Source organism: Enoplosus armatus, chromosome 19 (assembly GCF_043641665.1).
Source record: "Enoplosus armatus isolate fEnoArm2 chromosome 19, fEnoArm2.hap1, whole genome shotgun sequence".
Taxonomy (NCBI): Eukaryota; Metazoa; Chordata; class Actinopteri; order Centrarchiformes; family Enoplosidae; genus Enoplosus; species Enoplosus armatus.
The window spans coordinates 10717921-10861708 of NC_092198.1; the positions used below are offsets into that span (position 1 = coordinate 10717921).

The window sequence follows — 143788 nt, forward strand, 5'->3', positions numbered from 1 at the left end:
ACCACAGCAGGGCATGATGGGTGTTGCAGTTCTCCGTATGAGACTACAAAACCTGTATGATTGGCAGCCTTTCACTTCTCATGTTACGCGGTGTTCATTGCTTTCCCACATCAGAACACATATCAGTTGGTCGTTTAGGTTTAAGCACAAAGCCCAAACATTGTAGTTGTTTCTCACACACTCCAGTTCACTTAACTCTGCTAACTTGCCTCTCTAATAGTGGTTGATGTTGCCTTTAAGGATATTCAGGATCAGTTCACCTTTTTCTCAGCACTGAACCTTAACTACTGACTACCCTAAACGCAAATACGGTTGAGTCAGAACCTGAGGACAACTTGAAACTTTGACACTTAAACCTGTCAGGTCCTGTAAGGAAAGGTGTGCCAAAACTGGTAGTATTACATCCTAAATGTCGCACGTCATGGAGGCATTAGTACGACACAGCATTCCCACAGAGATTGTTAAATTTGTGAAACATCTTCGGGTGCGTGCAGGATTTTTTAAGACGTTTGAAACTTTTCCAGGTTGCAGAAAAGATGTTGTAATTACATAGTCCCAGGTTTAAGAGGTGGATTTAGTTATTTATTGTTGTAAATGACCTTCTGTGCACCAACACACTCAAAAATCTGTAAGCTCTGGTACAATCATGACTCTTGTTATGGGGTTGGGCCCAGTTTCACTTTGAGCAGTCAATCGTGAACCAACGGGAATGGAACAGACCTACGCCTGCCATGTGATATATACCCTCAGCTGCCAAAGACAAAAGCAGGGCAATGTTTGATTTTAACACATAACACTTGCAAAGCACCCGTCTTGCATGCTAACAACAGAGAAAAAACACTGATTAAGAGTATAGATATTATGAACTTATAATCAAGCAAAAAATACCTTTTTGACTTAGCTGCCATGTCTGACTTTGTAGAACTTTTTGTGTTGAAACAACGTGGCTGTCACGTTGGAGAGAATCCAGGAAAAATTTTAAAATGGTGCTGTTTTTGATGTTCTTCCCAAGTTTTGGTTGTACGAGACGCATTTTCACTGTCGACTGATGCCAGAGAAATGTGTCTACCTTTGTTGATGGGGTGCATACAGTCTAAAGTGGTGTCCTCTTTGCATTTGCTTTCCTCGATCTGAACTGGGCTGGATTGGTGTCACCGCACTCAGCTAGCAGTGGTTGATTTGTTTGAAAAAGATCATGTGTTTTCCAGATCAGTGAATTGGAAGGAAAAGTTGAAGAGGAAGCCATTATAAGCAACTGAGATGCATCCAGGATTCATGTCGAGGTCATCCATAGGATTTTCTCCTTCAAGAAACAGTTCAGGGGCAATAGGCTGATATTTTATAATTTATGGGATTTCACGTGGAGAGTATTTCGAAAGTGTCCATTCTAGAAAGCTTTACGTTTGCATGTATTTTTAAAGTTGCATGTTGAGGGGAACATTTTGTTGGCCCAAAGGTTTTTATTTCACGAAATAAAACACTTTCCTTTTTATACCTTTATTATTATTAAGACTAAAATATTCAGTTTTTCAGCTGCAGTTTTGTTTTTCTGTACATCCACAATAAGCGTTCTTGTTTTTAAAATGTAATGTGTGGTTTGTTTTTGCTGATAATAAAAATGCAGAAGGACTCTGTACTGTTTAAACAGATGTCTTCCCTGTGTATTGTTAAATATTGTTTTTTTAGGGATAAAGGGTGTGTCTTTGTGCATTATTTAAAGCAGTAGTTTGACATTTTGACAAATATGCTTATTTGCTTTCTTGCAGAGAGTTGGATGAGAGGAGCGACACCACTCTCACGTCTGTCCGGTAAATATACAGTCAAGTTACAGCCAGCAGCCAGTTAGCTTAGCCTAGCATAAAGACTGGAAATGGAAAAGCAGCTAGCCTGGCTCTGACAAAACAAAGTCCACCTTGCAACTCTTAAAGCTTACTAATTAACACGTTATATCTTGTTTGTTTAGTCCATACAAAACATAAGTGAGAAATGACGAGTTTCTGTTTCCAGTCTTTTTACTAAGCTAAGCTAAGCTAACTGACCGCTGTCTGTCTGTAGCTGTAGTCACATGACAGATATATTTCTCAGCAAGAAAGCAAATAAGCGTATGTGGGTTTCTGCAAGGGGCACATTAGAGCATCGTGGTTGCCAATGTGTTCCTTCTTGGTGCCACACAGTGTGGCAGTAGTTTAGTAGGACAGTCCTGTGCACTGTCTGATTCTGTAAAGAGCTCATCAGGGTATGACATTATTGCTCAATGTACGCATGATTAGCCTTTCTCTGCAGCATGTCTAGCCCCATATGGACTAGCCTACTGGCCTACTGTACATTGTTGCTAGGTAGAAAGTGTTCTCTGAGGCCAATGTAAGCCTGTTGTAAGGATAACGACAATGAAACTTAAAGTTGCATGGTCTCTTGATTGCTGAGGGAACAAGTTAACCTCACTGCAAATCAAAGCTCATATATTTTTATTTCCAAAGTCACGAGGAAGAATATAGGCCAGTTCACAGAGGAGACAGACTGAGAGAGACACACACTCGGTGAACGTGCCACAGCTTTTGTTCCTGCAGAGAACGTGATAATGAATGTCTTCTGATTCACTGACACACATTCCCCAACAGCCTTGTGGATTTCACTGCAGGAAACAGAATTGCACACACTGCTGCTGCTGCTGCTGCTGCTGCTGCTGCTGCGTGTTGGGAGGAAGAGAAAACCAGAGCGGTGCCAGCGCAGCAATCATGCAAGCGCAACAAGGCTGCGTGTGCCTTTAAATTCCATGACCCACTTTTCACAGCTGGGGCTGGCTGGCAGGGAGTGCTCGTGCACGCTGCCTTGAATAATTGGGACTGCAAGGTGAATGTGAGGAGAATAGCTCAAGACGGGAGCCCCCACCCCCTTGACAGCCAGTGTTGCCTGGTTCAGTCAGCTGGCTGCACACCAGCGAATCTCACACCAGCACTGTCTTCGAGTCACTGTCGGTCATGGTGTTTCAGAATATTAAAACTGATAATGTGAATGGAGACAGCTGTTTGACAGAAGGACGGAAATTGTATGGATGTATGAAATGAAATGAGACTGGCAAGAGCGAGAAAGTGCCATTTGTATGAGCTGTTATCAGTTTATACTTTTGGAGCCACGATAAATGTTTAAGGAACACAATAAGCAATACATCATATCTCCTAAATTGCAATAGCCCAGCAGACCCTACTGTAAATTTTATGTCTTCCCATCCCCCTCTTCATTTTGCCATTCCCCCTCTTGATCCTATATGTTCCTCTCCACCCCCTTAATCTCTCCCTCTGCTTCACTATGTTTCTCCCCTCTCCCTTGTGGATGCAGTGATCCATCATGCCAAGACTTCAAAGACACAGAAAGAGAGAGAAGGGGGACAGATTGAGAACACCCCCCCCCCCCCCCCCCCCCCCGGTTACCTTCAGCTGAGAGATAGATCCCATCTCGTCTCCACTGCTGTGGAACCCAACTGCAGCATCACACAAATGCTGGGGCGACGTGTCTTGCTGTTGTAGGCTGCTCATTCATTCACATGACAGGCAATTCAGCCACACAGCATCACTTGTTACCCCGACAGAGAGAAAGAGAAGGGGGGATGATGTTTTCGTCTGTCACCTCCATAACACAGAGCTGTATTTACCCTGCACACTAAACCTGCTGCATTGTGGGTAAGGGGCCCTCCTTACCATCCCCTTCGTAACCTGCAAGTGATCTGATAGGACAAGAACATGACTAGAAACAAATAAAGTGCATTGCAACAAGGGCCAGAAGAAGGTACCACAAATTTCCAGCGCACTTCCTAAATATTTTAATCTACTCTAACCTTAAGTACAACCAAATCCCTGGGAACAACCTCCTTTCTTGACTCTATAAATACTATATAACATGCACATGTTCCACTTACGCGGCGTGCATGTGTGTGTATGTGTGTGTGTGTGTGTGTTTGTGTGTGTGTGTGTGTGGCAAAACCTGCAGTGTATCTCGGGGGAAATCTATTTAATTTCACTACGCTGAGCCCATTCAATTTTCCAGCACTCCAGACATAAATGTTACAACTCTTGCACTTCAAGCATAAAAAGATGTAGGCGTGTACAACATCACACAGACTTTGTTGCCAACATTGACCATTTCTACTATTACTACCACCACTACAGCTGGAGGCGAACACACACAGCAGATTTGGCTGAATAAGTGGGAATTGCTTTAGTGCAGCAGTTTTAGTAAGATAAAAATCAAAGCCTTGATACAAATATTTACCTCAGTAACTATTGTTGTCACTAGCAGTAGATGATGGGTTGGACCAAAGGGCATTTATTGTGTAATGTGAATCAGCAGAAGAAGAACAATGTAAAAAACTTCAATTATAAGCAAAAGACCTTCATTTAAAATCTTGCTTATGTAAAAGCAAAGAAGTATTATCAAGAAAATGTACTAATACTGGTATGAAAGTACTAGTATGAATTTACTAGTACGAAAGTAAAAGTATTTGATCTGCAGAAATATGGCCCCAGTGACAGATATATCACTATATCACTATATATTACATTATTAGATTGCCAATACTGATGGATCAATGTATACATGTCATTTCACTGCTGTAGCTTGTCGAGGTGGAGCTAGTTTTAAGTACTTTATGTATAGTATGTACTAATACATTTTGAGTAATTCATGAAACATATGAGATGTTGATTATGATCCATAATCAAGTATGTATTTTCAGGAAAGAACAAACAACCTACGCTTCTTTGTGGGGTTATTATACACTGTAGTTGTACATTAATAATAGCATAGCTACTAGATAAATTCTTAAGAAGCCAAACATTATTATAGACACCATTAGTGCTCATTACTGTATTTTCTGTCATCCCAAATCATTAGAATAGACAGGTAGTAGACAATAGGGGGATGCATACAGAGCATAGATGTTGTGTATTTAATGCTTCATAGCTCAGCAGCCCTCTAAGCCTACCCAACACAATAAATGCCTGGATGTCAGACAGTAAACACTGCTGCTATAAACACGGTGTAGACAGTACCACTGCGACCACCAGAGGGATTAATTGCAGGGATTTAGAATTAATAGTACTATTTACTTGGGTCACATAGCCATATGTCTGCTGGCCTGTTTGTGTATGAACTGCTTGTTTTTGAGGTTTGTTTTTCTTTGTCACCATTGGCCCTTTCTGTGCATACCCAGGGGGATGAGATTGGTCAGCTGTAAACGGTCTCATACCTACATACAGCATGCTGTGCACAGCTGACTGTGTGTGTGTGTGTGTGTGTGTGTGTGTGTGTGTGTGTGTAAGTCTATTTAGACAACATAGGGGGGAGTCTTGGTGAGGGATCTGTCTATCTGCAGGGGGTGAGTTCAGATCATTCTCTATTATGCCATCTGTTTCTAGTGAATTATGTAGAGACAAAGATAATTAAAGAGGCTATTACCATCATGCTACCAAAACAACGCAGACATGCTTAATGTCCTTACAAGTGTATGTACAATAAACGTGTAACAGAAGAGAAAACGGTTAGAACCACATACAATGATTAAGATTTGGACTTATTTGATCCAAACTAGAGCTGCAACAATCAGACGATTAAACAATTAGTCAATAGAAAGGAAATTAACTGCCAACTATTTTGATAATCGATTCATCATTTAAGTAATTTTCAAGCAGAAATGTCAAAAATTTGCCGTTTCCAGCTTCTTAAATGTAAGGATTTGCTGCTTTTCTTTGTCATTTAAGATAGTAAAGGAAGAGCCTTTGGGTTTTGGACTGTTGGTTGGACAAAAGAAGCAATTTGAAGACATCACTTCGGGCTCTGGGAGATTTTCTTTCCACATTTTATAGACTGAACTATCAATCGTGAAAATAATTGTTAGTTGCAGCCCTAATCTATATATAAAGGTGTTATCTCATAAAGATCTCATGTCAACAAAAGAAAAACAAAAGGCTGACCTTCATTTCCTTATAACAACAATGACCAATAAACCACAGAATGGTACCCCTGGGTAGTTTAAAACAAGATAATACTCGATTCGCTGGTTTCCTTTGTTTTTATAAACGTCATGAGGAAAATGAACAGTGAGCCAAAAGAAACTGGTCTCAGTTGTCAAATCAATGACACGAGTGATTTGTTGCCATGGAGAGATGGTCCTGTCTGTCTGCTGCTTAAAAAGTAATATGAGGATAAAGAGACAGGGCGACAGAGACACAGGCAAATGGAGTCAGTCTTCAAGGAAAAGTGATAAGATAACAGTATATACTGAACTGTGTGGTGCAATCATGGCAATAACAGGTAATCATCTGCTTTCACCTCCACCATGAAAATGCAGCAGAGTACGTGGGTTGCTAGATAGCAACAGTGAAACCTGTACAGTTATGTGCTTCATTATTACTTTGCCAGAGTATGTGTGATTTCACTATCATGAAAACATCTGCAAAACTGAATGAATGAAAAATCAAGCACATTCTTGTTTTGAGAGGCACTATATGCAAGTAAAAGATTATGGGAGTCATGGAAATTTGCAGCTAAGCTGTTAATATCCGTTGCTAAAGTGATATCACCACTACGCTGACATCTGTTTACTTGATGAGATGAGTGTTTTGTAGGTGGCGATGTGTTACTATCGCCAACAAGGCGGCTTGTCTCTGCAAGCTGGTTTGAAATGAATTTTTGCGGCCTGTGTATTGTTTACCTCATGCTGCCTTCAATTGCTGTTAGAAATATTGCAAATTACAGGTGCATTACAGAGAATGCTTTAATGACCTAGTGCAGAATGTAAATACAAATAGAAAGTTGATAATAACAATAATGATATTAGTTATTTCACATATTCTCCTCTAATTCAAAGCAGCTTGAGTTAAAGAATAACATTGTTATCAGAGACTTTTAAGGCCCTACATATTTTCTCAATCAGCTTCTTACTATGATCGGTGTGGTCCTACATGAACACAACATTTTCTGCCAAAGCTATAACAATTTTGCAATACAATAACAAATTATTTCACATTAGGGATTTGCATAATTGTGTTTTTGTCTGTGCTCATCTCACTGGTTTGAAGTGGGCGGGGATCAATCCGGGCACCAAACAGGATTTAGAAATTATTCAATTTAAACATTTTAACAGTTGTTTGCTCATGTTGCCAGAAACTGTCAATCAAAGCGTACTGTAGTGAAACTATCAAATCAAAACCACAACTACACAGTCCTAAAGAAGCAGAATGAGAGTTTTTGAATGTTAAACTCTTTAATAAAACCATTAAATAATGCCTACGTTTTTTTCCCCCGAAGTTAAACTCCTTTTAATGTTTAATGTTTTAATGTTTTTCCATTCATTGTTGATCCTGCTTGTTAAACCAACCTGCTTAATCTAGAAACGTATCTGACCTCCCCCCTGATTATCGCTGGCCCATGCTCTGGGTCCTGTGCCAGCGCACACAAACACATAAGCATCCAAATTAATCCAAATAAATCAGTGAGGAGCAAAGAGGACGCTTGTCCTCAAAATCAATCACTTCCTCGATCTGCTTATTCCTCAGCAGCCCACCCCAAGCCTTAGCTGATCTTCCACGAAGAGCCCTGAGCGTTAATCAACAGAGGATAAGCACCCCAAAGTGGAAAAGTCTGACATCCACTTTGAATCTTGCACACATTTAGGTCAAGTAAATCATCAATCTTTCTGTGTCTTCCCTCACTTCAGTTCGGCAGGTGAAGACGCCATGCCTCGCGGAGATTCAGCGTGTATGTTCTTTTCATGGTGTGGGTTTATTCCTGTGGAGGGAGAATCTCAAGATTCCTCTCCCTTGGGAACCAATTACAGACAGATCGGCGAGTCTTTCATCATGTGAACAAAGTCAAGCACACACGACCCTGAACAGCACCCCAGGCTCAACCACCACCTACTGACTAACCTCCCTGGCTCCTGACACAAGCAGCACAAACACAAAAACAGGCACTAAACACTAAAGAGGAGGAGCAGGGGGTGGCTTTGTCTGGAGGGGTTTTGTCGGAAAAATCAGTAGGGGGATGAGGGGCTTGGGTTAACCCTCATACAAGAGGATTGAATAAGTAAAGTTCCCTGTTTGCGATCAGAATGTCCCCATGCTTTCTATCTCAGACCCTGTCAGATACCACAGAGGTGCCCAGATGTGTCTGTCTGTCTGTCAGTGTGTGAATCTGAGAGTATATACCTACAGGCCAATATCTCCTCCGTCAGAGGAATTGACAAACAGCTGGTTGCCATGGTTGCAGTTTTCTGTGCACCAATCAGTAGCCATTTTACTGGGGGTCCGGGGGGGGGGGGTAGTAAGCCTGCACAGCCTGGCAAATAGCAGCGATATGAGCAGAGATTAGCATACATTCAGCCAGGAACAGCAAATCCTTGCTCAAATATCACTGGGTTAGTTAAAATAACAGGGGTCTGTTTTGTTTTTGTCTCACATCTCATTTTGTTCAGTTGAAATGCTTCTTTGTTAAAGGGTAACTGTGAGGTGAAGCGCCCTTTATATTTCTATTCACTGTGTTGTGACATTTCTGGCAAATACCAGATTTCGGTGTTTGGGGAACTCATTCACTTGTGGTAATGTGGCATATTGGATACATCAAAGCTACTGTTCTTCAAGCATAAATATTCCAGACATGAAACAATACTTCATTCATTTTTAATAGTTCTGCAATTAGCTGAGTCTTGTGATTTAAACATCTTATTGATGTATCAATGAAACCTAATGAGATAGGAGTGTAGTTTGGATGAGTCAAATATTTTTAATGTAAGAGGAGGGCTCCCTCTGCTGGTGATATGGGACATAGTAACACATTCAACATGAATGGTTTGAGATTTTTGGGTTGCCGGTTCAAAACCATTTCAACATGACTATAAATTTGCCCTATAATTGCTGTCCAGTGAACACCATGTATCTCCAAATTTGGCGATTTTTTAAATTTTCTTTCAAACTGAAAGATTAAGTGTTCCTTTTTGGGTTTAAAAAAAGTTCTCCTACTTGTTAAGCTAAATGATACTTCTAAAAACCAAGAAAATGCATTGTCTCAAAGCTGAAAACAAAGCTGATTTTCTGGGAGATGTATGATTGTCACAGGACAGCTACAAACTGACATATACACAGGGCTGTGAGACGTCAGCTGAGCAGATGATGTTTACAAACATGACAGTAGCTCATATTTGTAAGGATAAAGCTGTAACTGGGCACAACTTTATCTTTAGTACTGGGATATAAGACAGTATCATGTGTGAAAGGCCCTACACTCCCACAGTCAGCCCACAGGTGTGTGCACGTGCATGCTGTCTCACTGTCTCGGCTTACTGGGACAGGTGAATAGAACAGAGCCATCGTTAATGTTATCAGTAACACCTGTGCTTTTTCCTACCATGACAAGTCAACATGTCTGCTGTTAAAAAGGCCTTATTAGTTCATGAAGTTAGGTGACATCCCTTAATTCCCATCATAGCTCCACCCGACTTCAACCTGACTTGAGGTCCAATTAGCCAGAGTTATTGGAAACACCTGTGTGGGTGTGCAGGGCCTTTACGATTTATATTCACATTTAAATTTCTGGCAATCTTTTAATCACTAGAATCCATTAGAAGAATATGTATATATATATATATATATATATATGGACACCATTTATGATTTAAAGGCCCTGGGAAACCTTTCACCTTGTCTGTCCCCCTGAGTTTGTGTCAACCATAATTAATGGGTTTTTGTTTTGTACTGATGAATTCTCCTTATACTATTCTTAATACTCTACCCCCCCCCCCCCCCCCCCCCCCTTTTTATGGGCGCAATATGTGTCTTCTTTGAAGTACTGTATGATTTTAATGTTTGTGAGTTGTGATTCTTCTTTTTGGCTCATTAATCTAAATAACTGAATAAGTAAATAAATGTTTTGCCAAACTTTCACAGACACCAAACTATAGGCCAATGTATTATAATAATCTTTTCACTATATTGACATACCCACATTACCAGTAGATGTCAGCATTTACTTTACTTTAGACAGACCTGAGATCATGTAGTTTGACTTGCACACCTTTCCTTATCTCAAGCTTATCAAGCCGTCCTTTTTCAAGCAGCACAAATGTCATGATTCAGACAGAAATTAACTGAATTTAACATGTCTTAGCTAGGTAGGCAGTAGTACAAATTCTACAGTGTAACAGGTAAGGTTTATTGGCTCATAAGGTGCATTTAAGACCCAGAATGAAGCAAATATGTGAATGACTGAAACTATGAGTGTGTGAAAAGTCTATTCTGCCCTTGGTATGTGATTATAACGCACTATTATCAGCTTATTGTACTTCTCAGATTAGGCGTTTGGCTGTGTCGTCCCCCACCTGTCCGTGGGAGGGTGCCCGGTCTGTCTCAGGATCACTGCAGCAGGTCCCTCCGGTTCCTGCCGTTGATCCCTCTCAGCTGACGTCAGGAGAAATGGCGGACCAGGATGGCAGCGACGCATCTCCTCCCGAGTCCCAAGGTGAGTTCATACCGACAGAAAAGTTTACTCAAACAAACTTTTTGGAGCAGTAACTGTTATCTAAACTGTAAAGCAGTGATCCGCGGAGGGGCTTCGGTTGATTTTGTCGGTGTTTGAACGCTGACGCTGAATTACAGACAGACTCAAGTACTTGGGAGCTCGGTCACGGGAGTGGGATTAACTATCAACCGACTCACCCAACCGGTTACTTCACGTTTATTAAACACGACCTGTTGTCTAAACTACACTTTCCCCCCCAAAATTTACCTTTGTTGTCGTTGTTGATAGACATTTTGAGCTCCCCCTGCGCTGGCAGACACCTGTTGCTGACATTTTGTCAACTCGTCGAAATGCTCCGTCAGTTGACGTGACAGGTGAATTAATGGAACTGAACAGTTGTTGTTGGGATGGTAGAAGCTAGCTTTATGTGTCTTTAGGCTACATCTTTGTTCTCTGGCTTTTACAGGTTTTGTTAATCATTTTTTATTGTGTGCAATGTTTGGACTGGCTTATAAGTAACCCAAACTTTTCTTTTAACGCCGGATAAACAGACACCTGTTACAAAAACTGCTAATTTATGGTGTCGTCATTTATTATTAACGTTAGGGCCGAAAATGGCCACTCATATATTCACTACAGTACGCTTTTTATCTAATTTAATGTTCTGTTAGACTTTTAGTTGGTAGTAAGTTATTTTAATCTCAATATGTTAGACTTATATGAAAACCTAAGCAGCCAAATGAAATGGTGGTGTGTTTGACAGTGTGTGAGCTGTTGTCAGTGTAATAATTTGCTGTTCGTCTAATAATTTGCTGTTCAGAGCAAAGCAATGGCCACTTATCACCAGAGATGTCGCCAAAAGCAAAGAAACAAGAATATTATGGATACAATGTTGATCAGTGTTGACTGTGCCAAAGTTGTCTAACTTTATTGATTTGGTAAAAAAAACTTGACACTAGATGCTCCGCCATTAGATGCTCTGTTGAAATTTGTGCGATTTGTGAATTAAAACTCCCGACTGGGAATATATATATATTTTTTTTTTTTGTTTTGTTTTTGTTTCAGTGTTTAACTTGTTGAATCCTCATCATATTTTTTTGCACAATTTTTCTATGGGATGATGATGGGAAATCAGTGACATTTGCTGGTCAGAACGTGAGTTTAGCATGAATAATTTAATTCATGAATTCAGTTTATAAATTCTGCATGGTTGTTAGCTAACTCAACATGTTTTCTCAAGGAAATGTGCTGGTTGTAAATATTATATAGTGTGACATGTTTGGTTAGTCTAATCAAGTTTACTTCAGGAGTTGAACTAGTTTACAGTCTAGTTTAAAGATCTGTTGAGTTAGGGCCACAACACCTCCAGAGGACTCTGCGATCAGCTCACCTGGATGTAACGTCCCCTGCAGTTACACTACAACAATTTCACATTTTTACGCAATAATTCCTAAAAATGTGATTAGTTGAAGTATTAGGGTCAAAGGGCAGCTCACCTGCAGTTTAATCAGCGAGTGCAGACTAAAAGGGGGAAAAAAAAACATACAGCTTTTAATGACAAACAATATTTAACAAACGTTAGACTCAATATGTTAACATTACTGTTGCAGCTTTGTTCTTGAGTCACTATTTTTTCTTTCAGTTTTCCCATGATTACCTACTTATGTTAGTCTAATATTACCCTGATGCAAACTCTTGGCATCCATTTTCTATAACATGACGCTTTAAAGCTTTCCAATTCTGCTTCTAGCTTAGTTCTATTCATAAACAATGTCCTTCCATATGAATGATTTATTTGATATTCCCATGCTGCTGTGAGCTTTAAGATACACAATCCACTACATCCATTGTGGCATCCAACAGTTGTCCCATATGCCTGCGCAAAAATGCTTCCTATATCTTTTCTCACCTGGTGGCAAAACCAGTTTTAATATCTTATCTTATATCAGCTGACAGGTTGATTTCTTACTGGCTGCTACTGCGAGACACCTCAGAGCTGCTGTGGTCATGTTACCAGTTGTGAATGTATTGTAGTTTACCTCTATACTCTTCCCTTCCCTAGACAGCTTTTACACATCTTCTTGTTTTATCCTGCCGATGTGTTTGGCCTACAGCCATCTTTCTTTTCTCCAACCGAGTTGCCTGAGGTCTTGAATTTAGAAAGTCTCAGGTCTTGAGCCCTGAGACTTTCTGCTCATTGTTACACTTGTATTATCAATAGTCACAGTAGTACTGTTACCACATGCCCAGATTGACGAGAACAGCCTTCCCTGCAGCCCCTCTTTACCTGCCACCATGATTATATTATTTCCTCATCTGGATTGTCCCCTCTGTTCGGTCATCTTGTCCATCTCATTAGTAGGATTTTCTTGTGTGGAGGTAACAATAACCTAATTTACTTGCATTGCTAAATGTGTCTGTTTATAGAACAGTCAATATATTTCATCTGTTCTTGTGTCTGTGTCTCTTATACACATATTCAATAGGTGTGAGAAGGGCGTGTAGCCTAGCCTATCCGGTTTAAGTCTGAGTGTTGGATTACAGCATTACTCTATCCTGCAGGGACAAAGATCAGATTGCTCTTTCATGAATATGTGTGTGTACAGCATGTGCTCCCTAAGGAGATGAGGCAGCAAGTCTTGTCCTGAATTCCTATATATTGGATGTGTTCTATAGTAACTAATCTGTGCTGAAATAGTCTGTATCAGGCTATTTTCTTTGCAAATGTTGACCTAAATGTGAGCCACTAGAAGAAGTAGTGCACCTGTAATGGGTTTCAGCCAAGGTGCCTATCAGTGGTTGTGTTTAATCATTTTGTGGCCTCGCTGTTTTGAGCCACAGGTTCATGGTGGCATGAAGATTTCAAACTGTCAATGTTGGTTGTTTAATCTCCGTGTGTTATTTGCTTTGGTAGATGCACAAGCACATGCGGCTAGTAATGGTTGTTCAAGCTGATGTTTGCATTGGACAGGCCTCAAATAATGTGGCCTGTAATAACCATTATAAGTTTACTGCCCCCATTATTTCTCCCTCCCTTCCATTTAACCTGCCCTACTATGTGTCTCTGCAGGGTTCAGTGTGTTTGCACATGCAGTGTGAGTGTATGAAATGAAAATAAAACACAACTAAGGCTCTGTTACTGCAGTGTAACTGCAATAAAATAATACTTATCAGATATATTGATGTGCTGCATATTCTTACTTCTATTCTTTTAAAGAACCAGCAGGACATGAATGGAAAAATGTCCATATTTTGCTGTACAACCGTGGTACATGAAATAGCTGATGGCTCTTTAAGTGAATGGGGTGGGGACATATACCATGTGCTCTATGAACACACCCCTTCCACAGAGGCAGCTCCAGTACTGCATTGTTTGGTTTGGTATGTGCATAGACGTGCATCCCTAGTTGTGTGTGTGTGTGTGTGTGTGTGTGTGTGTGTGCGCGTGCATTACATTAAAGTGTGCCTGTCCTCTGCTCTCCCGCTGCGTCATTGGTCCATGTGCTGCTGTTGTCAGGGAAACCCTTTACCGGTACCGGCTCACCTTCCACCGCTGGATTCGCACTGAATATTTTAACGGCCCTTCTGCCCTCTGTTACCCATATATCAGTGGGCCAGTGTGTGTGTGTACTGTACAGCCAGTGCCTGTGTGATGTGATTCTTATGACAAGTTTGCATTTACAGAATAGGCCAAGCAAAAGAGAGGCGAGGAGGGGAAAGGGGGGCTGCAGTAACAGTAGTGACAGCAGCATCTCCCGAAGAGTGAAAGAGTCAAGAGAAGTGTTTTTCCAGCCCTCGACCGAGCCAGACTTGTGGATTAAGTCTTCTTTTCTAAGCCAGACTACAAGAGCTCATCCTCAGACTCTGTTGCACACTCCATCTCTTTCACTCTGTCTCTATGCCTGGCACTGCCATCGTAGGCAGTATGGACTTGGCACAGTGAGCAGCTCTGTTTGTCTCTCTTTCACACACTCCCTCATCATCTCTCTGCACTTCATTCTTTACTCTTCTTTCACTGCCTCCCTTTACTCTCATCTAGCACATTGTATATTTTAATTTGTTCCATCTCTCCTGCTTTTTTTGGTCTGTCCTCCTCCTTCTCTCTTCCTCTCTCTTCTTTCTGCTGCCTCAGACACAGAGCAGCAATGTGCAGCCAGAGGAAGTAGCTGTTAGCATTAGCTGTTAGCTATCTACGTCTTTACTGAGAAGAAGAAGGCTTTTAGGGGTGACCCCCTCCACCACCACCCTCTGGCATCCACCACTAGCCTGCCCCCCCCACACCTATCACTGCAGGGTGGGATGGGCAGGGGCTGGGTGAGTTAGCCAGGGGCTCGAGGGTTAGCAACAGGGCAGGTGATGCCAGAGAGTAAAGGACAAGAACAAGGAGGAGGTGGATGTGGGTGCACGTTGGGCAAGCGGAAGCTGAGGAAGATAGGCAGCCGTTCAGCCATCCCGGCACTCTTTACCATCACTGAGGAAGAGGAGGGACAGAGACGGAGAAATGCTTGCAGGAGGAAGAAAAGAGGTATGGATGGAAAGGTTGGACGGAAAGGTTGGAGGGAAACTGACGGGTGTAAAGTGGACAGCACAATGACTCTGCATGCTCTAGTACTTTGTGCTGTTTGAGCTTCATTTAAACTATTAAATTGTGCGTGTGTGAGAGAGGGCATTAATATCTGGGACAGAGAGGCAACTGGGGCAGAGATGTTTAACCAGTCTCTGGAGAGTCACAAGAGCAGACACGTTTTCTGAAATTGTGGAGCATTAAAGTGTATATGTGTATTTTTTTAGTAGGGTGTTAATGATGAATACATGTGTCAGGATCTTGTAGTAAGCTATACAGCAAGGAAGTAATTGTGTTACATTGCTATGTATCAGTGAGTGTGTGTGTGTGTGTGTGATTGCGTGTATATGTGTTTTGCTTGTATGTGTGTGTGTGTGTGCTGTTTGCTCTTGCAGAGGTGTAGTCCTCTTAACCCATCAAGCTCAACCATGTGGAGACAGGTGGCTGACAAGTCTGATGAGAAAGCACTGTGTGTGTGTGTGTGTGTGTGGTGGGGGGGGGGGGGGGGGCAGCTGACAAGGCAAGATTGGGTCAACACAAGGGCAGTAGATGAGAGTGAAGGTGCAGTCCACTTCACACGTGTATGTGGTTATAATGCATCAGTAAGCAGAGCGGTCAGTCAACAGGACACAACGTGTCTGCAGTCACAGCAGGTATAAAATGTGCAAACTTTTAACTGATCTTCTCTTGCTGTTTTGGGTTTATTCCAGAACTTCAAAAATCTGAAAGTAAAAGATTTATTTATATTTATATGTTTATTCATTCATTTCATACCTTTCCATTCAGTGTTGACGAGAGCTGCTGTTGTCGTGTTGTATTTCCAGGGACATTTGGTTTCAGTAACCCATTTCTGTCTGATTTGGGATTAGGTTCTGAAGCCTTAGTAGTGAACTAAGAGGAGCTATGGGCAATGTTTTATGGGTATTGTAGTATTACACACTGGATAGAATGTGGGTCAACGAACAAGAATATAGAGAGAAAACTGAGATTTTCAGGGTCCTTCTGAATCAGCTGCATACTGTTGCCCGTAAAAAAACAGAAATGTAATATACTGTAAAGTAGTTAAGTTAAGTCAGCAGTGCTTGGTAGGTTTGCAGTGGCACTATTTTGATGCAATCAAGTAACTGTTTAGTTTAGCACCTATTTTAAGTGCTATTGAAATGTTTAACTTGTGTAACAGATTGATTGAGGAAGGGTTTGTTCTTTGACTCTGTTAGACAGGAAGGTGATCAGATATTAATGTGAGTATTAAATGTATTAAAGTTTTTTATGATTTTCACCTTCTTCACATAGTTTTAGTAATACAGTCTCCCAGCTCTAAACTAACGTGACTCCTGTGTCTGCACTAGCTATATAATATAAAAACGCATGAGCTAAGCTAAATAGCCAACAAACACTCATTGCATTCAGTCATTTTGTGTAAGATGTACCTTTTGATTTATCAAGAATAGTGTACATGTCAGAGACATTGATGGACTTTAATGTGCTTTTAGAGATGAAAAAAAGCATGTCTTGGCCTTCAGTGTTTGGTTGGATATATTATGTTAATAGTAGTTTGGATGAGTTGAGAGTGTTTTTTTTAGTGATGCTTAATCTCTGACTTTGTCATCTCGGATCAATTTGGATGCAAACTCAATCATTTTGAAGAAGAGATGGCAAACTATCAATATTGGACAGCAGTTTCAATTATTTATGGCCCTGTTGTCAAAAGCCATAGTGAGTGACTCTAGACATACCTCCTATCATCTGAGCTGAAACTTGTACCTGCCATGTGCAGCAAATGCAGTAGCACCCTCCTCTCAGGCACCTGTTATCTAGGCTTGACTGCCTGACCTGGGGCTAGAGAGGAGGACTCCCACCCCCTTCCCCCTTGCCTCTCTGCTGGCTGGAGCTTAGCGTTTAGCTTAGCATTAGCAGCGGCTAATCCTCTCAGGCGGCAGGGGAGGCTGGGGCTACACAGCGTGCTTGCCTGCTACCCACTGGCCTGGACAGCACAGCATTAATCGCTAACTCTGACCATTTAATCTGACTGCCAATGAATGCAGATAGATTGGGGGTGGGGAGCACACAGACTAGCACTAGGGGAGGGGCAGATTAAACAGTCACACTCTCCCTATGTCTCACTCTCTGTCTCTTTTACACACACACACATAAACATGCACACTTATGGACAAAAGGATGGGGGTTGGAGAGTCGCCACAACCTGTCTCACACTCAGTCGGCTCTCAACGACAGTGACCAAAGCTGACCCCTCTCTCTTTCTCCTTTCCTGCTTTCCCTTTTACTCTGAAAAGAGTTTTGGGTGGTCCCTTTTTCGGTTTATTGGAATTTTTTCCATTTTGCTTTTTCCTCACTGCTCCCCTCACTGCACCATGGACTTTGGATTCGAGCTTATCTTCCACTGTGTACGATGTTTTCAGGAAGTAAGAACGTTGATTCTGGCCCTCCAATCCGACTAGTCGGAGTGGGACGCTAGCCAGGGGTCAAACGGGTCCCATCCTGGGATTGACACCCCTGGAATCATGAACCAAAATCCAGGTAAAGACTTGCAATTTGATCCCAGGACTTCTGCATAGCATTGATACATCGGCACAGAGTGAACAAGGTGTATGGTAGGAAATGAAGAGTACAGTGCAGTCTGTAAGTAGTAGGACAGTTTTGTTTTGGTTCCTTACTCCAGCACATTGGATGTGAAATGAAACATGACTGTGAGGTTAAAGAACAGGCCTTCAGCCTTAAGTTAAGGGTGTTTTACATCCACTTCAGGGTCAAAATGTATATATTTATTCATAGTCCTCAAGCATCAGAAGGGGTACGAATTCTACACTGTCAACCCAATATGGATTTGAAAACCCTAAACACACTGAGATATTGAAATATTAAAAACATACAGGACTACACTATAAACAGTAAACATACAATCTAGACTGGGGAGTTTATCTGGTTTCTTTTCCTCATATAAGAATATGCAGTACTTCAATACTGTTGCACCTTTTGTTTTGTGAAGCCCTCTTAATATGTCGTAGTTTTCCACATTTTCTTTGTTGATAAAGTATTGACGAAGCTCGTGTGTAAGGGTGGAAAAAGGTGGTCAGGATCTTCTTAGGTTCAGTGGTGGACATTTATCACTGGGAGCTAGCCCTTTGCTCCAAATAAAAGTCTTTTGTGTGTTTGCAAAGGCTGTTGAGTGGCTGTCTAGTGCGCACAAGTAAATATGCTCGCTGCTTATTGAGGTTTGTTTAATGACCTCTACAACAGATGGACGAGGCAGCAGGAGGAAACAACTGCATCAGTAATAAGTCCACCACATTATATATTAAAGGATTGCACTTGATGGTGAGACCCTTCACACAGTGCAGCGGTTGAAGCAAAATGCGACACTTTCCGTAAATCCGCCATTTTGCCCCTGCAAAACCATGTTGTAAGAGAGGATGTGAAGGCAGATGAATTAGAGATGATGTAGAAATATATAGTTTGGTTAGCTTTTATTAAGTGTGGAAGTTGAACACTGACATAAGTAAAAGGGCTGATGGAGTTTCATTAACTACTATCAGTCCTAGTCTCATCCTGTATTCAAAGCATTCATCTCTGTATACTTGGTCCAGTCTCTCTCTCCATAACCCTTTATTTATTTAAGTCACTCACTCTTTAGGGTAGAAGTATAGCCAAATCTCATCTACAACTCCCAGCCACAGGATGCCCTTTGACCTCAGCTGACCTCTTCTGTATGCAGGACAACCCCAGTTCATGGCTCTCTATTTGTTTGGTAGGCTCTGTCTGGGAAACTGAGCTATGCAAAGCACACACGTCTGACATGACATCATTCGACATCCATTTACTGCCCTTCAGTTCATACCTTTTATCACAGACTATAGTGTGTGTCATATGTGCAGATACTTTGATAGGGGGATGTCTGGCTGTTATTCAAATAACATTGGTGAAATATGATAGTAATGTTAATATGGGCCACCTTGTATCTTGCACACACACCTGTTGTCATTGCTATTCCCTTGTTTGTCATATGTATACTGTTGATGTGTCATGTTACTACTTCCTGCTGCAGAGATCCAAATTTCCCACAGGAATAATTTGCAGCCAGTTTCTGTGGGAGTGGGTATTTAGATTACTAATTTCAATGCTAGATGCATGCATGCTATATTTATGAATTGCTCATTATCATTCATTTTAAATGAAACACCTTTTTTTCTTCCTCTTGACTCTGTCCCTGATTGTCTCTGTCCCTCTTGTTCTCCTTGGTGTCTTTGTGTTTCTGTGCCAGACTTTTTAAAGAAGGGAATTGTTTTTAGAGCATTCCCAGCTCTTTTCAGTGAAGAGCTCCAGCTCAAGCTGTCAAATTAAGGGAAAGTGGTTGTGCCCTTAGCCTGTCACCACTGGCTTATTGTATAGCAGCTTCAGCTTGTCAGAAGGTCCACTTGATCAGTCACTAGAAGTTAACTCGCTGAAATGGAAAGAGCTCCTTATTTTATACCAGGTTGTGTCTTTTTCATGCAGATTTATGGTCATATGACCTCTTGTGGAAGTTGCTTGATGAACATTTTAACCCATTACATTGTTATGGTGCTTACCTGAAAGTCATTCACAAATTTCCTGTGTTTTATTTGACTGCAGCACAATGTACCCCTCTCTCAATGAGCTAATCATTTGTCTAAGGGAAATGATTTTAGGGAAAGGAATATATTCAGTAGACATTATTGTAACCTGTCCCAGCCCAGTCTTTCCTGTTACAACAATAGCCATTATGAAACCAGTTCCAAGGCTGGTTCACCTGAGGCAGGGTAAACCTTTCAATACTTGTGTACACACCTCTGTGGATGTCCCATAGACGGTGAAATGCAATACCTTTGCAGCTATGACATCACGCCTTTGTCCAGCACGTCCTTTTGTAAATTACCGTAAAACATCTTAATGTGTTAGGGTGGAGACAGAATTGGCAGTTTAGATTTATAACATGCCACATCACAAACCACACAGCGTAGAAATAAATGAATAAATAATATGCTTTGTTTTTTTTGCCTTTTGCAGAGGCACAGAAGTGCAGTAAACTCAAAGACCGTTGCAAATGGAAAGAGAGTTTCTCACACAATCTCATACTCTCCATTACTGTGCAAACTCTGTCCACTGTGATGAAGGCAGTGAAAGCATTTGAAAGCCAGGAAAAAGCTATTAAATGTACCTCGAGTTAAGACTGTTTCATCAAACATACTGTTTTATTTTTCATTAAGAGGAACACAAATGTTTGGTCCATCCTAGGCCTTTATCTGTTCCTAAAAATAAAAATAAATTATTCATTTGCTGGAATTTAGTTGGAGTAATATTTGTGTATGGCACAAATATCATGTAGTTTTAATAGATATAGTATACAGTATAACCCACGTGGCTCAATGCAGTACGGATTACACTTAAGTGTCATTGTTGCCCTGTTATTATCGCAATACCATAAATATCACACGGACTGATCATGTAAAACTCAGCGGAGGGGGAAAGTCAGTGGTAGCATTTAATTATGCAAAAAAGGGAGGATGCAGTTGAAGTTTTGATTATTACATTTAAATGCAAAGTGCACTTGAGCTTGTTCATAAAGGTGTAAGAGAATCCTCTTGTAGCTGTGGATATGAATCTTGTACTTTGCTCCTCTCGCCCACCGGCATCAGTAATTATCTTACTGAGCTAACATGCCACTGAAGTGAAACGATAAAGAAACCATGTAGAAAAATGTAGAATAGGGTGTGTACCTTGTGCTATTTCATAGTCCATGTGATGTAGTTTGTTAATTTAGTCTGGGTCAGAGGGACTGATTTGATTTAGTCTTCAGCTAAAGAGTGAGATCTTCACCACACACCCACACAGAGAAGGTGTTGAGCACTTATTTTGCACATTCACAATACCTCTGCATGTAGTATGCACCTCTTTCACCCTTATACTGATTGTCCTTGACTAACTAAGCCTGCTTTTTACCCCAAAGCACAGCAGTGTGTGCATGTTGTCATTTTAGAACATTTGGGACAGGCCCATCTGCTTCTGCATGAGGCTCAGTGTTAAGCTCTGTTTTCTGTGTCCAGGAGGCTGACCTGAAAGTGCTGAGTCACCCAGAGCCTGATAGTGCCATTAATGATAGCCTCCCTCTAAGCTGAGTGGAAACACTACACAACACACTACATGTGAGAATACAGGGAACGCAGTATTGTATTACACTGCAGAAGCCCTAAATGTTGCCAAAAACAGAGCTTGAGAATACAGCAGAGGCAGCACATGCACACGGTCAGGCTGAAGGTGGTTTATTTTACAGTTGTTTGGTCACCTCCCTCTTAATCAATAATTTTTCATTCACATAACTTGCCTTGTTCAATTTCTCTTTTACTTGCATACTGTTTTTCTCTCTCTTTTTTTGTGTAAGTCACAAAAACTACTATCATAACCCATTTGAAGAGGCTGGCAAATGTTTTATGGGTGTATAGTTACAGGGTGGGGGAACTGTAGCCCCTCAGCCTGTCTGGAAGTGTACCACTGGAAGTATCTGATGTTCCTCATGGAGGATGCTGCTGAATTGATGAATTTTACTCGGGTATAAAACTTTTATTCCAGCTGGGGGTGATTCATGCAGATTTTTTGGCATGAGAAGTCATTAAAGCTTTGTGAGTGATGTACAATTCTCTTTGTGCATCTCTCGGCTTCTCTTTCTGTGTTTCCACTGTTGTTGACACTTGTCTGGTTTGTCTTTCTCTCCAGCGTCTTACTCCCAGTATAAATCAGAGGATGGCAGAGCGTCTTCAGCCACCCGCCCCGGCTCCTCGGGCTCCGGGCAGACCTACACTCCCACCCTGACCCCCACCCCGACACCGTCTCGCACCACCACCAGCAACAGCCCCAGTAACAATGCTGCCACCAAAACAGGTAAATCCCGCTGTCACACAGGGAAATATTTCTCTCATGTGAGAGCTGTAGAGTAGTCTGCTGTTTAACAGTTGTTTGTGTTGCAGACTCGTTGCTCTTCAACAAGATTGACGAGAAACAGAGGTTAGCCCGTGAGCGCCGGGATGAGCGTGAAAAACAGAACGGTATGTATTCTTTAACTGTGTGTGTGTGTGTGTGTGTGTGTGTGTGTGTGTGTGTGTATGTGTGTGTGTGTGTGTGTGTGTGTGAGAGACAGAGAGTAGACTGTATGTTAGTGTGTAGAAGGCTTTAACACATCATGACTGAACTTGGTTGGTAGCTGTAGTGAAGTGCCCGTTTCTCTGGTTGTTACATAAAGTCTGAAGCCAGGCACCCCCGTTGCCATGGCACCATTGTTACATAATGGGTCAGACCATGGGACAGGGTTTAGGGATTCTAGTGTTTTGAATGTGTGTTTTTGTAGGAGTGTGTGTTTGTGACATACCGCAACAGATGGGTTTTAGGAAGTCATGGCCTGTCAGTGTTTGTATGTTTTCATTGCTGAAGTGCGTTTGTGTTCACAGTATTGTACAGTGGTCATACCTCTGGCCCCAGCTGAGGGGCTGAGGGATTTGCTTTGTGTTGAGAGCTAAAGCCTAGTCACATGATCTACAGCTGACCCATCACACTGCTGCCATAAGCCTGTGTGTGTGTGTCCATGTGGCATGTGTTTGTGCATATGATTATGCATACTTGTTGTCGTGGTTGTATTTTTTTTTGCGTGTGAGCATGTGAAAACACTATTATTATCATTATTAACTGTGTGTGTGTGCATGCGTGCACCATTCCTCAGCTGTCAAGGAGGCCCAGTGGCAGGCACGTGAGGAGCGAGCCAGGCAGCACTATGAGAAGCATCTGGAGGAGAGGAGGAGAAGGCTGGAGGAGCAGAGGATAAAGGAGGACAAGAGACGGGCTGCCGTGGAGGAGAAACGACGGCAGAAACTAGAGGAAGACAAGGTCTCATACACTTGTTCCTGTACACACCTGTGCATTATGATCCTTTTCACATGCAAGCACACCTTCACTACAAGATCTGATGAACAGGCTCATAAATATCTGTTTTTAGTGAACCATTTACACGCTCTATGCTCCTTCACTCTTTAGTCAGGTGGAGTTTGAACTTTATTGCCAACTCCTATCTGCACACGTTTTACTCACACATCCTATCATAGACTGTAGGGGAACATGGTCATAGTGTCTGTGTTGGGATGTCATGCCATAGCTTTCTGACAGGATGTTTTAAAGCTTAGATTTGGGTTTGATTTCAGGTGTTTTAAAGCTATAAGATACAAATCTTGTCAAAGGCTAAAAGTCGTGGTTGGAGATGAGGCGAGAAGAGCATGTTGCGACCACCATGGCTGAATTTGATAGGCTGAGGCAGTCAGTCAGTCTGTCAGTCAAGCAAGCACGCCCCAAAACATACAGAAAATGTATCCTCATAACTCACCACAAAGATACAAAAAGACAATAAGTAAAAAGTTAAGAATTTTTGAGTGGAGTTTGGTTTAGTCTGAGTTTTTTTGCAGCCATGAATGTCAATGTAATGTCTTATTATAAGAGTTGCAGGTTTCCTGGTCAGTAGTTTGTGAATCTCTTTACAGTGAGTTCAGGCTCTAATTAGATTATTGATTTAATGAACATTTGGACACTGATGAGATCCGCAACATGATTTTGATGCTGCACATGTTGATGACATTGCAACATCATATCTTCCTAGAGGGTAGAAAAAAACTTAAAAAGGTCCCTGTGGCCTAGTGGTCTACCTATCTAGCTCAAAATTCCTACATTTCTAAATGAAGTTTGGAATATACTTTTTTAAAGTAAAAAGTAAAAGACTTTTTAAATGCATTTTTCATTCTGCCATTTAATAATAACAGTAGAGATAAAGACAGGATGCTGTGGCATGATATGCAACAAAGGTCCTAGCCACTAGGCCACCAGACTAGTTTTCTAATAATACTTATAATTACTCATTTTTTCAGAAGTTCCAATGCACTGCAATGCTTTTTGGCATTACAACAGCCTATAAAATGTCTTGTCAGGACAAGTTTGTGGTTTTGCTTTCATTTTGTGCATGTTGCATAATCACAATTTAGATTTGATCTGCCAGGTACTTTGTTTTTGTAATGCTGAATATGTGACCGTGTTGTCATCGTTGCTTTTGTGGCTGAAGGCCCGTCATGAGGCAGTGATACGTCGGACATTGGAGAGGAGCCAGAGAACCAGACAGAAGCCCAACCGGTGGTCTTGGGGAGGGGCACTGCAAACGAACACTCCCAGCACACCAGCCGGTACTTTCACACATCACACACATACACACAGTACCTGCAGAAACTCACAGCTCTCTCCCACAGTCATTACAGTCGTGCTCTACAGTCTCCCAGTTGGTTTGAATTTTTCAAAGTATTGTTGAGCCACTTCTCCTCCTGAAAGAACCAGTGCTTTCAGGTTTATTGAATACTTTTGATATCTCACCTCCCTGATGTGTGACAGTGTGTCTCTTGTGTAAATATGTCTGACTGCCTCTGCGTGTCAGTATTGTTCTGCCATGTTTGTATTTGAACTTTTCAGATCCCATGCCCTCTGTTGTTACTGCTGACTCACACCCTGCTCTGCCTCTCCCTCCCTCTCTCTCTCTCTTACCCTCTCTCTCGATCTCCCTCTATCTCCTCTCTGCTCTTTGTTTCTCTGGCATTGTCCTGTCCCCTCCTGGTCCAGGTTTTGTCGAGTCGGCTTTCCTCTATCCACTCGACCTTGCTGGACTGGAGCACATGCAGAGTGCTTTCAGTCTCTACCGCAGATACGGAATGACCTCCCAATGTGAATATTATAGCACTGAGTCAGTTAGCCAGCCAGTGTTAGACCGCTGGCTCTAGCACTGTAACTGTGAAGCACAGTTTTTAGCTCACTGGCATTAGTGTAAATGTAGGCCAATGTGAATGGCATGATTAGTGTTTGTTGTTTTATTTGCATGTAGCAATCCAGTTTGTCACTTGAACGTATATCCCAAGACACAGGATCATTCATTCAAACCATTTTAGCTTCATTTTTAGATGACACAAGACCCATTTAGCACTAATTCATTCTCTAATATTTTTCCCCCTTAGCAACATGTTTGTAGTTTTTAACCAAAATAGACTAGAGTAACCCTTCAAAGAGAGATTGCTGGCTCCAGCTCTCCCTTTCTTCCCCCGTTCTCAGTCTTAAAGTCCACCTAAGCAATATGTTGTTAATTTGCTTTTTTATCATGTTTCTGACTTGTTTATAGATGCTGACAGGCGCTCAGTGTCCACGATGAATCTATCCAAACATACAGACCCTGTTATTACCAAGCGCCTCTCTTACTCCTCTGCCACACTCCTACACTCACCAGACCGAGGTAATGAAGATGAACATTACACACAAACGCCAATATTATTCATTACTGTATCCACTTGTGATGGTCTGCCTTTGGCTGCATCTTATATCATTTGTGTTTGTTGTGTGTTAGACTCTAAGTCTAAGCGCTCATTCTTTTATTTACTAAATTAAATTGAGGGTTAAATTACATTAATATGGACAAAAACAGAATTCTAAAAGAATAGTTGAACATTTTGGGAATACACTTATTCACTTTCTTGCAGAGAATTAGATGAAGAAGTTCAGTACCAATCCCAGGTCTGTACGATTAATATGAAACTACAGCCATCAGACAGTTAGCTTAGCTTAATTTAGCATAAAGACTGGAAACAGGGGGAAACAACTAGACTGGCTCTGTGCGAAAGTAACAAAGGTAGCCTACCAGCACCTCTAAAGCTCCCTATTCAACAAGTTATATTTTGTTTGTTTCATCCGTACAAAAACTGTAGTGTATCAGTGACAAGTTGCGGTCTTGTCATCACCGTGAGGTTTTCAGGCTGTCTGAAGTCACGGCAAGAAAGCAAATAAGCATAAATCTTTGAATGTCAAACTATTCTTTGAAGTATATATATTTTCAGGTGCTAATTTACCAATTGGATCATGTATTGTTTGATGTTCGTATGTTGCTGACAGGCTTACAGATGAGAACAGCCTCCTCTCCTGTCATTAACAAAGCTCAGTCCAAACCCCGCCTACACCAGGGAAAGGCCACCCAGCACAAAAACACAGGTGTTTTCTGGGAATTTATTTGCAGTTTGGTCCCTCATATTATATGTTGCACGCTGCTAAGCAAAAAGATCATGGACTGGAAACTGTTGAGGAATTGCAAACAAAAAGAAAAGTGAATACCCTGCGTACTGTCTCACTTTAATTGAAAAGCATTGATAGTCCTTTCATAGAAGAAGAATAGAAAAGTTCTACTTTACAGAATGATGTGATCTGCAATGTTAACAATATGATAATCAAATCCAGTGCCCACACTCTGCTAATGGCATGTACTATATACAGTATGTGCATGTGTTTGCATTTTTGTGTGTTTCATCAGATGGATCAAGATTTTTTTCCCCCTCTAGCGTGACCCCTTTCTCTAATCCTCTGCAGGATAATCTTTTTGTTTTTGTGGGAACACTGTAGGCTGTTTTTATCCCAGCTGACAAATCAACACCCTCATTTCAACAATTGGAAGTACTTAATAATTATAGACCTAAAAAGTAATCATGTGCCAAGACAAACTCTGCACCCTCAAAACAGACACTATGAGAGACATCACACCTTTACAAAGTGTGACAGGAACTCTGAAACTATTCACTGCTAGAATACAAAGTGGTGTAGATTAGAGACTCTGATTTCTTTGCACAGTTTCCAGCCCGGTTGCATCTTTGCCCCTCACTCTGAAACCTGCGACCTTGTACTCTGCTTCATTATCAGAGTGAGCTGTGCTGCATGTTTTGCCTGATAAACTGTCCTTTGTCTCTTTTTAAGTGGCAAATCAGGTTATCATGAAGACTAATTAACTGTTGCATTGCCCACTTCTGGTTAATAAGACCTACACATTATGCACAATATACCAACGTTCCTACACAGGTACCAAGGACCCTGCATGGCCCAAGATTTTAACTGACTTGCATAAAAGCTTTTGGCACTTCTTGAATTATTTGCCAGATTAATTCATAGATTTCTTGAAGCAAGTTTAAATTAAGAGCATTTTCTTAAAATGCAGTTGTGATACAGTATGTGCTTTGTTCTGCACTGTTTATTTGAATGCTCTCCTCCCTGTGTTTGCTCTTGGTTGTGTGCTTCACTCCGGGGTGTTTGCTTCCTCTCATGATTAACAAACTGGCGCATGCAAGTGTAGGTGTAACATAGCAGCCTGTGCATGGTTACCATTTCACTTTAGCTCTCGCGTACACGGCTGTGCAGTGCGAGGGAAGGAATGGGTAACACATACAGTAATTATGCATCATTTATAATCTTCTTTGACTGATTGCTCATGCTAATCAGTGGGCAGTAAATAGTTTTAGTTATTATCAAATCTCAAATGTTACGTGTGTGTGTTCAGGCCTGCGTCGTCTTCCATTGACGCCATGGGAGAGCAATGTGGTGAACCGCCTGCAGCAGCCAACACACTCCTACTTGGCTCGTAGCCGCAGTGCCATGAGTCTGTCTGGAGAGCAAACAGGTAACATACACACTTCCCACATGAAAGACCCCTCTTGGCTCTTATGGTCAGTAGCGAGCAAAACAGAGGATGTTTACGAATACACGCAAAACTGGGAATCACAGCTCATAGTGCTGGAAGTATTTATGCTGTTTATATTTTGGTCTCTTGACCAGAACAGTTTCGGATGTTAATGAGATTTGGCCAGACTTAAAGCATTACACCGTCTGAAACTTCCTTCACCAGCCTGTATCAGGCACTCAAAGCTCTCTCTCTCTCTCTTTCTCGCACACACACACACACACACACACACACATTTCTGCCTCTTTCCATTGCTTAAAGGAAGTTTGTTTTTCTTTGTCTTGTGGTTTTTGAATAATCACACTCTCTTATGCTCACATGCACAATAACTCACTCACACTGACCTGCACACATCATACTGCATCTTTTTTTGCTTTTCTCAATTCTGCACACTTTTTTACATTCAACATTGTCTGCAGTGTGTGAAGGCGCATGCTCACTTCCTCTAAGTGGTGTTGGGACTAATTCCGACTGAATGACAAAGTCTTACAAAGTGGAGATGCTTCCAACACTGGGACCTTTTAGAGCAGGGATTGGTTTGCCAAACGTCTCCTGTCTAGATGCCTTTAAGTGTAATGGCACAAAGCGAATGGAACATTTTCCATATTGCGTCGTGGTTTTAAAAGTTGTCACATTTTTCTTTTTCTAAATCTCTAACCTAGCCAATCAGCCCTTCTCTTGAAAGCATAACATGAATATATTTTCCCAAGTGATGGTTGCAGTATATTAGCAGTTGAGCTTTCAATCAGTAGCACTAATGCCTTCTTTCTCTTCTTCTCTGTTTCCTTCTTTTCATTCCTCCGCTGGTCTTCCCAAACTCACGGCTTCCATTTATTAATTCATCTTACACCCTTCTCATTCCTTCCTGTCCTTCCTGATTTCTCGCTCCATGCTGCTCTTTATCCAAACCCTTGCTGATGTTCCATAAATCCTCACGCCACGCTGATCCATACCTTCCTCAAAACACTCCAAACTCCCATGTACATACATCACCATAGCCATGCCTGTGTGTCCTCGCTCAGTGTCCTGCCACCCCATGGGCTCCATGTCCTTCAAGGCCCTGCAGGCCCAGCCGCTTCCTCACTGCCGCAGCCATGAGAGGAGCCTCAGTAGGGAGACGGCCTCGTCTTCCTCCAAGACTGCCCGCAGGAGGACCACCGGCACCACACCGGTGGGTCATGTCGTCAACCAGTATCTGTGTTTTTTATTGAGTATCTAGAGAATATGTGTTCTCAATACGTAAGACAACTGCAATATTGTCTGAAATGTATGCCGTGACAAATGCAAATACTTTTTTCACATAATAATCCACTCTCGATGTTGGCATATTTACTGTCTCTGTGAGCCTGTGCGTGCACAATGGTGGTGCCTTTTTCTATCTGTTTTTGGTATTTTACAATGCTCATACACACAAATGATTCACTTCTTTTTGCTCTAGTTCATCTTTCTCATGTGGATGATGTCCCAGATCAGTCAGACACAATATATCAGAGTATCTGTGAAGCACACACACACACACACACACACACACACACACACACACACACACACACACACACACACACCACTGTACCCACTGTCCATCTGTCTGCTGATGTGTCACAGCTTATGCCATTAAGGTCTTAGAGGGAGGGCATCTTCTGTACTTTATATTCCACACAGTGACCCAGAGACACATGCATAGACCACAAACGCATTCATAACCTAGACCCAATCCTGCATACCAGCGATATACCAGTTATACCATTTATGTGCCATAATGTCTAGATATTATTGTTACGTGAGGGAGGGTTTGGTCCCCTGCATATCAAACTACAATCAGTTTGTATCATCCTCTACACATAAGAGATGATAAATGCCATGTGAGTTGGTTGTTTTTTATTCTTGGCAACAGTTAAGGTGTCATGGCTTGATGCCAGAGGTTATGCACGGCCAAAGGAAGGCTGTCTGAGTCTAATCCTGTTACTGATCATCTTCTGCTGCTGTCAGTAGGGCACCTGTGTCTGGGAACCTTCTGTATCACCTGATTACTGTGTGTGTTGCTCAGGACATTTTTGTGAAGAGCTATTATATTATTATATTATAGAAGAGACATTATGCTGCTGGCTCACCTGGGTCCTGATTGAATGAGCATTTGTTATCTCTTTGTTTCCCTCCATCTCCTGCACCAATAGCAGAAGGACCACGACAATGTCAGGAAGTCGTGGAGCAACCTGTCACTCCCATTGGTTCCCATACTGACTTTGCCCCCCAACAAGCGCTCCTCTTCTCCAGGCAAGAAGAACAGCAGAGTGACAGCGCCCTCTCCTGGCAGGTAGGAGAACATACCCATGATAGCTGAGGACATGAGGTACATAAACAGATTTGTGACAGATTGGAGTTATGGATTATTGGGAGCAGGAAGAGGGTGTAACAGCTTTGAAAGGTTTGGGGCGAGTATTACTGTTAGGGCTGTTATGATTATTCATGCCATGCTTGTTTTAAAACTTATGAATGAAGGTAAGATGGCTGATAAGTATCGGTAAAGTTTCATGAAAACTGTTCAAATTGCTAAACACTAGTAACCAGCAGAATCACATTTGGTCTTATTCTGGCCAGTACTTTGTAGCCAAATGCTGCTTTTCTTCCTGCACACAGACCTCCTCAAAAGTCAGCAGGGCGTCCTCCGACCCCCAAGCTGATTAAGTCACCGGGGGCAGAGGACCCTGGAAACCTTCGTCCTTTCAGGATCACACCTGAGAGCCCCCAACCCACCAGAGACCAAGAAGAGGAAGAAGAAGAGCAGATGCTCAGTCCTCCTCAGCCTCGACCTCAGCCACTGGGTCAAAACAAGACCAGTAGTGAGCAGACACCACCAGCACCACCATCAGCAGCCAGCGGTCAGTTACCACTCCCAAACCCTGTTCACACCAGTTTTATTACAAGATAAACTGGTAAAAATGTAATATTTAATGCCTTCTAGAGAGTATAAGCAGTCCTCCAACCTACAAGCCCTCAGCAGGCACCACAGATCGAGAGGAGGCGGGTCGTATCCTGGCTGAGAATCGTCGGCTGGCCCGCGAGCAGAGGGAGAGAGAGGAAGAGGAGCGCAGGCAACAGGAGGAGCAGGCGAGGTACACTATGTAAATACATGTATGGGATCTGGACAGACAGGAGATGGATAATACTGAAGATTTGTTTGTCTGCATTCTTGGCCGTGATTCATTTGCGTGTCTGTACAGGTTAGCGAAGGAAGAGATGGCTCGCCGTAAGGCCGAGGAGCGAGCAAAGAGAGAGGAGGAGGCTCAGCGTCTGGCGGAGGAGAGGAGAAGGAAGGAGGAGGAGGAAAGAGAGGAGGAGGAAGAGAGACTTCAGAAAGAGAGAGAGGAGGCAGAGAGACTCCAGAAACAGGTCAGAGAAAGTGGATAAATGAACTGAAGACTAAACATATTACTCAAGAAGTCTGTCAATCTCATAATAAAATAAAACTCTGCATGTTAGAAAGAGGAGGAAGAGTCTCGGCAGAGAGAGGAGGCAGAGCGACTGAGGCAGGAGAGAGAGAAACACTTCCAGAAAGAGGAGGCTGAACGCCTGGAGAGAAAAAAGGTGACGCATGTTCACACACACATGTAATATTTCATAATATTCTTCATACTCAGTGCATGTAAAAGCTTCTTGTTTTTCACCAGCGTCTGGAGGAGATCATGAAGAGAACAAGACGGTCAGACACAGCAGAGAAGGTAAAGGCTAACGTGTGATCTGACTAACCATGGAGAATCTGTGTTATTCCTTGGTGTTCATTCTCTTTATATTCTTTCTCATTTCTAGAAAGTTGTTCCTAACAGGAACGGAGACAATGCAGGTAACTTCATTTATACTTGTGTACCTTCTTTTATTATTTAGAAAAATGAATACATGTCACTTTTGCAGGAATATAACTTTGGCTATCCTTGGAATATATCTGCTGTGTTGGTTCTCTCTCATCATCAGTGACCCCTGCCGCTCCCAGTCCATCTGCAGCGACTGTGGCAGCAACTGTGTCACCGACACACAACAGCAACAGCAACGGTCGCCAACCTGACCCCAACACCACAGCACTGAGCCATCCTGACCAGAGGTAAATATGATGTCAATTTGTCACATTGATGATATCCATGACTGTAATGAGGGTAACATTTAAAAACTTCTCCTTTCCATCCTTTTTCCAGGGAGAACGGGGAGTTTGAAGAGGTGATTGTCCTGCCTTCACATTCCAGGTTGTCGCCTCCTGAGGGACAGGAGCAGCAGCAGCAGCAGGAGGAGGAGGAGAGAGTTTCTGTCATAGCCTTCAGGGAGAACGGTCTCCTAAAGCCTCTAAGTGGAGTTGAGGATATATCAGCCCAGCAGGGACCAGGTCAATAAGCATCCTCTTTCTGTTTTGCCCCTGCTTCTCTCATTAGTCATCATCATTATATTTGTTCTCTTGATATAGTTATAGAGGAAGTCGAAGATCTGATGAAGTTGTTAAACAGCATAAGGGGAAACTACTGAGCTACCACTGAGCCTGTGAAAAACGTTGTATTTTGTCTCCTGTGGCTCTGGAGGGCGCTCTCTCAAAGCCCCTGGAAAAAAAACCCTGATGATGCCATCACTATGACATTTACCAGGCACACGCTATTGAGTTGCATTATGGGAAATGTAGGATCCAACGTTTTTGGAGCTTGACCCACACTAGTGACTAAAAGTGAGGGTATCACTGCCTTTGCTGCATTGATTTAGACCATCTCTCTCATGTCCCCCAACTTTATGCAAGTGCAACATTAAACTAGTAGAATACCTCCTTAACTGATTTTGTATATTGAAGCAATAAATAAGTGATGACAGAGTTGGAGGACACAGACATGTGACCTCTTATTATGACTGGTGAGCACAGATCTACCCTGTTAAGACAAAGTGGAGGTGTGTCATTGTACAATGTGTTCTCTATTCTGGTCTATAGTTTTAACACACATAATCCAGAGGCACAGTAGAGCTGTTTTATTTGTTCTCAGATGAGTTTATCACACATAATCCCTATGTCTCCTTCTGCTTTTCATCCATCCTTTCCTCTTTGCTCTGCAGACTGCACCCTCATTATCAGTTGAAATGGGAAGTTGGCTGCATTTACATTTAAATTTACATGTATGACATTTGGCAGATGGTCCTATCCAGAGCAACTTAAAATAGTGTTAAATATTAAGACAACACCATCAAACCAGGTGAAAACAGACATTTGGCGGTAATCAAATCATCCTAGTAATTAAGTACTACTGGGTATGTAGCATTAATGTGCTGGACTAACTAGCTTTAGCGCAGGACTAGAACATGTTCCTTACTTTAGAAAATACAGAGCAAAGCCTTCAGTCCACAGTAGTGACCTCCACCAGACAGCACATGTACTACTTATCACAACTGTGGTTAGCACAAGGACAAGCTAGAGCAAGAGGTGGGTTTAGTTTACCTTAGCCTTCATAACAACTGACATTTTTGCTTTTTTTGTTTCCCCCCTGGTTTTTAGATGTTGCCTGATGCCCTGTTAGACCGAGATGATTCCACACCCAGAGAGACAGGAAGTGAGACGGTCAGAGAGAGGTAACGCAGACCTGTTGCACTGAATCAAAGGAAGGACTTGCAGCATCACAGCCAGACCCTTCCGGAGGGTTTCACTTTCTCACCCTCCCGCGACAGAAGAGCACCGCAGCCATTTCCCAAAGATGGCGTCTCCAAAGATCTCCCTAAAGCAACGCCAGAGAGAAGTTACGTGTCCCTCAACAAACTCTCTGGGGAGCAGATAGTCTCTCTGTCTCTGACCATGATCACACTCGGTCGTAATGTTCTGAGTACAGCCCCAACTAACTACCCCTCATTCTGAAGTGAATGTCCTGAAGTCACAAGAGGGCTTTGAATGCCTCTTCTACCTTGTGACTCTCGTGATGTGTGTGTGTATGTGTGTACGTGTGTGAATGAGAGACTAATAATGATGTAATGAGATCAGCTGGTAAGTCTTCAGCCATGATACTTGAAGAGTTTATTTTTGTTGCTGTAGAACACTGTAATGACGTGATGTTATGTCACAACAGTCTCCGAATTACATGGTTTCATTAACGCGTCTGCTCTCTTTAACTGGAACCTCATGATCTCAACATTTGTATTGAAATGTTTCAGAGGAGATGAGATATAGGAATGATATCAGCGCATGAAGTTGTATTAAGACCACAGGAAAGTGTCATGTAATGTAATATATTTTTGCTGTGTCTACAGTGTTTAAGACTAGAGGTCATTATTGGGGTGAGGCAGGGGCGTTGCAGCATCATGGAGTTTAAGTTAAATAATGAGAAAATGAAAATACTGTTCTCTCAGACAACTGAGGATTAGGGTGTAAACTAATTATTTTTTTGTTTAGTTTTATTTAATTGCTGTACAGATAAAATGTGATTCTTCGTTTCGTTTTCATCCTGTCTTCGCTTTCTGTTCAAATTGAGAAAAAAAAAAAGCTTTTATGTTAAGACCTGCCCTTTCATTTGTTTTACCCCATCAGTGCTGCATCCTTCGTCCTGCCACACCGTCTAACTCAGCCGGTGAGCAGGACGACGAAGGACGACGCTGTAGCTTAGCCACCTTGCGTTGGAGGTTGACTTTTGTTTTGGCCTAGCAAATATAAAATGGATAAAAATTAATTTGCTGGTGATGTTAATTCTGAAATAATCTAATCTTTTTGATGAAGGATTTAAGAAGAAATGCTGCTAATTTTGATGTTCCTTTGCCTTACCGCATCGTGGAGAGAATGAGGTGACTTGTCTGCACTCATTCTCACTGAAATGAAGATATGCATTCCCAGCATGAGCTTTGGCACTCTGGCAACATGCCTGAAGTCTCCAGTGGCTTCCTCTTCTTGATTTATGTTAAGAGTGAAAGATTATGACGAAATGTTATGTCAGCCTGTCTGTTATATCGTCATATAAGAGCTGTAATGTCAAACAATTGGTCCTTCATACAGCTTTTCACTACAGAAAGATGAGAGAGATTCAAGTAAAACACTGAACTAACTTTGCACTTAAGTTTCCTCCTTGTTCAAATCTTTCAGGACCACCAAAATGGAAGGAAACTTCAGAAAGATGACCTGTCTTGGTTATGTAGTGCTGGTCTCTGCCAGTAGTACACAGCACGCTGTTATCAACATGGTAACTTGACTTAGCTTGCTTTAACAAAAGCAAAATCACTTGTAAATGACATTATACATAGATATCCTATAAATGATGTTTAAAGGTCGATATATTTTACGAAGACTGACCACAAGGCTTTGACAACTAACGAGCCCTTTCCTTCAGAGGGGCTGTGGGATGACATCTTTGAACCACTGTAAAACTGTTGCAGCCGAACTGTTTGGCAAGTAAATAAAACTTTTTGAATTGATTACCTATTCACTGATGTGTTATTGCAATGATTTTGTCTTCCTTTTTTGATCCAAAATACAGAATAGGAAATTAAAAAAATAATTACACTGCACGTTGTAAACATGTAATATTTTGTACATTACATTTATTTTAGCATAAACAATACAACTACCAACAAACAGCAGGATACACAATACTTCTTATAACTATAAAGAAAAGTATCAAAGAATCTTTTAAAAACTTTTTTTTACATGTAGAGAGACAATGGACAGTTTGGAAAGACCAACAGAAAATATTTACATTCCATGAGAAGGCTGGATAGAAAACAGCATCATGTAAGTCCAGAGATGAAAGATATTTTTCAAATGTGTGTGCCTCCATTCAAGTCAGTGAGCACAATAGGAGTAAAACGAGAAGTGCTTTTGCACACGTTGGCAACTTGTAGTTTTTCACAAGAATTGATGGGAAGTTGGTGAAGGTCAGACACAACGTCCACGTCTTTTAGCACAACTTTGTGTCACTGGATCTTCAGGGAATCAAACTGAGCCAGTTTCACCAGTAGAATGTTTTGGTGAGGAAACTGGCGGCAGTGTTGAGCCAGCTTCCACTAGAGTCTTCCTTTGCTGCGGTGCGGGAAATTGCTCGGTCGACCTCACTCTCTGGGCTCTCCTCCTCCTCTGGGAGGTAGTCTGGTAGAGCTGAGTTTTGCTGCACCTTCACTCCAGATGGGTTCAGAGGGATAAAAACCTGAAGAGAACAGTATAAGAAGAGACAAGTTAAAAGTTCAGTGTGAACTTCAACACAGTCAAAATGTGTGCTCTATGACCACTACTCACCTCTTCTCCTGCCTCATTCTTCACCACCTGTTGGGCTGACAACACCTTAGTGGCAGCGATGGCCGATGCCAGACTCTGCAAATTAAGAAACATCAAGGAGGTGACTGGAATTAATAAACCAAGATCAATCAGAGATCAGATATACTGTTTTCTTACTCCAGATTCCTGCACGTGTATATAATACAAATATAACTAGGAAGATATAAACAAATAAATATATAACATAATAAATATTTTAACAGGCCAGTTGCTCCCAAAGCAGACACTGATAGTTGATGTTTGTCTTTGTGTTTTTGTGTGTTACCTCAGTAGACAGGTCTGAACGGATGCGGACGGTGCATCTCTTGGAAGCCATCTGGAAGGTGAAGCTGATCACTCCTCTGACCTTCAGAAGAGCCTCCTCACACAAGCCTCGCTGGTCCTTGTTAAGAGAGGGAGAATGTATTTGTTTATATGCTGGCAATAATAACAACTGCTACTGCATGCTGCTACATGTATATGTGTGTGTGTGTCAGCCTACTCACAGTGCTGTCCAGCCCTTGGATATGCAGAGTGACAGACTTGGCCTTCTTGTTGGAGGTGTTGATAAAGAACTGGGATTTCTTTCTCCTCTCCCTCTCAGGAGTGCGTGGCACAGGATTAGCAGGTGCACTCAGAATGCCAAACACCTCCTTAGCCAGGGCTGTGATGTCAATAGACAGGCCCTCTCTATATGGAGAAATGTTATATTTAATGTGAAGTGAAACACCTTTACATGACATGAACTTATGACTATTAGGTTATGAAACGTAACACACCTATTAACGTATGAAACTACTCATGTATCTGTGCTACAACATGAAATAATAAATGGATATAAGAAAAAAACAAAGGGAACTAATGCAGCAAGTTCAAGCAAGTGTCATTGGAAGTTTCAAGAACAACCACATAAACATGCTAAGAAAATACTCTACAGACAGTCCAGTAAATCACAAATGCGCATCAACATGCAAGAGTCACCAAGACAGTGTAAAAAAAATATCCCCTCACCTCCCAATTAGATTCTCCAAGCTCACCATCATACCCAGTTCGTTCTTCATGGTGGGGATGTTGGGGGACAACTCAGCCAAGTAGCGCAGGGTCTGAGGACAAAGGGTTAAAATATACACTGCATTTGTACAAACAGGTACACCCAGCTACCCAACATGTTACCTATTACACAGGCTGTTCTGAATTAGTTAATTCATTTCTCAATTTACAAGTCTCTCTTACCATTCCAGTGTTTTACATGATTTAAATAGATAAATGAGTTTTAACCCTTTAAGCAAACACAAGTTTTCATTTATTTCAGTTATTTCAATAACTGGCAGATAATGTACAGCACATCACCGCCCCAGTCCAGCCTCTTTCACCCACCTGAAGAGTTGCAAATAGCACCTCTGGGTTCTGGTGGTCCAGGAAAAGAACCAGGCCGGGGAGACAGCCCTGGTCCTGGACTATCACCTCTCGGTTCTGCGGCTCAGAGGCCAGGTCCCGCAGCTGACTCACCACCGACAGTGCATCCATCATTGTTACCTTTACCAGACCTGAAACAGAGAGTGGTAACCTAACGTTGTCTAAGTGTGAATTTAGAATGATTTAAGGTTACCGTTAAAGCTATGGTCGACAAAATATGTCGTGAGAACGTTGAACTAATTCAATTAGATAACGTTACGGTCACTAGAGTAAGTTTTTAAGTTAGGAATCTAAAGGTACGAGGCTAGTTTAGAAACGCTACATTTTGTTGTATTAAAGTTGTCCTGTCAAGTCACAGCGCCAGCGTTAACGTTGTGGCTAGCTAAAGAAGCTAGCTACTTTTGAAACGTGAAGAAGCTAGCCAACTTAACAAAAACACATCTTCAATTGTAGCGTTGGACCGTTTGAACATAAAATTGTGTGATTGCTACAACTAATAATAATATAAATGCCTCGAAAGTGCGATATATGTTAAATTTAAGTTAAGTTTAGCGATGTTTTCTTACCCAAGAAGAGAAGCAGCTCGTGTACAAAAATACAAATTTGGTGCTACGTTTTCGTGGCACGCAATTGGTCGACAAGCCGTTGCCTACATTGCACAGTCACCCTCTCTTATTGGCTGCTCATATTAGTTCTGCATCTACAGCCAATCAGGGGAAGTGTTGCTCGTGCAGCTTTATTTGACTTTACAGACTCGCTGCCTTGAAGCGTGAGCTAGGAGGGAAGCTCCAAGTTATTAAGAGTTTATCTGCAGTTACAGTTTATATTATTGGTTATTATGAAGATCTCGGACAGATGTGGCCACTAACGTTTTTACAAGAACACGAGTCCACGGTAAGTACACGCATATTTACGCTTATCCCGCGTGCTTCCTGGGGTCGCGCATTTTACTTTTGATGAGCAATGCAGCTTTTACAGAGGGACACACTGCGGCTCTTGTGCGGGCTACCTGCACTGCCCTGAACACAAGGTTGCTATTTTTTTTAGGTTAAAACTAAAATCCGCAATGAACCCTCCGTTGTGCTGATCCAATGCGATTCAACAGCTGAGTCAGCATCCAACTGCACAGAGGGAGACAACTTCCTCCCTGAGCATCCGTTTGTGATGCTACCAGGTGACACCTCGACAGTTGGATCAGGAAGTTAATAGACTCCAGAGGCTCGTAGAATTAATGTTTGAAATAACACATCCAAATTAGTTTTATTTGAATTTAGCGCCTCCAGCTGTGAAACCGGTGAAACCACAATGGGTGTTTTCTGTGTTCGCAGCTGTTTCATTATTAGTTAACGGTCTGTGGGGCAGGTTGAAATCATCACCAGCTAACTTTGGTTTAGGTTGGGTTTCTCCTATAAGGTGAGTTACTGGCATTTAAAGATGGAGGTTAACCTATTTCAGTGTAAAGCAATCAACAGCAAAGCATTTCAAAGTGATAAGTAAGACATACAGAGATATTAAAGAAACACAAGACAATATGAAATAACACACTTGTCATTAGGGTTTTAAAAGAATAAAATAAAAGAAGATTAAAAAAAAGAAGCCAAAATAGAATAAACAGAAGAAATTGAAAATACAGTGCAGTTCAAAGCACAATGAAAGATGAGAATGAATAGCACATCATTTAATTTGATAAAAAGCAGTGCATAGAAACTGCATGCTTTGGTTTTGACTCTGGGGACAGTAAGCAGACCTGTCCCAGACAAGCTGACAGGTCTTTTTTTACTATAAATTATTCAATTCTTTATAATCCATTAGTAGTATTTTGAAAATCAATTCTTTAACACAGGAAGCCACAGCGCAAAGCTGTGGGAACTGGACTGATGTGGTCTGGTTTCTTGGTCTTGGTGAGGACTCTAACAGCAGCGGTCTGACTTTGCTGTAGTTGTAAAGTCGCCTTTCCAGTAGATGAGCCTACTAAAGCTAGAAGCAAGTTCTTGCTGAGATATAGAAGTTCTTACATTCTCGCAATAATTTAAAGGTGACATTAGGTTTTTGTAATGATATGGATGTTGGGTTAGACGCTAAGCTTTCTGGCTCGATTTGTGGTGTTTAGGGATTCAAGTACTGACTTTTAGTTGTTCTATTTTATAGAGTGTTAAGTGCTGTATGTTTTGTTTGGTTTGGTTTCAGGTGTAAAGTATGTGACTTAGTGGCGTCCATTCTGTGTTGGACACTTACCAAGTCAGTCAGCAGAAACAGGAGCTTTGCAGTCATCAGCTGGTGCATGAAAAAGTCCTTCCAATGTCTTTAGCAGAGGATATTCTGGATGTGCTGCGTGTCGTCCTGGAGTACTTTGGAGTGCCTCCAGACATGGTGAGTGCGCGCACACACACACACACACACACACACACACACACACACACACACACACACTTGTTATGATTATGTTACTGATTCTCAAACTGAGATTTACCAAGGAGATTACCAGTGCCAAGAAAAGTCACCAGTCCCTAAAAGTGAACTGACTGAGGAAGGATAGCAATTTACAACTAAGTTTTGTGTGTGTGTGTGTGTGTGTGTGTGTGTGTGTGTGTGGTCTTGCCTGTAGCTGGTTCCGGTGTGGGACAGTCAGCTGTGCGGTCAGTATCGCAGTATTGTGCGGATGATCGGGACCAACCTCCCATTGGCGCCTACACCACGTGTCCACTTCCAGGTACCCATACTACTTGTGTTTTCTAACAGACTGAAGATTATCACTCAAAATCAGTCTAGTTTATTATGATAGAATCAGAATCAGGTTTATTGCCAAGTAAAGTTTCACACACAAGGAATTTGCTCTGGTATTTTGGTGCAATAAACGAGCAGAATAAACAAGTACTGCTTAAGTCAAGGATCATACATATAAAATTGAAATTTACAATAAAAAATACTATTTATGTCATAATTATATATAACTAATGAGATTATTTTTGTCATGTAGTCAGTGTCACAGTGTGTAATCCCTCCTTGTCCCTGTTTGGTCCTTAGATCCCCCTGCTCACCTATAGGCTCCATGATTATGTCGACATCACTGCCGATACACCCGCCATCCCCTCACTCGCTGACGTCATGTGGGTGTTTGAGGACGAAGGGGACAGCTCTGCCAAGACCAGGTAAGAAGAACACAAATGGACATAATGGGAACACGGTGAAGGTAATGTTTCCCTGTGCAACTTTATAATGATCAATAACTAGAGAACAAAACCATATTGGCCATACTGTTAATTAGACAAAAACAATTTGTCCTAATATGAGCAAAATTGTGGATAATATATTTCATAAAATGTTATGAGTCAAAGAGTACATGTACAAGTCCACTTGGAACAGAGAGAGGCAGAAGCTCAGGGTGCCGCTCCAGCTGCTCAGCATTACTGCTACAGTAGCTGGAGAATAAAGAGTTCTGGCAACCAACAGAAACGCGGGTACTTTGCTGCTGTGAATTTCAACTTGGACAGTTTTTGTTTGATTCTGATGCCAAAAACGGCACAGAGGGAGTAATGGAGTGTGTGGAACAACCTCTACCCAGAGGAACAACAAGGCAATAGACAACTCAGTAAGTGTTTCTGCCAGTCAGTGTTTGTGTGTACTGTAGATGGCTAGCAAGGTGCTACTATTATATACTTTTTCTGTGGTTACTTTTAAGTAAAAGTGGTTAGTGTAGCTGCTAAGTTCCCCTTATGAACCGCACAATGTGAGCTGTTCAGTTTATTGCATTAGTACATGAAACTACTTTCCTCAAGCAAGCAGAATGGCTTGCTTTCTGTAGGCAGGTGTAATAAGTAGTTCACGCTGCCAGGTAAATGTAGCCACTCTCTTCCTGGCTGATATGAAAGCACAATGTAAACTGGTAGCTTACTTGTACGTAGCTTGTCTGAGCAGGAGAACACTGATCTCTGTAAAGAAAAGCGTTGAATTGGTCATGTCGTTTTCAGAAAAACTGTCATTTCTTACTGTACCTAAAACAATGTGGTCTCTATAGGAACCATTTACCTCCGAAGAAGCGAAGTGCTGTAAATCGTGATGTGGTGAGATACCCAGGACCGGCCCTCAGTCAAGCCCAAAGAGAAGGCAGATCTGTAAGGCAGACAACTGACCCAGACGCCCTTAAGAAGATCACAGTGCTGGAGGGCGAGCTGCTTAAACTACGAGCTCAGATAGCCATGATTGTTACTGCCTCTCCAGCCTCAGGTTCACATTCTTTGCACCACGACGCAACTTCAAATGAGTTCAGCATGTTTTACTGTGATTTTTACAAGTGAAGTATATCTAATAACCTGTTTGTGCTATTTCAACGTTTTGTTAGGTCTGACCGAGTCCCAGAATGCACCAGGCACGCCTTTGATGTCTCCTCCCCCACCACCAGCTCTCACCTCCACGCCTCGCTGTGCTGCTCCTCCACCACCTCCACCTCCACCTCCACCTCCACCTCCTCCCTGCCCTGGCTCCTCCGCAGAGACTTCGTCTGTATTACAGCTGATCCGCCAGCGCAGGAAGGACGAGAAAAATCATAACAAGGGTCAGGACTCGGAAGTAAACGGGATCCCATCCATGCTGGATGTTCTCAAGGACTTAAATCAAGTGAAATTGCGTTCAGTGGAGAGGTAGGCATTAGGATTGATAGAATATGGGTGTGCCAGAATTTTTGATTGAGTTACACCAATATTAATATCCAGAAATATTATGGTTTGTGTCCTAATGTTGCAGAATGCTCTCTTCAGTTCCCCCATAGTTATTTTCCTAACCTTTCTTTCTAGATCCCCAGGGGGCACGCCGGTCAGAAGGAGACGCAGTAAGGGAGGTGCAACATTGCTCAGTGACCCGGCGGCTCTTATTGCTGAAGCACTAAAGAAAAAGTTTGCCCAGCATCGCCACAACAACTCCTCTGACAAAGAGAATTCATTCGAGCACTCACCATTCGGCAGTCCAGAAATACCCAAGGTTTGTTTCCCATAGACACACCCCATACTCGCTCCCCTCTGTTTATTTTAACATCATTGAACATGTATTCACTTGGGACTGTATAGGTGTTGGTTGATGAATAGTGATGTTCACCTTTGGGTGTCGGTAAGAACACACAGGACTCTCTAATATAGTTAAGTTGTCTTTATCTAACACAACAACACAGTATTGCCACCAGTGAGGATTACAGGTGTTTAGTGGAAGGATGTGTGGTCTATAAAGAACAAATACAAAGGTGCCAGAATATAATGAGAATTCAAGTAACCGGATATACTTCACTTACATGGCTCCCACGATCTGGTTACTATAGTATCTACGTTTCACAAGCCTTATCAACAAATAAACAGTTAAGTCATATAAAAGTAGTTGCAAACATATGCAGTGCTAACAGTGCTAACAACAGTTAAACTAACATTAGTAAAAACAAACCACATGGGGAGTAGCTCAACTCCATATGCTGTGAGAGGCTCGATAGCGTTCAGTCAGGAATAACCGCCTGTACAACTCACCACTCGGATGCAGTCCACTGCAAGTCCACTTTGCACTCTGTTCTGCCGACGTGCCTCTTGCTGTGCCTAATAATTACTGACTGTGCAGCTCCATGTGCTCAACAGTGCAGCACCAGAGGGCACTTCCACAGCTGCCAACCACCTTTCTAACAAACCTATTAATCAGTTCCTTGGCATAGGGTTAGGGTTAGGGTTGAAAAACTTGCAAACTGGTTTTTGGAAATCAACATCACATAAACTTATGCTTCAAGAAAGAACAGGATCACTAGTGTGGTACGGTGCCTTTTAAAGTTCAAAATGCCTATAGACCCTTTTCATGGTAGACATTTTGACTTGTCAAAAAAGCTTGGAAATAATAACATTAATGATGGCTGCATTCCATTTAGGTGAGCCAGTATCAGGACTCTGGTATTGTGCGTTCTCTGTCACTGACATTGAATAGAGCCATTGATAACGTTATTATTTACACCTGTGCTTTATCCATTTAGCTGCTTCAGTTTCAGGGTCCTGCTACTATGCATGCTAGCTCACTGTCACGGCATTACTGGGACATTGGATTAAACAGAGCTACTGTCTCCCATGAAAAAGTCGATTTGCATCTGAGGGATTCATAATGTTGTTTATCAGCACCTGTACGCAGTGATCACTGAGCTTAAGATGTCAGCAGGTCCACTAATCTGACGCTTCTGTTCCAGGTTCCTCTCCACACCAGACGCAGTCAGGGGCGCCTCCACCTCTGATAATGATCAACTTCTGACTCCAAAATGTCAAAAGCCATCAACCAGTTACAGCTCCCACAGATGTGCCTCGCAAACGGATTACGACTGCAGCTACTGGCTTACATTTTGTTTTTGTTTTTGTTTGTCTATTCTTCTGTTCTTGTAAGAGTGTTTGTCTCACAATGAACAAAGTGCTTGTTTCTGTTAAGTGTCTCTTTGTTGGGAGGTTTGAATGTATATTTTTGTTACAGCAATTGCTGTGTTAAAGTTTGGTGCAGTCGTTTTGTTTTTGTACAGTGGAGTCTTATGTTTCCAGTGTTATTCATACAGTAATGTTATCTTTTTAAAGCAAATAATGTGATAATGTATTAAGCAGGTAGGCACTGTAGCTTGTAGCTACCTGCCTTAATGTCTCCGTCACTTTGTGAGGCCTTAATTCTTACCTCAAGTGGGTGTTGAGATTCACACAGCTCTATTCTATGCAACTGCTGTTTCAAGTTCTTTTATTTTATTAAAGTGTAAAAGTGCACTGATCAATTTCTTGTTCTTGTTTTCATGTTTTCTAATATTTCAGTAAATGTCCAAATCCAGTTTTAGTTGAAATTTGTCACCTTTTACAGCCGTTTGATCTTCAACAAAGATTACCGCACATCTTCTCTATGTTCTCTATGTATCTCTACTGCACATTTTTTGTTTTACTTTTTTACCTGCACAGGTGGAATCATCAGTGGTCAGGTGTCAACGATTAACAATGAATAAACACTTACATCTGCTTACAACTATATTGTAGCTCGTTACGAACCATTCACTCCTTTTATGTACTATATATGAATGCTAAATAAGGGGCCTTAAAGTGTTACCTGGTAGTGACAGATGGCTAGAGTCTACATTTTCTCCATTTTCTGTTCTCTAGTCTTCCCCTCCTAAAATAATGAATAGTTTCACCTGATAAAGCCTCTAGGAAATCACCTTCCTAATATATAGAATTTTGTGTGTTTGTGCTCAGTAAAAACAATAACAACATGGTTTTCCCAAGACAAAGATTATTTATTAAGACTGTTGCAATGGATTTTTTCCATTACTGACAAAAATGAGTTATGTTAGGAGAGACACTACACTATCTCCTCAACATGGCGATGAGGTATCATTTGATGAAGATCCTCTTGCTCTTAATGATAAACAGAATAAAACAAGGTCAATAGTAGCCAAAACAAATACTGAGACTAAATTACACCAGGACTAAACCACCTATTACTAATCATGTAGAACATGTAAAACAAAATAACTGAAACTACAAATGAACACCACTATAGACTTTGAAAGGACATTAAAATGTCCAGCAACTGCCCAAAACGACAGCTGATTGTAGCCTGATGAAGTCCACTGGGCACAGGGCCATGTTATATCTGTAGAAGTATTACTATGAAGTATGACAAAGTCTTTACTCATAAATCTATGTTCATTTTCCAAATTCCATTGTAAGCAAGCTTGCGACACTGTAGATATTAGCCTTACGTGACGCAAATGTGTATTCTTCTCCTCAGCCTTTATTGTTCTAATAAAGTACTGACCCATCAACTAACTAACTCCAGGTAACTCTGATCACTTCGATATTACCTGTGATAGAAATCTGCAATATCATAAAAAATACGTTGTGAAAATAAAGTGTATCATGTATTTTCCAAATTACAAAACCAAACCATTCTGGTTTAACAAGAAAGAAAGTGAATTTCCCTCCTACTCCTATGTGTTAGCGCACATGGTCGTAAGCAGATTCAAGTCGCCAATTCACATTAGAGTACAAACAGAAACTTTGCTGACAAAACTGAACCACAAACTTTATCAATTTATGTTGCTTTACACGGCAAATTGGAACGTCCTGTTCGTTAGCCTGTTTTAGACTCATTAGTCTCTCACCTGTGTGTATTTAACCTGTGTTCTCCCCTCCTTCTGTGCCAGTTTGTCTTTGTCCTTTGTGCTAAGTGTTCCAGTGTTTTTCCTAGTGTTCTTTGTATTTTGACTACCTGGTTTTTGATCTCCTTTTGGCTTTTTGAGTACGTCTCTGTCTATTCCCTCCTGGATCATCTGCCTTGTCTGACTGCTCAACTGTGTACCGAACCTTGCTTGTTTCCATTAAAAACTTTGTTTTTTTGCTTCTAACCTGCCTGTGTCTGGGTCGTGCTTTTGGGTCCTCTCTGTGAAATCCAGTCGTTACAGAGGCAAAGTAAAACCAGTTACAAATTACAAACAACATAAAACAAGACGCAATAACTCTAACTTTAATGTCAGTGGCAATATAAATCTTGAGGTCGATCCACCACTTTGGTGCTGACTGATATATCTTAACAACCATCTCATTGACTGCCATGAAAATGTGTACAGACAGGAGGTTAAATACTGAAGCCCTAATAGGCAAGTGAGAAAAAAACATTCTGATGATCTATTTAGTAGTAAGTATTAAGTATTAAGAACAGGTGAAAAAAAGTGTTTGCCAGGATAATCTTTGTTTGTTGTAATACTATTCCGGCCACAAGTAGCTGAAGTGTGCCATGTTCCAAATAGGACTAAAATCACTGTTGCATTCTTGTTTACAATTTACAAAAAAGCTTTGTGTCTCCACAACTTTTCAAAAGGTGAGTAGTTAATGTAACTCAACACTTTCTTAGTGTAATTCAAATTGAGCAAATGTGCTGTAAACTGTATTTTTGGAAAATAATGAATCATGCTTTTCTTTAAGATGCTTAGTCAGACAGATATGATGGTCATCTGACCGTCCCCAATGTTTTTCCAGTGGCTGAAAGCTGGTTACAGATTACTCGTTGTGTTCCAGCTCAAAATGGATCTAAAAATTAGAAGACTGCCGTTACTGCCGAGTGTGGAGGATTTCACAAGACTTGAGACTTGAGGTGTTGTAATTTGATCCACACTATTGTAAGTGTTTATTTCAATTGCTGTGATATAGATATGCTGTTATTTTCTGACCACTGGACTGCAAACAATGGACATTTTCAAGCATGTTTAGCCATTTATTATTCAATATTAAAGTATGAAATGTGTCATGTCAACTGTCATGTCACTGTGATGAATGTAGTTTTTAAGGTCAGTCAATTCTGGTGTTATTGTTAACCCTCACACCTTGAAAACATGCATTTTGACATGTTGAGCGTAAGTAAAATAAAGGCTCTTGATAGGTATGACAGGCAAAGTTTATTATTCAGATTTAACAGAAGTGTCTTTACATGGAATTTCATTGAGGCTTTGTAATGAGCCTTTTACCCCTTGCATATGTAAAACAGTTCTGTTCGAAGGAGCAGGTTTGAGTCTCCTGAATTGAACCTGAACTGCATAAAAATATCAACCTCAGTCCATGTTAGTTTAGTGAGGGTCCTGGGTTTAAAGGGTCAGCAAAGTTATCCAGATCACACAGTAATCCTGCTGCTTGGGACAGGGCCCAAATTCATACTCTATATTTGGAGTCCAGACTGTGCATTTAAACAAAAGGGTAGCCTCACTACCAAAACTCACATCTAATATGTCAAGGTCTGCCAGCAGGATCACATTCTATGGAGTGTGAGCAGGAAACTTGGAAACTCACCAAAGCAGCTCAACTGTCCATGGTTTACCAATGTCTATATTACATTCAAACATGTAAGGCAACTCCTGACTGGCTTTTCATGATTGATTGTCAAATATTTAGTGTAGTTCAGCGTAAAGCAATAACGCAACATGGAATTAGCTTATTCACATTCTTCCCAAGAATTAGATGAGAAGTACTATTCTCGTGTCTGTGTGTTGAACACATGCTAGCCTGTCTGAAGGCCATAAAATACATTAGTTTGCCATGTAAGGCTGTAGATGCCTCGTGTCATCCTCTTCACCCTCCTCCTCCTTCTTCTCCTCCTCAAGACTGTGGGAAATACAACAGAGACATTTAGAACGATGATGATCACTGGTATTACAATTTTGTCCAGTAATATGTTGCCTTGCAAAAATGTAAACACCATAACAAAATAAAGGCCCAACAATACATTTTAGAAATTAAATGGGACTGACTGAAAAAAAATATACTCAGTAAACATAACTATTTCTGGACTGACAACTAGTCAAATACTTTACTAATTGTGTACTGTGAGTCCTGATTTTTTGCAAGAAAAAGCAAAGCAGAAATGGACATTACTCAAAGCAGTAAAATGCAACACATTTAATTATTAGGCCCCAGGGAAAGCCTCATATGGGACAATAGATTGAAGGAAGATCTTTTATTTTTTTACCGGGCTAGTGAATCACTGTCAGTCTCTGGGGGATCCAAATCCGTGGCAGTATCCTCTGTCTCATAATGGGCAGATTGGAAAGGTCGCACAGAACTACAGTACAACAGTTGCACAGAGAGATATAGAATTAGATTAAATTGGTTTATCTTGTAGTATTAACAGATATTGATGAGAATGTTACTAAAGAAAATCCACACATAGCATGTACAAAGTGTACGTTTAATCTGTCTTATATTTTTTTATTATATTTCAACCCTCTATTTTACTTTGTTTTAATACTTTGAAATCAATCTATGTGTTTATTTTATATCTTGTCTTTGCATGCATTTATGTCTTACGTAAAGCACTTTGAATTGCCTTGCTTGTTGAAAGGCGCTATACAAACAAGTTTGCCTTGCTTCTCCTAACCTGTGACGGCCTAGTCCATCATCAGAAGCCGTCCACTCAATGGCATCCCGGCCCTGCAAGCAAAAACAACAAAACAAAACACATAACACACAATACATTAATTAAGTTAGATTTCAGATCATATATTTAAACAGATTTTGACTGTGCACTTAAAACTAAATGGTATAAACCTTACTTGATAAGAAGAAATGGGGAATGTTTCGACACCATATACGACTACACCAGGAAATTCATCAGGATTGTCCACACACTCTATGGAAATCTGCAATATTTTTTGTGAAAATTAAATGTATCATATAATGCCCATATTAAGATACCAAACTGTACCACTTAAACAGCAAATTTATGTTGAATTCCTCAATATGCTAGCAATGCTAATGTTTCGATCAAACTAACAGACTTGACTCTGATTCAATCAATTCACCAAGTCAATCCACATCCAAATACAAACTAACATCCCAAACATACTTTACCAAATACTTGTACAGGTATGTTCATTTCAACCTAAAATGTTTGAACCTACACGAGTTGTTGTCTCATTGAAGGACGCCATTATGTTTCTTTCCTCTTCCGCATAACGTATTGGTACATCGCACCAACGTGGTTTCATCAGACCACGTTGGTGTTACGTATTGTATGTAATATTGTATTAATTAATGTACAGCTATGTTGAGAATGGCAAAATGCTGTTTAAGTCATTAAACGAAACCCTTTGCTTGGCCTAGGTTATTTCTAAAAACTTTCAGACTTCTTTTATTACAGAAAGAAGAATTAATATTAATTCATCTTACAAACTAAAACATTGTCTAACCCTAAAAATATAAAAGTACCTCTCTCCCACCATAAAAAAATACCAAAACTACTAACTTTAAAGCATGTTTCCAACTGGGCATTCCTTATATGCTGATGACACATGATTCAACATGTGTTACCAAATGAAGTACATAAAATTGTTCATCACACCCAAAACCTAAAAAGAATCATACCTCTCTTCTTGAGACCCTTGTACAGAATGTGGGTTACTGACTTTTCCTCTGTTGACGTAGGTACACATTGGTTCACCATCTCAGCTGAAAAAAAACAGATATTTAACGTCCATCCTCGTGGCTGGATTAGAGATTTCTATGTCTATTAGACATCTCTTCATCATCTAAGATCATTTCACAGCCCACAAATGAGCCAATTCCTTGCCGTGAAGAACAAAACTCAAATGTGACATCTGTGTTTTCCCTTTGCCACAGATGAGCAAGCTCATCTGTTTCAGTTCTCAAAGGAAATACGTGGGGTGCAGCCACCCACAAACCAACGTTGTTAGGGAGGCTTCAGGCTGCTGTGCTGAAGTCAGTGTTTGTAAGGTTTTTAGTTTTCTATAGAAAAATTGCCAATTTAGCTCATATTAAGTAAGCTGTAACATTAGTGGTATACTTAACAATTTTCAAATGTAATAATGACATTCAAAAGTGGAGTCATATTTAGGGATAACAGGTAAAGAAAAGTCAAGTCAACCAGCCAAAACATCTGATGATGTGAACATGTTGTGATTTGAAATCCATTCAGATCATGTTTTGATGTTAAAACAGTGATATTAAAACAACAGATTTTTAAGCCCTACTGGGTTGTCATGTTGGAGGAGCTCCTGCTAATGACAGATTAAAAACTGTGAGTAACAGTGTATGAAATGCAAATGATTAGGACGCCTTGGGATGTCTTAACACACAAACTTGTGAACTGTAACTTTGTAACTGGATGTAAAACTGAAATTTATCTCCAAAATATAATATTTTACTATTTGAATTACTTCTACTTCACATATTTTGTGACCGTGTGTACATTTACTGTGCTGCGCATTAGTAATGAAACCATTTGTTCCAGTTGCTCTCACACAAACAACTACATTCAACACTGACAACCATTCAAGATATTTGAATGATTAAAAAATCACAACTATCACGCCTTTTCAGTTTCTTCTACATACGTTTTTGTCTACAAAACCGAAAACAAACCGTCACCCCAAGCTCTTTGCTCGAGCTAATGCTAACCTGAACTTCACTTACTACACTTACTGTATCTGTTGAAAATAGCATATTCTCCTTTTGTACTACCTGCAGAGTTAAACCCAACATACAGTCCCTGTATTTGCCTGAAAGAAAATGTTTAAATTCATCACACTACTTAATCACTCTTCCTATTTGTACTAAAGGAAACTAGCGTTACTAATGGAACATTTAGGTAGCTGAATGGATGAATGTACTGGTACAAGTGTCTCTCTATATAAGCCCAGCCCCTCTCAGCATGTTATAGGTCTCTGTGGCCCCTTATTTAAAAAAAACCCAAAACATCTTGGCCAACATATTGATTGAAACCATCCTGCAAGATTTATCCAATAATTACATTTTGAATCCCTTCATATTTCCTATAAAATATTAAATGTAACTCTCTTCACCTTGCTCTTCACAGGAATACAACTCCTTCCGCATTTATTTGAATGTCTATGTAACAGGATATATAAAACAACATAAAATCATCAGCATAACAAGATTGCAGCCTACTTTCACCCACATCCTGCTGTGACATTTCATGTTGAGCTGTCAACATATAAAGGAAACACAAAACATGCAAGTGTTATACAAGATCCCAACATAATGTCAAGGACAGTCAGATTCAGACGAGCTCTGAATATGACTGCAAATCCTCCAAATACAAGTTAAGGTGAAGAACAGTTTTAGTGCACAAAATGCATGAAGTAACACACATGCACACACAATACAATTAAAAAAGGTTTTCACCATTTGTAGCCTGTTGTCAATGAAATGTATTAACTTACATGTAAGACGTTAAAAATATGAGAAATATGTAGATGTTGGGCCAGTAAGTGCAAAGATTGCAAGTTATATTTGTTGGCTGAACATGTAAGTCTTTTCAGGGCACAATACTTAGTAGTATTACTGGTAAGGAAGTCATTCTCTGTAAATCATGGCAGTACTACTGTATGATCCAATAAGCAAATAGTACTTTCATGATGTCTTCCCTCACTGAACCCTCTTGTGAATATCAGACATACAAGTAAACCCAAGGGACAAAAGCTGGGCTCTCAACACAAGACAGGAAGTGGACAGTTCTCACAAATTCTTGCCACCAAAGCAAAATACAAAAAGCTTTTTGAGAATAATGAGTTTTTGGAATACTTAAGTATTGTGCTGCTATAGTGCAACCTGTTCGCCCTAAACGTATTTTACAGTTTCCATTGTCTGAATAACCTTGGCTCACTCATGTACATAACAGGAGATACAGTATGTACGGCACATAGTACCTGAACTTTAGCTTCTGTTCCAGCAGGTGTCAGTCTTGCTCATTAAGATGATGCTTTCACATTGTTTCAACTGACTGCATTTTTATGAGTCTATTTTACAAACGAATGCTTTTCATTTCATATTAACAGGTAATCATTTCAGTCAAAGCAGCTTGGTGTCTGGACTTTTTTCTGAAATGCTGACTCAAGTGTTCAGAAATGTCCCAAATGTGAGTGTTAGCGATTTTCTGTTCTTCGTGGTTATCCCTCTGGTGTGTAATATGTGCAAACTAAGCATATTGTGGCTTTTATTCAGACAAAAAAAAAGTGGTTCTTGTACTTCAGAAGGACGTAATGTTCACTATCCAAATGGTCATTAAAACTGCAGAAATAGTATCAGTGTGTTCCAATATTGTGTAATCATGTTTAAAACAACCCTTAGTTCAGTTCATTAAAGCTTGTTGCAGTGTTTCAGTCAAGTCTCCTTTAGTATTTCATCTTCATCTGGTTCCACAAAGGTACAAACATGTGAACTATACAGAGATATCTTTGCAGTCAACCACCAAGTGTTCAATAGGATTGGACTGACAGTATTTCAACATGCCTGCACACGCACACACACACACACATACACAGATACACAAGCAGGATAGTAACATTAGGTTTATTTTGTTGTCAGCAGCATGACACACTAATGTGACAGCACTAATCAGGGATTGCACTGTACACTCAGGTTAAAAGGTCACTCGAAGGGGTGCCCCGGTAGCTCATGTATATGTTTATATGTTGCATTAGCGGAAATGTTATTTAACATTTATGAGGTACATCTTCTCAACAACAAAAAAAATGCAGACAGGAAGACAAACGGATATGCGGATATGCTCTTCTGGCTTTTCTTTCTTACCGCAAATTGTCTAAATGAGAATGACCAACACTGCATGTGGCTGGTACAGCAAATGCTCTGCAATGTAGCCCACGGGCCATGCTGTACATTTCATATCATAAAGGATATTCTTTCCTGTTTACAAAGTTACTAAGTTCTATTGAACAGACTCTATTCTGTTTAATGCAGTTGGAAACTAAATGCTTCTATTCAATTAATGAAACTAGTTTTTCCTTTTATTGCGGAGCCAAGTTAAAGACTTTTTTCAGTCCTGAAAAAGGACGTATACAGTTACGATTTCTGAATCGCAGCCTGAACTTCATCATCAGTGTCTAGCTCTGAGATTGTGGGATATGGCGTTGGACATTTGACTCTATATTAACACATCTTGCAAGAAGCCTGTTGTTGTTGTTCTTATGTTATGTGATGATGAGGAGTGTTATTTCACTAAACCTAGACACATCCACTATGCTATTTGGTCTAATGAATCCTGCTGGAATTTCTACATTTCCTGGGAAGAAAAACCGATGACATCTGCCTCCCAAGAACTTGCAACACTGTTGAACGCTCCCTTTAAAAAGAGCTTTGAGAAAACACCCTGAATGTACTCCAGGTGTTTTATTTTATCTTCTTTTTACAGCTACTTTGGCTTCCAGCTAACCTATTGCTCTGGGGGTCAATAGGGGCCCACAACTCTTTTTCCCTGGGACCCCCTAGTGGGTTGATCTGGTCCTGGTTCCATATCAGTATCAACATTTCATTTTGGAAATACCCTTTGCAAACTATCTCCCTCACAGTCACTCTTACAGTAAAATATTCCAAATTAAAGCACTATTTAATTGAGGACCACCACTTGTGTTTGAATTAGTGATGTTATCCAGTGCTGATTGGTCCACACCCCACAAGTCCCGCCCCTGTGAAGCTTCAACCAGCCCCTCCCCTCTCCTCTCTCTGCAGCTCACAGCCAAGTCATACAGACGGCACGCGGACAGACGCGGCGGGGGGAAACAGCAACTTCACCTTGCCTTTTAAATAGCCGACACAGTCCTTACAGTGCGAGTAAGGTCAGACACAACCGCGGGCGGAGGATAAAATAGTGAGATTTTTTTAAACAGGTGTCAGCCAGGGCACAGTCACCTTTCGTCCTGACGTATGCGGTTCACTCGTGCGCTCCCCCTGACATGACAACACTCCGCACGCGTCTGATTCCGCCGCATTCTCTTGCTGTCCACGAGCGGCCACGATGGTTAAATGTCCTGTTTAATGGTCGAGGTATGTAGACTGTGACTTTTACAGCTATACGGGCTGCGTGCCTCCAAAAACACACACACACACTTGTACACAGAGAGTTGTTTTGGAATAGGCCGAAAAAACAGCGTTCATATAATGCGCCTGTAAGGACCTCTTTAGTGCTCAAAAGAGATTTTATAATGGCCGTATTGTAGTCTACTTAGTGTGTACTGTGGTGTGTGATGATATTCCTATATGAATGTTGTAGTATTGTCATAGGGGCTAAAATGTTTTGATTCTAGGTACTGAGTTTATAGTGACCTTGTTGGAGTAGTTTGGTGCAGACTTCTTCATGTATACAGTATTGCCTCGTCTATAAGCCGCAGTGATGGAGCACAGTAGGCCTTGTGTATTATTGCAATGTCTCACGTCAGTGTATTGACAGCTTTACAGCAGTCAACCTGCAGCCTGGATACTGCAGACCACATGTAGACAAGGGGGGCAGAGGAGGCAGCTGTGACACATGGACAGGAAGGTTTGGTGTTTGGTTATATGCTACAATACATGTCTTAAAAGCAGTTATGAATGCTTAATGAGATATCTTCATGTACACAGTATGTCAAGGAAATATAGGTAAAGTGGTTGTGCAAGAACTTGATTGTGAAAAAAGGGAGTTTATTGTTGTTTATATTATTTTACAGTTAAAGCACATGAAGAGTGGCTGTGCCATGTAAAACAAATGTGCATGTTTGAGTGTGAAAATTCATTCTTGACCTTAGAAACTGTAGTTTGTGAGAAAAATCTTAACTTAAGGTCCACTTCCAAGCTTTTTACTGAGCTTTCGAACACAAAGTTCATTCTTGAACTTGTAAACAGTTAGACATAAGCAATTTAACATAAGCAATATGGCCTGCTTACTAACTTTTTCTGGAGCTTTTTAACACATCTCATGGTTTCGAGTTTGTTCAGTTGTCATGGAGATGGCTTAATTGGTGTAACTTGCATAGTGTTCCATATGCAGTGTTTATTTTTGTCTATTCTATTTTATATAAGCACTTGTTAGGCTACTTGTTGATTGTTGGAGAGCCTGTTCCTTCACTTCCTCTGTTGTTTTGTTTTGTCCTATATTATTCAAATTTTATGAAATGTGTGTATATTTCTTTCCTGAAAAATTGGGGTGGGAGTTTTGTACAATCTCTCAACCACATTTGAATCTCCTTATATACTTTTCTTGTTTTGTTGTGTACAACTAGACACATTTATTGCACAGAACACCTGTATCACAGCAACAATGTGCATCAGCAATGTACACTATATTCCAAATCCATTTTTGTGCCAGCTCTGGTGAACATACAGGAGACAGTGAACAGACCTGCCCAATGTAAACAGTTTGACCGCAGATAGCCATAAGCAAAAAGAGAGACTTTTACTAGAGAGGTGTCCAGGTGAGGTGAATAACGATGTGAGCATAGAGCTATAGATCATGGAAAAAACATTCGACAGAGGATGTCCTGTAAACATACCATAGCCACGTGGGCTGGATGAGTGAAGCGTCATTGCCTCTGGTTTGTCTCCATCCACCCGTTTCCTGCCTGCCAGTAAACAACAGTGTGCTAATTTAGATGCAAATCCTCCTACTCATGATACACTTTTATGACTGTCGTCCTCCAGAGGGGTAACACTGAACACTATGTGATAAGAGATAACAGATGATGTGCTGTGCTGTGTGTCCATCGGGTCAGCTGTGTTACCTGGTTTCTATCAAATGTGTACATGTCTTTCTCTTTTCCTTCATGTTTCTCTGAACCGTCTCCGCTTAGTGCACTCTGTCCACCATGCACACAGATGTTGAGCCATTATAACTATTATGGCCATTACTAGCTGTAATAAATAGATGACCTCAATTTGGAAATGTACTGAGCTGAGTCTGCCTGAACTGCAGCGCAGGATTTTGGGTTGTAATTAGGCTTAGAAACTGACCTCAGATCAGGGTACAATGGCAGATCACCACACTGCTGATGTAGTTTATCAATTTTAACTCATCAAAAATAGATGGGCAAGGTACATGTACTGTTGATGTTCATCTAAAAACAGGGCAGGGTTGTTGATGGAAAATATTTGTCTGTCAACACTCACATTACTTTGGAGTGAGACAACAGGAGTCTTGATTAGTCAGAACTTAAATAGAGGCAAATTGTTGATCAACAGAAAAGTAATCTGTAAAAAGTTTGATAATCAGTTAATCTTTTCAGTAATTTTTCAAGCTAAAATGCCAAACATTGGTCACTTCCAGCTGCTCGGGATTTGCTGCTGTACTTTGTCAAAAAACAAGCACATTTAAGATGCCACCTTGGGCTCTGGGAAATTGTTATGAGCATATTTCACTATTTTCTGAACAGTTTGCAGACAAAACGATAATGAAAATAATTAAAGTTATTAAATTAAATAGTTGTTAGTCACAGCCCTAATTTAAATTCATGGTTATTGTGTCCCTTAACCACTTTTCACCAACTTTCAATAACGATGGTTAATATTTTACTATGAACAGCCTCTAAGTAGATTTAGACTTAATGTGATGTACAATTCTGTGAATTGTATCTATTATAGTACGTCTGTCTGTTCAGTATTTTCTAGAAAACAAAAACATGTGACTTGAACTGGACACAATCACACATTTCATAGAAAATGCCTAAAAATAAAAGATGACTTTAGACCCCTGACCATGACGACCAACCATGTGGAAGCATGTGAATAATGTGCAAATCGTTGCCAGTTTATGCCAGTATGCTGCCTGACCCACTTTTTCAGTGTTGTTGGCCAAGACACAGACATGTCGCTACTGGAGCGGCAGATGCCATGTACCCTTTCTTACTCACTAAGATGAAGAATAGTCTTTAAACAGATGCCTTTTATCCAGATCCAAAAGCATGATTCAGTTTGTGATTTAGAACCAGATGAAGGTGAGACGTCCTAACATAAACTGTGAAACCATAGTAACTGTTGAGTAGATAAAAAACCTTCATGGGATATAAAACAATGAATTACATTGACTAATATGATAAATCTGCGTAAATTAATAATAACTAATCGAGATTCAGTTATTTAAATTTTATACACACAATCATTCAATCAGAATTAGTGTCTTGGAGAAAAACTAATTTATATGTTTTAATGTTGCTTGCATGCGAATGAATAAAAAACTAAATGTTAAGTTAAACTCTGCTGTAGATTTTCAGGGCTTGTGGGCAAACAGAACCGACAGAATGGCACGCCGGTGTGAAAGAGGTCTCTGTGTGCGAAGCCTTGCAAAGAGGGTCACCGTGACTTTTCGCACAGTTTCTATTTATTAGCAAGGTTCATTGATGCTCTTTGATAGCAGTGTGTATTCTGGGGTGTTGTAATATTAATCTCAGCCTCTCTTTCTCTCTCCCTCTTTCTCTCTGCCACAGAGGTGTGGAGCAGTCGCATTTAAAAGGTCGGAGCAGAATGCCATACAAGTTCGCATGCTGGGTAAGAACACTTACTGACCTGAATACCTCACTGCAAAAGGTTGTTAAGATACAAAGTCAGCTGCAGATTGATGGTGCAAAAATGTGTCCAAATATTTGGTAACAGTGCTTCAGTGCTGTCACTTATGTTTGGCCTAGTATAATCTCTGTGAAACACTGAGGCATATTCCTATCTCTGTATAAGCTCTGCACTGTCCAGTTGAATGGCTTTTGTTGAATAACTGGTGCTCAATACAGTAAGTTTCATAACTGAAAAAGTCATGAACCCACCATGTTGAGAAGCCTGCACGCAAGTGTAAGTGTTTTACTCCAGTCATGTGTGAAGTTGTGTCTGCACTGGATGAAAAAAATTCTCAGACCTTGAAATGTAGCTAAAGCTATTCTTTCCATTTTAATGTCAAAATTGTTTAAAGGTTCCCTGAAGAAGTGCTTAGTTGCGTGCAAGTGTGAAGCAACCTTAAACATATGATAACAAAAGGTACAGTAAGGCAGAGTGTAAATTACCAGTGCAAAAAAAAAGTAGCCCCTGCTTTCTTCAGACTGCCACCAGCTGCCAGATAACCTGATCAGTGGCATTATTAAAGAGAATCAAAAATAAGAGTCTGTCGCTCACACACACAACACAGAAGTGGAGTCTAAGTCGTAGTGTCTGTGTGTGTGTGTGTGTGTGTGTGTGTGTGTGTGTGTGTGTGTGTGTGTGTGTATGTATGTATGTCTGAGAGGGAGGGAGGGATCTTTTGGAGCCAGCAGTCCACTGGCTGACTCCCAAGTTTACTCATCAGGACTCCCACTGACCTTGTCGACTCTCTGATATCTTTCTCTCTCTCTCATTCTGTGCCATTATCACTGTTTCGTTGTTTCTTGCTTTTTGTCACATGCCTTCTTTTCATACATTCATGCAGTTGCGAATCATAGCTCTGTTTGTTTGCGTGTTCTCACCAATAAAGTCACATACAGTAGGATTTTGTCCTGGCAAGGCGTGATCTCTGTCAGTTTCCACAGATTTTATAATTCTTTTGCCAGTGGCAACATGAAGGAGGATCTGTCTTTGGCACTGCGGCACTCATTCTTATTGCTGATAAAGGGGGTTTTACATACTTTATGATCCCATTTTTACGATGGGAAGAGGCACAGCCGATGTCACGTAGCAGAAGAGAGAAAGATGGAAACAAGCTGAGAGCAAAAAGTAAAGCAGTGCAGTGAGTGAGAATAATTGTATAATCCAGTTCATCAGGTTTCAGTGCAGAGCCACAGCTAACCCAAAGTTCACCTCATTCTTAAAAGCTCACCAAATTTAGCATTTTTTCCCTGGAGGTCCATTTTTGTTTTGGTACAGAATTTATGTTCTCGCAGGATTTTGGAGGTTGCCTAGTGATGTGACTGTAATCCTAATCTACTTGTCAAAAAAGATGTGTATGTTGGTGAAAATAGTCATGTGTGAGGTGAGGTATGTAGTTGTTGTAGGTTTCAATAATCTTAAAGTATGCTCACATCATAAAGGAAGAAATTAGGGTCTGAATAATACAAAAGTTTTCGCTGTTGGATTATATATTTTTTATTATTTTTATTTCTCATGATATTAATACACCTAGCTACAAAATACAACATTTTACAATATCAACTGCTGATCACAGCTACAACAAAGCATCTATACATTGAGTTCATAGCCACGATGCGTTTCCACTGAATCGCCTGGCTGTACATTATGTCTCATTGCCTGCTTCTCGTAGCCTGTATCTTTTATCTTAATGCTCTTTGTCTCATGATTTCTTGCAATCGACTTCTTGCGTCCAATATGTGACGTTCAAGGCTATGTGTCTGTCTGTCCCTGTGTGTGTGTGTGTGTGTGTGTGTGTGTGTGTGTGTGTGTGTGTGTGTGTGTGTGTCTCAGTACTTTTGTTTGCATGTGACTGTTTCTCAAGGGAACATTACCCTGGAAAAGTGCAATGGTTATAGCACTGCGTCCTTCATGATTACATGCATGTAGAGAGGGAACACATAGGTGTTATTTACTTACATTCACTTAATTGTATTCGTGTTAATTGATATCTGGTTTTCCGCAGCCACAGGAAAGCCTTTGGGTGTGTGTGTGACATTTATGGACAACAGGAAGAGAGCAGTTTCAGTCCCAAAAGAACGTTCAGTTCAGTTGAGGCCATTAAAATAATTTAATTTTACGAGACTCTGCAGAGCACAAATTGTGCAAGTTTGAATTAGTTCTGGATACAGCTGGTGTTCACACTGTGGTCATCATGAATTTAACCATTTTTCTGTTTACCTCTGACATTTCTTTGAACATCCTCCAAGAATTTAACATTTCGATCAAATCTTGTCGTTCTGCTTCTATCTGAAATCTGAGCTGTGTTTAAGCCCAAAGCTGGTTATTCATCTGGACGGGAGAATTCAGAACAAATAAATCAAAACAAACCCGCTGAAGTGTTTCTTTGCCGGTGAAGCCTTAATGAAGGGTGACTCACAGCATGTACCTTGTTTTACCTTCAAGCAGAATAAGTTTATTATTCTGTTGGAGGCTGCTCTGGTCACATTATCTTATTTATTCAGTGGGCCTGGAAACAAAGAGTAAAAGAACATGTGTGTTCAAAGGTTAAATAAACTATGTGCGCAATTAGGACTGAAACAATTAGACAATTAATTGATTAGTTGATCAATTTATCCTTTATGTAATTCATTAAAAGTGGCAAATAGTTGCTGGTTCCAGCCTCTCAAATGTGAGGATTTCTTGCTTTTCTCTATTTTTATCATTGTAATTTGAACAGTTTTATGTTTTAGACATCAGCCTGGGCTCTGGGGAATTGTAATGGGCGTATTTCACTATTTTTCACAATTTTAAAGATCAAACAATTAGTCAAATAATTGGAAAAAAGAATGATGCTCTTATCTGCTTTTAAATGCAAAGTCTGTAAGGGAAGGTTGTGTGTTGTGTTCCCAGTGACCTGACCATGAGGCAAAGGCTGTGTCCATGAACCGAAAGCCCTACAGGCGTTCACACAAATCCTATTGGTCTGCCGTCGGTGTAGCAACATATATGCAGAGTGAGCGAGTGTGCAGGCGAGCTCTGTGCTGGGAGGGGAGGGGCTTTTAGACTCCACAACAACAGTGGCGCGAGTGACACTGTAGAGGGGAGAGAGAATGCGGCAGAAGGAGGCAGCAGACCGTCAGTGGCCGACTCTGGGAGAGATGGATAAAGACGGATTCTCACTTATTTCTTCTGGCTTTTTTCTTTTTCTTTTCCCTGCTTATTGTTTGTCTTTGTTATCACTCTGCACCCGTTTGCAGTCAGTCTCTCAGTCTTTCCGTCCTTCCTGCTACTGATTCTGTCTCTCTGCAGTAATTCTCTGTCCTACATCCCGACTTGCTACTATCTCTTGTCTGTTCTCCTCTTCCTCACCTATGGCTACCTGACAGTGAGCTTCTGTGTCTGCCGTCTTCCTCTGCCTTTTTTAACACCATCCTTCTTTCTCTCCCCTTCCTCAGTTTCAGTCCCCTCTTTACTTTGATCTTCCCTTTCCTTGTACCTGCCCCACATCCATCTGCTCTGTTTTGGAGTGAGGATGCCGGTGCTGGAGGGGCTTTGGGGCCCAGATCTCCGGATGCGGGACTCCGGTCTTGGTGTTGGGGTCGAGGTTGGGGTCTGTCCAGATGAGGCTCCCCGCTCACCGGTCTGGGGGCCTCTCAGGATGCCTCCAGTTACCTGCGGGGGCCTTTCGCTGGCCCTGGAGCTTCCCGCTCTCATACGGCAGCTCAGGACGGCCTGGAGGGCCCGCAGGGGAGGCCCCCTGGGGCCTGAGAGAAGTCAGGCGAGCACTTGGGTGGAATCAGAGAAGGAAGAGGTAGAGGAGGTGAAGCATGACATAGAAGACAGGCGCGCTCATCTGGAAGGTAATTTGCACATAATACATGTTACAAGTACAGTAAAGCTTATGGGAGTCAGATTTCTGATAAATGTTTAATGTCTAATGTATGTTTTCCTTTTTTGTTTGACCCTGCAACTGTGTACGCTACATGAAAACACATTCATGGTAGAAAACAGACCAACATTCCTTCACGTTCGTGTATAATTTGTTGTTCATTTGTCTCTTTAAAATAGTGTCTATGTTTTTTGGCAGGTCACAGATCATGAATATGGGATTCTGGCCTTGTGTTTGTGTGGTTTTGTGCATCAATATTTACATTTGAAGGTTCGACCATGTCTGGGTGCACATTTTTTTTATTTTTGACAAGTGCATGTGCTTGTGTGACAGATTATCTTTGACAAGCACGCCTCTGGCCGTATGTTTACGTGCGTGTGTGTTTGTAAGTGACGTGGCTTGAGACGAGGTTCAGAGCAGTTCAAACACCGAAGCAGAGTGGACAGTGAAATGAGGGATTTGGGTTTTAAAACCCAAGATCGCCTGTGTTACCATCTGCTGAGCTGCAGCTGCACTGATGACACTGACGTGACGCCATCAATTGAGACTCCATCCGTCTGTCTGGAGTGTAACACCGGTGATGCAAAGTAACATTGTTGACGGTTTGATGTGAATTATGGTGATTTCATCACCATTTATTAAGTGTGATGCAGTGGATGACTTGACTTTGATATTAAAATATAAACAAGAGTAACGAATACAAAGATCGACAATAACTGTCTTTACAGAATAATACTGATCAGCTGATGACAAAAATTGAACACTGTACATATAAATCTTTAATGTGCTTTTGAAGAGTTCAGATGAAGTGATGATTCACACTGTGGGGAATTACCTGTACGCAAGCACTGACTCATAAGGTGGAAAATTGACAAATGTACGCTGTTCACTGCCTGTGACTTTCTCATCGTGATGACCTCATTCAGTCGACTCCATGCAGAGAGTGAAAGGCTATCTGCGTAATATTTGATTTCACCACATACAACATGTGTCGAGACACTGTGAGATAACTTGTTAGTGGTGATAGTGAGTCTCTCTGACATTTATACTGGGCTGAAAAAGAGGCAAATTTAGGTAGAAGAATACAACTGACTGTGTTTACCCCGAGCCTACAGGCAAAACAGTTTATTAAATCTTCAAAACATTTTTTATTAACAATTTGACGTTTGTGATAACAAAAGTTACATTTCCTTTAAGGTCTGCTGTTCTGTAAATGTTTCTGCCTGTTTGCATTTAGATACAAATCAGCAAAACATTGTGTCGGCTTGTCTTGATGTCACCTATCTTTGACTCATCTGGCTGCTGTCACTGTCAAATTGCACGGAAAAAGAAAAGTGTTAACTGTATCTGGAGATTTCAGCCAGCTGTGTGGATGCACTGTATGTCTCTATGTGTCCAGATAAAGAAGCAGCAGCTGCAGGCAGCAGGAAACATCATCTGCCACTGTGTGTTTGTATTCCAGTGTTGACGCTGCGTATGGCTGAGATGTGTCTGACTGTTTCTTTTTGAGAAGGAAAACATCCCCAAAGCACAGTTTGTGCTGTTAACACCCACAGATTCAAGTGAACCCAAGTGAACATATTCATATCAGTGCCTCGTGTGTGAGTAAGTGTGTGTGTGGGTGATGTGTGCCAAGTGTGTGATCTTGTTTTCGCATTTGGAATCAGGGATTTAACCTCATTTGCAAGTGTGTGTGTGTGTGTGTGTGTGTGTGTGCAGTGAGTACGCACGGGCGCTTCACAAGGCGCGCATGCATTGCCGCGTCTTTAAACACCCTTTCCAACTGATTCACGTTTTCATGCTAAATGACCCAGTTCTGCGCCGCGCACAGACAATGACCTATTTACCACAGAGAGACGAAATGATAGATCAAGATGGGGAGAGAGGGGGTGTTGTTGTTGAACAGGAAGGAATGAAGGATGATGGGAAGGTTGAGGGGGTAGTAAAGGAGAGAGAGAAGGATGTGGAGACAGGAGCCAGAAGTAGGGGAGGAATGAAGTATGGAGTGACACATAAAATAGAAGTATGGAGAGATAGCTCAAGCGAAGGAAGAGAGCCACAGGGTGGTGTGTGTGTGTCTGAGTGTGTTTCTCCGTGTTGGAGGGGGGGTTACTGCGGTGGTTTTTCCAGATGATGTATTTCCTCCTCTTCTTGCCCACCAGCACGCAGGATAAAAAAGCAAACAGGCTTTCCCCCTTTTCTTGCTCAAACTAGGCCAGCAGGACTCTTCACAGGCTGAGTCACTTCCCCCAAGCGGTTTATATTTGTTTGTCGGACTATAAAATGCATAAATAGGGAATGATGCCACTTTTCCACCATATGTTTTATGTATAGCTGCCTAGCCTACGCGGCGCACACGCACACACATTTACCAAAACCACAACACCTGCCTGCAAACTCGGGCCTGCCTCTTTGGCAACCCAAACATCCAAGGCAAGATCTGGCAACCCGAGGGGGTTGCCACAGTGACTCCAGCCCCATTAACAGGTAGTTTAGCTGCTCTCGAAAGCGGGAGTCACAGAGGTGATGTGAATTTGCAACCTTTGGGACATAATACGCTCCAGTTGCTCACATCTGATCTGTAAATTATTCAGTATTCCCATAGTTTTTAGTTTATTCAAGTGTAAATTGCATGTGTGTGCTTGTGCGCCGTGACTTAGGACCTACTTCTGTCGTGTCTTGTTGTCACTGGCCTCAGGGTGTGTGAATTGCGCATTTTAAACAGAGACAGTATTCAGTATTCAAGGATCCATTGTGCTGCTGTGTTCCCTCTCTGTCTGATAGGTGCTCACACAGCAAGGATTAAAAACCCCAAAAGGTTACTTCTGGGACTCTGCAGACATTTCCTGTGGAAAGAATTCTTACAGTAGACAAAAATACTTGATATCCTTTTTGGAGAAAATGTGCTGTCAGCATGTCAGAAATACATGGGCACTTCAAACATATGAGTAATACATTTCCTTTTCTTTACAAGACAACATTTGTCAATTGTTTATTATGTTTTAGAATCAAACACCTTTGTGGTTTCTGCTTCTGTTTGGTCCTTGGTTACAACACACACAGGTTATGAACCACATCACACTTGTGCTTCAAAGTGAACCACTCCAACCAATCAGCATCAGTGTGAAACTACAGTAAAGACAAGAATAATTATTGTATGAGCAGAACGTACGCAGTCAATGCAGCACCAATCTGATAAATAAAAAATGTTCAGACATGCACAATAACAGCTGCACCGTGGCGTGAAATCCATTCTCTTCGGGCAAACTCGGACCAGATGCATGATGTCCTGGTGATTCAGCGATGTCAAAGATCCTCTTGTTTCATAGAGGCTGATTTAAGAACAACTCTGCTTTTATGAGGCTGATTATATTGAACATCTATGTAGAGCACTGGGGAACACTTTGCTCTGTTGTTCGCTCATCAGCCCGCTGGCTGCTTGTCGTTCAGCCATCAGCCTTTTGCCTGCTTTCTTCCTCTATTTCCTCTGCTGTTGTCGAAACACTCACCTCCTCTCTCTCTCCTTCCTCCTGGAAGGTTTGATTCATGAATCTTGGGTCAAAAGTGGCCACAACAGAACATCAGTAGTAACACCAAATATTTCTATTTCTTCCTCCAGCTTCCTCATTTTTAACCCCCGTCCTCTCCTTCTCTTCCCCTCTTTCTGTCTGCAGCTGATGGCAGACTGAACACTGGTCATGCTGGTGTGTTGCTGGTTGAGAGACGAGGCTCCTACCCGCTGATTAACCTGCGAATCCTCAAAAGTAAGTCTCCCAACCCGTTAAAATACAAAACAGTCTACATTTACTGGCCATGTGAGCAATTGTCAGTCCATTAACACAACTCTCATCTATTTGTTTTCCTAGAAAGTAACTCTTCTGTCAACAAAAACATTCCAACACTATGAACACAGTGATTACAACAAATGTGTAACCTTCCACCTGAGCGTTGTGTGCACTCAATGCATCTTACTTTTTGCATTATACAAGTAAATGCATGTGTAAGTTAAACCGAATATCAAAGTGGAAGTAAAAATAAGGTTTAAAAACGGTAACACACCAAGCATAAATCATTTTTTCTCAATAATAAATGTTACACCTCCGTAATAGTACTTCAGTCCTATGAAGGAGATACAGTAAATGAAGCTCATGCACATTTCTTGGTTTTATTTCCATTCTTAATAATGAGACCGTGTTATACAGAGAAGAATTTCTGCACCTCAAAAACTGGCAATTGAGTATAAATAGATAAACAGAGGCTGCAAGAAATAAAGCCATTACACTGAGTAGTTCTGTACATAAATTAAGAGAAATAACTTTGATATTATTTTCCTTTTTTTTTTTAATCTAAATCACTTGATTACTTCAACTTTGTGTTTGTTAATTATTGCCAGTGGTAGACCTTGATGAATTATGGGATACGCTTGTCTCTGAATACACCTCCGAGGCAGAATCAGGGTAAATGAGCATCAGATTCGGGTTAAGTGTACTGTGTGCTTTCTAAAAGTGAGACACACATTTGTCTATTTGCCTGATGGAGCATGAACTTGCACTTAATCGCTCAAAAGTCCTAGTCCTGGGACAGAGCCACAGGAAATCTTAAAACAGTTTTTAAGATACTCCTCTGTGAGAACTTTGTCACATGTAGATAACATTTGTCAAGTACTCTGCATTGTCTGGTAAAGTAAATCCTTTGACTTTGTAATTTCAGCCAGTGCCCAGCAGGGGGAGGTGGAGTCCGGCACCAGGAGAAAGGTGAAGCGTCTGCTGAGCTTTCAGAGATACTGCCACGCCTCCAGGCTGCTCAGGGGGTTGGTGCCCCACACCCCCGGGTCACTACACCTGCTGGACGACGACTACCTGGGACAAGCTGCAGTAAGAACTCTCACAACCCAACAAATATGCACAAGTACAGGTACCCTGTGTCTGCGGCTGTATGTATCAGGTGTGAATGAAGTTCTGTAAACAGTCTGTCTCTCGTTACAGCACATGCTATCAAAAGTAGGCACATGGAACTTTGACATTTTCCTCTTCGATCGTCTTACAAATGGTAAGATGGCCTTTTGTATTACTTAAAATTCACCAAATGTTGTTGTCCCTCACCCGCCATATTCCGTCTCTAATTTAACCAATGTAGGTTCTAATAAGATGTCAATGTTTTCCTTTTCTTTTGTTTTCTTTTTGTTACAATATAATTGAGATTTTTTTCTCTTTTAATACAGTTACTACATATATTATGAACTGTAAAATGTCATTCTCAAGTAGTTGACTTACTGCACTGAAAGCTTTTTTTTTCTTGGATGGATTTGTGTTGTGTAGGTAACAGCCTGGTGACTCTGATGTGCCATCTCTTCAATGTCTACGGTCTCATTCACCACTTCCAGCTGGACATGGTCAAATTGCACAGGTTTCTTGGTAAGCGGTTAGGGATACTTGTGTATTTACACATAGCATTTTTACCCGTTTGTCACCACTACATTGAAATTATTATTATATTATTATCTCTAAAAAGTGCACCCAGTGGCCTTTTTGGCGGGACAGAGTGCTCTTGAAATCCGAGAATGGTTTAACGTTTAGCCCAGACTGACGTCAATTGGTTCTTTGTCTGCCAATCAGTCATCACAAAAGAGACACAGGGTTTATGTTCCCCACAATAAAAGCAGATATTTATAAAGTGACTGTGGGGACGTTGTTGTACGTGAATATTAAGCCAGTATCCATAGCATGCTAAATGGTGCCATCAGATACAGCAGAGCAACAATGATGAGCTAATACTGTTGTATTGGTCAAAAAGTAAACTTTAAAATCATCAGTTGATTATAAATGCTTATGTTACATTACAGCAAACCTGGCAACCGCTGCCTCTCTCAGCTTTCTTCCTGCACTGTGTCAAGTTATGTGTTTACTGGGTTGCTGCAGCTGTTGGTCAACATATGCAATTTGAAGAAATCTAAATTTTGCGTTTACATGCCCCAGTGAATCAAAACATCTAGCTAAAATCTTGGTGTGTAAACTGTGTGTCCTGTCTTGCCAGGCATGGTGCAAGAGGACTACCACTCCCAGAATCCCTATCACAATGCTGTTCATGCTGCTGATGTCACTCAAGCCATGTACTGCTACCTGAAGGAGCCCAAGGTAATGAATAATACTGTATTCACACACACCCTCTCTGTCTCTGTCTGTCTCTCATACACACACTATAAGGCTTCATAAGGCCTGAGCTTCCCCTTGACATATTCTATTAGCTTCTCTCTTCCTGAAGGATAATTCCTGCTCACTTAGACTCAACAACACATCCATCCACAGCCTGGAGAAATCCCTGAAGCCCTCTGACCGGATTAAGCGTCTCTGCATCCTTCCCTTTATACAGTAATTGCTTTTGTGTCCTCTGTTGCTCTGTAAAGCACTTTGTGATGCACCTATTTTGTTAAGAGCACTCACATAAATAAATTGAATTCAACACAGCACACATGCCGATGTGTTCAAGATAAGAAGTACACACTCACAATATAAGATTCTCCGATCAATATGCCATTTTGTCCTTCACTGAGGATGAATGAAAATCCATAATTTTGAGTGCATGTTTTAAAATGGAGGCAAGTGTTTTTTTTAGATAAAATTATTATTAATTCCAGAGGTAAATGTACTTATTTGACCTTTTTATTTGGTATTTATACAATCATCCAGAATGTTTCCTCTACTATACTTCAATTACAAAAGGGACGGTAAACCACAAAAAATACAGTTGTAAAAGTTAAATAGAAGAGTAAAAACACAGAATCCTGATGCTCAGTTTGTAAGACAGTACCCAGTATATCTCCCTAGAAAAAAGGGGGCTCGTGTCCTACACGGTTCACCAATTTGGATGTAAATACCCTCAAACACCCTTACAGTGTTAAAGCCAGCACTTCACAATCATTGTTTTGTTCGAAACTGAGTGTGTTGGAGAGGAGCCACAACGATTAAAATAATCAGTGTCCTGATACCTCCAGACCTCAACTGTCTTTGTATCAATCATCATCGAGAAACTGACAAGGTGACAATATTGAGGAAACCGGATGCTTGTCAAGATAAATCTTCTTCTAAGGACAGCTTAGTAATCAAAGTTTAATTTGAAATGATTGCAACTGTCCATCATGTAAAAACCATTTCCCTGTCGACCTTTCGTGTGTTGTAGCTGGCAGAGCAGCTGAATCCTCTGGACGTGTTCCTGGGTCTGATGGCAGCCGCCGCCCACGACGTGGACCATCCCGGGGTCAACCAGCCCTTCCTCATCAAGACTAGACACCACCTGGCATCCCTCTACCAGGTACGTGCACGGACGGGTGTGCTGACATGTGTTGGTGTGTGGGTTAACATGTTTAGTGTCCAGCCTGTAACTCAGTGTGTTTGTTACCCGTCCTGTCCAGAACACGTCTGTGCTGGAGAGTCACCACTGGAGGTCCACTGTGGGCATGCTGCGAGAGTCAGGACTGCTGTCCCACCTGCCTGCTGACATGTCGTAAGTTCACACACACACACACACACACACACACACACGCACACACGCACACACACGCACACCAGAGCCTGACAGACACTGCATTTGTTAGGCTGATGCTCCTTTGGTCATTGAAGTATTGTGATCAAGATACGTATGGAGTGGGACATTTTAACCAGTTGTAGTGCTCTGTGGTGGATACAAACTTTGTAATGACAGCACTCATGTTGACACACATATAATAACAGATCGGCATGTTTGATCATGATGCATTTGGTATCATAATCTCCTTTTGTCTACCAGCCTCCACAGGAAGGTCAGAGGTCAGGGTCAGTTACAGAACGCCACCACAGGAGCTCTCCATTTACAGCCTCTAACTTACTAATAAATATTCAATATATTCATTAACATGTAGCTGTTGCTGGGGTGCAGATAGAATCAGAAATTAGTCCAGGCATGTGTGGTTTTTTCATTTTGGCTCAATAGTGCCCCCCTCTACTCTGCAGACAGGACATGGAACAGCAGCTTGGCTCTCTCATCCTGGCGACAGACATCAGCAGGCAGAATGAGTTCCTGTTGACCTTCAGAGAACATCTGGACAACCAGGACCTGGACCTTCAACTCGCTTCACACAGGCACTTTATACTGCAGGTATACTGCGCACCCACCTGACAGGAGAAGTATATCCGTGCACTATAAAGTATACTTCATTCATTAACTTGCATTTAAACAGTGAGGCTAGCGTGGCTACACAGTGTGTGTGAATCTCTCTCTCTTTGCCTTTAGATTGCTCTGAAGTGTGCAGACGTCTGTAATCCGTGTCGAGTTTGGGAGCTGAGCAGACAGTGGAGTGAGAGGGTGTGTGAGGAGTTCTACAGGCAGGGTGAGTAAAGCGTCCTCTCAGCTCAAATCAAGATAAACCAAACAAACAGGAAAAGTACTTTGTGTCCTATGAAAACATGCACTTTTAAGCTGTAGTTGTTTTCAAATAAATACCCAAATACCATGAATATACTGTATGTTACTACAACGGGAATGATTAATAGTGTCAATGTCACGTTGGAATTATTTTTAGAGCAAATGTCACCTAAAAGTAAGACCACATTTCCCACTAACCCGCTTGCTTCATATTAAAAGAGATTGATTGAAAGAATGCTTTGAATGCTTATGTTGCGTTCATGTTATGTGGGATGGTAGAGATGGGAAAGATTCCTACGTTAACGACATCTGACAACGCACAACATTTATGTGATTGCAGAGTTGGCTGTGTGAGGGTTACAAGTACTATATCTATTAACGTTTGGCTTAATATTCTTAAAAAACAGACGTCAGGCATCCATGTTTGTTTGGTTTTCAGGCACTTATGCATCATTAAACCAAGTCAGATGTATCAGAATAATCTGAGTTTCCTAGTCATAATTAAGACGTTGATGTTCACGTGAACGCTATGTACAAGAAACTGGTACAATAACTCTGATATAACATGAGTACTGTATTAGGCCGCATTTGTTCTGTAATAACAGTGCACCCTCTTCCTGTTGTAGCTGCCAGTCTTTGTTTACAGTAATTGTATTAATACCTGAAAATGATTATGACTATTATTGATGTTTGATGGTCTGTATTAGCATCGTATTTTGTTATTGCTTCTCTTTCATTCACGTGGATACTGTTTTCTTGACCTGACAGGTGAGCTGGAGAGAAAGTTTGACTTGGAGATTAGTCCTCTGTGTAACCAGCAGGCTGACTCTGTCCCAGCCATTCAGATAGGTGAGTACTGGAGTGCACACATGTATACAGCATCATCATGTATCCCTAACCGAAGATGATCCTCAACTTACTGGGAGATGCTTTTGTTGTGTTTTTCTCAGGGTTCATCTCCTACATTGTGGAGCCTCTGTTTGAGGAGTGGCAGCGCTTCACCGAGCCCAGCCCGCTCAGCCGGACCATGATGGGTCACCTGCACAAGAACAAGGCCCGCTGGAGTCGCTTACGATACGCACACACACCCTCAGACACACAAACACACCCCCACGCTGAGGAGCCAGAAGGAGGAGGAGGAGGAGGAGGAGGAGGACGAGAGGGGGTGGACATCCCTTAATCTCTTGTTTCCTGAGGCGTTTCATCTCTCTTTGTGAACGGAGGAGAGGAGTGTTTATCCACCTCCTTGTTTGTCCTCCTGCATATTTTCTCCCACTGCTGGTTGTTCACAGGTTCTGAAAGTGGGAGCACTGGATGGGAGTCTGGCTTGGATTCATGAGAAGTGGCTCCCTCTGCTGGAGTGTAGGACTGTAGTCCTGCAGGGGGGAAAAAAAAGAAGCCAGAGAGAGATTCATGGTTGGGTAGATGGATGGATAATCTTAGTAAATATATGCCAATTTGATAAAGTTATGCCTTTCTCTTTAATCCTGTGATATCGGCTTCAAAGTATCTGAGAAAAGCAGGGATAGAATTTAACAGAGGGATCAACAAAGACAAATATTTTTTGCACAATGCTGCTAGAACAATGACGAAATGAAAGAGCCAAAATTATATACAAGTCAGCTGGACTGTGCAGAGAAAAGATGACACAAAATATATTATGAAAGAAAAAGAGGAATATATCCACTATATTACGCTTTTTAAACTTTTAGACAAGACATACTGCATTAAGCTCTTTTCACTTTTGCTCTTTTTGTACAGCTCGCACTTCTATTGGATGCTCTTTCATACAAGTGTCTCACTTGTCTTCTTTTCACTGAAGTGTGTTTTTAACTCGAGCACTAAGTTGGTTATGTCAAGGTACTGTAAACTGCACTATGTATTCTGTTTTAATTGCGTTAAGACTGACATATACGATTCACGACAAAGTGGCTTCAGCTGGATGCTTTTTGGACTCGAGCTGACTCACCGATGTGGAGAACACAAACGAGAGTGTGTTCATGTAATGTTAGAAACAGTGTAATCTGTACATACTGTGATGTACGACCTCAGCACTTCACATGCCAAAATCTCAGCAATGTATTAACCTTTTTACTGGGTGTGGATATAGGGGATATATAACCTGGTTTTACCTTCGTAACAACTTAATGGGTGCATTTGTTTATCCAATAACCTCACTTTACAAACTCATATACAACAAAGCCTTAACAGCAACTTGGTCTGTCTGTGAAACACATTTTGTAATGGGGTTTTACCATTTTCTGGACAAGCTTTCTTACACTTACTACAGTTTCTGCCTGTTTTTCTTCAGCCATACCAGCATACTGAGAGACACACACACACACACACACACAGACAGTACTGTAGCAGCTTGTTTCCTGTTTGATCTTTCGCCCAGTATCAGGGTCATATTGGGTCTTAACACCCATTCAGCATTGCCAAGGTGCCAATGTACTGTTCCGACACATCAACTCACTGCACCATTACCTCTCTAAGACGTTTATATGACTTTCTTTTTACACTTGCTGCAGGCACTGTGTGCACTGTACCTTATGTCATGAACTTACTTGGGCCAATTAGTATTATATCCTGCTGTGAGTGTCAAGATAATTAAAATGTCTGTTACAGAAAAGTATATGCCATCATTTATTATTTAAAATATATTCAATTCATCGTCTAAAATGGTACTTTTATCTATAATCTCAATGGTGAAACTGTTATAATCTAAAACAAAGTATTTGTAAATACTAGTTGGTCCAAGTGTAAGATGCACTGATATAAAACAATATATTTTTTTCCACTTTTCTCTGGATATGTATAGTTAACGTTGTCACATTTTTAGATTCACGTCCGGCACAGTCGAGGCTGTGCACACGGTGCTAACAGAGGCCCACGTCTTCCCTGAGCTATAACCTGAGTTTTATGATTCTAACAACCCAGCCAACACACAGTATATCCTACATACGATGTATTCAACAAGGTTATCGCAGCTCAAGTACTGACAAGTTACGTTCATAAAATCTGTAAAAAAAAAAAAAATATATATATATATATATATAATTATATAATGATTTCTTTGACAGTTGACAACTGTGATATAAGCTTTTTCTATGAGGTGCAGTGCAGTAAAGTTAAGTCACTGGCCAAGTTGTAAGAAAGAGGACACATTCATATCTATCTGTGGCTCTGGTAATTAATAAGCAAATTAGTCATGTGTCTTCACTATAGTGCTCCATCGGCTTTGCTGAAACTCCCACAATATGTAAGCCACACTATTAAGTGCAAGCCGTTTATTCTCACACATTACTGCCGCGGTGAGAAAGGAGGCTTCAGGCTGCCTTGTATTTCGATACCACTCTGAATCAGCACTGATACAGGGTCACTGAGCCATACTGGTTTCACTAACACGTACAATAATGTACTGTATGTGTTTAATAAACGTTTCTATGCCAGAGTGATTATATCAGTCTCAATATAATTATCATCTTGTTAAAAAGTAGTTAGTCTCATGAAATCAGTGAATTTGCTGTGATGGTCAAAAGAGATTAATTAAGGTGGTGTTATAAATACAGTGGTATCCATCATAAGATCATACACAATGAATGGACAGAATTTAACAGAAATACCAACATGTCTGTAAACTATGTTGTTTACTGTTTAATGTTTGTGCATATGTACTGAGGTTGGGGGTACATTTTCACTTTTTTACTCCCTTAAAGGTTTGTCCAAAAGTAATCACTGTGTTCAATTAACTGATCCTGTGGTGCAGTTCCACCCCAGATTTAACCAATAGTCTAATAGTATCATTTCCACCTTCACATATAGTTTAGTCAGCTGCCTGATGGTTTGAAAGATTGCCATCCCAGTGTCCAGTACTCAGTAGGGAGTAGAAAGTATCCTTTTCTAGTTTGACCTGCAAAATTGAAGCGAATCACACTGAGACTGAAAAACTGTGGACAAAACAAATCCCACCACAAGGTCCATTTAGTAGTGGCTCTGGAGCTTTTGATCATATGACGTGGTGTTCATGATCCCAGTTGTCGGGGAGATGTAGATGTTGAAATATTTCCGTGTTCGCTGAGTGAATACTTCTTGTCCACGTTGTTCAATTTTGACCAGCACCTGAGAAATATATGTCACCATAAGGACCATTTAGGAGCTGATTTCGAGCTTTTCAAATATATCACATACTCTTCATCAGCAGATGGAGTTTGTCAAGATTCTTGTGAACTACTGATACCAGTGGATAGCTACAGTACATGCTAGCTACCTTAAGGACTAATGTCTTTGGTAAAAAAGTAATCTTGGTAATTATCACAAGTTTTGAAACCCTTCAAACAAAGCCAATGATATCCAAAGTTAATACTTGTACCAGTATTAGTAACCCTACGTAACAGTGCCCCTGAGTTAAAAGAGATGTTTGCACTGTGGTCTATCAAGTGATCCAAACAACACTTAATCTGAAGTCTAATCTGAATCTGTGTATTTTGGTGTTCGGATGGGTCATCTGACTTCTCGACTGTAAATTTCTGTTCTGACAACCAACCTCTGAGCACTGTGAACAAGAAAATAAACTTTTTTCAATTAACATCCAATGCGTTAAATGTTCCTTGTGTGTTTGTGTGTGTTAAAATGTAATTGAATTCCGATAGGCACAGGGGACCAACTGTGTTTGACCACTAGAGGGCAGTAAAATCATTTCAGTGGCTCTTGTGTGTGAGAGAAAATCTACAGGAGACAACACAATCAATCCTCATGGTAGGGGGCACATTATGGGTGCCTCTCCCTGCTGCTTTGTTTACAGTATAAACACAATAGTCAACCTTTGACTCAACATGATGATTTCAAGCTGGGGGCTATGAGCTCATATGTAAATAAAAAAACTTAAAGAAAGAAGAAAGACAGGCTGAAATCAAACAGTGTAAAGTTGCGCTTAGTTGTAGTTTGCAGAACAAACAAAACAGAGAACATGAAGCTGAATGAGTCACACTGTTGAATCATGAAACTGTATACTGAGTTATTGCCGGGTTGTTTGATTAAAAGAAGACCAAAAGGGAGGGAAATGTAAAGTCAGACAAAGGAAAATCAGTGATAAGAGGATTAATGGGGATTTAGTATTCATAAGAGAAGAATAAAGACATGTGAAACTAGTGTAAATACAGGGTTGAAAAAGAGGGAAAGCACATGGGACGAGAGATACAGATAGTGAAGTGAAGAGAGAAGAGGTACAGACGGCCTGTGTTTCCCTCATTTGCATATCTCAGATTTGCAATGCAAAAGAGGCTTGTAGATTGTGACAGACGCAGAGTCCACTTGTGATTGGTCACCTATTAAATCACATTACACTGTACTGGTTGACTAAACTTTATCTTGTGGAGAGTTGGAAATAGGAGAGGCCTGTTTCGACTGCTATCACTCAACTTTTTCCAGCACTCAGGGGCTTTTTTTGTATATATACACACACACATACACACACACACACACACTCCAAGCAGGACAGAAGTTTTTTTTGAAGACCTAAATCTGTTCATCAGAGCATGACATCTGATGTCCATTCATGCTGATAATTCTGTCTTACCGCCTTTCTGTCTCTCACTCAAACTCACACACACACACACTCAATCTACCTCAGTCAGTCAGCATGTGTCACTGTAAATATTGACACTGCAAACAGAACCCCCCCATTTGCCCCTTGAATGACATGTCATCCAACCACTCCCTCTGTAAAAACATGCACCCCATCAGCCCATCGTGCTGATAACCATCTACCTCCAAAATGCAAACTTGAAAAAACTTTTTTTTGTTGCCATTTTTAACCAATAGCTGTGTGTGTGAATGCTGCATTACCTGGAGAACACCTTTAAAATGTTTACCTAAGTAAAAAAAATGTCAACCCAACTGTGACATCTCATCAGCCTCACTGCTGTGAGATGAAGAGTAAAGGCAGTGTGTGTGTAGAAAGTGAAAAATGAAACTTGTGGTGTTATACTGTGTCTGTCACACTATGTATGTCTGGGCCCCTGTCTGTCTCTGCACTGAAAGGGTTAATCTCCTGTTGTTAGTCAGTACCCCTGCTATGTGTACTGTTTATGCTCCGTTTCTTTTCATTATCTTTCTTTCTTTCTTTGAATGACAAGGATTTATATCAGTTTAATGCCACCCATTGCCAATAGCACTGCAATAACTACTACTTTTCTGAAGGATGTGTCTCTGTTATTGTGTCCACCCCCTGTACTTTAGCAGAAAGAACAAGTAAAGCCTGTGAGATACAATTCTGAGAAGGATATCTCTCTCTCTCTGTACCCCACTATCACATATACTGTACATACTGTACAGACATATACTGTACATACTGTACATACTATACAGTATATGTCACCCTATAGTCAAGATCAGCTATTCTTTTTCAGCTTCAGCTTCAGCTTCAGTGCTGGTGTGGTGGGGCACTGCTTCCTTTTTTGAGCCAAAGTACCTGTTTCTTTCAAACACTTTATGTTTATGCACCAATGGGACACTTGCTTCTTGTTTGCTTTAAAGTCACACCAGAGAGGCACTTGAGATACCAGAGTGCCCCTTTGGTTTGCTGTGTTGTGACCGCACAGCGAAAAAGAACACTAAGCGTAAATGTAGTGTTATACGTACAAGCAATACCTAAATACAATAGTTTTATCTTAAATTTAAGTGTGTGACTCTTTATCACTTATGACACTCATAAGAAAGCAATTATGATTACTCATAATTGCTTTCTTATGAGTGTCATTTCTGTATCACGAGAACTTCCTTACTGACAAGTATGAACTATTCGTCTCATAATAGCATCTTTTAGACTCTACTGTTTTTGTTGTATCTATAGCACACCGTCCAATAACAGCTTAACCTTCAATATTCCATTAACGCACTAATCTTGGTAGGACTAGTTCCAATTTTTTAAAACCAAATATTTAAGCTACTTACAGGAAAATGTAAGGTGAATATTGGGAAACATGTGGGTTTGAGTGGTTAACAAAGAAATCAATAGTGAGTAAAATAATGTAAACGTGACCTTTGACCTCTAGACACTGATCACCAAAGGGTGACCACAATCAAAACTTTTCATCAATGATTTTGGCTAAATCTCAAATAATGTGGACATTTTTCAATGATAACAGCTATGCATTCAGATCCATGCACTGATGTCAGACTAAAATCTGTTGAAAACTGGATTTTGGCGGGTTTACACTCCACTACATCCCTGCGTTTGGGTATCAGCAGCAGGTGGTTTCCAAGCAGCACTCTGTGTTGTGGAATGACTAAAGCGTACACTTAGGGGAAATAAAGGGTTAATTTGTCATGCAGTATTGAGATCTCTGACATGCAACACCCACACATCCACAAACACTCTGCTAACAAATATGTACATGATCAATATCCAGGAGCAAAACCTGTTTGCACCTCTGACTGCGTGTGTGTGTGTGTGTGTACAGATCGTTTATCTTACTTTCTTAGCCCCTATCCTTCTGCTGTAACTCTGACTAAATGACACACAACCCCCAGGTACTGCAGAAGCACACCTGCCACATTTCACCTGCTCCATTTCTGTGTGTGTGTGTGTGTGTGTGTGTGTGTGAATGATGGACAGTGAGTAGTATACATCTGAGCACAGTCGTTTGTGTTTATATTTTCACTGTGTGGTGATGATTTTGTGTTTTTTTGGGGGGATGTTAATGTATGCGGATGCATACAGATTTGTTGGCTGCTTTCGGCAATTTGCATACTGCAAATATGTGTAAGAATGTGTGGGCAGATGAGAGAGCTTTTAGCATATGAAACGTACAAGATGTACATTGGGTGTTTTCAGTGTTTTCTGACCATTTGACACATGTCTCAAAGATTATAATGCACTGAGGGCCTGGTTAGGTGTCTGAAGAGAAGGTGCAGCAACTTGCTCTTTATTGTGTTTTTGCAATTTGTAAAAATATATCAGTGGGTTGTGAACAATTTCCTGTCTTTTCCTGATGTTCATGTTGTTCAAATCAATACCCTGGTAGTGTACTTTGGCTTTTACAGTACAACCCATACCTTCGTAGCAGTAGTAGACCCAAACAAATCTTGATTTGATTTGGCATTAGATGCTAACAAAAGTAATACAAATAACATGATTGTTGCACCTCTATAAAGGTGTGGCTCTCAAAGGAGAAAAAAAGAGCAGTCAAAACTCAAAGCAGTACTTTTAGTCCCGAGTATGGATCAAGCTCCAAAAATGCTGGATCCTAGAATTCCCATGATGCAACTGAATAGTGTTTTCTATTCTAAGAGATTATTTAACTGTACTTGTAGACTGAGTAGTATTCCACTAAATTGGTGTAGTGCTCCTTTCAAAGGCCATTAGTGAGTATTCATTGTAAAACAGGTTGTGAGCTACATGCTTTTTTGTTCTTGTGATATTCCCTCAGTTCTTTTTTTTGTTGGCTTCAAATTCAAGATACTTTGAAGACAAAGCTAAAATACTCAATAAGTTATCATTTCTTTCTGGTGTTACTAATACTTAAGTGTTGCTGGTGGACCCCCAACATCGTTGTAGCAGTGGCCTTTCGGTGTTTTATTACACATGTTCACTGTGTACATGAAGCCAAATCTCTACTGGTTGTGCAATTCCTCTTCAGGCCAGCTGAGGAAATACAAGCAGCTTCCTGTAAGTCTCCTCTTGTTATTACAAGTACAGTCCAACCTGCTCGGCCAGTTCCTCCGGCTCTGCATCATTAGTCAAATCATATTGTTATCAAACTCACAATTATATGGGCTCTGCAATATTGTTGCTGCTGTAAACAAGGCGTTTAGTTTTGGATGAATCCATGCGTGCCAGTGTTTATTTTGTCTAGATTTGAGGGATCTATGTGTGATCTGTGTGTGGTTTGCACAGCCACATTTTATGGTGTGGATGTGAAAACCTCCACGGAGAATCTCAAATTAACCTTTGCTTTCTTTCTTTCTTTCTTTCTTTCTTTCTGTCTCATTTTTGCAGACAGTTGTGTTCATGTTTGGAAAGAAAATACCCTAAACTACAGCAAAAGCAAAGTGTAATACTTCTTGGTTTGAGATGTTTTCTCTTGTCTGCTAAATGACATCATCATCTTTGAACTGAAGGTAGACGGGCAGTCAGGGCAGGCGGCTTAAACATGAGACTGATATCCTTAATTACCAAAATAGAGAAATTAAAATTAGCTTCAATAGTATTCTAACTTAAGGACCAATAGGGCCACAGGGCAGACCCCCTCATTTGCATAGTCAAAATGTAATGCAATTCAAAGAGGCTCAATTCACATCAGGGCAGTGAGGTCTTTAGAGTGATTATGTGTTTACCTATTACTTTTGTTTACCTCCAACTCTGTAGATTTCACATTGCTAAAAATAATATATAAATAGTTGTCTATTTTTTAAAATGTCTACTATGAAATGTGTCATTTGTAGGCCTACCAGAGGTACCTACAAAAAGTAATGCATAAACAGTTGAAATAGTTAGCTTAAAGTAATCTATGATTCTATATAATTCAAATGCGTAGCTAAAAGTAATGCGTGACAATTTGTTGATTAAAAGTCATAGATAAATGTTTGAAATAGCTAAAGGTAATTTATAACTCCTGAAATATCCAGCCAAAAGGAATGGATAAATGGCTGAAATGTGGTGGTAGTAGTTTGAATGCAAACTTGACCAAAACAACCAAATCAACTCTATGACATTATGAACTTGACAAATAGTGAGGGGTACTTCAGCTTGTCTGATTGGGATGTGGAGGTACAAGACGAATGCTGGCAACCTCTTAGTCTGCTTATGAGCATGAAAAACTCCAATATACAGCCTGAAAAACATGAAATATAGTACTTTCCAAACCCTGACCTTAACGTGAGGGTCATGGTCATACTGGTGGTGAACTGGGTGTGAAATCAAAGCCTGTGAAGTGCAGCAGCAAGGTCTTGAGCCCTCAAGCATCAATTAGCAGAAAACAAAGACAACATTTCCATCTCTATCAACAACGTACCTACAAGAAAAACAAATGACCGTGACAACACTTTTATTTCAGGAGTCTGCCCTGAGGCGGATTTGGGTGAGGTTCATTGAGAATATCAATACAGTGTTTCTGCTCTGAAATAATTTTGAACAACACAGACATGTGCGTGAGAAAGGTCACTGTGTAATGTTCGTGTGTCTTTGTAGCTGTTAAAGCTCTGCATGCATGTGTGCGCAGGTGCAATGATTCATTTTTGAGTAAATCCATTTAACCAAGTCAGTATGATGAAGCAATTATAAGCATGTCCAACAATTTCCAACTGTACAAGATATCCTCTAATCCCCACCTGACCTTTTTCTTGGAAGTGATTTGGGAGTCTCCCAGAAGAGGGGAATTCTGGGGAGAGTTTGCCCTCTAAAGTTACACTCCTACTTTCCCATGCATCTCATTTGACTGGCAAATATCTATGCAAATCTGCTGTGCCAGTGAGTTGGACGCCGGGAGAGGTGGATGACTGAGTGTACAAAGTGGGGTGGGTCACTACAGATGTGTGTGTGTGTGTGTGTGTGTGAGCATGGAGAGAAAGGGGGAGTCTTGCTTGCATGCTCCATCTTGCCCCCTCAGATCCCGCATTGTCTCAGGCTCTTTGGTAATGAAAATGTACGATACAAAATATTAGGCATGCAAGATTGGATAAGAGATGTGGATAACATGAGCCTGTGTGCGAGTGGGAGAGTGTGTGTTCATTGAGTTGTCCGTGTTGCATCACAAAAGAATGAGTAGCACATGCACCTTCCTCTTTCTAGTTGCAAAACAACTCTCTTCTCGTTCTCTCTCCTCCTGCATGTGTGTGTGTGTGAGAGCATCTTTCTTCATTCATATGCAGCCTCTTGTAGTAAGCAGCGCCAGTAGTGCAAACTGTGAGGAAGTTGTCACAAAGAGGGGAAGTGTGTAGTAAAAATATGTCAAGATATGTCAAGTATTGTTCACCTCATTGAAAGAGAGTTTCCTCTTTTTTCTCGTGTGCATGTGCCATTGGGCGTGTGTGCGCTTGTGTGTGTGCATATTGCAGAAAGAGGGATACACCCAATGCTCCATTAGTGATGTGACATACTTATAAAATGACTGGATATTGCTTTTGTTGTTGTTCCTCCTGCATCAAACTTCCTCCAATTAAGTTCTCCATGAGGCGATTATACTATAAAATGAAGACGGTTTCCCCTTTTTTTGACCAAACTGCTTCCCAGTAAAACTTCAATTAATTTAATTTCACTTCCCAACAGCACACGCTCCCAAACTCTCAATCTGACCTCTGCTGACCTTCCCCACCAGTGAAGAGAAAATTAATGCGCTGCAGTGTGTCCACCACGTGTGTGAAAGAAAGCAAAAACAGAAAACACCTCCTCACATATGAGTTTGATGTGTGATCGTGGTTATGTCACCATCGTGCCGCTTGCATCACCATGTGTGTAGTCTTCAAATGCGCATGTATGCACGCATGTCTGTGTGTGTCTGAGTGACCCAGGAAGTTCTGCTGCGTCTCTCTCATACTCTTCCCCCAGCTGATATCACTCACTTCCTGCTGTCTTCTCCTGTCCACTCTCTCTGTGGCGGCTCGGTCAGACTCAAGTCCAAGTCCTGGTGTTTCCATCTCCACATGACGAAGCATAAGGACATCGGCTGTTGTGTAATCTCAGTGTAAGTCTTTTGACTGTCTTTTGTTCGCTTCTTGGCTTTCGGCCTTTCTTTTCATCTTCCTCTCTTGTTTTAAGTATCCCACTTTGCACAGGTCCAGGAGTTTGGACATATGGCCTCTCAGCTTGCTTGCTGGCCTACCTGTCTCTTCGTTTTCCTCTCTGATTGGCTGTCTGTCTCCATGTTATGGCGGCTGATACATTTTGACGCACAACTAAAACTAAAAGCATTGCTGTTTCTTGGTTTTAGTGACATGATTCTGAAATTAGGATAGGGATGTGAGACTGTTGTGCTTCTCAAAGATATACTGTACATTGAAATTTACAATAATCCATCAACAGCAAATGCTTTTGGTTTGCTTTTAAAATGTGTTAAATTCAACAACGACAGACTCTTTCAGTGAGAAATATGGAGCACAAAACCGGGATAATGTGAATCAGGTTTGGCTCGCAGTTTGTAAAGTGGACTCCAGTTATGTTAAAATTAAAAAGAAAAGAAAATTAAGAGTTTTTACACACGAGGGTTCTTCCTTGTTTTCAAGCTAATCATGTTTCCCTTTTCTCTTTCTGGGAAATGGGGAGAGGAGAAGAAGAATGAGGAAGTTCACAGGAGAGACTGTATCTCCTTTATTTGCATATTTTTGTTGATATAAAGATGTACCCAAGTCATGCTGTAGATATTTAGAAGCTTTCAGACGCAGAAATGTCTGTTTAATCAAGAATGTTTCAGGAATCAGAAACTTTCGGTTTGCAAAAGTAAAACAGTTTATTTCAGTTTATTTCAGCCCAGGCACTGAAACATGTGGACTAGGATGACAGATTTCAAACTGGGGTTTTTTTCTATGACGCTGATCTGTTAAATATGCCATTCCTTCATTTACATGAGTACATTTGTGAAAGTCTGAAGCTCTACAGGAACTCGTGGAGTGTCCAAAATAAAAGGGTTCATCCTCTGGGGAGCCCAGTACATTTCAAAACAATCCACCCATCAGACTTTAAGAGTGGAAATATCAGCTTGATGTTGATGTTAAAAGAAAAGGTCATTAGGTCACCAAAAAACTAGATATATAAAGTCAGTATATTGGATGTGTCCAACAATTTCTGCCACTTTTCCGAAACTGACATCTGAGAAGCAATACGACTTCATGCAGTGACTTCTCTCTCTTTCTTGTTGTGAGGTAAATCTGTGTACCATCAAGTTTTTTTCAATTTCAGCCATTACTCCCCACATGATGAAGAATATGGGAACATGTGTTTCATTATTCTATTGTACTTACTCTACAGCTGGAAAACATACTTTTCTTTCTCACTGTTGTTTTTCCCTCCTTGAAGGCAACACCACTTACTTAAAATCATGTGACTCTGAGTCTTTTACTCAACTTGACTGGTGAGTTTGATAAGTAGGTCTGGCAGCAGATGTGCAATAGACACAAATGTGTTGGCTCTTTTTTATCATTCATACGGTTTTATCATCAGTTAAAAATACAGTATAAAGAAATTTAATATTAATATAATATATTTATTTCTCTGCTTTTTGTCTGAATTTAAAAGAATAGAATAAAGGTAATTCTGAGAGGCCTATATATCATCAAAAAAGGTGTTACATTAGTAAACACACTCTACAGAACTCTACTTCATTAAAGGAAATCAGGTAGTTTGAATGTTTAAATGCAAATGTGTTCCTTGCATGGAAATGTTGGAGTGAAATTCCGCTGTGTGAAGGGAAACGACAGAAAAAAATCGATGACTAAGGAAGGATGATTAAAAACAGAGTGATGTAAGAAAAGAAAAGGAGCGGAAAAGAAATGTTCAGAGTGAAATAGAGCATATGTGCTGTGCACAACTAAAACCTCAGGATCCAGCTGAGCGAGAACAGGGAAGAGTTACCTAACACCTCTGCGAGTCCTGACACGATGCCGATCGTGACACCGAGTCCGGGGATGGGATCGCGGAACAGGGAGTGAGACCAGACCCGGAAAAACGGGATTCCACTCTCATGCTCACGGAGCAACATACCTCTCCAAGAGTTTTCCCACGAGAAAAACCTCGGGCGTTTTTCGGTCCAGGTAGAAGCAGAAAAAAAAAGACAGGAGAGACAGGGAGATAGATATATAGATATATGGAGCAGCATGGGGAAACTGGGGGCATGTTTCGGTGCATTACAGGTGGGTGGGGTGAGGGTCTGACAGCAGACAGGGATTAACTGTGAGCTTCATGAGAAAAACCGCTAGATAGGCATCAGCTGGCCATCTCTGGACCACAAGGCTCTCACAACTGTTAGTTGTGCTCAGCTTGAAGACAGGCAGTTTTATCAAGATGTCAGAGGGAGAAGCTGAGGTAACACCTGAGTCAACGTAATTGGTTAAATGCACTTTTGTAGCTGTTTACCATGCGGACAGACGCATTTGTACAAAATGCCAGGGTGTGGTTGACGCCGTGCCTCCCTCGCCCCTGCCACTGGCATCTCATGTGACCCACCAATGTACCTGGAATTGCCGGTGATGTGACTTTTTCTTTTCTTTTCTTTCTGCCTTCCTCTTCCCTTCTTCCTCCCAACGCCTCCATCCATCCCTCGCCGTCTTTGTTGGGAGGATACAAGTCATGGCTGTCAAACCTGTTCTTTGTCTTCATGTATCAGCTGGCTGTTCGAGGGATATCTTTCCTTCACCACCTCTTCCTGCTCTTTTAAGGAACACACAGGGGGAATTACTGTGAACTAAGAGAGGACCTGAGCAGTTTATTAGACCGTTAATCCCTGTATATACTGCGTATGCCACATAATCTATGTACAGACTGTACGTTCAAGCTGGTGTTGACAAGCACCTGCTCAGCCCTCAAACAAGGTTACAAACTGTGTCTGACCTTTGACCTTGTGGAGATGATGTCGTGAGATGATTAATAGAGCAGTATAGAAGAAAAAATTTCTGCTACCCAAATTTGTACGCCTTTTTGGGAGTCCAATTTTTGCTTTTTTGTAAAATATTGAATAATTAGACCTCTTTGTACCTCGACTTACTATTTAAATTAAACCATCTGATGGGAAATTTCTCTTCAGTGGAACTGAACAACAACTCAAAGATGTACGAAACACTTTTGTTACCAGTCACAGGCCAAAAAGGTTGGGAATTGCTGGTTTAATCTCTAAAAATGTATACATTTTTAAATGTTTATGTAAATCTGAGAAGTAGCCAGTAACTACAGTTGTCAAATAAATATAGTGGAGTAAAAAGTACAATGTTTCCCTCTGACATGTAGTAGAGTAGAAGTATAAAGTAGCACAAAATGGAAATACCCAAGTAAAGTACCATAATTGCACTTTAATGCGGTCCTTGAGTAAATATACGTAGTTGCTGTCATGATTGTTGTGTAATCCTGACTGAAACCTTCAGACTAGTCACATTTTATTTACTTACTCATTATAGTGAAAAGGTTCCTCTGAGCCAAGAAGAAATTTTCCATCATAGCGCTGACTCACTCTTTGCATCTCATTTGCATAGTTTTGCATTCTGCTGGGTTGCTTGCCAAGTTATCTATTCAGCTGTATATTTGGAGAATATTGTGCTTTTTTCCCCTCACGTGTGCCTGAAGGTCTACATTATGCTTCTTCTCCCTCATACTGACAGGATGACAGACAGGTTGTGGTAAAGACCCCACCATGGGTGCATTGTGGACCTGAGACTTACAGTAAAGGATCTGTTTTTTTTTTTGTTTTTTGTGCTGCCTCATCTCATGTGCAAACACAAGCAAAATAAGCTTTTAGGCGTTTGCACAGCTACAGTACATCCTGTTCCAGAGAACCCCCCCCCCCCCCACACACACACACACACACACACATCCACTCATACCACAACGTGTACAGTAAGTTCCCCATAATGGCAAGGACAAAACCATACCTTTGCATAGTGTTTCTCTTTAGCCATTGGCACCAGATAAATAATGTTTCAGGCTCCAGCTCCGGCAGAGGGCTTCTTAACTTCACCTTTTGAGTTAACAGGGAAAAAAAGCTAGTTTGATTTGCGCTACAGGGTTTGGATGTTATCTTTAGGGACGAAGAACTTGGTGAACTCAAACTTCAATTTGAATAACTGCATTTTTATACAGGTTTAATGCAGGAGTCTGTGCTCGGTATGACTGCCGGAGGAACACAAATATCTCCAGCAGTCTGTCGTTCAGTGTCCAATGACTCTTCAATCTTTTCCCCGTCCACTGCCTCTGACCTGACACAGGTCATATACAGTCTCTCTTTCTGCCAATAAAACACAACATGTCTTCCTGTCTTCTCTGGTCAAAATGCTGCACTATCATTGTATCATAAAACCAGTATAATACAAATGCTACTGGGCCAACTGACTCAGTCCACAGATGTAAATTCAACTCAAACAACAACATTTTATGTGTTTTTTAACGAAAAAGTCATGACAGCAATCTCACAAGGCTGGAATTGAACGCCATCAGATTAATATTAAGGCTACAGAAACACTAGATTAAATGCACACACAGAGATAATATGCACAATTCATGTATCAATCCCTATTTCTTTATAGCATGTGACTTAAATGTCCACTGAAGAGATGAAAAATGGCAGCAAACATCCGATCTGTGGAGCCATGAAACTTGTAATTAAGTCATTACTTGTGCTCTCTTCTTCTGCAATGGTTTAATGGCACCTGATTGGACAATTAGCGGCACCAACTGTTCATCTCAATGTGCCCAGTTGTAGATGGAAACCTGCATTAATTCGTACTTTCTTTTGCGGATTTTTTAAAATTTGGCTAAAAGTTGTGTTAAATTTGGATAGAAACTTAACTTCTGTGAGAGAGAAAACTCTATTTCTCTTTGATATCCTTGAAGTCCTTCTTGCATACTAGGTGTCACATATAAATCTTTGTGGCTATGATGGTATTGTCATGTCTGAATAAAGCCATGACAAACATTTATGTAATAGATACCTATGTTTAAAGCCAATACTTTAATAGGGAGACGATGCCAGCAAAGTTGCATATTCCATGTCTGGAAAACTTTTGACTGCTGCAGCTCATGTGTTGACTCACCGACGGATCTATCAGGCATATAAACAGCGTGATGGCCAACATAACTGTGTATTCAAGGATGTAGGATCTTTTGTCACAATAATACCTGCAACAATAACTCCCTTGTGACATGACCCTATCATGTTTCTGATGAAGTGTTACACTACGCTAAGTGCTGGTTCAACATGTGTGTACTGTGTGTGTTAAAGCCATCACGGGCTGGTGTGCATGTCCAAACTTGTCCAGGATTCACAAAAAAAGGCGATACCGTGTTGTGTGTATGTGTGTGTGTGTGTGTGTGTGTGTGTATTTCAGAGAAACAGGTTGAAGAGGAGGTACTCATCCATCTTAATGAGTGCTTACTCATGTTACTGTACCTTTTGTTTCGTTTATGATGTTTTGCCCTTATGTTTCTTTCTTTTTTTTACACCTAGGCCTCCTTCCATTTAGGTACCTGTTAGTCCTGCAGAGCGACAGCCTCAGTACCATCAATCACACCTTGTGATCATCTTGGCACGTACCGTAAGCCTTAAATGCATCTTCAACTTCACAACTTGCACACACACACACACACACACACATCCTGTATTTACTGAGGTGTGTAGAGAAGAGCATCAGAAGGGGCCCTGTCACTGTGACAAATACACACACTCTTTTTTCACTGTAACCCATTTCCAAGTGCCCTACGCAACATGCCCACACACTTTTTGTATGTGCAAGAGCCTTGTATGTGTGTGTATGTGTGAGTTATCAAGGCCCTGTGTTTCCTGTTTTGCAATCCTCACCATGCCCTCCCAGAAAATGTCTGCCTCTGGCTGATTCAGGAACAGCCTGTTTTCTGCCACCCTCAGTGGGGGCATTCAACACTGAGGCATACGTTTGTATACAGCCTCTTAGAGAAGCTTAGCATAAATATTGGCCATTTGTTTTAAACATTTTTCATATCTTAAAGCTTTCATAAAATGGTTTTAGGTGACTGTGCCTCTCGTCTGTCAATAAACAAGGTTAAGATCCAAGTCCTTTCAAATGAAGTGAAATAAATAGAAAGCTGCAGGATAAAGAGCTCAAAAAGCTGTGTTAAGACAGTACCAGTACCACCGCTTAGTTACTCTTAATACACCTGTTAACAGTGGCTGATTTACCGCTCAAAATTCTTGTTAATTAAAGCAATGGGTCCTTGATTTCAGACAGAGGCATACAAAAACAGGCTTCTCATTTTTAGCCGGCAACCTTTGATTTTTTGGCGGCTGAACTGACAACTGTCACTGTCAGATTTTATCAGCTGTAGCTAGCCAACTAGCTAAACTAAAACCATCTTGAATGTGCACTTGATGGCTGCATACACGATAAAAGAATGAGGCCCAGAGGATGTTGCTAGCTAGCTTTAGCTAACATTGGCTGTACAAACAGTGCAGTGGTCAAATTTGTGCGACAAACGCAAGACAAAGTAGCTCTGTGTTCAGTCTGAACTGAAAGTTTGGTTGTGTAAGTATTCAGTATTATTCCTTTATTTAGTTTGATTAAAAAAACATGTGGACAGTCCATTATCCTATGTTGTAAATTGACAGAAATGCAAAAATTGAAATACATTTGACACAGTGTGGGTGTTGGGAGAGGCCATCTTTACATTGCAGGCAAAGAAAAGGTAAAAGAAATTGTCATGTCATCCTGGGTGATAAAATTGCATGACAGCAGGTTATCTACCTGGATGCCCCTGTGCATCTGTGTGAGTGTGTGTGTTTGCCTATGAAAAACTCCTCCTCGCCCTGTAATTATCTGTCCAGCGGGCTGTGCACCTGTACTTTACAACTCACCTGACTAACGTGCCAACAATAGCACTTTGGAAAACTGAGTAAGGCCAAATACCTCTACGTGGAGCTACTGTTACATGGTGGGGGGTTTCCTGTTCATATTTATTGCTGCCATTTTGTGTGTTATAATGAATAATCAGTTTATCTCAGGCCATGCCCATTTCCCCTGGAGGCAGGTGTGTGCCTGTTTGCATATGTGTGACTGTGTGAGAGTGACTCTGCAGCCGGGTGTTCCCCCCCCTGAGGTAAGTAATTCACAACTTTCACTCATCAATACCGCACATTGATGGATGACTAAATGACTGTGTAAGATTCATATTGTTCATGCAGCAAAGCAGCAAGTCAGGGATTCCCAGTATAACAACAAACACTCTAGTCAGTGTGAGTGTGAAGTGAATGTTACCTCTAAATTAGCATTGCCTTTGTCTTACATAATAGCAGGGCTGGACCAGCACGGGGCCTCTGGGTGTGGCCATGGTTTGTGCAGGGGATAAGTTTGATTGGAGTCAATTGTGGTCAAGAGAGGCACCTACTGTGGTCAGATACTGTATGTGTGTGAGTGTGAGTGTGCATGTGTGTGGTTTGTGCTCGGGATGGGTGGAGCTGGGTAGGGCTTTTTGCTCCTATCATACCCACAAAAGAACGGGGCCTCTTTACTGAGAAATTAAAGTCATAGCAGCAGTCCCACTGAAAAGAGTTTGCTGTGTTCATTGTCTGCAGAATGAAAGCAGGATGAAATAGAGGGGATTCCAGGATAGAGCATGTTGCAGCCATGGATAGTTTGGGTGTCAGGTGTCTGACCAAGAGTCTGTTTGTGTCATGCAATGCTGGCGGCACTCAGACTACGTACACGTGAAGCAGGCTAAATTATAAAGTGCAGTTTATGTGTGAGGTTGTTTTCATAAAGATCTCCGCCTAGAATTAAACACCTATCAATAGACAAATGGCTAAATCCTTTCTTCTTCGCGCTCTGTTGGTCAGCAATCACCAAAACTGTACATCACAGCCAGCATCTGCAGCATCTGTCATTTTTTTGCCCGTCAGGTGAGTCCATCGGTGTGTGCAGTCCCGTCTGTGAAAGTGGTGGCAGCCTGGAGTGTTGTTATGCTACAGAGGTGATCCTTCATGTCTCTCTCAGTGAGCAGCTGTCACTCCTTGCACCTCTGCTGTTGTTGTTGTCTTGATGAGGTACTTTCCCTCCCTCACACTTCCTCCCACAGGACCCTTTGTTTTTGACTGTGTGTGTGTGTGTGTGTGTGTGTGTGTGTGTGTGTGTGTGTGTGTGTGTGCAGTGTGTGTGTAGTGTGTCTAATACATTTTGGCACATATATCTGATGTGGGCCCACAGATTCTCAGAATATGATTTAAACCGAATTTAAAATTCACTACTGGTGATGCGCACACATAGACAGAGACATGTGCACAGACATATTTCTTCCCCCTTGCACAAGTGCACATCCATGATAATCTTCTCCTCTAACAGACGCCAGTAATCACCATCCCATCTAGGGTTAGGGTTAGGGTCATCAGGCTGCGTTTTCATTGTTGCTAATTTTTTACTCATCCAGTTAGTGACATTGCTGATTGTGTGACGAAGTCGTGTCGCGTGATTGTTTTTGCATAACCCCAGCTTCTCTTTTCCTCGCACACACTCTCATCGGGCTTCCCTCGGCTTCCACTGTCATAATGTCCTCTGCACAAGCGTGTGGACGTCCGTCAGGGGGTACGCTTTTTTCTTTCGGGAAGACCAGAAATGACAGGTACTGTGTGTGTGTGTGTGTGTGTGTGTGTGTGAGAGAGAGAGAGAGAGAGATCAACTGTGTGAGGATAGATTGAAAGCTGGTTTAAACAACACAGATAATTTGCTTACCTCAGCTGAGCTGTGCTGCGGGTGTGTGTGGTGAGAGTATGCGAATGCCTGCTGAGAAGAAAATGCATGTGAAAGCATTGTAAGTTTTTTCTGCATTGTTTCTCACATCACACAGCATCACTGAACATGTCCATGAAAGGCAGGCATGAGACTGATCCGCCTGTTTGTGTGTGCGTACACGTATACATGATGCATGGCAGCTACGTGTGTGAGCTTCCCTACACATGCGTGTCCGTGTATTTGTAGCAACAGTGCGAACACGCATGCGCTGCCCGGACAAAAACCATCACCGCTTATTTGGGTATCGGTGTCATGTGGAGCCGCATTCAGGCTCTGGCCCTCCTCTCTAACACTGTCTCTCTTCTTTGAGGAATATCATCCAGCATCGACCTTTCACCTTCAAACCTCTTCTCCACTTTTTTCTGGACCTCTCATCCCACAAGTCGCTGGAATTAGACTCTGGGGAGGAATTGGGAATCCCCTGCTAACGGCTTCTTTGATAAAAGAAAGGTAGAGAGCTGCACCCAGCAGATGGTACGTGGTGAGAGGGATAAGGGCTGAACATGACAGATGTGCTTTATTAACTCATGTTCTGCAGAATAAAAGGGGCTTTAAACATTTATTAGAGTGGCATGCATTCTCTGTAAAACTGTTGTGTGTATGATGTCAAATACAACACTGACATTATGTGAATCATATCACTTGTCCAGAATATGATTCTTCTCTGTATTCCCAGTAGTGTTCAAAACCAGAGTGAAAGGACGGCCGTGTGTTTCTGAGCTTCATGTTGACTATAAACAATGTTTTTCTGTTTCTCAAAGTAACATATTCACAATCATTGAAGGCTCTTGGGGTGAATCACGTGAGTGTAACTGGATCCAGCAATAAATATTGTATAATGAGAAGGAATAGGTTTTAAGTCATTTAAAATGAGACCTCTAATATTGGCACCACTGCAGTAAAGTCGTGAAGTTGTGGTATAGACACTCACACACTCACACACACACACACACACACACACACACACACACACACACACACACACACACACACACACACACACACACACAGAGTCTCTATATCCATCTGTTTTCTCTGCTTTTTTTTCTCCCTCTCAACTCGACAATCCCACAACTTCTTATCTCTCTGCACGGCTGTGCTCCTACCACCCTGAATCCTGCCCCCCCACCCACCACCCCTCTTCTCACACTCTCCACATCCTCACACATGCACACACACCTCCAACCCCCCTCTTATTTTGCTGATGAGCTAAGGCGCCTCTGCTTGGTCATATTACCCCAATGTTGCATCCAGATAACTACACTGTGAAGCCTGTGGTTTTATGTGTGTGTGTGTCTGTGTATGTGTGCGTGAACCTGTTTTCAAGGTGTGTTTAATATTCCTAATTCCACTGTCATTGTGAGACATGAATAAACAGATTTGAATTACAAAACATTGTTGTTGTTGTTGTTTTTTACTACTTACATCAAGTCTTTGCGTAATGCATAACATGCAGATACTCAAGCATACAGAATGTGTCAGTACACTATATATATATATATAGTAAGTATGTATGTAAGTATGTAAAACATGCAGTTCACAGTAACATTGTTTTGATGAAGTGGAGGCAGCTGATCGCCGAGTGAGTGGACAGATGAGATCACAATCACTTATATTAATAATCAATTAATAATGAATAAGAAATGACCAAAAATGTGGCTGACCCTTCACTTCTCTTTGTCAAGGCTGACATATATGGAAGCTTTTGTGTGTGAGAAGAAAAAAAAATTCAAGAACACGTTGCACACTTGGCTGCTGGTTCATCAGTCTTAACGCTGACAATGCTCTTTTAAAAGCGCTGTGATGCAACATTTGCATTATTTTATGAAGCAGAACTTTACCTGTTAGATATTTTCCATGAATAGTGCTGGTAACATGGATCATGTTTTCCTGATTATTATGAGTTTTTCTCCTCTGATGGAAACTGTAGACTGGAATCTATCTTGTGATAAAATAAATAAATACTGTACATATTATAGGCTACTGTATTGACAACCACCTCTCACCATAAGCCAGTGCCATTTACTTGGTATTGACTACTTGAATAATTTCAATAATTTGTCTGTTTAAATAATTAACCATTTGTTTTCACGCAAACAGACTTTATTTTGCATACTAGATAGATAGATAGATAGATAAATAGATAGATAGATCCCCTATTGTGTAATCTTCTCTGCAGTGTGTGTACGTGTGTGTGTGTCAGCACTGTGTTGCCTTGCCATCTGACTTTCTTTCAAGATACATAATTTCAGATAAGACCTCTGAAACACACCTTGCTGGCTCTCTGGTATCTGTTGCTCTTATCTTTAGGGGGACAGGTGTCTCTAAACCTGCCGTCTGCATCGCTCAGTACATTTATCACACACACACACACTCACACACAAAAACTGTTTGCTCAGAATTTCCCGCCATTGATAACATAATTTCTCTGCAGCCAGTGGAGACCTGTGGATAGCCCACTCAGCGAATAATGCTTGAGATGCACATCCTCAACATAACTACAAAGCCTATTTCAGGCAGTATGAAAATATGAAAATACACAAGTGTATTGCAATAACTCCTATTCGGACAATCAAGTTAGTTTTTCTTTTAACATCTTCCTTTTCTGTTTTACTGGAAACATTCCCTCCTTTTCCCTCCTTTGTTTGCATTTGTGTCTCTTCTGACGCAGTGACTGTTGAGCCCACAGGCCTTTTACAACTCTAGCTAACACTATCGATTAAAGAAGCGCATTATTAGCACCTACCATTCGTACGCACTGAGCGTGCACACTCACACACACACACACACACTCAGACACATTCGGGTAAGTGTGTACTCCATAGGAGAAATAACAGCAAAGACAGTTACATCAGCATTCACATAGAGAATTGATGTGAAGTGGGTTAGGGGTTGCCACTGTGTGTGTGTATTTGTGTGTGTATTTGTGTGTGTGGTCCATACCATCTACTACACATCTGCGTCTTCAAGGTTTTTTGATAACAATAGAAAAGAAAGCCTAATGATATAATGATAATAACTAATGATATATGAGCATTTCTATGCTATATCTGCATTTGTGTATGTTTGTAAATGCTCTGGTAAACAAACAAACCATAAAATGTTTTAAAACAACAACAAAGTTTTGGTGTTGTGAGTTTATCAATTGACATTATTTTTTCCCATCAGCTGACAGGCAGAAACCCGCAGGTCTGTCTTCATTCGTGATGTTGGGCTGCAGTAATAGTTTCCAGTGAACTGTACAAAGTGTCGCCCTAACACGTTCAAGGGCGAAAGCGTTCAAGAGAAACATGAGGCACAATGAATAATTTAAAATGTGGATAAAGGCTTCCATTTTCGGACAGTTGCTCCTTGAAGTCTTTCGTGATGTTGCGCTCTTTTGTACACACGAAAGCTGCTTTTTGACGTTTCGACAAGCCCTTCATTTAACGTGCAGACGTCAAGACCAGGCACATTAAAGCTGGCCCTGACTTGCGACTTGCTAAAAAATGTAAAATATTTTCTGGTTCCGCCGTGTGAGGTTTTGTCTTAGCCAGAATATCTTTGGGTTTCGGACTGTTGGACATAAAAGAGAATTAGTCCTTTTAGCTTTAGGAAACAGTGATTGGCATCTTTCACCATTTTATAGAGCTTGCATGTGTTTATATTTAGCAGTCTGTTAGCCACTTTGTATCCTCAGTTTGAATCAGGTTATCAATACATGGCACAATACAGCCTTTATCAAATGTTGTATATTATATAAGAGTGATAATAAAAGTTGTGTGTTTCTGTGCATGTGTTACAAAGTGTGTGTCCATAGCAGCTTGTCTCCCATAATGACGAACACTGCAATACTGTCCTATAAAGCTGTGTGATACATTCACTGCCAGCTGTACTGTTGTTTTTTGTTTTTTGTCCCTCATCATGGACTTTCCTCCCATATGCCCTCTGCAACAGTTGTACCACACACACACACACACACACACACACACACACACACACACACACACACACACACACACAGTTACTCACAAACAGAGGAAAAGAGAAAGTTGACTGTGCAGAGGAACATTTGCTCGCTTTTGGCCGTCTAACTTGGAACTAATGATGTCAGAACGTGACAGTCATCGCTCTGTTCACCCGTTCATTTCATAACAGGTGTCATGCATACAAAGAGAAAGTGTGTGCGCCTATGCATGTGTGTGTGTGCCTTTCAGCCTGGCTGTGTTTTGGACAGCAGACCACAAACAAGCCTGAGGTCTGAGTATTGTTATCTCATTGGTGCAATTATGCCCACTTCTGCTTGCTGACATGCACAAACACACACAGACACACACAACTTTCACCCCATTACCTCCAACCACACCCACCCTCCAAATGAGCTCAAGGGCAGTAGGGGGTGTATCGGAAGGGGGTGTGTGAGTGTGTTTTGGACAGGCGGAGGGCGGATCGAGGGCAGATTTATCGACGGCTGGGGGACCCCGGTGACAAGTGTCCTAAATCGGGGCAGTCAGGCGTGATCATGCCATGTGAATCGACTTGTCAGGATCACTTAGAGGCAACAAAGGAGTGGACGGACAGAGGAGAGGAGAGGAGACGAGGAGAGGAGTGATTTAGGAGACGAATATAAGTGTGTGTGTGTGTGTGTGTGTGTGTGTGTGTGTGTGTGTGTGTGTGTGTGTGTTAGTGGATGTAATATTGAGGAAGAATTGAAATGTGAGTGTTTGTGTGCAGTTGTAGTGATGGCAGTGCAGGGTGGGGTTAAGTTGAATGTGTATGTGTGTGTGTGTGTGTGTGTGTGTGTGTGTGTGTGGTGGGCTCCATTGAAAGACCCTTCCTTCTGCTCTATTTACCCAGGTGAATAGGGAAGCTGGACCAAGCCTGAGCGGGAAAACATGTCATTCTGTGCTGTGTAAATGTGTGTGTGTGTGGGAGGGGAGGGGGGGTCCATAGCAAAATTAAACTACTTTAACTTATGTCCAAATTCCTACAGCTTATTAGAAAAAAATAATTGTCCCTCCCTCTCTGTCTGTCTTTCTGTTTTCGTGCGTGTAATGAAAAGAAACCTAGACAGAGCTAATGTGAAAGTAGCCAAAATGAGGTCTAAGGGTCTAGTGTGTGTGTGTGTGTGTGTGTGTGTGTGTGTGTGTGTGTGCGTGTGTGTTTAGGGGTGTTGCTGGGAAAAGACCTTGGCCTCAGCAAGTCAGGAAACTGGGTGACAAACCTGACCACACATTCAGCACCAGAAGGCTGTGGGGATGTCTGTGTGTGTGTGTGTGTGTGTGTGTGTGTGTATGTGTGTGTGCGTGTGCGTGCGCGCGTGTGTGTGTGTGTGTGTGGTTACTCATAAAGAATAGTTTAACTATTCCTTCAAGTTGTTGATCTCTTGTTTTTTACAGTCATATTTACCCCTTCATACTTATTGTGAGCATGTCATCCTGGGTGATTGGACTTTGAATGGCCTGCCCTCTGAGGTGGTCAGAGGCCATAAATAAAATATTACATGTTTGCAGTCTAACTAGGATTTAAAAAAACCAGCTGGTTTGTCATTATAATCACAGAAGGGTGTGCAACAGGCCTTTCCCTTTCTAAGACATAAACATGTCAAAGAAATGTCTTTGGAAATTTGCAAGTAAAAGACAGTAGAGTATGTCTTTGATCTGCATATTGGAGATGCATTTTACAGTAACGTTATGCAATCACAAGGCACATAAGAAATATTGGCATGTTAATCCCAAATATAAAGGAGAGCCTATAGTAGAGCATTACTGTTTGTGAGTCTAAAACCTGGAGCTGAGCAAACCAGTATCTGGTTTCAGCTTCTGAAGTGTGAGGATTTGCTGCTTTTATTTGTTTTGGGTGATTGTAAATAGAAGATCTTTGGGTTTTGTCAGGTTGGACAAGACAAAGCAATTTGAAGATGTCACTTTGGACCTTTGACAGGCATTTCTCACCATTTTCTGATATTTTGGAAATCTGTTAAGGAAGTAATGTCTGGTTTGTACTTCATAAAGACGTCATCACCTTGGATCTCCTTATGAGTCTGTTATTTTATGATGTAAACTATCTCTCATACCTTCTTCTCTGTTGATCTCCTCCCTTATGTTGTTGTTTATCTCCCCCTTTTTCTTTTAGCAAATGGCAAAACATCTGTTTTTTGCTCTTTGACACTGTTGGCACTACATTGGCAGTCCTGACCCACTTTTTGAAATGTTTACAGTTATTGTTTTGGGCTATCTGCAGCAGACACATTGCTCTATACATTTTTTGGGTCCTGAAAAAACAACAAACAAACGGCCAAACGAATGGCAGCCAAATCTGGGAAGACAGTAACTGTTACAGACGAGTCTAATCACCTCAGCAGCAGCTCCAACAGTCCCCATCTCTGTCTCTCTCAATGTGTTCACCTCTCTTACCCTGCTATCTCTCCACCCTCAGTCTCTCTTTCCACATGGCAGGAGTCTATCTGCTCAATCTGTGTGCTCTGGTTGTGTGTGAGCATATGCATGCATGTGCATTTTTGTGATTGTGAGTCAGTGGGTGCATGTGGGTCCTGTTGTATGCCGTCCGTGTGTTATGGTCCTCACGTGGCTGCGGACAAACTTGGACGTTTTGGGGCAGGGGACCCGCACCTTTACATCTATCTGCAAAATGGACAACTGCAGACGGAAAAATAAAAGTCTATTCTTACTCTGGATGGACCTCAGATAAACAACACACACCCTTCTACTGTACATACATACACACAACCTACATCTCAGCAACATTTGTTGTAATACAACGATCTCTGTATTAGGGAATTAAAAGAGTAATGTATGCTATATCATAGGGGTAAAGGGTTTGTTTGACAACTAAATTGTGTTAAAATGTGTCACCTGTAACATGAAGTAGTAGAGTTTGTGGTGTTTGGTCACATATAGGTTACAGTGTGCTATCTGTGGGTCTATTTGTGCCAATTCAAGGCAGGCTTGTCCCATATTATTTTCATTTCAACAGATTTTATTTTCACAGTAAGCATCTTTTGTATGAACCATACAGTCATATTTACTACATGCTTTATTTTTAGAATTGCCCATGCTGCTTAACTTTTAAACTTGTCGAGTGGCTGACAGTACCACAACTTCTCCTCGAGCGCTGACAAAACCGTGTTAAAGGTTATTTCACTTCATGTCATGCTCAAACCTGAGGAAGTTCTATTTTCCCTATTTTTAACCCTTTATGTTTTTTTCACTTTCACATGTGTAAATCCTGACAGAATAAGTCAGATTGTATAAATACCTGATTCCTGTGGTAATGTTGGCTGACAAATCTCTGGTATTCTTTGGTGGCATTCTTATTTTGTTCATCCAGGCGTCATTGCGACTCCATCATTCCAAGTGTCATTTCATGTGAGCACAAATATCTGTGTTACCGTGAATACACAGGTTCAGGTAATACAGAAATCAAATCTGTAGGCCAATTTCATGGAGTAGGAAAAGCACAGGTGTAAATAATAACATTAGCAATGGCTGAATTCCATTTTGCTGCTTCAGTTTCAGGGTCCTGGTATTGTGCATGCTGGCTCACTGTCACACTGTCATGGCTTACTGGGACTCTTGAATAGAACGGCACCATCGTTAATTATTAGTAACACCTGTACTGACAAATCAAAATGTCTGCTGTGAGAAACGTTTAATATTTAATCAAAACAGAATGCAAACTTTATTAATTGCTGCTCTGACATAAAAGCACTTTTTTGCACGCTAGTCGAGGCAAATATTTCCACGCTTCTTTTAAACAATTAACTTTGCTTCTGTTTCACTTCTTGACCTTGTTGAAGCATAATCCGAATACAGTAAGAAAGCAGACAAACCCTGTTTCAGCCTCACTCTTGTTTTTCCTCTTTCTCTCACTCTCTCCCTGTCTCTTCATCCCTTCTCTGCCCACTTCTCTCATCATCTGCGTACCATGGATGGGTAGGGTAGTTATCAGGCCCGGCCAGCCCAGCCCAGCCCTCCTACCTGACCGCTGCCAGCAGGGAGCGGCTGCTCTTGCCTGAGTATCTCTGACCACAACAGCACCCAGGGAATGAGGAAATCAGGCTAGAGTAATCTATGCAGGCCCAGAGCACGCTGGCCAGCGAGTGTGTGCATTTTGTGAGTATGCCTGCGCGTGTTCAGGAGCCCGCCACTTCTGCAACATCCGGCTATAAATCTATTGTGACATGTCAAACTGAATTTATGAGCCAATCTGCTTGCGACAGACTTGTTTGATTTGAAAAGGGAAAGGAGGATGGAATAAAAAATGTAGTAGTGAGAGTGAACTTCTGCTTTGACATTTAGAGCTTAATATTTCCTTAAAAATGTACCTTTATCATATGAAACTTTTTACAAAGGTTTACCCTTTAACATTTCTATGTTGTGTCAAAATGTAAACATGGTTCAATAAAGTCTAAATGTGAAAATAACATCTGAAACTGCTGTTTGCATTCAAAACAGTTGTTTGCCAGTTACACATGTTACATCCAGAAGTCATGTCTTTCTTGACTTATCCTTGTTGCCATGGCATCTCTGGACCAAAAGCTAAACAAGGTATCCAAGAAGAGAAAGGTACAATCACACAATTGTTAAGGGGAACATATTTAGGCCTGTGATAGAGATACCTGACATTTTTGCATTTCCTCCTTAGCTGAAAGGTCAGCACATGTTTTTTTCTGTTAAAGAGGATATAAATGGGAGTCATTTAAACTTCTACTACAATGGCTTCACATCACAACCCCACCTTTGTCATCTTTTTGATTCCGAATTTAGTTCTATCTATTCTCTATCCATCTGTTTTAAAAAGGTATGAACCACCTACTTTAACTCAGCTTGATGATTTGTTTTTATAGCAATTTTTGCTTTTTTAAAATACTTGGATTTGCCTTTTATATGTAATTTTTATTTTTCACAAATGAATTTCTTTGCCCTCCTTTACTATTTCACATGTACTTTAATGTACGTCAAGTATCCATTTATGTGTTATTTTAGTGTCTGTTTGCTCCTTGTGAACAAGAACACTCTTCTGACCTGAAATGAACTCGACAAAATTCATCAGTGTTTGTTGATATTGTGTATTATCACACTCTGCTGTTGCCTTTCTCTAATGATTGCTGCACTGCACTGTTGATGATAACACAGACCCAGACCTCATATACTGCTTTCACTTGATTAAAGGAGCTAACACTTTATGGTCCAGTCGACTGTATGAAGTCACTGAATAGTAAAAGATGACCAACTATTCACACTGTTGGATGTTATGTCTTATAATATCCATCTGGGTCTACATTGTTTTTGTCAATAAACCACCATCCACACACACACACACACACACACACACACACACAGGCAGCTGCCTTCTCACTCAGTGGAAGCAGGTGTCTGTAAATCTCGTGGGGTTTGGGGCTTTGGGTTTTTTTTTCTTTTCTGGTGTAGTAGAAGATGAAATTCCCAATGTGAAAGTCTGCGTCTTGCTCTGGTCTCTTTCCACAAGACACCCCTACCCTCACGTACACACAAAACCACACACACTACAATTGCTGACGGGGGATTTCAAACCCAATCTGGTGAAGTTGAACAACTCAACAAACCTTCACTATCATCTCTTTGCTGTCTGTTTACACTATTATTGTTACAATAGTTACAGCCACAACCTTTTATAAATATATGAACATATATTTGTCACTTAAAGCTGCAGTAAGCATGCATGCACCCAGAGGAAACTATTTCTGTTGGCCCTGCCTTAAATATCACAGTTGCTGTTAGATGTGTCCATCATGATGAATGTCATTTCTGTTTATGTATCCCTCCGAGACTACTACTTGAGATGGGAATCTATATTTGAGGGCACTGTGGTAGATCAGAGTGAGGTGGGGGTGCAGGTGGCAGGAGAGAGGGGGGGGGGGGGTTGTGAGAGCTAGGAGGGAGGGGGTGTAAATATAGCTCCTGGTCTGAGTCTGGGCCCCTTGGCTTTCATGGCCTCACAGGAAAACAAGTCTCCTCAAGAGACTAAATGCAGAGCTCATACATGTGTGCAAGTGTGTGTTTTTTGGAGAACAATGAGGAGCATGGTGTTTCATACAGTCATTGTACAAAGTACATATTCACATGTGCTTACACTTGTGTCTGAAGTATGTCTGTGTAAATAAATTGAGGGCCAGTTTCTTCACCAGAGAAAACGTTCTCGAAAAAAAGAGGCAACAGTTGGGTAGATTTGCTTATAACCTTCGCTGGCTGGGAAACTCTACACTCACTTGTTAATTGGCAGATGGAGGGAAAGTTTTATGATATGCTCTCCACAGCTTTATGACAACAAACCACCTTTGTATCTGCAGGATTGTGCGTGTGTGGGCGGGAGGTGAGGGTGGATTTGAATACTACAGTTCTAAAAAAAATTTGAATACTAGATAGGTTACACTTTGGAGACACCCGAGAACAAACAGTTCATTCACTTAGAGGAATTACTCTAGACAATAATGTGGCTTCACAGTGCTATTTACACTTGTGACTTCAACCACTGCAGGCTATTTGTACAAAAGTTATGACTATCAAAAGCATATTTGCAGCTTAAATATATGGAAATGTTGTGCATCATCTTTCAGGAACCACTTTTGAAATGCTTTGAATCACTATGACATCTTCAGCTTAAGTTATTGTGTTGTGTTTTTTAAAATAACATTCCCAAAATGACAGTGAACACAAGGCTGTAAAAAAACAACACACTTTATTTACTCGGCAGTATATAAAAGTATAAAAACATGAAAACTTGGCATGTATAAATGCTTTTATAAAATCACTTTTGCTCAAAAGCTAGTATAAAAACAAGGCATTAAACGTATAAAAAGATTGTCTGCTAAGTGTTTGACATGAGCTACTGCAGTCTTAGTAAAAAACAAAAGGCTGATTGAATATGCAGTATAAAACAATACAAAACTATTCAAAGAAATGTGGAAAAACAACAAACATACAAAAGTTTCAACTGGGCTTTTGTTTGTAGCATAATATAAAAGATCAGTGTTTCGTACTCCCGCTTTTTATGGAGAATATAAAATTCAAGTGCAGCTTGGTCTTACTCTTACTGGGTGAAGCTCATGGTTTCAAACATATAAGCTCATTTAAGATTTTTTTTAATGTATAAATATACTATATATACTTTTTTAACAAATATAATGTTTGTTCATTGAATGTTTCCCCATACAGGATACTGTGAAGGCCAGAAATTAATTTAAAGTTGAAATGAAAACTACATTTTTATGAAATACAAAAAAGGTGCCAATGTGGTAACCGGGTAATACTAATAAGTCTGGCCCCTTCTGGTGTGTGAAACATGATAATTCATAGTTGAATAATGATGTAAGAATACATGTAGCTGTTCTTGTTAAGTAGTTAAGTACATCAGATGGCACAGACCAAACACTTGAAATTCTCAGTAAATCCATTGTAGCCTGAAAAAACTAAGAAAAAAAAAAAGAAACAGAAAAGTTTCATGACTGAAATACAGAGGTCAGTTTTGAATTAATGAATATGCCTTTGGATTTATGATAATGCTAATAGGGCTTAAATACTTAACTTACAACACTGCTCCATTGGCCAATTGTAAAAAAAAACAAAAAAAACTACAACATCAAAGCAAAAGAAATAAATTAATCAACTTGTTCTTTATATTAATATCAAAATTCAGAATTAATAATACAGCCCAATGCAAATTATATAGCCACCGTTCCCCATTTACAATACAACATTGATAATAATACAATGACAAGACCAAAAGTGATAGGACGTATATTTCTAAAAACCAAAAGCAAATTCAAAACAAAAAATGTATAGTCTTTGGTTGGTTGAAATCCAACAAGTGTGAGTGTAAAAACACCAATGGCATAGAGCCTCTCCCAACTGTTGTACCACAACAAATATGTAACCCGCGGCGCTGCGTCCAGCGCAGGGATTGTTGATGTTTCCAGATCAACATGTGTCTCTGTCTACATGACCAGTGTCCTCGTAGGGTAAGTGTTGATGTACTTGTGGCTCTGCTCCGAGGCCAAAACGTGCTCCTCTGTTTTCCCACAGGTCACCTGCTCCCAGGAACCGAGCTGCTGTTGCCAAGACAAGGAGAGGATGATGAGTTTTTATGGTTAACATGCAATCACCACAATTTCAGTATTATTTTTTAAACTTAGATCAATAAATACATGCATACAAACTGATACACACCTGTAGTGGGCTGCCCATGCCTCTGCGAGGGTGGTGGTAGGGTTTGTGTCCATCTTCACTCAATAATGAGCTAGTAAGCAGGTCCTAAAGGTCAATGTAAAAAACATATAAGTCAAGCTGATTTACAGAACCACTATTACATCAAATACCACAACAGTGCTCAAAGTACAACAGCACAAGAAGCAGAGGGAGGAATGGCTTTCACATACTCTGAAGTAAATTTTTATTTGAGGTCAAGATTGTGAGTAATCCTTTAGTAAACATGAAGGTCAAATGCAAGCTTACAGGTACTTCCTGTGCGGGGCCGTTGGGGGAGAAGAGCTGTGTGTGAAGGTCTTGTCCTTCCCACTGCATGCACGGGCTCCTCTCACATGGGGACTCCACCTAGGACCCAAAACACATCGTGGTCACGTAACGTACATAATTATCAAGGGTTGTGCAAACTTGGCAACATACAGTATCCCAAACTAACGCTACGGATCTTTCTTGACTACTTGTTTTTTGCATATGTGTACGTGGTTATGTTGAAAGTACCTCTTGTTTTATCTTCTTCAGAGGAGGCTGCTCAATGGCGCACTCCATCGGCTCCTGCTTGATGGACTCTACCATCTGCTGCTCCAAAGGGGCATTCTGGAAAGGATACAAATCCTCCAGTTAGTCACAAGCACAACTGAAGTTAACATGACAAATTCGAAACTCAAGATAGTTTTGAAGTCTCTTTCTCACCAGTAGTTTGAGGGGTCCATACTTGGCCTCCTGCAGGACCAGGGCTGACCTGAAAGGTGTGGGTGTACAAGGAGATGACTCCAGGATTGAACGGCGAATGTTTGGAGTTCTGAACCTGAGAGAGAGGAAGAGAGAGGGCTGTTTGTAAAGACTCATTCACCACACTTCTGCTTAACTGCATAATAAAATAGGTTAGAGATAGACCCACTCACATTTCATTCTCTTTCTGGGGCCTGACGGTATGGTCGATCACAGGCTTGGAGTCCACAGGCGAGCTCATTGGTAAACTGTCGTTGTCGGAGTGCTCTGAGCTCATTGACTGGCTGAGAAACTGTGAAAGAAAAGGAAGGAAACCGATCAATCAAAGGAGCTTGACAGATTTATTTTAAAGCTGTAACAATCTGGCAGATCATGGGAGCACACTTCGAACAGCCGAAACTACAGAAATGGAGAGGAAAGGAGAAGAGCAGACTGGTGCTTCAAAAGATATAGAGTTAAGATATAGATGAAATGAAATAAAACAAAAAGATGGAAAACAGCAGCAAAAGCACTAATTCTGAATGATTGGTTGCTGATATCATTAGATGGCAGGTTGGTGATTAGATGGATTCTGATCACACACGGCTACTTTAACTACCTGTGAGGGTGAAAAGGGCAGGTTTCTGCCTGGTGAGGGCTTGGGAGTTGAGCAGATGAAACCAGCCCATTCTTTGTGAGCAGCTCTTGAGCCCTGATTGGGCAAGACCCTGTCTGTTTTGAGAATGCTCCTATCCAAAAGCCCACTGGTAGTGGCCTCATCCACTGAGGAGAGGCTCTGGGAAAAGGGTGGGAAAATATGGGTCAAGGCCCACTACTGGGGAAAAATCTATATTGCTAAATGCTAAGCTATCTTTTTCATCTGACACAGTTGGTCATGGCCCACAAAAATGAACTACACGTTATCTTAACATATAGCCCAACTATGAACTGAAGGCAGACACTTACTGAATCAATGACAGATTCCATGAACTCTGGAATAGTATTTGAGAACGTCGGACTGCTGTGATGGCTGTTGCTGCTGTTGTTGTTGATATTGTTGCGGCTGTTATTACTGTGGGCACGTGTTGCGGAGGCGCTCTCCTCGGGTAGGCAGCTCTGGTCAAGAGGAAGGGCAGGAGCGGCTGCCTGGTGATGAGGTAATACCATCCCCATACCCTCTGAGCTCTGGCTGGCCCAGCTTGGATAGGGCAAGTTCATCTAGGGAAGAAAAGAATATAGAGAGTGAGGACTAAAAATAATCATCTGAAAATATGAGCACAGTAGGGTGAGTGTAAAACAAGTGTCTAAAAAGCACAAGAGAGAAAATGCAAGCCTGACAATAGGGGAAGAGGTGTAAAAATGAACAAATGAGAAAAAGAGAAGAAGAAAGGGAACTTTAATGTAAAGAGTGACAGAAGTGTTGAGTAGAGGGTTGCACAAGGGGTCATGCACAAGTGCAAAAATGGTGATAAGGTCCTATTTCATCACTTTTGCAGAAACAGACCCCCCAGATGTTTCCTCCTCCTTATTCACACAAACACACACACATCCAACCACTGTCCTTAAAGCCAGGTTCAAACACACATGCACATAAATTGTTCTGTCACACTAAAATATTTTGAAGCTCACCCGCACCCACGCTTACACAGACACAGACACACACACACAGACACACAGACACACACACAGACACACACACAGACACACACACACACACACACACACACACACTCATGCAACTTACTGGTAGTGATGGCTGGCCTCTCAGCTCATCTTCTGTTGACATGAGCAGCAGTTCGATCTCTTTCACCCTCTGCTCCTTCTCAGGGTCCTCCTCATTATAGTGTCTCTAAGCAAAAGAGAGCAGGAGGCAGATGTGAGCGACAATTTGAACCTGTTCATCTTCTCGTCTTACAATCCCTTGTGTTGCCTCACTATCGTGATCAATTATACAGCGTTTACTTGCCACTCTTACCTGTATAGCAGCGGTTCCATGCTGGGGAATGTTCATGATGTTCAAATGCAAGGCCATGGGGAACGGTACCTGTTAAGACAATCAGAAACATGTCCACAAATCAAATAAATGAATCACCTGCATCTACACAACTAACATTATTTAGTTTTCCTGCCAGCATCCCAAGTTTTGGTTTAAAGCCCACTCACTCGGTGTGTATAGGTGTAGTTGAGTGGCGACAAGGGAGGCAGCTGCGTGTGACTGGGTGAGAAACCCATGATGTGATTGTTGGTCTTGACGTAGGCATGGTTGATGGGGAGTGAGGAGTTGCTGTTCTTCGATGAGGCCTGCAGGTAACCCTCCTGTTCCACCTTTCTCCTCATGGTGGAGTTCCAATGGTTCTTTATAGCGTTGTCAGTCCTGGATGTCATGAATAACATAACATATTTACTTATAGGTTATTCATTACGAAACAAGCAAAATGGGAAAACATCCTGGGCCTCTGGTAACGCTTGATAGCACTATCAATACAGGCACACACAAAGGCTGCCACAGATAGACACAGTCTCAGTCATGCACACACTTACACACACATACAACTGATAAGGTTATCAGGACAGGGCAATTACAATCATGTCAAAACTACAGTATCTTTTTTTCTCTCATTCCCTTTTTTGATTCTAGGCCTTTCTCTTTTTATATTTTAACCTTTTTCCTCCCAGTCATTCTGTACACCTATCTTTCATAACAACAGAAATACTTTCTGTATTCACACCATCATCTTCTTTCATGTTCTCTGTGCTCACTTCATCCCTTTTCTCACTTGTTTCTTCTCTTTTCAATCCTACTTTAGCATCCTCCCCTCCATTTCACCCTCTAAACCGCAATTGCACAGCCAACCAACAAGGGTTCCGTGATTCATCTAGCTTCTCTTTTTCTCTCTTCTTGATTCTCTGCCTCACCTGCCGGGGAGCAGCTTAGCGATTTCAGCCCAGCGGTTGCCCAGCTTCTCGTGTGCCTGGTAGATGATGCGGTCCTCCTCCTCAGTCCACGATGTCTTCTTCACCTCCGGGTTCAGGTGGTTGTGCCAGCGCTCACGGCACTGCTTGCCGATACGCCCCTTCAGGTGCTTGGCGATCACCGACCAGCGCTTGGCTCCATACTTTTGGACCAGCTCAATCACCTGGGGTGGGTGTGTGTTTGTGTGTGTGTGGAGGAGAGAAAGAGGAAAGACGAGAGGGGAGGAGGAAGAGCGTTGAAAAGGAAGAGAAGTAAAAGGTAGTAGAGGGGCATGAGGAAAGAGGAAGGAAGAAGCAATAACAGGGAGGAGAGGGAGAAGTAAAGGGGTGCAGAGTAAGAAAAATAACAAGGTAAAAAGATCACAGGTATATGAGGGGTAGAGTAGATAGGATATGTAAGGGAGAGAAAATGACAATAAAAAACTTGTTAGTTACACAGACAAATCTCAAAAACGTATATACATTGTGTCATTGAATGCTTCTCCTCTCCTCCCCCCTTCCCTCTTTCTTTATCTTTCAACTTGTAGAGGTGATTGAGAACACCTGGTGGTGAGCAGCAAGGGAGTTTCCAGTGGAACGTTAGCCACTCTGCTAATCATTACAGTGGCATCTGGGTGGAAATATAATCCCTTCAGACTAGTTCAATAAATACTTGACAGGTTTTAAGAGACTAAGTATGTTAGTTGTTGAGTAACACCAACTAAAAATGTGCAACAGCAGCCAAGGAGTTGCTACAGAATAGTTGCTTTAATCACACAGGAACATAAGGTAATTGTCTTTTCTTTCTTTTTTTTTTACCCTGGATTACACTTGATTGCCTGTTTCCTGAGAGTGACATCCAATTATATTACTCCAAAAGAAATTACCAAATGTAACACAGCATCATTGATTTGCAATGATTTGTGTGACCCATAAAGCCCTGTGTGTATTTTAAAGTTTTCATTAAAGTCCTAAAAGGTTGTTTTCTTACCCTCTGGTCCTCCTCTTTGGTCCATGGCCCTTTGATGAGTTCTGGGTTAAGAACCTTCTGCCATCTGTGCTGGCACTGCACATCTGTACGATTCTGGTAGGAGAGAGCAAAGGGATTAGTAATCATCCTTACACTATTGGAGGTTACATTAAATCAGCAAAGAACAGAAATAAAACACAACTTTGCCACAAGACTATATTGCTAGATGTTGCTTGTACTTCTGTCTTGTCTCTGTGTGCCTGTGTGCATGCATGTCTGTACCCACAGACCTACTACTTACAGTTAGTAAGCTTGCAATGACTTTCCAGTCTTCTGATCCATGAAGCTCAACAAGTTTCTTCAACTTCTCATCCTGAAAAAAGAGAATACATATTGCAGTTTGTCAGACATATATGCCACTGCAATGAACATGTGAATGTGGTTCAACCACCAGACAATAATAAAAGGAAAGGTTCCCAGGTTCCTGGGAAGTGATTTCTCCTGAGGCAATTTCTATTCAACATGTGAGCTGTGTGAAATATTTTGTATTGAACAGCAGGTTGTGAATTGTTTAGACAGGTGTCTGTGTGTGTACCTCTTCTCGCGTCCAGCGTGTTTTGCCGAGGTGGCGTTTCCCTGTTTTTGCCATTGTCCCATCATAATCGTGTTCATACATCTCGGTCTCCTCCTCATCCTCCTCACTACTGTAAACACTGCAGACACACACACACACACAGAGAGAGAGAAAGAGAACTTTAAAAACCAAGTGGAGGTTGTGTGAAAAAGAATAGTGGAAGATAATAGAAAGGTAAATAATAGCACAATAAGTACCTGTCTATTTCCAAACTACTCCCTAATCGTCTCTTTACAGAGTGCATAAAGAACTCAGCCCACTCTTTAACTCATCAGGTGTCAACACAGACAGAACCAGTCATTCTTGAAGGTTTGGGTGCAGGCTTTTAGCCAAGACACCCACAAGAGGAGAGAGAAAGAGACAGAGAGAAGAACAGCAAGTGGGAAGGAGGGAGGGACGGGGAATGGATGAACAGGTTCCAATGTTTTTGGTTTCCACAGATACTGGGATTGGCACATGCGATCATAATTTCGTGACCCTGGCGTGTTGAGACCTGCTGTGGCATTGTACAGCACAGCCATGCATGCACGCACACACACACACACCACACACACACTGACACCAAGTGGTGGGTTAACCAATCAGAATGTAGAGCATGGACAGCGTGGAAGCTAGGTAGGGTACTTTGGTGTCATACAGAGCAACAGGTGAACAGGAACCCCACTGAGAAGTGTGTGTGAGTGTGTGTGTGTGTGTGTTTGTACAAGAGGATATTTACAGTGGATTAGCTTCCTTATTTTTGTCCATTTACCCAAATGTGTGACTACCTGATAAACAGTAATAACCATACAGAAATTGATGTACAGCAGTCATTTTATATTTATTTGAAAAGTGTATGACATATGCTATTTTTAAACTTTAACATTGAAACCATGTTCATGCTTTTCAGAAAGAAAAAGACATCATATAAGAAATACAAATTGCAGAGAACTTTACGTGCACAAACAAGCAAACAAAAGACCATAAATACAGCACATTCAACTCATGTTAAGAATGATGCATCAACTGAAAACTGCATCAAGAAACATGATGATCACTGCTCTCATCAGCGGGGTGGTTTGTATTACTGTGAGAATATACAAATAACCCACACTGAAACTACGATTGGTACACCTTGCCACGCAAGCTGAATGAAAGTAACCAGATGCATTTCAGGAAAATCTGGTGCCGATCGATGCCCATCAGGATAGTGTACAAAATGGAAAGCTGGTGAGAGTGACTGAATGTCCAATCTGTGGCGATTCGTGTATCAAAACAAGGGAAATACAAAAATGCAGCCTCTTCTCGAAACAAGTGCTCATAGAGGACGCTGTGAAAGCGCAATTTCCAAAATAACAGCGAGTGCTCCTCGCTTTCAGAGATGCTACGGCAACAAGTTTCATCAAGGCGGGTTTAAAATGACCTTTACGCCAGCTAAACTGGTGTACAAGATCCATTCTGCAAGCTAAAAAAAACGGGAAAATGAAAACGTGTCTGTGTGGCTGACGGAGTACCATGCGCAATAAAATATAAATATTTTCAAAACATTCATAAACTAAATGTAATACATGAAATAGATTGTTGCAATACATTCAAATCTGAGTGCGTTCAGACAGAGATACATAGACGCCATGCTGCACTGTTTGATTTTGTATTTATTTTAGGCTCCTATTAAAAGCAATGTCCATGCACAACTTGTGTCCTGTCCACCCGCCTAACGTTATTAATTCGTGTGTGTGTGTGTGTGTGTGTGTGTGTGTGACAGAGAGGGAGGGAGAGAGAGAGACACAGAGAGAGACCCTTTCTCTCTCTCGCCACTGACAGCAGCGCGAGGAGCGCACATGCCAGATGACCACCACCTGTCATGGGCGCGCGAGCGAGTCACCCACACCACACACTCAGCTTCAACGGCCAAGAAAACAAAACGCTTCACAAACACAAAAAGAGCTTAAAAAAGACAGAGATAATGAAAAAAGACAAACTCTGTCACTATGATGCACCCGTAACCCCTCAACTCACGCCGTATCCAATAGAAATGAAGGCTAACGTTAACATAAGAAGAAAAACTAACTGCGTAAGATATAACGCGCATATTGAGGAAAAGAGAAAGTTAAAGAGAATGCACATTTTAAGAGTAATTTGAGCTTACCTGTTTCTTGGCCGCCGAGCCATGTTAATATCTGTAGAGCGGCTCGCAGGTTGCGCTGAGCACGTACTTTCGCAATCTGCGCTGGGTTTGTTCTCCCGGCTAGGAGGCAGGTTGACATTAATTTAAACTCAACAGGCTCTACTACTGCTCCTCCCCTCCTTCTCATCCCGGTAAATTTGGCGCTCCCGAGCGCGTGCGGCCGACTGCGCATGTCCAGTTCAGTGTACTTCAGAGCCGTCCGACGTTTTCCAATTACAGTTAAAACGAACACGAGAAAAGTCAGATATGTTTGTCTCAAATGCAAGAAAGCGATTAAAATGATACGAAAACTTTAGTATATTTCCAGAAAAATATTAACTTGCATGGCACACGGCATCATAAACATCAACATCGGTTTACACTGCTCAGCAAGATCTACACTATAAAAGTGTATAATACAAATGTCATGATACAAAGGTGGCTCTATAATATTTTACAAATGAAAAATTAGTAAACTGAGTGTTGGTCTGTATACTCTATAGGGCTAATACGTGCTGAGCTGATGAAATTTACGAAGTGTCAGTGAAGGCACCAAGGTATTACACAGTACACTTGTCAAAGGCGCGTTTTGCCTGGTCGTCCGCGCTGAACGGTTTTTGTCAACAATGTTTATGAGTTACTTCTTTTCTGGTCAAAAGAAGAAGGAAACTTGTATGTCTGGACGGAGTAAATAATTGCGGGGAGGGTTTTTGGCATGCAACGAAAGCGAAGTTGCAATGCTTTCTGTGCTCGGCTACCTGTTTGAGTGCCTGCTGGTGTTACAGATGTTTCTCAGTGATAAAACATTCCTTATCGTCTGGCGATAAAATGAGCTTTTGTGCTCGCCCAGACAAAGAAAGTCAAAGAAATGCAGTGGCACTTCAACTTTTTGTGGGATTTTATTGCGACCAACTCATAGGACAGCTGCTTTTAAAGCACTCATGACTGCCTTTATATTATACAAGTTGACGTTTGAGTTTCTTAAACGGCAGCTTGCTTAGGATGTCTTTGCATTTATTCAAAATAATCCACATTTAAATTAGGAACAAGCTGAGCCTGTTTTCAGTAACCATCTCTCAAAGATGAGTAATAACTTAATGCGCCTTTCTTATCTGTATTGCATAACTTCTGCATTAGTCTGTGTTAAGGCAACTGGCCATCATGTATTATGATTATTTTGTTTTGGTTTTCCATCCTCCCTGCACCAGGACTGTCCTAGCTCAGCCATTCATTGCGGGGGGAGGGGGTGCTTTATTTGTATAAATGTGTCTTCTCATTGTTCGTCCATACGCGACCGTATTGTCCTGGCCACTTGTAATTACCATCACCCCAGACCAGCCTATTGTCCCAGGCCAGTCATCATAATAGTGGCCTGATAAAGAGCTACACACACATACACACATGGCCATGAACTGCAAATTTCACTATTTGATTCAACAGCGTGGACAGAGTGCTCAGTGAAGTGAAGCACTGAGACAGAGAGAAATATCAAGATTTACATGATTGGACATGGTTTATATGAAGTACAGCATGAAAGATATATTTAAAACTTCTTTAGGTGAGCATTATTATTCAATCCAGTGATGAAAATGACTTTGTTTGTGCAGAGGCTACACATTTGTAACATTAAAAATATGTTACTGTTAACTTTTTAGTGCCACTACATCTAACTGCAGGCCTGTGATGTAAAGTATCACATGGTTGCCTGGTTGCAATCACCTGAAGGCTTTCAAATCATACACACACCTGTACACAAGCATTGTTCCATCTACCATACCATCTATTCAAATCAAATTGGAATTATATCGTGCAAGATTGCAGTATAAGATGCCCCACGTAGAACGAAAAGTAGGTCAGTAAAAGAGATACAAAAAACCACACCATTATTAACACAGTAAAATAAGCAAAATAAATAATATTTCATATACAGTCAAATCATTGAACGTATTTCTGTCTCCACTTGTTTGATTTGTGTGTGTGTGCATAAGTGTGTGCAAAATATTAAGTGTATCTGTCAGTATGCGTCTTTAGCTTTTTTTGCACAAAGTCCAAATGTGTCTTTTCCCTCGAGGGTAATATTAAAAACTTCATTTTGTTATCTGAAACCAAATTGAAGGAAGGGAGCCAGGGTATGCAAATTCCCCTATAGTACTTTGAGCAGGAAGCCTGACTCCCATTGACTCTTAGCTGAGGACATTTGCATGGGCGCGATTGGACAGGTAAAGGGCAGGTATTGTGATGGCTTCCCCCTTTGCAAAGCATTGTGTGCACAGGTTGGTTCATTTGAATGGTTTTTAATGATGGCCCCTGGGCTTCAGATATCATCCCACCAGGCTTTCAAATCCAGTGTTGGGAAGGCCGAACATATGTATTGTTAATTGTCCGTGTCCGTGTGTGTGTGTGTGTGTGTGTGAGAGAGAGTATGTCTGTCTATTTGTATGTAAAGGCCTGCATTGGGGAAGGGTTGATCCCAAGTCAAATAGGTAGTGAATTTGATCCTGAATGGTTATGTGGTTAAATAAGCCCACATGTTGACTAATTGCTAATAAGTGGTGATAAATGTATACAAACATGCATAGAATTTCTACATTATTATTGTTCAGGAGCACATTGGAATCCAGCAATCCTTAATTATTTACATTTACATTCCATACATTATTATTTTTTTAAGAATATGTATTGCGCCAGCTTGCTTAATGAATACATACTAGTTTTAATTATAGTTTCAGAATTATTACCTTTAAATATCACAATTTGCCACGTTAAGGACCTCACATGTGTTTCTTTATTGACTTTAGTTGTTTGGACCACCTGTCAAAGACTGCCAAGGGTGTAGGTTTTGCATTTTTTCCTGGGGTGAGTTCCTGTGAAAGACTCTTCCCATGATGCCTGGTGCCTTTGGCAAATTATGTAAAGCATTACCTCATACCCATTGCCAACTTTTGGGATGGACTTCACCCCTCACCCACTTGCACATAGGCTTTGTCTTCTACAATTACGCCAGGATTAATCTGTTTTCAGATTTACATGCTGTTGTTGACAGATTTGCAATCCTTTGCTTTCACTTGATTCTATAGATACAATTGCCATCCATGTGCTAACAACCATTTTATGCATCTCCTAGAATTGAACATAATTAAATTACACATATGATATAATGGATGCAATCCATAAAGTTTATTAGTCATTCAATAATATAATTTCTACATCATTTAAACAAAGCACCCATCCACTGATCCGCTCTTTCTTCTAGCAATCTGTCCATCCATCTGTTTAATCCGTCTAATCAGCCCAACATTAATTCACTCAGAAATCCTTCTTGCCCGCCACTGATTCATTGATCAGAATTTCCCTGAACTCTGTGGCCACGTCGGCAGCACAGATTTGACCAGAGTGCTTCAAAGACATTCAAAGGAAACAAATGTTCAGATCCTGTGTAGAGGTGTGAAAATCACACCCCAGCCTTGTTGCTGCACAAAAAAAAAATGCATCTCTCAATTTGACTAGATAAAGAAAACAGAAAGAATTTAAATTGAAACACAAACAGCAAACAAGCAAGAAAAATAATTGATTTGGTATAACAATCTAAATACTTGGTTTTTGTTGTGTTTTGTTCACCAGGTCTGTGGTTTTTGAGCTCCAAAAGGTTATGTTAAATAAAGACAATGCAGGAGAAAAGCTGATAACACTATTACAACTTTAATGTTGAGACTGTTTCAAACATTACTTTTCACTTAGGCAGTAATGTTCCATTTCTATTACATATCAGGTGCTGTTTTCTTCTTCTTGCCTTTGGTTTTTGAATGTCCTAGAAACATTTTAGTGATGCAAAGGAAGAGTTCCCTCACTGTCACCTGTGTGACCCTGTAAAGTGAGCATGTTCGTGTCTGTTTACTTGTATGCATGTGTTCCATGTGTGCATGTGCAGTTGTTTATTTTGACATGTAGATGTGCAACTAAGACTTCAAAATGCAGGAAGTGGAATTTTAGAGGGGAAACCTCCACCCACTTACAGACACACACGCACACTCAGGCAAGACTGTGCACAATAAATAATAAACTCCTTGACGATCCCCTCGATATGAATGATCCCTCTCCTGTTCTTATTAACCTTTGTCAATTAAAGCTGCTCCTTGTCAAACTGCCACTTGCAATATGAGCCATTCATTGTGAAAAGGTCTTCACAATTACCTAAGCAGACGTCTTTCTTTATTCTGCTCTATTTTTAGATTGGGGAGACACGCCAAACCTCATATTTCATTTCACCATGCAGATGTGCAAGTGTATACTTCACCTGCCTCACTGGTATCAGATTATTGTCTGACATTTTCATCTTCTTCTCTTTCATTGGCACATAGGCCAGTGTAGATGAGATCAGGACAACATAATGTATCAAAAGCCACATATGCATACATCTGCACACATAAAGTACATGAAGATGTGCAAAGACCAAGTCACAGATAAGCATGTGCACATACACATGCTTGTGAATGCACAAACACAAGCACACACAGGGGTGCAAACATCTCATTTCTTTTCCTTTTGTGGTCGACAGGCTATAAGTTTCTTGTGGTACAAAGATAGTAGGAAAAAATGATGTCACTCATTGGGTGCGTGTGTTTGTGCAAGGTGTAGAGTGTGGGCTCAGATGGGTTGGTCTCTAACCATAGGGCATAACCTTTGACAAAAAATGGTTTAGACATTCACACCCCAAGATCATAGGTGGGATTGAAGGTTGTATGTATACTTTGTGCAGGCAGACTCTCTCATGTTCTTTCTGTGCACTCTTCTTGACCTCTTAAACTGAAATAATTTTCTCATGATTGTGCAGAGAGGAAAAAGCTCTTGGCCACTTTGTAATTTGTGTTGTTCATCTGTGATATTGTGCTTCCTCTTTTGCATTAATTTCATTGTTAAAATTAATCTTAAGTGTTTCCTCACTCATATAACAGAACAGTGTTTGGCTGTATGCAGGTGCAAACATAGTCACAACCTTTCATCAGATGATCATTATCATCATTACCACAGCCACCATCATCATCACCCTCATGAAGGTCACTGGGTTTTCCAAGAACAGGACTAATGACCTTTAAGGCATTAACCCCTTTACTGTTCTTTCAGTTCAGACCCTAGTGACACTAATAACTAGATCTCCATTCTGCTCTATACTGATGAAACTTGCATCTCTTCCTGCTATTATGTTAAAAGTATACTGTATATTTTAGGTTTTACTTTGTTTTACTCCTAGTTATTCCGATACACATGTATATCCGTTCAACTGCTGCCAACACGCTCTGTGAACATCAACTGATTGGAAGTCAGTTTCTCTCCGTCAGACAGAGTGCAAATTGTGAAGCTTGTTTGGAAGATCTGATCCCAGGCCGCATTGGTGGAACTGCAACAGGAAGTTACGTCAGCCAAAAAAACAACCCAAACACATTTAACATTTATTTTAATGACTATATCGTACACCATCAATTAAAAGACAGGAATACGACAAAACTAAACACTTTTTGTCAGTGTTTTAATTTATTTATTTCCGAGGTTGCAGAATCAAATCTGACCTGCCGACTGCTGTACTTTCACACAGCAGCAGCATTGGAATCCGGGCACTGAGTCACGTCACAACAGTTTGTGGGCCGAAAAACATTAACGTTGGGGCCGAGAGAGGACACTTAGACAAAATGTCTCGGCACAGAAATGTTCGAGGTTACAACTACGACGAAGGTAGATAACCTTAACTAGGTGTTGGTTGCGGCTTAAACGTCACGGCAAGGCCCGCTAAACTCGTTAGCCGCTAAGCTAAAATTCACTGTTGTTGATTGTAGCTCTAGTGGCTAACGCTAGCTAGTTTTGCTGTCGTGTAACTTGGCAACTGGCACAACAACATTGCACTATAATACAAGTATCTGCGTATATATCCAAGCATTCCGGCTAACGTTATAAGGTTGAAAGTTTACTATAGCTAATAATGTAGCTAATGTTTACGTTTACTAAAGTTGACGACAGCTACTTAGCTAACTTGCTAACTTTCCAGTGTTTTACAAGAAATGTTACAAGCTTCTAGTTCATTATTGGATATGGTATATTGACATCCCCTGACCATATTAACTTATTAAGCCTCCCAATTTGTCAAACCTCGTGTGAAGTAATCAAAGAAAATTACCTGGCAACCAATTTACTGTTTGTTGTGCATTCTGTAAAGTTGCTGACAAGGCAAAGTAACAGCTGTAACAAAATACTCTTTCTCCTTACAGCAACTGCATTTTTTGAACCTCACTTATATTCTTTTCTAGACTTTGACGATGATGACATGTATGGACAGTCTGTGGATGATGACTACTGCTGTATATCACCAGCAACAGGTTCGTATCAGTGAATGTAAAATTATAGGTGGGCTTAATGGTACGTCAACAAGTATGTGTATGTTTGCTGATATATAGACAATATTAATCTGTGAGAATTTAGTTTCGTATGATTTTTATTTCCAGTTAAAGAAAACAATATTTACTTCTGACACATAAATGAAAAATGAAAATCTAAGATTTTTAAAGTTTATTTTAGGATTGATTATTGTGTTTAAATTACCACTGCAATTATACACCATTAACCAGACATCACATCGTAAAGATAGTAAAGATGTTTTTGTTTTATACAGCAAATCAGTTCATCTACTCGCGTCAAGAGAGACAAACACCAAAGGAGGAGCCTTTAGAGGAGGAAGGATATGAAGATGAGGATGTACCCATGTCCCCTACCATCAGCCACAACCTTGACCCTCTTGATCAAGGTAATATTATGCAGTCCACAACAGTATGCAAGTGACAAATGACAGGTTCAAATGACATTTCTTCTGACCTTTACCTTTGATCTTTGTGTTTTGAAAATGTGCAATTAAAGACATTAAGATCCTGTTGATTTAGTAGTTTTATTCTTATTTTCTTGATCTATTCTTTGTTATCTTTGTTTAATCTGTCATTTCTGGACCACAAATACAATGTCTGTGTCTAATGTGTGTCTGTAGCCAAGCTGTTTTCCTGTCTGGACCATATGCGGACTGTGCTGGGAGATGCAGTGCAAGACTCAGTCCTGACCCAGGCAGCCATGAAATGTGGATTCGACCCACAGAGGGCACTGGATTCAGTCTTGTCTGAAGACACTAAGACAGCCCCAGTTACCAGAAGTACCAGTGAGGAGACGGCTTCGGTAGCAAGAGTTAGCCAGGAGAAAGCGCCGCTTCCACAAAGAATCAAGCAAGAGGCCGTGGCTGAAAAAGGTACGCCTGGGGCGGATCAAATTATTATAATTTTATTGGTCAGGAATTGTTGTCCTTGACTGGTCCACCGTAGTCACATATCAGAGATTGGTTATTGGTGGCATTTGAACATTTTCTCCAGTTGCCAAGCAAAGCACAGGATCTTTTGAAGGTTTTTGTCCGGTACTCAAAGCAATAGATATTTCACAGTTAGTTTTTACATTTTTTTTGTCATGTAGGTACTGATAGATCTAGTTTCCATTTTGAAGGAATAATATTCAATTACCTGATTTCATAAATACAGGCTGGTACCAGTGCACAAAAAAAGGCCTAGGCTATTTGTATCACCTGATCATCAATTAAAAGTAGTTCAGTATAGATAGACATTGCTAGTCAAATGATTTTGAATATCCCAAATTTGAGCATTTTTGATTATATCTTAGATAATATTCTCACTGTAATGTAATTTAAGAGTGATACAACAATATAGTGAAGGAATGGGTATAAGTGAAGTGATCAATATATGTGGCTTGTTGTGCCGAGAGCTTATCAGTTTAAAGGGCTGTAAATACAAATTAGGCTGCTGTTATTACTGTGTCTTCAGAGGACGCTTGAACAAAAGATAATTTAAAATAATGTTCATTAGTATTGTGTACATGAAAGCTTCACAGCCAGGGGCATTTCATTGCTCATTTCACACAAATGTGTGCGATGACACATTTTAAGTCACGCAAATGCAAGTGTTTAACAAAGTGCCTTCTTTCTGTTCTTTTCCCTCTTGTTTATGGTACGATTCATCTGACTTCTGTTCTTTGGTCCTCTTGTCTCTCGTCTTCGACATCTGCAATTGGCTTTTGTAAGGTAAGGAGCCCGCTTGTTTGCTTCTCACACAGACATCACATCCAAGGCACATAAACCCCAGACCGATGGGTGCAAACACACACAAACACATGTGCAAGTAAATGCACCAAACTTGCGTGACCTCTTATCGCAACATAAGGCTGACCCAGTGGTTAGGAACACTGGTCCTGGCGTTAGTGGTACCAGTCTTGCACAGCTCATGTCTGAGCATAAGCAGAAGGCGTCAGGAGTAGTTGACATAGGGCGAGGTTTGGGTGTTCCCTCATTAAGTGCTCTCGCCATGGGACCTAATTCACCTCCATCCATTATGTCTAATCAGAATAGTCTTTCATTGGGAACGTTGGCGTCTTTAAACACATCTTCAGCATCTCACAGCTCAGCTCCCTCCCTGCTTTTAGTTTCACTCAGTAGCCTGTCGCTAAACAACCCTAAGATAACAAGTGCAAGCTCTTCTCTGGCTGCTCCTCCTGGGTTTGGGAGTCTCAGTTCTGTCCTCCAGAGCAACCAGCACTCAGTGGGAGTTGGGACTGGAGGCAAAGCCACAATGGCTGATCCCAAGGGAAGCCCATCATTGGCCGATTTAATTCAGGAACATTCAAACCGCAGCCCAACAACTATCAGTAACTGCTTCCCTACTCCACAAAGCAGCATAACTTCTGTGAAGTGTCAGGGGATGGCTGCACCAGCACAACCGCTCTTGCTGTCCGAGCTCGCTTCACAGCACCAAAACAGGAATACACACATTAAATCGCAACCGCAGAGCACTGAACGACCAGCAAACACTCTCCCTTTTTCTAAACCATCCAACATTATTCCTGCAAGCCTAGGGTCTGGGGCTGTCTCATTGTCTCAGCTAGCCCTGCAGCATCAAACCAACAGTTCCTTAGCTTCCCCTCAACCCGTCAGCAATGAATCTCCAGCAAATGCACTGAAGCAACCATCTGGCGTCTCTGAGCTGCTCTCTTTGTCACATTTGGCGTCTGAACACAAAAGCACAACCTCAACCACCTCAAGTGGGTCACATTTCTCTCTCACCTCGCTCCTTTCACCAGCAAAACCAGAGAGGGCTGGTGTGTTGGCAGAAAGTAGTATAGAGGGTGGGACCAAGCTTAAACTCGACCACAAACCATACCACCAAAACTCCAGGCCACTTAAGCTGAGGCAGACTATTGATTTGAGTGCGCTCATGGCCCAGTCAGATGAAGCGAGCCCTTGTCACTTCGACAACGACCTCCCTTCACCGTCCTCTCCAGCTCCTGTTGCCTTGGGGCTGGATTCTTCTGTTTTTGCACAACCATCAGTATTTGCGATTACGTTGTCAACTCAGAGCGGCAGACAACAGAAGAGGATGAGGAATGTATTGAAGGGGAAAATAAGAGGTCAGAGGACAGAATGTGGTTTCCAGGCCTTCCTCTGTAAATCTCAGGACAAACTCAAAGAGCAGCAAACTCCACTCTCGCCAGTTGTACCGTTCTGCTTCGACACCCCTTCACCTGATGACATCGTCCGCGCTAATCAGCGAAAAGCCTTCACCAGATAGAAGACCCTAGAGGAAATAAAAAGCACTTAATTCAGTTGCGTCCTGGTTGGTGCTAAATTGACTCACTTTGGAGAGATCTTTTTGGTGACTTTAGCTGCACCAACTGAACTAAACTCAAAGAGATGCAGCACTCAGGGTCATCACTCCTTATGAACCTTTTTAACTGTGTCCCACAATCAGTCATGTGGAGTAATGCAACTTTTGGGACCAACAGCACGACAGATGACACACTGCTGCTGAAAAAACTCTGCTAGAAACAGTATTACCACAGCATTTATGTATTGCTTTATTTTATAGAGGCAAGAAAACAAGTCTCACGTTGCTACTACATGCATAACAATGATGTTTTAGTCAAAAATGAACTACTCAAACGACTCTGGCAGCTTGAAAATAATCGCAGCTATGTGAACTTTCAAAGGACTCAGTATTTTAAGAACTTTTAAAATCATTTTTTTCTCATTTACTGTAGTTAACGTTTTTTCTACTTTTTAAATTTGATTCTTATTTTTTGTATGCTTAGATGACCATTGGCTTTTTAATTGACATTTTGTATGAAAGTTAAGTAGTTTAATCTTAGCCAGGAAAATTCAAAATATATCTCCTTTTGCATGGCCTCTTTTTTTTTTTTTTTTTAGATATGAGCTGCAAGAACCCTCAAAAGAGAAAAAGAGGTTGATTTTGTTTGCAGGTGTGCTGCAGCTATTGGAATATGGATCAGTTAACCATTGTGCTGGTTTACTGCTGCCTGTGTTTTGAGATCATGGGGTAGACATTTTGGTTTAGAGGACACCTGGTGATTTTCCCATGAGGAGGCGAGAACATGCACATGCAGACAGACAGACAGACAGACAGACAGACAGACAGACAGACAGACAGACACACACACACACACACACACACACACACACACACACATAGACAAGTGAACACTTTTAATGTTTAGTATTGAAGAGAAGAGTTTACTCTGACGTGAACTGAATGAATGAACGAACTGTGAATAAAGAGTGTACAGAATGAGTCAATATGAATGCCTTCAGACCTGAGGTAAAATGAGATTTTCTTGCTCTTACAAACTTTTAATATTACGATGTACAAATGGGTTTGATTTACACTGGGTGTGTCATCACACTCTGCCAGAGGTTAATTTGTCAATTTTGAAATAAAGATGACTGAGTTTATGTACACTGAATGCACCTGTGTCTGGGCGTGTCTCTCTGGCTGTGTGCGGGTGTGCTTTAGTGTATCTGAGTGTAAAATTATATCTTTTTAGGGTTGTTGTATTAAACAAATTCTACGTAACCAGTTAAAACAGTTTTCTATTCTGTATTTGAATCTGAAATATGACGAGAGTATTATGTACAGTAGTAAGTCTATATTTACGGATGAACTACTGGCATGTCCATTTCGTGAACTCTGCATTATGTATCTGGTGCAGTGTATGCATTTTTTTTAGGTTAGCCCAAAGTTTCTTAAGGCAGTTCACATGTTTTGTGTGAGTCATTGGTACTGGTTTGAATGTAGAATCTTGCCCTTACAGATACGAATGATTAAGACTTAAGATTGGACTGGTTCAAGGGTTGGTAGATAGCATTGTGTACTAACAGCAACTACTCCGAGGAGACCTGTTGTATGTGCGGTCTTGTTAACTCTAGAAATGGGTAACCTCACTGTTGTTGTCAGGACTCTGGTGTGTGTTGTAGTTATGAGACAGGAGGAGTTGATGAGGGCTGATGTCAAACTTTCCTCACTGTTTAGTCATTTTCTTGTAGAGTTTCATTGTTGTCTTAAATGTGGGAATGCTCTTCTTGTGAAGGGGTAGGGTTTGGGCTAGATGTGGTGTGTAAACTTTATACAGGTGCAGAGAGCGGAGTGAAGTGGACCCTCAGGGTGTCAAACATAGACTGGTGAGCCTGAGGGTAATGATAGATAATAAAGGGCAGATAGTGGTAATAATGACAAGTCAAACATTGCAAGTCAAACAGGTTTCTCAGTGTATGCATAGTCCTGGGAGCATCATGATGTTTGGAAATAATTAGGTGGATGTTGTAGTCTGTTTCTTGAGGGAAGATTTGATCTTCTGCATTTTTAGATTTTGCACTGTGAAAATCTAGAAATGAATAAGTGTTATCAGCAACTGGGTTGGTCCAGCAACAGTTTCGTCCTTTTTCTCTTAAGGCGAGCCAGTGTGTGGGTTTGAGCAGGAAGCTGCACTCTTGGAGAAAATGTCACCCCAAGCACACACACCGACTCGACATTAGCAGCCAATCATCTTACTTTGTGTGTGTGTGTGTCTTACACCACCTACGTAGGAAAATCTGATCATGTCTCTCGACTTTCACAGCTTTGTCAAAAGCTTTGACAGATCAAATAATTGTGTGTCTTTACAGGCTCTGCATTTCTGCAAGGCGTCAATGTTGCACAAACATATTTTAGTTGTGATGTGGTGCAAACACTGGAAAATACCATTTTACTCACAACTAGTGGTCAAAAGAAAGCGGGTGCATTTGGACTTGCGTGCCATCAGTGCTACTGCTTTGTTGTGGCGCAATATGTTAACCGGAAAAAAGGCTACGAGAGAAGTATGATTCTTAAAGCTGCATTATTATTACAAGGAATACAAGAGTTGGGTACTGCAGAGGTTGAAGGCAAATAAAAGTTCTCCATAAAGAAGTGATTTGACAGTTTGCAGCAGGCAGGCTTCAGAAAGCATTCTGCTTCATTTATCGTCTGCTTGTTGTGGAAAACTGCAGCTTGAATCCAAAAACCTTGTTATGGCAGCAATAATGTTTTTGTGCAAACTTATCAGTGAAAGCGCAGTTTGTGTCAGCTTGGTACCAACCTGTATACTAAAATTTTCAGTTTTGGAGTTAGTTGCTCACGTTGGAAGCTCAGCGTAAATATGACTACTTCTCACGTCAACTTTGCAGAAAGGCAACACTGTCCTATTTTTATCCAGCTGCTTGACTAACATGCACAACAGGAAAGCAAACTTAATTCATGGCATGGTCAATTTGATTTGAGCTCCTAAAATGAAACATGTTGTGCAACTCTTCTCCAGTCTTCTGTATTTTTGCCTGTCTTGCCTTTATCAGGGTTGATGATGATTACAAGTCTTTCAGAAACGTCACTAAAAAAATCTGCCTCACGTTGTGATTTCCATGCCTGTTGGTTAGATGGTTGATAAAGTGAGTTTCCAGCATAGAGACATCATTTTATTTTGAAAGCCCAAGAGTTCATATATGTTATTGCATCTTGCAGAATGTTTTGCCTTTTTATACCCTGTTTCGTGCTTCTTTGGAAACTCCAGATGTGCAGTCGTGTTCGTCACTCAAAAAAGCTGCCATCGGACTCCAACTAAAGCAGGAGAGCACTGAATGGAAAGTGAATGCACCGCAGACTGTCACTTGAAATAGGTTGGAAAATAATAATGGATGAATTATTTTGGTAAACAATATAAATACAAATGTGCATTGACATTATGGTTCTCATGCTGTTTTGAAATCTGTCTGTAAACAGGAGATGAGACTTCTCAGGTGGTTAGTATGACTCAAGGTTGACTGTCTGCTGAGTAGGTGGGTGTAGAGGATGAGGAGGTGTCTTTTATAGATGTCATTCTATGAAATGTTGAGTGGTGGTACTGACTGTGTGTGTGTGACTCATCCTGAAAGGGATCAGATGGGCCCTACTCAGAGCCTTTCCCTCAGCCAGCAGTCTCATTGCCTTCATAGTTATTTTCAATCATACATTCATTGATTTTTTAAAAATGTGAATGAAGTTTAACTCTTAGCTTGCTTCATATACATTAATTTAGAGCAAAAATTGGCTGCCATGTGCAAGGGAGTGCCAAAATGTAGGTTTTTAATTCCAAGCATATTACCAGGTGACTTTACTTCATATTCTCTGGTGGAAATCACTGTAAGTAACCTAAACTTAAAGCTTGAATTGAACTGTACTGAATTGTACTCTTGGCACTTTGTTCCCTCATAGTTACCAATCTGAGAGAGCTAACCTCTACACCGGCCCAGACTCAGATACAATACTTGAATCAGTTCAAATGTTTTTCCCCTCACTTTCCCCCACAGTAGGCCTATGAAGATTTGACTTGAATCAAACATAATTCTTGTCTTTCATAGCCTTTAGCGGCCTCAAGTGGTGGGGAGCCTCACTCTCAAAATTGTTTCTCCAGAATTCTCATTTTTTATTGTTGTGACCATCAAAGAAGTATATGAAATATGAAATTGTTTTATTAAATATTCTTGGAAAAGTTCTTTCAGGAGAAAGTTCAGGTTATGGCACAGTGTGTACTTGATGCTGTCAAACATGGAGACATTAAAAGTATCAACAATGAAAACACCTAATGTAGTGAATATGATATGAAGGTATAGCATCTGACTTCTTTCCATCCCTCATCCTTTCTCTTTCTCTTGGGTCTCTTACTCTTACTTGCGCAACATAATGCCCTGCGAGGTTGTCAGCCACCCCATTACCTGCCCTTGTTATTTTACTTTTACCTGCATACTTGTGTGTATTTGGATGGGGGGGCAGGGGGGTTGGGGGGGGGGGGGGGGGGGGTGATATTTGCATATCCTGGGCGGGCTCCTCTTATCCTGTGCTCAGTTGGGCCCTCAGGCCAAGGTGTACAAATGAATTACTCTATAAGTGACAGTAAGGGTCCCCTACACTAGAGAAATCCTGGATGGGAGGACGCCAACTGTTTACCTGCCAGTCCAAACAGTGTAAAGAGATCCTGCTCCAAGCCGCTGCCCCCAGGGTACCCAAAAAAAAAAATATGGCAAGTCAGTTGTTTGCAAAGGTTGTTACAATCTTTTGACAGAGCAACATGGCTGGTAGTTAAAAAGGGGGTTGTTTATTGTTTAAGACCTTGGGGGTGTTAAGTAGGGTGCGCCTGTCAGTTTCACCCCAGGTTAAAATATAGAGGTGAAGACCTGAAAACAAAAAAAAAATCCCTTCAGGTACTTATAATTACGGGTTGGTGATGTAGATGTGCAGTTGTTATGTTGTGGTTTTTCCAAAATGTAAATTAGGTGAGGTGTAGGTTTAGCTAGGTGATCCTATTACATGATCTTATTTGATTTAATGTGATCAAGTGAGATCATTTGTTTCACAGCTGATGTTCCATCTAAATGAATCGCAATCTGGCTGGTGTTCTGTTTGCCACAGGTGGCAGAAACCTCCACGTCACTGTAGTAGGGACCAGAAAAGCCCCCAGCTGCAGGAAGAACCTAAATTCCCCAGAGAGTCCTTTTTGTTTCTCCATCTCATGTTGCTGCTTACTGCAGGATGAATAACACCGTAATGATGCATGTTTCAGTGATGACAGTAGTGTTAAAGTGTTTTTAGGTGCCTCTTTCTGCATGTGTCCATCTATTACAAGTATACATACTTTTCAGAACTTTCTGTATAGAAACACATTTATGCTATCCATCATTTTTAATGTACATCTAGCAGTTTTAAAGAGCTGTAACCTTTTTTAAATGAGAGTATCTTTGATGCAGCTTTGCCTTGGTTGTCCTCGTTTTCCAACTTTTGAACAGACGTGAATAGGAATGAAGAGCATGTTAATGTCATTACTTTATAAAGAAAGAAGTGTGTCTTCAGGGTGCAGTGAGCTGCCTCACTTGCGAATCAGTGTTTCAGAATGAGAGGGACTTTTTCTCTAATGCAGAGCCAGTCATTCAGAGAAAGCTTGGTTAGAGAAAGTCCATTAATAATTCTGTTGAATCACACCTCCTTACCTCTCGTTTTCCCTCAGGGTATTTTTCATGATGAATAAACTACATAAAGTATACAGGAGCCTAAAGGTCTTAAATCCTAAAAGACAAAGCAGTAAAAAAGGGAACACACTTTTAGCAGTATTCTTCTTGTCTGATTAAAGATCCTAAGACTGAGATGATGCAATAATACACACATTCACCTCCAGCCCTGCACTCTTGCTGAGGTGACACCTTTTTTCAAAAGATTCATTCTGCAAAATGCTGTGTCACACTGCTCTATTTACGTGGAGACGGGAGGCAACGGCCACTTCTGAAATTAACCCTCTCTGAGCCAGGATGTCACTGCCACACACATGCACACAAGACGCACACAGGGTGCAGTAGGCTCGGCTGTGCAGCCCAGTCTAAATGAATCAGTAGCAGGTTGATATGACTGGGACTGGTGGCCATTTGGGACTGGGATGACAAAGCAATGACCTCAACAAGTCTCGTTGCTGCAGAATATGAACTAACCAATCAGATAGACGGAGGCTCAACTGATTGCATCATATGCTTACACGTCAATACATACCATATATGCCATTTTATGTTACCATTTAGCAGATGCGTATTAGTCATTTTAAAAGGAAATAAAACACGGACTCTCAACTCTCTTCCCAGAGCTAGAAAAGCAGAAAAAGCAGAAACCAAAAGATCAAATCTGATGGTTAGACAAATTATCAGTCTGGAGCTGACTGTAAACTATAAACTGACATTTGAAAATGTGTGTATGTGTGTGTAAACTTTTACATCTAGATGATCATACAGTCACTGTCTTAACTAAGGGTCAGTAAAAGTATCTGGAGAAACCTTTCAGTGTCATCCTGGTTATGAGAGATAGTAGCGACTGTTTACTAATACATATAATCCGTGCCATTTTTAAATAGGAAAAAAAATGCCATATGCTCCTCCATGCTGTAGGCGTTGGCTACAGTGAGTCACGATTACCTTTTTGTTTGTGAGAAAGTGTACAGATTTGTTTCTCTCTTCCCTTTTTTTTTTTTTAGCTAAAAGCAGAGATGTGTCTCACATTAAACTGGACTCTGAAGTGGTACCCAAAGTGGCCCGCATGACCGTCTCTGGCAAGAAGCAGACCATGGGCTTCGATGTTCCGAGGTACCTAAATTTGGATAAGCTGTTTGATAACCTGAGTGGGTGTGATCACCCCAGCCCTGATCTTGTTTAGAAATACATTAGTGCTACTTGGAGGCTGTATGCTGGCATAATGATCTGTTGCAGAGAAGGGAAGCGTTGTTTTAATCATGGTGAAACCCCTCCACGTTCTCTCTTCAGCACAGGGGAGAACGGTGTCATCACCGCTTCAGTACGCCGAGGTGGCAGCCCTGAAAACGCCACCGCAGCAGCCCCTGCCTTGGAGTCCACGTCCAAACGTCCTGAGACTCCATCCAAAGGGTCAAATGGAGACGAGCCCCCCACAGTTCCCACACCAGGCCGCTCCTCTGGAAAGGCCCGGCAGTCGATCAATATCAAGGCTGAACTGGAGAAGAGGCAGGGGGGCAAACCTCTACTAAATTTGGTGGTTATAGGTAGGAAGGACATACACTAAACCAATCATAAACCACCCATAACTTAAGTTTATATCATTTCATAGAATCAGCACAATTGATCTGACTGATCATTTTTGATGCATTAAAAACACAGCTGGATACTTAAGTGGAGGAAGATCAGCAGTCATTTTATATCACTTAATTCTTTTAATGTTGGGGATTTTTCATATTTAGAAATATAGTAACAAAATGTCCACACATTGCAACATGAAGCTGTATTTAAAAAAGCAGTTCCAGTTTTTCCACCACATCTTTGAATTTGTAAATATACACGGTATGTTCCTCATTCACATAATCTGCCTGTTTTGTGCACATGTGTAAGTTTGATAGTCGTAGTTGAGTCGAACTGCAGACCAGTGCAGTTGCTCATCATATTTTCTCATTCTCAGTTACACCAGAAAAAGTGACTTTGCAGTTTCAGGAGTGCAGATGATTCTAGTTTCCCACAGCCTGCGAAACCTTTCGTTTTACCACGGTCCTCTCCTTTCCCCCTCTCACCCTCCATCCTTGTTCCCATTTCTGTCTACCTCTCTCTTGTGCAACGCTGCTTCTTTTCTCTCCCTATCTGTGGCTTCCCTTTGCCATGTCTTATCTTCTCTCTTTCCCTACCTGCCTTATCACTCTTGTTACATTCTTCCTCTTTTTCTGTCTGTCCTCACCCTCCCTGCTGTCTTCTGTCACTCCCCAACCTCTGAGCCCCTTTTCTCTTTCTGTTTCTTTGTTTCTACATCCTTACCTCCTTGGCGTTATTATATTATTCTTCTCTGCAGGTCATGTGGATGCAGGTAAAAGCACACTAATGGGCCACCTGCTTTATCTGCTGGGCAACGTCAACAAGCGCACCATGCACAAGTATGAGCAGGAATCAAAGAAGGCAGGAAAGGCCTCCTTTGCCTATGCTTGGGTCCTGGATGAAACTGGCGAGGAGAGGGACAGGTACATTTTGAGCGTGAAGCATCCACATTGAGGGCGGGGGTTAGATTTGGCAACAGCTGGACAAGGACACTTCCAGTCTCTTCCTGCTGTGTGCTTTGGCTGATAACAGACAAATCTTGAGAGTCTCATATTTTGGTACTGGGGATGGTTACTCCACATAATATTGTCATGGATGGCTTGTTCATTAGAAAGACCAGGTCTTCCCTATACTAGTCGGAACAGTTGCTGATAAATAGTGTTAACCCTGATGGGGCGCCTTTTTAACACGTAAGATATGCCCCTGTTTGCCCCTTCCTCTGTTGTTGTTACCAGAGTGAAACGGAAGTGAAATACGCCAGAAACAGAAAGTGACTCGGGTGGGAATCCATATTCACTTATGTTAACTTGAATCAGATGCGTAATGTTTACAGCGTCTGACTGAGAGCCTCGCCCCACTAGAGGATGTTGCTCATGAACTACTCATGAACCAACTACTCAGCACATTATTTACAGTATTTTCACGCTTAGTTTTACCTTTAATTTTTTGTATACATTGTAGATGTGTTTTTTTCAACTGGGTCAAATGGTTCTTAAAAATCCCCTCATTTATTTGTGCTTGCTGCAGAGGTGTGACAATGGATGTGGGCATGACCAACTTTGAGACAAACTCTAAGGTGGTGACCCTAATGGATGCGCCAGGACACAAAGACTTCATCCCCAACATGATCACAGGAGCTGCACAGGTACGCCAAGTAGAAGTATTCCAGCTGCCTGCACATGTGAATGAGATATCTCCAGGTATCAAAGTATGTACCTCCTAATGTTGCTGTTATAGGTGTATATACAGTAAAAGTGCAATTACAATTAAATTAGAACACCACATGTATGTAATGTAATATAATGTAATGTAATGCTAGTGCAAAACCTATGAGGCAGTTATCCCAGTATTCCTGAGCAAAGTGGCAGAGTAAAATCCTCTATTACAGTTTATTATATAATGCAACATTGATATACATTATATATAAAGAATCATTCATGAAAAATCTATAAAAAAAACTGCTCACGGATAATATAGACTGGAGTAACTGTATTTGGCTAATCCAGCAAATTAAATATCTGACATATCAAAGTACTTCAGTACGTCGATGCAAAAATCCAATACTGACAACATGGGTAATACACACAGAGATATTAAAGGGGTAGCTACCATGATGCAAAGGGTTTTGCAAAAGCATACATTATTATATTGTGCAACTCTAATGTAGTACAATGTGATTAATATTGATTAAACATATTCCTCCAATAACTCTAAAGTAAGCTACATTTATGGATTTACAATTTAAGATGATCATAATTTATCCTCACATTGAAACTACGCATTTTTCTAACTTTTCAAACCTCAGCTTAATTAAAATGGCTCCTTTTCCCTCCTTCAGTATACCCTCAGCTTGCCACACCCGTCAGCATGATTTGAAATAACTTGGTCGTGGTTTTGGGTGTTCGTGTCACAAGGTGTTTTTGCAGGCATGGGTGTGTGCTCGTCTGTCTCTGTTTTGAGACATTAATGTAATTTCTCTTTTTACCATATGACTGTCCTCACGTTCAGCCTCCTCATGGAGTGACTAAGGGGTTTTTGTTTTAAGCAAATTAACGTGTCAGTCAGTCACATACTCTGAAGCTCAAAAATGATATTTTTCAGCCTGTAATTATCTCTTGTAAAACATGTGTTTACTAATTAAAAAGTACAACAATTGCAATATTTTTATTTTAGTGCCTGTATGATGTATTTGACTGTATTTTGCTTTCTAATACATACTGCAAGTTAAAATATCTGTCATCGAAGAAGAGCAACAAATGAGTTCACTGTACTTGTACCATATGTGTGTGATTTTAATTCTCACATCTGCCTCAGCAGAAACAGATGCATGCGGTTCTTATCTTTCCCCTCGGCTCTCTCTCCAGGCTGACGTGGCTGTGCTTGTGGTGGATGCCAGCCGAGGAGAGTTTGAGGCAGGCTTCGAGGCGGGTGGTCAGACCAGAGAGCATGCCCTGTTGGTGCGCTCGCTTGGCGTCACTCAGCTGGCTGTAGCTGTCAACAAGATGGACCAGGTCAGACCTGCTACACATTACTGACACGAAGTGGGGATGTTTTTGTCTGTTGTAAACACTAGAGATATGCAACGTGGGTGATTTGACTGTGAAGACATTGTAATACAATATATTCCTTTTTAGAACAATCTAGATATTTCTTTGGCGTAAATCTGTAAAAAATGAAAGCAATTAGACTTGAGACCTGTTCTCACATGTTGGACTGCAATTTGTTGGTTTTCAGATTTTCTGGTAGTTCAAGATTTAAACATCTCTGAATGTTTGTGTCAGGAGAGAAGAAGGCCGTAGGGAACTGTGTGCGTGTGATTGTAATTTTGTTTTTGTTTCCCATAATCAACTGGCATGTTGTGTTCACATTTCCATTTCAAAGCCGTGCTGAAGGGGAAACTTTCTGTCTGTATTTTTCCTTTATATGTGTATACAAACCAGGTGAACTGGCAACAAGAGCGTTTCCAAGAAATAATTTCCAAACTTGGCCACTTTCTCAAGCAGGCTGGATTCAAGGTGAGTCACATGACACCTTAGGATATCAAACTCTCTAACAGTAATTTTATATATTTGGCTTAGAAGTATTTCCTAGTTTTCTTTTTGTTTGATCCACTGTTTATATGTTTTTCCAGGAGTCTGATGTTTTCTACATCCCCACCAGCGGCCTGTCAGGAGAGAACCTCGCCACCAGGAGTTCAGTGTCACAACTTACCTCTTGGTTCTCTGGTCCCAGCCTGCTGGAGCAGATTGGTAAAGCACACTGGCATGGTTCAAGCTGCCCAAAGCATTGACTGCCTTATGACAATGAGACACAGGTCTCTCTGAGGAAAAGTAAAAAAAAATACAAGCACAAGCTGCAATTCTGCCCTGTTTTCCATCATGGGTCTCTTGCAAATGGGCTTTAGGCTTTTGTGCAAGTTGATTGCACTGCATTAAATGCCCATTTGTAGTAGACTACTAGTGAATATTAAAAGCTTCTTTAACTTAAAAATCAACCAATGGAATGAAATCGTGCAAGTGAAAAACTTTACTGCCTTTAGGTTTTTCCTAAAAAGGGGGTGACACCATGAAATATCACTCGTCTAGCAAGTAATCACTTGGTTAAAGAGAGTTCCTAGAACCCTAATTAATTTGCATGAAAAGCGAGTGCCGCCAACAACTTCACTCTCAGTGGTTTTAAAGTGATACTCTAAATATAAGTAATTAACTAACCAAAATCTATTGGGTATCAAATACACCCCACCCTATAGGTTTGAGAAGTGGCTGTAAAACCTGTAGTATCCTCAGTCGCAGTTGTGATCACCTGAAATTTATTCAGTTACCATGTTGACAAGTTTGCACTGTGAAAATGTGCAATAGAAAATTCTCTTACATGTTGTTCATAATACACATATACACATTGATATGCTCGATAGTTTCAGTCATATTTGTTATTACTAAGATAAATGCACGGCTTCCCTGTTGTGCTTTTGCCCAGTTTGAAGCTGAAAGCTGCACAGGAAGTAGCATATCATTTAGCCATATTCTTGACAAAACTGTAGCCTAAACAATATACTGAGCATACGAGTGGAGAAGGGGATTATGCTGCTGGAGTGGTTTGAGACTTTTCTGTGAAAGCTGCAAATACTTTTAACCGACTGAATTGAAGCTAACCTCGGCCATGAAGCTTTTTACAGCCACACATAAAACCTACAGGGGGTGAATGTTTGATACTTGGCACACACTTGGTGGAATATTACTTCAAAATGACTCACTGCAGAACTGACATGTGAATAAATAAGAGGGAAATGATTTTCGGATATTTTCGAATTTCTTTTGAGTTTTCCATGTGTTTTCTTTCCACATTTTCACACACTGTGACTGTTGTTAAAGTGCTGATCATCTGGATTAATGGCCAGAGTATAGTTATTCATCCAGTACCAGAGAAAATGATTCATCACCACTTCTTACTTACTACACTTTCCTGCTCATCATTATTTTCTTCCTCCTTTTTATTTAGTCTTCTGTCTTTTTCCATCTCTTTCTAAAGATGCCTTCAAAGCCCCTCAGAGGTCCGTGGACAAACCTTTCAGACTGTGCGTCTCAGATGTTTTCAAAGGTAAAGTTACTGACACATACTTAACAAACAGCATATGCGATTTTTCTCACGTCCCTTTTCATTTCTCTTTTTCTAAATGGAAGAGATTGCTGATGTTGCATTTTCTCTTCCCAGACCAGGGCTCTGGCTTCTGTGTCACAGGGAAGATCGAGGCCGGTTATATTCAGACCGGAGACAGAATACTGGCTATGCCTCCCAATGAAACCTGCACCGTCAAAGGTACGCACTGGTGTGTCTTTGCTGCCAGGCGGGTGTGATGGCTAGCTTTGGTACTACACAGTATTTTCTTCAAAGATGGCAATGAGAGAAAAGGCACACAAACATTTTCTAAAACCTTGTTATTCAATGATTAATCATGAGGGCAGTTTAAAAACAAAGTCTCAACAAGCTCCATCATTATCTGCTGTAGCAGAGCATGAAGCCTGTGTTTCTAAACCTGCCTCTGTCTACGCCAGAGATAGCTGCTAATATGCTGATAAGGATGCCACTAGACTCACTGAGACACCCACTACACAGCTGGAAATACCGAAAAAAGACTTTCAACTTTAAGTGTTCAAAACACATTACTATAACTGGAATGGGACAGTCACACAATACAAATTCATTCACAATGTTTAAATTAACTAAGGATACTGGATCATACATTATCAGAATAACATGCCAGCTTCAAACACACCTGCATCTGAGTGCGCCCTTTTGTGCCTATCTGAATGTGGTGATGAACACTGCCATCCTGTGGCAGCTGGCTGACTTACACTCCATCTACAACAGGTATTACTCTGCATGATGAGCCTCTGGACTGGGCTGCAGCAGGAGACCACGTCAGCCTGACAGTCACTGGCATGGACATCATCAAGATCAAGTAAACAAAATGTTGTGACCGTTAATTTAATATAAGCTTGAAGGTCTGTTCTGCTTTCACCATCTTTACTGGTGATGTCTGTTGTGTGTGTTTCGATTGGGTACATGTGTATATTTAGATGATATCTGCTTCCTTCCAGGGTGGGCTGTGTGTTCTGCGATCCCAAGCAGCCTATCCGAGCCTGCACTCGATTCAGAGCCCGAATCCTTCTCTTCAACATCGAGGTCCCCATCACACAAGGCTTCCCAGTAAGTGCCAGCAAACATGCTCTCTCACACACACACACACACACACACACACACACACACACACACACACAGTATCAACAGTTTTTTTTATGTTAATTGCACCTGTGTGCTGGATGTACAGACTTACAACTCTGTTTCTGTTTCATTCTGTGTGCATGTTTGTTCATTGTGTGTGCGTGCGCGTGCGTGCTTGGTGTAGATATCGCTGCATTACCAAACAGTTAGTGAGCCGGCCACAATTAGGAAACTGATAAGCGTCCTACACAAGAGCAGTGGTGAGGTCCTCAAGAAGAAACCAAAGTGAGTGTTGGGGGGGGAGGCTTTGTATTACATTTTGTATTATAAATATACAGCAGATGTATTTCTAATTAAAAACTGCTGCAGTGTGTACGGCTATTACTTTCTATTTTATTAGATATGAAAGATGAAAGATAATTCAAATGAAATAACGCTAGAAAATAAAATTTATGTTGGTTTAGGTGGGTGTGTTATCGTTACTTCCTCTGTGTGTGTGTGTGTCTTTTCTGTTAAGGTGTTTGAGTAAGGGTATGAATGCCATTGTCGAGATCCAGACCCAGAGGCCGGTGTCATTAGAGCTGTACAAGGACTACAAGGAACTGGGCCGCTTCATGCTGCGATATGTCGGCTCCACCATTGCTGCAGGGGTTGTCACTGAGGTAAACTACTCTCCTGTTCTTGAGGTGTACTCTTCTACTCTACGTATCTTTTATATCTCAGCATTTAGGCCTTTAAGAAGTAATGAGTTAATAGTGAGATTGCTGAGCATGTTCGATCCATATGGAAGATCTTTTGAGATGACATTAACTTTAGTTCAGTTTTTTCCCTCTTTGATAAAGTCTCCTTTTTTCCTCACTGCAGATCAAAGAATGAAGAGCCAGTCAGGTGTTGCTCTGGAGACTGCATGCAGCTAGCGACAAAGTGCAATTCTTGAAGAGATGTCACGCATGGACTCAGAGCGTCACATCCATCCATCCATCCATCCATCTCTCTCTCTCTTTCCAGTAGCTGCTTCACCTGACTACCGATCAACACCAAACTGTACAGACACCAACCATGTGGCAAGATGCGGAGCAGCCTCCTCCGTCAAACAGGCGCATTACCCAGCAACCCCCCCAGTTCACACTTAGTAAAACCATGTTGCCCTAAATGAATCAAATCAGTAACATCATTGGACTCTCAAAGACGATCCTACCATGCTGAGATTTCCACAGTGATTCATTTCACTGTACTCTCGTTGAAGGAGCTGCAGCAGATCAGAAGACTCCTGGTGTAGCAACCAGTGCAGATAGTTTAACTGGAGCTGTTAACAAATTGGCCGTGATGTGAGGTCGACAATTGCTTGTTAAGATGAGGAATTAGCAACTTAATAAGGCTTTCTTAATCAAAGCCACTCACCTGAAATTATTTATTTTAAATTTAGACAGAACTGAAAGACTGAGATGAGATGTCATACAGCAGCTGAAGGCAAAACATTTGATATTATTTTTAGTAGAAGTATGTGGTTTGCCTCTCAAATCCATAACTAATGGGACAAGGTTCCCTCTAACCAAGGTAGGGTAGTTTGTGAGCAAAAAAGGGATACTTAAAATTTCTCCTCACTCTGGATAAAGACAGAGAATTCTCATTTATGTAAACAAAAAAGATACATAACTTTAAATGCTTCTACAGTAAAGCACAAAAATGCTTTTTGAAGTGCCAATCTGTGTTTTGCACGCTCAGCTAAGTGGAGGAGGAGGGTTGGAGGAGCTGTGTTTCTGTTTCTCCATGTGTTACATCAGACATGTTGGTGAAGGAAGATGATGCGAAATGAACATGACATCAATAATCTGTGGTTTGAGTTTTGATTTTAGCAGTTTGAAGTGTCTCTTTCTGCCTAACTGTAAAAAACATCCTTTAAAGCCTTGTGACAGCTTTATGGCCTATAGTCATTATATACATGGCATCCTGTGTGCCTGGGTTTTTCTATCTGTATACATATGTAAAAGTAAGTAGGAAGTGAAAATGTAGAGCTGATCATTTCCCGCTAGGTTTGACAGTGACGAAGCTGGGGTTGTTCCCGCTGGAGTGGAAAGCACCACGAACACACATCTCACTGAGTGGGTATGGAAGGGATCTTGCAGCACTACACATTCTGCAAGCAAAAATGTTTAAAACATTCTAAACAAAGTAAAAAAGGTTTTCTGTTTCTAGCTGTGGTCTCAGTGGGTAGAGTTGCTCAGCACTTCCAGTTTTACAACTTTTTCGTAATTGTTGATATGGTGGAAAGACGGAGAGAGAGGATGATTTTTCAGTTAAAGTGAAGTGAGAAAGATGGGAAAACATCAGAGGAGATCAGAATTTAATTAGCAATGACGAGTCAATGCAAAGAGTGAAGGGAAATGAATCCAGAGACGAACACTTTTTGCCTTTTTATTTTGTTGATGTAGCTCAAAGGCATCACCATCCTGGTCATAAATAAAGCTCCCAAGCTAAGAGAGCTGCAGTCAATAAAAGGTGCTTTTCTGTTTTGAAAAAATGTAGACGTGTTTTAGTAGTTTGCAAACTCAAAAAACAAAACTCTAAAGCTCTGAGAGGAATTATATTGATTGTTTTGTACGGATTGTGAGTCTAAAAGGACAAAAAGTGTATCCTGCCTGTCCACAAAAGCCCTACACTTACCAAAGTAATTGTGGGGGGAGGACTGCACACAAACGAAAAGAACAAAGTAGCAGTTAAGAGTTGTAAATTGAGGTAAAAACAGCCCCAAGAGTCACAATCAGATACAGATGTATATAATGTCTGATGTTTGCTTTGTGAGGGTTTCCAAGGTGGCATCTTTCTTAGATCTCTCTTTGGTGGGAGTCTGCTGCAAACTTGTGACAAAGGTGTTGTCAGATTATGTGTCTGATTAACAGTTAGCAATCTCTTTAGTTCCTGTATGCATACACAGGAAAGTAATTGTGCATGGCAGTGGGCTACAGGTTAGTTATGCAGAGAATGGACAGAAAGACAGTAACACAATGCAGTAACCCTACAATACATAGAGACTCGATTCGCTCCTCTTTGGACCTGATTTTAGCTGATCCTATTATTGCTGATATAGTTGACACATACTGCTGATTAATATTCATTCAACTTAATATGACTCACTTGTACAGCTGCCCCAGTTGCTTCCTGATTTGCCATGGCATCAGTCATAAACACTGCAGAATGACATACCATGGTGACTCACTCCGGGATCGGGATGAAGTAAACACGGACAAACACTGACTGAAAGACACTTGACGACATATTACGTAATCCAACACAGTCAAAGGCCTCATGAAGAGGAATTTCAGTGTGTAAGTCTGTGTGTGCCACACGATGGCAGTGTTCAGTCACGTCCAAGGACTCCAGTCATCTACAGGAGGATGCACACATGCGTTCATACAACATACTCTAGACATGGTATTTACAACACAGACGGATCAGTGTGTAAATAATTAGTGCGTAAGTGCAGATTTCATCAGGGTAATATATGTCAGTCACCTTGGACCACAACTGAAACGCAAAGCCTGAAAGTCTTTTTGTTGACAGACCTCTGAGGCGTCCAGAGGAGCCAAGAGGAGTCTGGCGGCTCATACTCCTGATGATGAATCACTTTCTCTGTAAATGTCTTGAGGAATGCTGTGGCTTCACCATCAGAAGCTGCCTTTATGAATCAGCACTTTGTAGAGCGGACTGTGCCGTGCTGTCACACTTGTGTACACAAACCTAAAACAAACACTAAAGGCACCATCATCTTCTTAACACGTCTCTTGAACAATAGTATAGTTGCGCATTCATGACAGAAAGGGGAGTTTTTTCTTGGCCCTTTACATGTGGAAGCATTTCTCCTTGTGCTCACAGGAATGTAAAACTAAATAAGAGAAGTAGCCCCCGTGATGTCCAATTCATTGGTAGGACACAGGCTCCAGTTGTGTGACCGTGGAAAGGGTTAATCTTTTAACATGATAAAGTCCTAAATCAGAGGGGCCTGGCCTTGGGCAGATCAGACAGACCTGCTGCTCTTACTTCTCTGCAACAAAACACAATATCCCCATCCAGGTCCATTTAGTAGCTGTTCTGGAACTTCCGGTCATGCCACATGATCTTCATCAGCAGGTGGAGCTTGCCCAGTTGAATTGCAGATATATATTTTCTGAGCACTTTTGAGGACAACCTGACCTCTTGTTGGACATCTTGTTCCCAAGGTCAAGAATGAATTTCGAAGCTCAACATTTATGCCAACATCATAAACTCATTAGGGTAATAAATGAGGTAATACATCAACTGAGAAGTAAGGTCACTTCTTTTTGCCGCCAGTGGAGTCGCCCCCTGCTGGCTATTGGAAAGAATGCAGGTTTAAGGACTCCGCACTGGCTTCACTCTTCAGAGGGCTGGTTCTTGTAGAGACACAGTCCCTGCAGCAGTCAGCTGCCACTTTCTCAGCCTGTAGTAGTAGTTTAATAGCGTCGGTTAACAGCCATGCCGAAGCCCCGGGAGCAGCCCCCACTCCTGGTTCTGGAGAACTACATCGGAGGGAAGTTCGTCCCTTGTGGGAGTCACATCGACTCCTACGACCCGTCCACCGGAGAGGTGTACTGCAAAGTGCCCGACAGCGGCGAGGAGGAGGTGGGGGATCTTCAGACTCAGGAGAGGGGTCATCCATTATTTCTTTTTATACATTTCTTTACTCTACTGCACTATGCTTTTCTCTGCAGAGGCCTCATTTGTATTGAGAGCGAATGCAAGTGCACAGAATTTAAAAGCCAGGTTGCTTTCCTTCACTGCAATAATTCATTTGTAAAGCTTTGTTGAGATTTGGTTGAGGTTTTCACACACAGTGTAGCTCTGTGGTAATTTCTTAATTGCCACGAAAGTTAAGTATTTGTCGGGTTTGATGAGGTTCCTCTTTGGCTTGTTTGGCATGTGTTGCAATTCCTGAGGCCTTGCCCTGTCCTTGTATGATTCATCTGTGTTGCTGTCTTTGCATCTGTGTCATGTTTCTGTTTACTTTCCCACTTTACTAAATAACAATTTTAATCTCATAAGCTTTACAAATGTAGTCTTTTTTGCAGGGATATTGTTCTGGGTTGCCTTTATTATCAGTGCCGTTACTGTGTTTAAACCAGATTTTATTTTGCATGAAGTACTTGCAGGTGGCTGCAGCAAATGAACAGGAAAGTGCAGGAAAGTTTTTATGTGTCATGTGCCCTTGTTGAATAGGGATTAAGGTTAGTTGCTGCATGTGAAACAGTTTCAGTTTATAGTCGGAGGGAAGCACCTTTGCTCTTTACAGAGTCAACAGTCAAGTAATCATTAAACACTTAAATCACATGTCAATGAACCTTATTGTAATGTGCTTAAAAGTGGAACGATAACAGCGTGTTGTCATGTACATCTAATCATTCTCTGTGCTCTTTTGTGAAATCAAAGTTTTCAGCCATTATCAAACACCCCCCCATATATATGTAATGTACTTCTACACATCTCTGCACAGGTTGTGGCCTCAAAGTGGACATGAGTTGTGAGTTCGAGCAAAAAGTGTTTTATTTGAAGGATTTTTAGAGGCTGTAGAGGTAAAGAGAGAACGAGAAAACGTTTACAAGTTCTCCCTTTAATCATCTTGTGACCTCTCAGATTTATCTTGGGACCACTTGGCGGGTCCTGACCCCCATGTTGGGAACCACTGATGTAGTGTAAGCGTCACCTGAAAGCCATCGCTCAGTGCTTTACTGCCTGCAGGTGGAGGCAGCGGTGGCAGCAGCAGCAGAGGCCTTCCCCGGCTGGTCTGCCCGCAGCCCGGAGCAGCGAGCGCAGGTCCTCAACAAGCTGGCCAACCTGATGGAAGCTCACCTGGAGGAGTTTGCCCAAGCCGAGTCCAGAGACCAAGGTGTCTGATACAGTTTACTGTCACAACACATGTTGTATCAACCCAAAACTGGCCTGTTTTCAACACTACTGCACCTTGAATTTAATATCATTTTGAACCAAAATTTTAAAAGCCTTACATGCAGTTTCTGTTCAAGTGCAGTAGTGACTGATGGCTGATAACGTGTTTAGGGCAATTATTGTCATTATTGATTCATCTGCCAGTCATTTTCTCCATTAATTGATTAATTATTTGGTCTACAAAACATCAGAAAATGGTGAAAAATGTGCATCAACCTTTCCTAGAGCCCTGGTTGATGTCATCAAATGTCATGCTTAGTCCAAGATATCTAGTTTACTGTAATGTAAGATAACAAAAATCTGTGTGTGGCATGTTTTGGCATCTTGAAAATTAACTTAATTAACTCTAATTAGTTAATCTAGTATCAAAATAGTTGCACATTTTCTGTTTATCTACTAATTATTGCAGCTCCAAACATATTATTACAATTATATGATCAGTATTATTATACGTGATTCACTAAACTGTGATGTGCTGTACAGATTTGCTTCTGAATAACCCTTTGCGATTCCTAGTTTATGTTAATGACATGCCATAAAACAACAAAACAAGTGCTGGACAGTTATTTTTTAGCTTGTACCAGTCGTGGGAATAAAAACGGTGCAAGAGGAAATACGGTCATGACATTTGGTCATGACATTTGGTCATTAAAATCAAAAGAGCATGAAAGTATTTAACACATGTTATGGTAATCTGTGTGTCAGATTATGGGATATATTGTGCACTGAACTGAAATTTGCCTGCGGGTGGCACTAGAGGAACGTGGTCCAAAATAAGAAGGGATCATGTCCTGGGAAGCATGAATGCTCAGTCAATTTCATGGCAATTTTCATTCTTTCTATAAATGGACATTTCTGCCTTTTGGTGGCACAAGATGAAAGGTCAAGAGGTCATCAAAAACATTATGATTATTATTTATATTTTTGGGACACATCTATGTTTACTGAAATCCTGCCATTGGATTTTTGGGGTATTTAGTCATGGACGCAAAGTGCGGGTGCGAGGGACATTTTGATAACAGTACTAAAGATAGAAGGATGGTGAAAGTATTCGATCAGCATTTCAACACATACAACATTGGTGCATGGTTTATCTTTCATCTTGGTGTTTTTGTAGATGTACGGAACAACTACGGCATGTTTCAAACAGATTGCTTATCACCTAAATAAGACACAAACACATAGTACATTAGTTCAGTCATTCTAGTGCTGTATTATTCTCTGCTGTTCATCACTTCTACATCTTGGGTGTAACATTACAGGTAAAACAGTAACATTTGCACGGACTGTGGACATTCCCCGATCAGCGTACAACTTTCGCTTCTTCGCATCATCGGTGCTCCACCACACCAATGACTGCAGCCAGATGGACCACATGGGCTGCCTGAACTACACTATCCGCTGCCCTGTGGGAGTGGGTGAGAGCTCAGCCTGTTTGCATTAAAACCTGTAACTGTTATATTTGTGCTTTTATGTTTTTTTAAATGTTGTTGTTGTTGTTGTTGTTGTGTGTAGCTGGTCTGATCAGCCCCTGGAATCTCCCCCTGTACCTACTGACCTGGAAGATTGCACCTGCTATCGCTGCGGGCAACACAGTGGTGGCAAAACCCAGCGAGATGACCTCCGTGACCGCATGGATGATGTGCAAGTTGATGCAGGAGGCTGGTAGGACTACAGCACCCACAATGCAACAGCAATCCACTCACACACACATAAGTCAGAAGGACTGCACATAAAAACGATTCTTCACTTTTCTACACTATTACCTTTACCATGAGTAAGAAGAAATGAATGACGGACACACAAACCGGTCTGTCTCTGCAGGTGTTCCTCCAGGAGTAGTCAACATCGTATTTGGCACTGGTCCGAGAGCAGGCGACGCCCTTGTTGGCCATCCTGACGTGCCATTGGTCTCCTTCACTGGCTCCACGGCAACTGCCCGACACATCACAGAGCGGAGCGCCCCCTACTGTAAGAAGCTCTCACTGGAGCTGGGAGGTAAAAACCCTGCCATTATTTTTGCCGATGCAGACCTGGACCAGTGCATCGAGACCACGGTTCGCTCCAGCTTCTCCAATCAGGTAAGAAAAGAGTGTTAGTGAGTGTTTTAAGATAAGACTCCAATGTCTAGCCAGCCAATGTTTTGTACTTATTTTAGCTTTAGAGATGCTGGTATGCAGATTTTGTTAGCTTTGGACAGAGCCCTGCTAGCTGTCCCCCTATTTCCAGTCTTTATGCTGAGCATAGCTAACCAGCTACTGGCAATCTTGTCATCTAACTCTCAGTAAGAAAGCAAATATTTCCCCAAAAACTTTTCCATTAAGGGTCTTCAGGTGCGTCTTACTTGATTCCCTCATCTTGAGGCTCTGCCCTTAAGAGTCCATGTGTCAAAAGCAAACTTTTTAAGAACTCAGTTTTAGTTTTGTACTTTCTGCATATTTTTAAACTAATGTGATGCTCATATTTTCCTAATGGCCCGACCTTCATCTGTTTTTTACATTTTAAAGCACTTGTTCACTAGTTTTCTCTGCACAAGTAAAGATACGTTTTAGTGTTATTCTTATTGTTAATGTCACTGAAATGAAGGCTGTTGTCTGTATGGAGAACTGTTGTCTGAATGTGATGACGATGCAGTGATAAGATTTGTCCACATGGGGGAGATCATGGCCCGTATTTTGTCATAGGTAGATGCATGAAAACAATGTCTGGAACAATCAGTGCTTCCGTCAAAACCCTCAATATTTCCCCTTCCTTCCTTCTCTCAGGGAGAAATCTGCTTGTGCACCAGTAGGATTTATGTAGAGAGGAGTATTTACTCCGAGTTCCTGGAAAGGTTTGTGGCTGCAGCTAAGAAGTGGAAGACAGGCGTGCCCTCTGACCCCAGCAACAACAATGGAGCGCTCATCAGCAAAGAGCACCTGGAGAAGGTGATGAAATGATGAAAGTGTTAAATGCTGTGAAAGAACAATTTCCATTTGAAAAGACATGTTGTCGTCATTACTTTTAACTTGAAACCCCTCTTTGTCTTGATACCTAGGTTCGAAGCTTTGTAGCACTCGCCAAATCTGAAGGCGGCATCGTCCACTGTGGTGAGGGGGTTGACCAGCTGGACCTCCCTGTGCGCAACACCAACGGCTACTTTATGCCGGCCACCGTCATTTCAGGCATATCTGACAGCTCCCGCGTCATGCAGGAAGAGATCTTCGGCCCCGTCACCTGCCTCTGCCCCTTTGACACAGAGGACGAGGCCATTTCCAAGGGCAACGGTGTGCGTTACGGTCTGGCTGCCACCGTGTGGTCACGGGACGTGGGGAAGGTTCACCGGGTGGCCAAGCGGTTACAGGCAGGTCTGGTGTGGACCAACTGCTGGCTGGTGAGAGATCTGAACCTGCCCTTTGGAGGGATGAAGAACTCTGGTGTGGGGAGGGAAGGAGGGAAGGATTCCTACCACTTCTTCACCGAGGTGAAGAGTATCACAATCAAACACTGAGGGACGAAAGGAAGATGGCAGCAATGGCGAGTCTCCACATTTTCAAATGTTGAGCAGTTGAAATGCATTAAGTAGTGTGTGTTAGGGCTTAACATTTGAAAAAGCGCAAACCAGACAAGGTAAAACCAGATATGGTTAAATCTTATTCAGTGCCAATTTCAAGTCAAGAGTACAATTTCTGAACAACTTAAGCCAGCATCTTTTAAAGGTTTACACTGCAGGTGTGTGTCCTGCATGACAGCTCAGGAAGTAAAATAATCATTCTGAGAGGAGGCATATAAACATTGTTAATACTAATAGAAAAGACAGCTGGTACAGTATGTGCCTCAGGCTCACCAAACCCGAAAAACAAATCAGTTCCTCAGAGCAAAACCTCATGACTGTACTGGTATTTCTTCAGGTGTTTTGTAACACAGCTGTTGTCCCAAATTAAAACACCTTACATAAATGCCACATGTAGTTCAGTGTGTTTTTAATGTTTACCTCGAAGTCTGAGTTCTGTCATCGTTGTCTGTGGAATGCAGAAACTCCTGATAATATCTACGACACAATGTCAGTCAAAGATAGGCAGAGGTCAGATTCTGGTCACAAGAAAACAGGTCTGCAGACAGATTAACATTCACTGATTTTCACATTTTTATGAGCACACTTTGTACTTTCCATGTGTCGTGGTGTTATCCTCCCTGTACGCTTGGTCAAAGTCTGTTCTGTCATAGAAGTTTTTACATCATGCAGACTCTGTGTACTCAGACGTAACTGTTTCACATTGAGTTGTTTTTATGTCTGACCTGCTGACATAAGAAAGGTGAAGAAATGCCAAAATGTGGTGGTTGGTCAACATGTTTGGAGAGAGAAATAAGAATGTCGGCAAGCTCAGTGAACTGGGTGACTATCTGACTGGGGACACATTTTTCAAACATCTGTCATTACAAATCAGCGGTGCTTCATAGTAGAGCATTCAAATGATAGAATGAAGAGGCTAGTATTGATAACCCTTACAGAAAAAGGCCTCGTGAAATATTAAAATATGTGTGAATTGTCTGGAAGCCACATTTCCCTGTACCATGAATTTTTCACAAATGTGAAATATCCAAAAACCATGTCTCCATAAGTCAAAATCTATTTCACATACTATAAAACTTGTGAAATTATGATGTTTTCACATTCACATCTGTGTCATGTCATGTACATATCACGCTCAAATGAAAACCACATGTGTTTATATCATGTGTATTTATCATATGGGAAATGCCGTTTAAGTCACATTTTGACCATTTATTTTTGACTCTATTCAAAGCAGGAAATACCAACTTAAAAGATATAAAAAGAATTTTAAAAAAATGATAGGTATCACAAAGGTCTGAATCTTTACATAGTAGGTAACTAAACTTTGGTGACTTGACATCCAGTACATGCTAGATTGAAATAATTTAATGGTCAAAATCTGTCCACCAGTCATCCTCAGCTGCTTGTTTTCATCGTCCCCTGATCACGTTTTTTTCCTGCACTTGTCAGCACACTGCCCCTCCCCTCTTTGCCCCCTAT

The 143788-nt window shown here is 41.1% G+C and overlaps 7 protein-coding genes and 1 long non-coding RNA gene across 11 annotated transcripts; 5 read left to right on the forward strand and 3 right to left on the reverse strand.

Moving 5' to 3' along the window:
* The first annotated feature begins 10444 nt into the window (after positions 1–10444).
* On the forward strand, positions 10445–35069 carry map7b (microtubule-associated protein 7b). Of its 2 annotated transcripts, XM_070925676.1 has the most exons (20): positions 14863–15031; positions 21818–21982; positions 22069–22146; positions 22815–22978; positions 24195–24312; positions 24740–24841; positions 25290–25400; positions 26054–26149; positions 27480–27599; positions 28658–28830; positions 29834–29973; positions 30297–30538; positions 30622–30772; positions 30881–31049; positions 31140–31244; positions 31328–31378; positions 31467–31500; positions 31629–31755; positions 31847–32031; positions 33175–35069. In XM_070925676.1, exons 1-20 carry the CDS (start codon positions 14863–14865, stop codon positions 33183–33185), a joined length of 2511 nt encoding a protein of 836 aa, XP_070781777.1. In that variant the 3' UTR covers positions 33186–35069. The 2 variants fall into 2 exon arrangements, with proteins under 2 accessions (XP_070781779.1, XP_070781777.1); XM_070925678.1 differs by lacking the exons at positions 14863–15031; positions 24740–24841; positions 26054–26149 and adding an exon at positions 10445–10506 and having other exon boundaries at positions 28682–28830.
* A 297-nt stretch (positions 35070–35366) lies between these two features.
* armc1l (armadillo repeat containing 1, like) lies at positions 35367–37434 on the reverse strand. Its single transcript, XM_070925969.1, has 6 exons — positions 37282–37434; positions 36916–37007; positions 36411–36594; positions 36191–36307; positions 35887–35961; positions 35367–35797 (listed from the first exon to the last, which is right to left on the reverse strand). Exons 1-6 carry the CDS (start codon positions 37432–37434, stop codon positions 35603–35605), a joined length of 816 nt encoding a protein of 271 aa, XP_070782070.1. The 3' UTR covers positions 35367–35602.
* Positions 37435–39582: 2148 nt separating this feature from the next.
* mtfr2 (mitochondrial fission regulator 2) lies at positions 39583–43628 on the forward strand. Its single transcript, XM_070926309.1, has 7 exons — positions 39583–39690; positions 39926–40030; positions 40345–40469; positions 41336–41544; positions 41660–41957; positions 42111–42294; positions 43520–43628. The coding sequence occupies exons 1-7, from the start codon at positions 39619–39621 to the stop codon at positions 43562–43564; spliced, it is 1038 nt and encodes a 345-aa protein (XP_070782410.1). The 5' UTR covers positions 39583–39618; the 3' UTR covers positions 43565–43628.
* Positions 43629–46747: 3119 nt separating this feature from the next.
* Positions 46748–48468, reverse strand: LOC139302561 (uncharacterized). Its single transcript, XR_011598910.1, has 4 exons — positions 48398–48468; positions 48223–48275; positions 47815–47907; positions 46748–47450 (listed from the first exon to the last, which is right to left on the reverse strand). It is a non-coding gene; the product is annotated as an uncharacterized lncRNA (long non-coding RNA).
* A 5177-nt stretch (positions 48469–53645) lies between these two features.
* LOC139302290 (3',5'-cyclic-AMP phosphodiesterase 7B-like) lies at positions 53646–70639 on the forward strand. The gene is made up of 14 exons (XM_070925945.1): positions 53646–53666; positions 57074–57134; positions 60701–61033; positions 64737–64826; positions 65773–65936; positions 66048–66111; positions 66381–66476; positions 67096–67196; positions 68239–68370; positions 68471–68562; positions 69048–69192; positions 69328–69424; positions 70228–70308; positions 70410–70639. The coding sequence occupies exons 1-14, from the start codon at positions 53646–53648 to the stop codon at positions 70637–70639; spliced, it is 1707 nt and encodes a 568-aa protein (XP_070782046.1).
* Positions 70640–101550: 30911 nt separating this feature from the next.
* myb (v-myb avian myeloblastosis viral oncogene homolog) lies at positions 101551–109631 on the reverse strand. Of its 3 annotated transcripts, XM_070925767.1 has the most exons (16): positions 109545–109628; positions 107378–107495; positions 107084–107155; positions 106804–106896; positions 105777–105997; positions 105024–105234; positions 104836–104904; positions 104605–104709; positions 103827–104078; positions 103480–103656; positions 103055–103173; positions 102843–102957; positions 102651–102746; positions 102402–102500; positions 102117–102200; positions 101551–101998 (listed from the first exon to the last, which is right to left on the reverse strand). In XM_070925767.1, exons 1-16 carry the CDS (start codon positions 109565–109567, stop codon positions 101885–101887), a joined length of 1968 nt encoding a protein of 655 aa, XP_070781868.1. In that variant the 5' UTR covers positions 109568–109628; the 3' UTR covers positions 101551–101884. The 3 variants fall into 3 exon arrangements, with proteins under 3 accessions (XP_070781868.1, XP_070781869.1, XP_070781870.1); XM_070925768.1 differs by lacking the exon at positions 103480–103656 and having other exon boundaries at positions 101551–101995; positions 109545–109631; XM_070925769.1 differs by lacking the exon at positions 103480–103656.
* A 5538-nt stretch (positions 109632–115169) lies between these two features.
* On the forward strand, positions 115170–134705 carry hbs1l (HBS1-like translational GTPase). Its single transcript, XM_070925458.1, has 18 exons — positions 115170–115289; positions 115859–115927; positions 116221–116352; positions 116587–116838; positions 126000–126108; positions 126286–126539; positions 127331–127496; positions 128101–128218; positions 129438–129584; positions 130014–130088; positions 130205–130322; positions 131602–131670; positions 131785–131889; positions 132442–132532; positions 132672–132780; positions 132980–133080; positions 133313–133457; positions 133660–134705. Exons 1-18 carry the CDS (start codon positions 115247–115249, stop codon positions 133669–133671), a joined length of 2115 nt encoding a protein of 704 aa, XP_070781559.1. The 5' UTR covers positions 115170–115246; the 3' UTR covers positions 133672–134705.
* A 2581-nt stretch (positions 134706–137286) lies between these two features.
* Positions 137287–142243, forward strand: aldh8a1 (aldehyde dehydrogenase 8 family, member A1). Its single transcript, XM_070925459.1, has 7 exons — positions 137287–137433; positions 138547–138694; positions 140016–140171; positions 140269–140418; positions 140578–140834; positions 141519–141680; positions 141791–142243. Exons 1-7 carry the CDS (start codon positions 137287–137289, stop codon positions 142241–142243), a joined length of 1473 nt encoding a protein of 490 aa, XP_070781560.1.
* The last annotated feature ends 1545 nt before the right edge of the window (positions 142244–143788 follow it).

Coding starts and splice junctions, on each gene's coding strand:
- mtfr2 (XM_070926309.1), top strand. CDS start 39,619: ATGTCTTTAGCAGAGGATATTCTGGATGTGCTGCGTGTCGTCCTGGAG. Junction 39,691..39,925: donor TTGGAGTGCCTCCAGACATG/GTGAGTGCGCGC, acceptor TCTTGCCTGTAG/CTGGTTCCGGTGTGGGACAG. Junction 41,545..41,659: donor TACTGCCTCTCCAGCCTCAG/GTTCACATTCTT, acceptor ACGTTTTGTTAG/GTCTGACCGAGTCCCAGAAT.
- map7b (XM_070925676.1), top strand. CDS start 14,863: ATGCCAGAGAGTAAAGGACAAGAACAAGGAGGAGGTGGATGTGGGTGC. Junction 22,147..22,814: donor TGAGCGTGAAAAACAGAACG/GTATGTATTCTT, acceptor ACCATTCCTCAG/CTGTCAAGGAGGCCCAGTGG. Junction 24,842..25,289: donor ATACGGAATGACCTCCCAAT/GTGAATATTATA, acceptor ACTTGTTTATAG/ATGCTGACAGGCGCTCAGTG.
- aldh8a1 (XM_070925459.1), top strand. CDS start 137,287: ATGCCGAAGCCCCGGGAGCAGCCCCCACTCCTGGTTCTGGAGAACTAC. Junction 137,434..138,546: donor CCGACAGCGGCGAGGAGGAG/GTGGGGGATCTT, acceptor TACTGCCTGCAG/GTGGAGGCAGCGGTGGCAGC. Junction 140,172..140,268: donor CCGCTGCCCTGTGGGAGTGG/GTGAGAGCTCAG, acceptor TGTTGTGTGTAG/CTGGTCTGATCAGCCCCTGG.
- LOC139302290 (XM_070925945.1), top strand. CDS start 53,646: ATGTCCTGTTTAATGGTCGAG. Junction 57,135..60,700: donor CATACAAGTTCGCATGCTGG/GTAAGAACACTT, acceptor TCTGTTTTGGAG/TGAGGATGCCGGTGCTGGAG. Junction 69,193..69,327: donor ACAGGCACTTTATACTGCAG/GTATACTGCGCA, acceptor CTTTGCCTTTAG/ATTGCTCTGAAGTGTGCAGA.
- myb (XM_070925767.1), bottom strand. CDS start 109,567: ATGGCTCGGCGGCCAAGAAACAG. Junction 107,496..109,544: donor GCTCGGCGGCCAAGAAACAG/GTAAGCTCAAAT, acceptor GTGTGTCTGCAG/TGTTTACAGTAGTGAGGAGG. Junction 103,657..103,826: donor TGGAATCTGTCATTGATTCA/GTAAGTGTCTGC, acceptor CCCTTTTCCCAG/AGCCTCTCCTCAGTGGATGA.
- hbs1l (XM_070925458.1), top strand. CDS start 115,247: ATGTCTCGGCACAGAAATGTTCGAGGTTACAACTACGACGAAG. Junction 115,290..115,858: donor AGGTTACAACTACGACGAAG/GTAGATAACCTT, acceptor ATTCTTTTCTAG/ACTTTGACGATGATGACATG. Junction 126,109..126,285: donor ATGGGCTTCGATGTTCCGAG/GTACCTAAATTT, acceptor TTCTCTCTTCAG/CACAGGGGAGAACGGTGTCA.
- armc1l (XM_070925969.1), bottom strand. CDS start 37,434: ATGATGGATGCACTGTCGGTGGTGAGTCAGCTGCGGGACCTGGCCTCT. Junction 35,962..36,190: donor GTTCAGACCTGTCTACTGAG/GTAACACACAAA, acceptor CTTAATTTGCAG/AGTCTGGCATCGGCCATCGC. Junction 35,798..35,886: donor AGAATGAGGCAGGAGAAGAG/GTGAGTAGTGGT, acceptor TGTTCTCTTCAG/GTTTTTATCCCTCTGAACCC.